The sequence below is a fragment of the Oncorhynchus kisutch genome, linkage group LG30 (assembly GCF_002021735.2).
Source record: "Oncorhynchus kisutch isolate 150728-3 linkage group LG30, Okis_V2, whole genome shotgun sequence".
NCBI lineage: Eukaryota > Metazoa > Chordata > Actinopteri > Salmoniformes > Salmonidae > Oncorhynchus > Oncorhynchus kisutch.
The window spans coordinates 39,476,410-39,620,588 of NC_034203.2; the positions used below are offsets into that span (position 1 = coordinate 39,476,410).

The following is a 144,179-nucleotide window of genomic DNA, read 5'->3' on the forward strand; positions in this document are numbered from 1 at the left end:
TAGACCAGCATAGCCAAAATGTTGATCAACATGAACACTCATGAGAAATAAAAGCGACAGAACATTTTTATTAGAGCCATACTCCTAATATAGGAACCTGGTCACCCTACAATGTGCAGTACCCCATTGATTCGTCCAATTTGTAACACTCATCTCCCGTCTGAATGCTTGTAAAAAATCATACAAAGTAACAAAGTGTCATGTCATATCACGTAGAAGTTAATTACTTAGGCTTTAGGAAATACAACCATCTACAGAGATTGATGGGGAGTGGAGTGGGAGAGGAGAGGGACCCATGTGCCCCGATTCAATTAAGCAGGCTTCAGTCACCCACTTGGCATCAGTCATCCCCAAAGCGGGAGACAAATCCAGCTATATACTCCTCCTTGTCAGGCCTCTCAGACTGGACAGAGGGGTCCTGGGAAGGACAGCTCGCACAGCTTCCCCACATATAGGTGCTGCATCAAGGGTGACCTCATTTAAGAGACAAAAGGAGTGTGGAGTGTGTTTTTCCGGCATGCTATTAGTTTGCTAGCTAAAAGTCACAACACAGATACAAAGGGGTATCAGTATCGTTCTGCCACGTTCTGCTTGAGTATCTTACGGTTTGCAAACAAAGCCGTATGATGCGCACATGTGGTTTTAAAGAGTTACATATTTAAATTAGTTGAGATTATAAGACGCTACCATTGGTGTATAATATGTCCGGCAATAAATTAAGTTGCATTATCCTGGAAGTAATGCCTGCTTCCTGATTCCAAAGTTACTGGAAGGGACCAGTAACTTTATGATCAACTTGTCAGTGTAAAAGCTGCAGTCATTTGACAATACTTGGGTCAATTTACTGGTTTCATTGAATTGGATGAAAATCATGATTTTCACTATTAGTGACCTTTAAATGTTACTGTACGTGGTGGTTCCAGGATGACAGCCAGTGAGGCAGCACAGAACAGCAGAAGAAGATAGAAGTTGTGGAGAAGCCATTGGGCCACGCAGGCCAGTCAACTGATACTGTTAGTTGTTGAGCTAGGTACTGGAGCTAGTTACTGGAGTGACAGACAGTAGCTTCGTCTCATAGTACCAATACAGATTATGGCCCCTTAGGTGTAGGTTGAAGTTTCACTTAGGTACAGCTCTAGGATCAGCTTCCCTGGCCCATTGAGAGAGAGGGAGGGGTGTCACAGACCATGTGATGCACTGTGGACCCTTTGAACCGATACTAGATAGGAACATTTCATACTCTTATGAACTTTAACATAAGTTAATTCTATAATTAATTCTATAGTTAATATATTATATTATATTAATTAATATAATATAGTTAATTCTATAGTTAATTCTATATTTATAATATTTCAGTATTACAGAAAATGCCTGATCGTACATGACTCAACTGTTTTTCTATTAATCTATTACTTTTATTAAACCATCTTCAATTCAAACAAATTACTGAATTGGACTTTTCTGCTGTGGAAAAGCACATAGAGACAATTGTAGTTTAAAGCCAGTAACTCCTGATGCCTTTTGCACCCTCATGAGGATGTGGTCGGCGACACTTTGCTTCTTGAATGTCCAATATCTTGAAACCTTGACTGCTGACATGCATAACATTTTGGCGCTGTATTAACAGTGGACTAATGAAAACCTTTTTGAAGTGGATATTTCCTGTAAAGCCTCCAGGTTTGATACATTATGAGGCTATTGTAATGCTTCGTAAGACGTGTCATGTCATGAGCATGTATGCCTCTCTTAAAATATCTCATTACCTGACTAATGATGATCCTGATCCTGACTAATCCATTTTGTGTCAGGTGACATTTTGATACAAAGAATAAATAACTTATCACAAGACATTATAAAAAATTCATACATGCTTTTAACAAGCTATAAAGCATTTATATTGGCAGGCTTTAAGTAAAGTGAAAGACACATGAGTTCCATGAATCACACGTAGCCTGCTGGTGTTACTTCTGTCAGTGTGGTTTGAGCCAGAAAGAGATTTTAATTGTAGCTTAACTCAACAGGAAACACAGATACAAGCGAAGAGACTTTTTACACAGTATCCTCTTTTCTACCCTTTTATGGACAATGAAGCCCCCTTTGACTACCATCAGTGTTGAAAAAGTATCTAATTTGGGGGTTTGGATTGATGACCTGCATAACATGTTCAGGGGTGTTACGTTTCCCAAGAACAAAACCAAAAAATTGTCATTCAAACAGAAGGGGGAACTAACAAAGAGTCACTAACAACAACCAAAACGAATCAGGTGGGGTTCTAGGAGGGGTTCTGAAAGACACTCACGGGGGTGTCCACTGAAAGACCACACTAAAAATAAATGATTCTTGGGGGACCTTTCAGGATAATTGAAGGTAAAAAAAAAATCCTTAAGGTTAATTTAAGAACCTAAACACTGCCATCAGTTCTAATTATTATTTGTTACCTTTGTAGACTTAAGGGGTGTTTTGAAGAACCCTTTTCAAAATAAGGGTTTGTTTTGGAACTAGCAGTGTGCTCGTGAGTAAAGGGCACCCGTGCATATAATTGAAATTGAGAACGTTGGTCAAAAGATGCACTGAGAAGCGGGAAGCGTGTGGATGGTTGGAGATGCACAGATAAGAGATGACTTATAACTGATCAATGTGAAAGGTGAGTAAACATTAGCTATTCGCTAGCTAAGATAATAATTCATCAAAAAACGATATTATCAAAAAGCTCTACTCAACAAAATTATAAAGGCAACATGTACAGTGTTGGTCCCATGTTCCATGAGCTGAAATAAAAGATTGCTAAAAGTTTCCATAAGCACAAAAAGCATATTTCTCTCAAATATTGTGCACACATTTGTTTACATCCCTGTTAGAGGGCATTTCTCATTTGCCAAGATAATCCATCCACAGGGGTGGCATATCAAGAAGCTGATTTAACAGCATGATCATTACACAAGTGCACCTTGTTCTGGGGACAATAAAAGACCACTCTAAAATGTGCCGTTTTGTCAGATAACACAATGCCACAAATGTCTCAAGTTTTGAGGGAGTGTGCAATTGGCATACTGACTGCAGGAATGTCCACCAGAGCTGTTGCCAGAGAATTGAATGTTCATTTCTCTACCATAAATCGCCTCCAACGTCATTTTAGAGAATTTGGCAGTACGTCCAACCGGCCTCACAACCACAGACCCCATTTAACCACGCCAGACCAGGACCTCCACATTTTTGTTCAGTATAAATAAACAGTAACCAGCGCTCTTCCTGTAGAACAATACATGTTACAATGATATTCAATTATGATAAATTAAATACTGGAATTTCAACGCACACCTCAAACTACTGTGCCAATGCTACGCTCGGTTGCAGCAGCTTTTCTATAATAAAACAATGCTAGTGGCAAATAGCAAACCCACAATGGGAACAATAAAATAGCATGATATTCACAATAGCTCGGAAACGCTGCATTTTCCCGTAGCATCCCTACACAACTGGTGCTGTAGCCTCCAATGAAACGGCGGGAGAAATTGGCAAACCCCAGGAAACGTTGTAGCTGCACCCTGGACGTTGGTTGGGACCAATCCACTTCTGCTTTCAACTTTTCAGGGTCCATCTGGACATTTCCTTCAGTGATGACATATCCGAGAAAGGTGATTGCAGAACGGTGGAACTCGCACTTCTCCGCTTTCACAAATAACTGGTTCTCCAGGAGGTGCTGAAGGACTTGTTGAACATGGAAGACTTGTTCTTGGGCAGAACGGGAAAACACCAAGATGTCGTCGAGGTTTATGAACACGAATCAATTGAACATGTCCCGGAGCACATCGTTTACCAGGGCCTGGAAGACAGTGGTGAGTTGGTGAGTCCAAACAGCATGACCAGGTACTCATAATGTCCACTGGCAGTGTTGAAGGCTGTCTTCCACTCATCTCCTTCGCATATCAGAACCAGGTGGTATGCACTCCGAAGGTCCAGCTTGGAGAAGATGGTAGCCTCCTGGAGAGGTTTGAAAGCCGAGGAGAGGAGTGGTAGGGGGTTACGATTCTTGACCGTTAAGTCATTAGGTCTCTTAACAGGGCAGGTGGCAATATAATGTCCCGCAGCCCCACAATACCGATAACAGTTGGAACTCAGTCTACGGAAACGTTCCCTAGGCGATAGTCCAGCTCTGCCCAGTTGCATAGGCTTATGAGTAACCGACTCACTCGTCGCCGATGATTCTCGAGGGAACTCGGGTGGCTTCGGCTCCTCTCGGAAGTACACACTTCAGGGACCTCTGGATTCTTTCAGAGGTGAGCAAGCAGAAGTGGATGAATGAATGTTCCTGAGACCCGACCTCCTCTCACTCCGACGTTGTCGTAGACGCCCAACAATCCTAATCGGAAGGGCGATGAGGGAATCGAGGTCCAATGGTAACCCCTGCGCTGCAAACTCATCTTTTATTTCCCCCAAAGGAAGGTATTGAACAGAGCCTCCAGGTTCCAGGCACTCTCAGCGGCCAATGTGTGAAACTCTACCGCGTATTTTCTGCTGGCTGCCCACCACCACAGAAAGCACTGAGCTAGGCTGAAACACCTGCATTTTGGAGCTCCATTAATCAAGAAAATAAAAAAGAGACCATGTTTGTAAGCGGCTTTATTAACTCAATGATATATATATATTTTTTTACATTGTTTGCAAACTGATATGTGACACGTATTAATGCCAAAATAACATGCAAAACAGGCAAGCCCATTGCTAAAAATGTTGGGCTCAAAACACCTGCCCTGAATGACGGGTCACCACTGCATCTAGGCACCATTTACAGATCATTTCCGATTTAGCTAGCATATGCAGCATTTATTGTGCAAGCTGTCTCAGCGAATGCAGGAACATTGGCTTTAAAAGATGCTTAGCCAACAAAGGGCAATCTAATAAAATCGGAGTTAATCCCAGCCTAGAATAATGTTAAAATGCATTATTATTGTTGGCTAGTCTTTTCCCCCACCACAGCATATAAACTCTCAGGCATGGAGGTCATGGTGGCCATGGGGAGGTCCACAGGCAAAGGCTGGTTGTTCACAGGCTGGGGTTGGGGATGTCCCACCGTACTGTAGATGGAGAGTGATGCTGGACCTGGAGATTCCTGCTCTTCACCACCTACATGACTGTTACCTGGAGTCTGGAGAATAAAAACATACAGTAACAACTTCACTATGAATTTATGAACGGTGACCCGGGTATAAAACAAGGTCATTAATTACCTCAAATCAATAAATGTAATATTTCTCAGTGGCTGTTCAATGCGCTAAAATGTAAGCATTAAATGAACGTAACTTTATCTTTAATTTAGAATGTATACATTTTCCAATAACAGTAGCTGAGGTACAGTATCTTACCCTGACTGTAGCATACTCTGTGTTTATAATTTCCTCTTTGTCACCTATAATTGAACAACATAAAAATAGAATAAATATTTAAAGGTAAGATGTTCAGAGACGCTCTATATATATATGAACTGTTTAATATACACCACATTGTAAAGGTATCTGGACACCCCTTCAAATGAGTGAATTCGGCTATTTCTGCCATACCCATTGCTGATAGGTGTATAAAATCGAGCACACAGTTGTGCAACCTCTATAGACAAACAATGGCAGTAGAATGGCCTTACTGAATAGGTCAATGAATTTCAATGTGGCAACATCATAGGATGCCACCTTTCCAACAAGTCAGTTCGTCAAATTTCTGCACTGCTAGAGCTGCCCCGGTCAACTGTATGTGTTGTTATTGTGAAGTGGAAACGTCTAGGAGCAACAACGGCTCAGCCACGAAGTGGTAGGCCGCACAAACCCACAGAACAGGACCTCTGAGTGCTGAAGCACAGAGCGTATAAATCATTTGTCCTCGGTTGTAACACGTCTGAGGTCCAAACTGCCTCGAAGCAACGCCGACACAAGAACTGTTCATCGGGAGCTTCATGATATGGGTTTCTATGGTCGAGCAGCCACACTCAAGCCTAAGATTGGAGTGGTGTAAAGCTCGCCACCATTGGACTCTGTAGTAGTCGAAACTCGTTCTCTGGAGTGATGAATCACGCTTCTCCATCTGGCAGATGAATCTGGGTTTGGCCAGAACACTACCTGCCAGAATGCATAGTACCAACTGTAAAGTTTGGTGTAGGAGGAATAATGATCTGGAGCTGTTTTTCATGGTTCGGGCTAGACCCCTTAGTTCCAGTAAAGGGAAATCTTAACGCTACAGCATACAATGACATTCTAGATTATTATGTGCTTCCAACTTTGTGGCAACAGTTTGGGGAAGACCCTTTCCTGTTTTCAGCATGACAATGCCTCTGTGCACAAAGTGAGGTCCATACAGAAATGGTTTGTTAAGATCAGTGAGGAAGAACTTGCACAGAGCCCTGACCTCAACCAAATTGAACAGCTTTGGGATGAAATAGAATGCCGACTGCGAGCCAGGCCTAATCACCCATCATCAGTGACCGACCTCGCTAATGCTCGTGGCTGAATGGACGCAAGTTCCCGCCACAATGTTCCAACATCTAATGGTATGCATTCCCAAAAGAGTGGAGGCTGTTATAGCAGCAAAGGAGGGGACCACCTCCATATTAATGCCCATGATTTTGGAATGAGATGTTCGACGAGCAGCTGTCCACATACTTTTGGCCAATGTAGTGTATATATACAGTACCAGTCAAAAGTTTGGACTACTCATTCAAGGGCTTTTCTTTATTTTTACTATTTTCTACATTGAGAATGCAGAAAGTGTGAAAGCTGTCACTAAGGCAAAAGGTGGCTACTTTCTCAAATATCAAATATTTGTTTAACCCTTTTTTGGTTACTACATGATTCCATATGTGTTATTTCATCATTTGGATGTCTTCACTAATATTCTACAATGTATAAAATAGTAAAAATTAAGAAAAACCCTTAAATGAGTAGGTGTGTCCAAACTTTGACTGGTACTGTATATACACTACCGTTCAAAAGTTTGGGGTCACTTAGAAATGTCCTTGTTTTTGAAAGAAAAGCACATTTTTTGTCCATTAAAATACCATGAAATTGATCAGAAATACAGTGTAGACATTGTTAATGTTGTAAATGACTACTGTAGCTGGAAACGGCAGATTCTTTTGAGTTCCTCTGTCCAGTGTCTGTTCTTTTGCCCATTTTAATATTTTATCTTTATTGGCCAGTCTGAGATATGGCTTTTCCTTTGCAACTCTGCCTAGAAGACCAGCATCCCGGAGTCGCCTCTTCACTGTTAAGACTGGTGTTTTGCGGGTACTATTTAATGAAGCAGCCATTTGAGGACTTGTGAGGTGTCTGTTTCTCAAACAAGACACTAATATACTTGTCCTCTTTCTCAGTTGTGCACCGGGGCCTCCCACTCCTCTTACTATTCTGGTTAGAGCCAGTTTGTGCTGTTCTGTGAAGGGAGTAGTACACAGCGTTGTACGTGATCTTCAGTTTCTTTGTAATTTCTCGCATGGAATAGCCTTCATTTCTCAGAACAAGAATAGACTGACGTGTTTCTGAAGAAAGTTCTTTGTTTATGGCCATTTTGAGCCTGTTATCAAACCCACAAATGCTGATGCTCCAGAAACTCAACTAGTCTAAAGAAGGCTCGTTTTATTGCTTAACAACAGTTTTTAGCTGTGCTAACATAATTGCAAAAGGGTTTTCTAATGATCAACTAGCCTTTTTATAATGATAAACTTGGATTAGCAAACACAACGTGCCATTGGAACACAGGAGCGATGGTTGCTGATAATGGGCCTCTGTACACCTCTGTAGATACTCCATAAAAAATTTGCCGTTTCCAGCTACTAGTCATTTACAACATTAACAATGTATTTCTGATCAATTTTATGTTATTTTAATGGACAAAAAAAAAAGGCTTTTCTTTCAAAAGCCAGGACATTTCTAAGTGACCCCAAACTTTTGAATGGTGGTGTATGTGTACTGTATATGTATGTATGTATTTGTATATGCATGTCGATGTGTGTGTATATAATATATACAAAATGTACATTTAATCACATCCTGTTATCATCAGTATTCACAACAGTTATTGATCCTGAGCTTACCTTCATTTATCTTTCGCCAAAGAACAATGCTAATCAGGACGAATAATCCAACTATGATGAGGACACCGACAGGTATCCAGACTTTGACAGAGTTGTCGTCCGCTTCCTCCCACGATAGTTCCTCTGCTTCCTCACACAAAATATAAAAATCAGCAAAGCATATATTTTTTATTTCACCTTTTTTTAACCAGGTAGACCAGTTGAGAACAAGTTCTAATTTACAACTGCAACCTGGCCAAGATAAAGCAAAGCAGTGCGGCACAAACAACAACACAGAGTTACACATGGATTAAACAAACATACAGTTTGTAGCCTGGTTCCACTCTAGGTTTCGGCCTTTCTAGGGAGTTTTTCCTAGCCACCGTGCTTCTACACCGGCATTGCTTGCTGTTTGGGGTTTTAGGCTGGGTTTCTGTACAGCACTTGGAGATATCAGCTGATGTAAGAAGGGCTATATAAATAAATGTGATTTGATACAGTCAATAACACAATAGAAAAGTCTACGTACAGTGTGTGCAAATGAGGTAAGATACGAATAAATGGCAATAAATAGGCCATAGTGGTGAAATAATTACAATTGAGCAATTACAACACTGGAGTGATAAATGTGCAAAAGATGAATGTGCAAGTAGAGATACTGGGGTGCAAAGGAGCAAAAAAATAACAGTATGGGGATGAGATAGTTGGATGGGCTATGTACAGGTGCAGTGATATGTGAGCTGCTCTGACAGCTGGTGCTTAAAGTTAGAGAGGGAGATGTGTGTCTCCAGCTTCAGTGATTTTTACAATTGGTTCCAGTCATTGCCAGCAGAGAATTGGAAGGAAAGGCGGCCAAAGTAGGAATTGGCTTTGGGGGTGACCAGTGAAATATACCTGCTGGAGTGCGTGGTACGGGTGGGTGCTGCTATGGTGACCAGTGAGCTGAAATAAGGCGGGGCTTTACCTAGCAGGGTCTTGTAGATAATCTGGAGCCAGTGGGTTTGGCGACGAATATGTAGCGAGGGCCAGCCAACAAGAGCATACATGTCGAGGTGGTGAGTAGTATATAGGGTTTTGGTGACAAAACGAATGGCACTGTGATAGACTGCATCCAATTTGCTGAGTAGAGTGTTGGGGGCTATTTTGTAAATGACATCGCCGAAGTCAAGGATCGGTAGAATGGTCAGTTTTACGAGGGTATGTTTGGCAGCATGAGTGAAGGATGCTTTGTTGTGAAATAGGAAGCCGATTCTAGATTTAATTTTGTAGATGCTTAACGTGAGTCTGGAAGGAGAGTTTACAATCTAATCAAACACCTAGGTATTTGTAGTAGTTCACATATTCTAAGTCAGAACCGTCCAGAGTAGTGATGCTGGATGGGCGGGCAGGTGCAGGCAGTGATTGGTTGAAGAGTATGCATTTAGTTTAACTTGCATTTAAGAGCAGTTGGAGGCTATGGAAGGAGAGTTGTATGGCATTGAAGCTCATCTAGCGGTTAGTTAACACAGTGTCCAAAGAAGGGCCAGAAGTATACAGAATGGTGTCGTCTGCGTAGAGGTGGATCAGAGAATCACCAGCAGCAAGAGCGACATCATTGATGAATAGAGAAAAGAGTCGGCCTGAGAATTGAACCCTGTGGTACCCCCATAGAGACTGCCAGAGGTCCGGACAACAGGCCCTCCGATTTGACACACTGAACTCTGAGAAGTAGTTGATGAACCAGGCGAGGCAGTCATTTGAGAAACCAAGGCTGTTGAGTCTGCCGATAAGAATGTGGTGATTGACAGTCGAAAGCCTTGGCCAGGTCGATGAATACAGGTGCACAGTATTGTCTCTTATCGATGGCGGTTATGATCTTGTTTAGGACCTTGAGTGTGGCTGAGTTGCACCCGTGACCAGCTCGGAAACCAGATTGCATGGTGGAGAAAGTACGGTGGGATTCGAAATGGTTGGTGATCTGTTTGTTAACTTGGCTTTCGAAGACCTTAGAATGGCAGGGTAGGATAGATAGGTCTGTAGCAGTGTGGGTCTGTAGCAGTGTGGGTCTAGAGTGTCTCCCCCTTTGAAGAGGGGGATGACCGTGGCAGCTTTCCAATCTTTGGGGATCTCAGACGATATGAGAGGTTGAACAGGCTAGTAATAGGGGTTGCAACAATTGCGGTGGATAATTTTAGAAAGGGTCCAGATTGTCTCGCCCGGCTGATTCGTAGGGGTCCAGATTTTGCAGCTTTTTCAGAACATCGGCTATCTGGATTTGGGTGAAGGAGAAATGGGGAGGCTTGGGAAAGATGCTGTGGGGGGGGTACAGGGCTGTTGACCAGGGTAGGTGTAGCCAGGTGGAAAGCATTGCCAGCCGTAGAAAAATGCTTATTTATCGGCGGTGACATTGAGGTGACATTGAGGCTAGGAAACAGTGCAGTGGGCAGCTGGGAGGAGGTGCTCTTATCCTCCATGGACTTTATCGTGTTCCAGAACTTTTGAGAGTTTGTGCTACAGGATGCAAATCTTTGTTAGAAAAATCTAGCCTTTGCTTTCCTAACTGCCTGTGTATATTGGTTCCTAACTTCCCTGAAAAGTTGCATATTGCTGGTGCTATTCGATGCTAATGCAGTACACCACAGGATGTTTTTGTGCTGGTCAAGGGCAGTCAGGTCTGGAGTGGAGTTTATATGACATGTAGTCTAGTTTATTGTGTGTGCGTGTACAGGTGTCATTGATGGTGGAGTCAGAGTTCACTGTCAGGACTGGAGGCACAACTCACTGAAAACATATAGACACCATTTATTGTTAGTGCTTTAACCTGAGTACATGAGCTAGAGTCCAAATGAATATGCATTTAACCTGCACAACATGTTTAGCTCTATTGATTGATACTGTAACTGTGTCACTATATAATAAAATAGAAAACAAACTGCCAAACATACCTTGGACTTTTATCAAGTATGCAGCTACGTTTCTGTCTTTGTTACCAGACACTACTGCATCATAAAGTCCACTGTCTTCTTCCTGGAGGTTCTTCAGTAGCAGAGAGAAGTCTCCCACACTAAATTCAGCCCTACCTCGGTAACTTTCAAAGGTAGCTTTTGGGGGGTACTTTACAACATTGACTGATCTGTTAAACTTCCAAAATAGCACATCAACATCTTGCAGTGTAACATTTGTCTGGACATTCAGGCGAACATCCTGTCCCTTCAGCACAAACACAGAGTTCTCAGCACTGGGCTCTGAAATAAACACACAGAAAACGTCATGTAAAAAAATATGAAAAAGCCCATCGTACAATGTGACAAATAGAGCAGTAGGATATATGAATTTAGCAACGCAACCTCCTAAAGGAATATGTGCACATTTTTTGTTTTTGCAAATAGCCAAACTGGCTAACACATCGTAATGACCCAATTTGCAGGCTTTGTAGTTTGGGCAGGAATTTCTCTATACACCCTATTTGCTAAACGGTTTAAAGATGAACCCATTAATAAGATCAGCTGCCTTTAGATCAACAGAGTCACAACCTTTGTTACAGAAGTAATACAGAAGTACTTTTACAATAAAGAACTAGGATATGATACACACTATCAACTGTTCAGTTGGGGCGGCAGGTTGGGCCAATAACCAAAAGGTTGCTGGATCGAATCCCTGAGCTGACAAGGTAAAAATCTGTCATTCTGCCCCTGAACAAGGCAGTTCACCCACTGTTCCTTGGTAGGCTGTCATTGTAAATTAGAATGTGTTCTTAACTCACTTGCCTAGTTAAATAAAGGTTAAATAAAGTTCAGTTTCAGAAACCGTTCAGTAAAAGCAACATGATGAATTATAACTCCAGGAAGTACAACCTAATCTGCCTAAAAGCATAGATAACTTGGATGCTCAAGAGAGGGGGTCTTTTTCAGCCCACATATTTGTGGTTGGCTGACAGACGTCTAAAAACAGCTGAGCTTTGCATTGCCGGGAGCAAGAAGTTCTATGCTACAAATGGCGTAGTTTCCTGTCACTGACTTTACTGTAATGACACTGAACTTGTTCTTACAATAGTACAGTATGCTATCACAACCAAACATTGTTGTATTACTCATTGTTATATTACAACACATTTAAAACCAGTATTTTTTTTTATATGTGCCCTACAGTTAATTACATACTGTACTTCCAATTTAAAAGTATATCAATTACTTTAATGTTGTAAAAATCAACATATCACATGACTTAAAACATTAGTACTTCATCTAAGTTCCTGTGTCACCCACTGGCTAGACAGTCTAACCAGTACCCACTGGCTAGACAGTCTAACCAGTACCCACTGGCTAGACAGTCTAACCAGTACCCACTGGCTAGACAGTCTAACCAGTACCCACTGGCTAGACAGATTAACCAGTACCCACTGGCTAGACAGTCTAACCAGTACCCACTGGCTAGACATCCAGTACCCACTGGCTAGACAGTCTAACCAGTACCCACTGGCTAGACAGTCTAACCAGTACCCACTGGCTAGACAGTCTAACCAGTACCCACTGGCTAGACATCCAGTACCCACTGGCTAGACATCCAGTACCCACTGGCTAGACATCCAGTACCCACTGGCTAGACATCCAGTACCCACTGGCTAGACATCCAGTACCCACTGGCTAGACATCCAGTACCCACTGGCTAGACATCCAGTACCCACTGGCTAGACATCCAGTACCCACTGGCTAGACATCCAGTACCCACTGGCTAGACAACCAGTACCCACTGGCTAGACATCCAGTACCCACTGGCTAGACATCCAGTACCCACTGGCTAGACAGTCTAACCAGTACCCACTGGCTAGACATCCAGTACCCACTGGCTAGACATCCAGTACCCACTGGCTAGACATCCAGTACCCACTGGCTAGACATCCAGTACCCACTGGCTAGACATCCAGTACCCACTGGCTAGACATCCAGTACCCACTGGCTAGACATCCAGTACCCACTGGCTAGACATCCAGTACCCACTGGCTAGACATCCAGTACCCACTGGCTAGACAACCAGTACCCACTGGCTAGACATCCAGTACCCACTGGCTAGACATCCAGTACCCACTGGCTAGACATCCAGTACCCACTGGCTAGACATCCAGTACCCACTGGCTAGACATCCAGTACCCACTGGCTAGACATCCAGTACCCACTGGCTAGACATCCAGTACCCACTGGCTAGACATCCAGTACCCACTGGCTAGACATCCAGTACCCACTGGCTAGACAGTCTAACCAGTACCCACTGGCTAGACAGTCTAACCAGTACCCACTGGCTAGACATCCAGTACCCACTGGCTAGACATCCAGTACCCACTGGCTAGACATCCAGTACCCACTGGCTAGACATCCAGTACCCACTGGCTAGACATCCAGTACCCACTGGCTAGACATCCAGTACCCACTGGCTAGACATCCAGTACCCACTGGCTAGACATCCAGTACCCGCTGGCTAGACATCCAGTACCCACTGGCTAGACATCCAGTACCCACTGGCTAGACATCCAGTACCCACTGGCTAGACATCCAGTACCCACTGGCTAGACATCCAGTACCCACTGGCTAGACATCCAGTACCCACTGGCTAGACATCCAGTACCCACTGGCTAGACAGTCTAACCAGTACCCACTGGCTAGACATCCAGTACCCACTGGCTAGACATCCAGTACCCACTGGCTAGACATCCAGTACCCACTGGCTAGACATCCAGTACCCACTGGCTAGACATCCAGTACACCAATAAAATGGCCACCCAGACTATTTACATTTGTTTTTACACTGCTGCTACTCGCTGTTTATTATCTATGCAGTCGCTTGACAAATTACCTCGACAACCCTGTACCCCTGCACACTGACTCTGTACCGGTACCCCCTGTATATAGTCTCGTTATTGTTATGTACATTTCTTGTTACTTTGTCGTTTATTAAGTAAATATTTTATTAAATCTATTTATTGAACTGCATTGTTGGTTAAGGGCTTGTAAGTAAGCATTTCACGGTAAAATACAATTAGATTTGGACTGGTTATAAGCAGAGTAATCCGTACAAATGATACTGCCTGTTACTTACTAACCTACTAATCAGATTAGACACATGTCTAATCAATATATTAAATATCACTATACAGATGTCTTATAAAATGTTTTTACCTGAATGATGGAGGAGAGTTAGTAGAATAGGGAGGGTGAAACGCGCAGTCGCCATACTTTGACAAATGACTAAACCTAAATGAGGAAGTATTGTCACATAGGCCTAGACTTCCTCTAGTAGGTTATACCCATAACCACACAAAACATTGTTTGCAATTCTAAAATGTTACATGGCATGTGAAACAACTTGATAACCTGTTTCCAATATATTTAAAATGTATTTAGGAACTTTATTTTATTTAACCAGGAAGGGCTCATTGAGATATAAAATCTCTTTTTCAAGAGCGTCCTGGCCGAGATAGGCAGCACCAAGTCATTGCAAAAATTACAGACACACAACATGAAAAACTACAAGTAATCTAGTAAAAACCATTGAATTCACAAGAGTATAAACAAAATCATAAAACAGCTAATTAAAAACATTGACAGGTCAGGGAATCAGCCTCAAAATCCTTCATCAGTGATTTAAAAACACCAATCGGGACAAATTCTTCCAGTTTAAAAGTATTTTGTAAGGCCTTCCAAGACGATGGTGCAGAGTACATAAAAACCCTTTTAACTGAATTCAGTTCGGACATTTGGAACAGTTAGCAGGATACAGTCCAGCGAAGGAAGAGAGTACCCACCACATTTCTGAACAATAAAAATGCCCCCCAAAAAAGGTAGTAAACCCAAAATGGCTTTGGAAATAAAAGTATACCAGCGCCGGAGCCTAGGAGTGACTAGAGAAGGCCAGCCAACCCTGGTATACAAAATGCAGTGGTGCGTAAGGGTTTTGCAGTTTAAAATAAGTGCCATGGTAAAGAGTGTCAATTGATCTCAAACACTGAGCGGAAGCATTCATATATAAAATATCCCCATAGTCTAGTAAAGGCATAAATGTAGCTGATACTAGCCTCCTTCTGGCTTCAAAAGAAAAACAGGCCTTATTCCTAAAATAAAATCCCAATATCTGCTTCAATTGTTATGTAAGTTGTTGAATATGCAATTTAATAGAGAAGCCGTCAATTAAAATTCCAAGACAGGTAGTAATAGGTGAAAGGTTTCTTGCATAAAAAAAAAATACCATTAGTTTAGTTGTCAGTATTGAGGATAAGCTTAATTTGACACAAGGTATGTTGAACAGCATGAAAAGCAGTTTGCAAGTTCTGGAAAAGTTCTGGTTCTTTTGTAAGAGACGAGGCACAACAGTAAATGTTACAAATCCCTTTTGGGCCGACAGTCTAGGGGAGATGGTAACGAGACCCATAACTCTTTCAAATTATAATAGTGAAAACACAATAACCACAGACAACTAAATTACCGTCAAACACATGGTTTATTAGTAAACACACGGTAATGGGGGGGGAGCAGAAAATGGCCTGAGCTGGACCCAAGGAAAGAAATAATAAGTATTCAAAAACACCCCTAAGCTAGACTAGCCTACTTTAACAACAGCTAACTAACCAAAAATACAGTGGGTGGTCCGCCCAGTTCTAACTAGTGTTTTTAACAAAGTTTACCTACGGGTAGTGTATGCCCATGGGCGACTTATCTTGGTTCCCCCTTTTCCCCACCAGCAAACACCATAACCAAAAACAATACTCACAGGTGAGGACAAAGTGATATGGAGGTGCTCAAACAAAAGAGAGCTCAACACATAAAGAGAGACAAAGACTTAGTAGGCGAGAGTGAACAATAGAGAGCTACAGACATATGGCATTTACAGAGAGACTGAGCTCTAGAGAAAACAACTGACAGGGTTTTTAAACCAAGGGAAAGGAACTGTGATTGGGTAGGAAACAGGAGGAGGTGTGTTTTCTGATTGATGATTGATTGGTGACTGATTGGGGAGTGATGATACACACACACAGGATACTTGTATCCGTAACAGTAAATAACAGTATCATCAGCATAAAAATGAAGTTGTGCATTTTGGACATTTTTGTCTAAATCATTTATATAAATAATGAATAAGAGAGGACCAAGTACGGAGCCTTGGGGCACACCATTAAAGACGGACAATTTAACAGACATAAGCCCATCAAATTGAGTGCACTGAGTTCTATCAGACAGATAGTTAGTAAACCATGCAACTGCATGCTCCGAAAGACCAACACTCGACAATCTCTGCCTTAGTATAGCATGATCAACTGTTTCAAAAGTGCTGTTTTTTGTCAAGGGCTTCAGTGATATCATTTAAAACCTTCATGGCTGCTGTAATTATGTTATGCTTCTTTCTGAAGCCTGATTGGTACATTGATCAAATAGAGTTAGTAAATAAAAACTATTTTAACTGTTCACTTACAAGGGTTTCAAGTATTTTCACCAGGTGACAACTTTGAGATTGGCCTATAATTATTTAAAAGAGTAGGATATCCCCCTTTTAAAAGTGGTAGGACAAATGCTGATTTCCAGGCCTTTGGAATGTCATTACATTCCAGGGTTAGATTGAACAGATATGTACGTGGTTCAGCTATGAAATCAGCTGCCAGATTTAAAAAGCAGGGATCAAAAAGATCAGGACCTGCAGGCTTTCTCTGATCTAAGGATTTCAAGGATTTATGTACCACCTGCACTGAGAATGACAAAAAGCTAAACGTTTGACCAGCTCTCACTGGTTCATCCACACAGGGTTGTACAGAGACAGAGGACAGCCTACCAGATGATACAAAGTGCTCATTGAAACAATTCAGCATTTCAGTTTTGTCATATATAGCAACCGAGTACTTAAAAACACATGACGGTAATTTATTAACATTACTGTTACCAGACATAGACCTAATAGCCTTCCAAAACTTTCTAGGGTCATTCAGGTTATCAGTGGTAACAGACATAAAATATTCAGACTTGGCCTTCCTGAGAAGAAAAGAACACTTGTTTCGTAACTGCCTAAAAATGAGCCAAACAGCATCAGAACATGATTTCCTTGCTTTAGGCCAGGCTAGATTACGGTCGTGAATAATACAAGACAGCTCAGAAGAAAACCATGGATTATCCCGCCCTTTAACCCTGAACCTGCGGAATAGGGCATGTTTGTTTACTATTTGGAAAAAAACATCATGAAAGAATTTCCAGGCAGTTTCCACATCAGGGATAAGCTCAATCTGCTCCAGTTTCCACATCAGGGATAAGCTCAATCTTGCTCCAGTCAAAATAAAACAAATCATGAAAGAAAGCCTGCTCACTAAAACACTTCAAATTTCTCTTACGAATAAAACGTGGGTTTTAGATTTGTTATTGTGTAGTTATTGTCAAGAGGTGAGTGTAGCTGGTGCATCGAAGTCAGGCGCAGAAGAGCAAAGATGAGTGGACAAAGCACTTTACTAAGGCAATCATTTGCACAGAACGCAATAGTGTCACAAAACAAATGCCCAACTATCCAGTTGAGAAAACAAGACAAAACAAATGGAAAATGAAAGGTGGATCGGCAATGGCTTGAAGACCGGTGACGTCGACCACCGAACAAGGAGAGGGACCGACTACGGTGGAAGTCGTGACAGTACCCACCCTCCGGCGACCCAGAGGGTGAGGGAGGCAACCCGGAGGGTGAGGGGGGCGACCCGGAGGGTGAGGTGCAGGGAAGTCATGACAGTTGTACTATTTCCAACACTTTTTTAGAGTGGGCATTTCTGATAGGACAGCCCCTACCAAATTACTGACACCCAAATAGGGGAGCCATGCCTTTCATTAACTAGCAGAAAACAAATAATTCAGTCGACGTTCATACCGGTCATAGATTATGGTGATATTGTCTATATGAATGCAGCTGACACTGTATTGAAGTCACTGGACACTGTTTATCATAGCACACCGCACTTTATGAAGGACGACAGTCTCACATTGAATGACGCTGGAGAGACGAAGCAGGTACGGGGAGGTAAACATTTAATAAATAAAGGACATGAAACGAGACAAGAACAGCATCAGCAACTAATACTTAAGACAAAAAACAATCAATGCAGCAGCAGGGAACAGAGTAAGGGAACTGACAAATATAGGGGAGGAAAAAAACAGATAAGTATTAGGCCAATATCGCTGATGCGCGTGACGAGGGAAGGCAGGCGTGTGTAATAATGGATGATGGAATGGGCGATGAAGGGCAGCCTGGCGCCCTCAAGCATCAGCGGGGAGAAAATCTGGAGCAGATGTGACAGTACCCCCCCCCCCCCCCCTCTTGGGGCGCCACCCGGCATCCCAACAACCGGCACATGATCATGAGGAAGGTGAGGGATTAGCCCAGAACTACACGGCAGGACCTGGTCAATAACCTGAAGAGAGCTGGGACCACAGTCTCAAAGAAAACCATTAGTAACACACTACGCCATCATGGATTAAAATCCTGCAGCGCATGCAAGGTTCCCCTGCTCAAGCCAGCGCATGTCCAGGCCCGTCTGAAGTTTGCCAGAGGAGGAATGGGAGAAGGTCATGTGGTCTGATGAGACAAAAATAGAGCTTTTTGGTCTAAACTCCACTCGCCGTGTTTGGAGGAAGAAGAAGGATGAGTACAACCCCAAGAACACCATCCCAACCGTGAAGCATGGAGGTGGAAACATCATTCTTTGGGGATGCTTTTCTGCAAAGGGGACAGGAAGACTGCACCATATTGAGAGGAGGATGGATGGGGCCATGTATCGCGAGATCTTGGACAACAACCTCCTTCCCTCAGTAAGAGCATTGAAGATGGGTCGTGGCTCGGTCTTCCAGCAAGACAACGACCCGAAACACAGAGCCAGGGCAACTAAGGAGTGGCTCCGTAAGAAGCATCTTGGGGTTGTACTCATCCTTCTTCTTCCTCCAAACACGGCGAGTTAGCCAGTTTCCAGACCTGAACCCAATAGAAAATCTTTGGAGGGAGCTGAAAGTCCATATTGCCCAGTGACAGCCCCGAAACATGAAGGATCTGGAGAAGGTCTGTATGGAGGAGTGGGCCAAAATCCCTGCTGCAGTGTGTGAAAATCTGGTCAAGAACTACAGGAAACGTATGATCTCTGTAATTGCAAACAAAGGTTTCTGTACCAAATATTAAGTTCTGCTTTTCTGATGTATCAAATACTTATGTCATGCAATAAAATGCTAATTAATTACTTAAAAATCATACAATGTGATTTTCTGGATTTTTGTTTTAGATTCCGTCTCTCACAGTTGAAGTGTACCTATGATAAAAAATTACAGACCTCTACATACTTTGTAAGTAGGAAAACCTGAAAAATTGGCAGTGTATCAAATAATTGTTCTCCCCACTGTATATTTTTATGCTAAACATTTTGGGACTATATCAACAATGGACTAATGAAACAAATACCAAAATATAGTTTTCATAGCATCAAAACACAAAACAGTCTTCAAGGCCTCTTAGAGAACAAATTAGAACAAAACAATAAAATACAAAAATCCTTCCAAGTCCACAGTCCACAATCTTCATCAACTTTACATCCTTCACAGACGTTGCATGCATCAACCAATGGTTGCCACATCATTGACTGTGCCGTCAGGCACCAGATTGCTTTAACATACTGTGTGATGTGGTTAGCTGATAAGTGAAAAACATATCTAGGCATTGTAAGATCTGGAATGCACCAGCAATATCTGTTATGTCTGAGCAGAGGTACACAACCAATATCTCCAGAATGACATTATCATGATGAGACTTGTGTCCAAATACTATTTGAAATCGTTCAAATGTGCCTTTAAACAGCTTGGAAAATTCCAGAACCTGATGTCATGGCTTTAGAAGCTTGTGATAGGCTAATTGACATCATTTCAGTCAATTGGAGGTGTACCTGTGGATGTATTTCAAGGCCTACCTTCAAACTCAGTGCTTCTCTGCTTGACATCATGGAAAATCTAAAGAAATCAGCCAAGACCTCAGAAAAAATATCGCTAAGGAAGGAGACACGTTCTGTCTCCTAGAGATGAACATACTTTGGTGCGAAAAGTGCAAATCAATCCCAGAACAACGGCACAGAACCTTGTGAAGATGCTGGAAGAAACAGGTACAAAAGTATCTATATCCACAGTAAAACAAGTCCTATATCGACAACCTGAAGGGCCGCTCAGCAAGGAACACTGCTCCAAAACTGCCATAAAAAAGCAAGACTATGGTTTTGCACATTGGGACAAAGATCGTACTTTTTGGAGAAATGTCCTCTGGTCTGATGAAACAAAAATCGAACTGTTTGGCCATCGTTATGTTTGGAGGAAAAAGGGGGAGGCTTGGACACAGTTAAAGTTGTCTGGGTAGCCATTTGATTAGATGTTCAGGAGTCTTATGGCTTGGGGGTAAAAGCTGTTGAGAAGCCTTTTGGTTCTAGAATTGGCGCTCCGGTGCTGCTTACCATGCAGTAGCAGAGAGAACAGTCTATGACTGGGGTGGCTGGTGTCTTTGACAATTTTTAGGGCCTTCCTCTGACACCGCCTGGTGTAGAGGTCCTGGATGGCAGGCAGCTTGGCCCCAGTGATGTACTGGGCCATACGCTCTACCCACTGTAGTGCCTTGCAGTCGGAGGATTAGCAGTTGCCGTACCAGGCGTACCAGTGATGCAACCAGTCAGGATGCTCTCAATGTTGCAGCTGTAGAACCTGAGGACCCATGCCAAATCTTTTTAGTTTCCTGCAGGGGAATAGGTTTTGTCATGCCATCTTCACGACTGTCTTGGTGTGGTTGGACCATTCTAGTTTGTTGGTGATGTGGACACCAAGGAACTTGAAACTCTCAACCTGCTCCACTACAGCCCCGTCGATGAGAATGGGGGCGTTCTTGGTCCTCCTTTTCCTGTAGTCCACAGCTCGCGGCTGTGCTTCTCTTTGTAGTCTGTAATAGTTTGCAGGCTCTACTACATCCGACGAGCGTCGGAGCCGGTGTAGTACTATTCAATATTAGTCCTGTATTGGCGCTTTGCCTGTTTGATGGTTCGTCTGTGGGCATAGCAGGAGTTCTTATAAGCTTCCGGGTTAGAGTCCCACACCTTGAAAGCGGCAGCTCTACCCTTTAGCTGAGTGCAGATGTTGCCTGTAATCCATGGCTTCTGTTTGGGGTATGTAAAGTCATTGTCACAGTCTGTGGCGTTGCCATCATCATAATTGTCCTGATTTGGGGAAAGCTAAATAAACGTACTCTTACTGCTCCTACTGCAGGATTACCCTTATTACCGTAACTTATATTAATATTAAGTAAACTATGTGAAAACTGTTGATTTCAGGATGTGATATTTTCACAGTATTTACATAGCGACTCTGAAGATCAAATTTTTACATATTTGTTGGATTGTTATGCGGTTGATTTATAGGATACGCTATGGTGGGGAAAACGACTAACAGATAGTAATCCGAACATTTTTAATGTCGTCTTACTCTCTTTAGGAAGCAGACTTTGTGAGTTGTGTCAATCGATGGATAACATTTTCATTGATCTTGTGCTAAAAGCAGTGCACCAAGACAGTAGCAACATCAAACACCTTTAGTAAAGACCGACATGCATAACTAGCTGGCCAGCTTGTAAGTAAAATAGTCTAGCAGCATCCATAAGAATGAATCATTTTCCATCATCCTACTTCTCCCTTTTATAATAGAATTGGTCAGTGCTAGCCACACTCTACCATCTCCACCATTTTCAAAGTGATGGAGTTTGGCTATAGCACTACCCACACTCTATTATCTCCACTAAATTCAAAGTGATCGTGTGTGTATGTGTGTATGTGTGTATGTGTGTGTGTGTGTGTGTGTGTGTGTGTGTGTGTGTGTGTGTGTGTGTGTGTGTGTGTGTGTGTGTGTGTGTGTGTGTGTGTGTGTGTGTGTGTGTGTGTGTGTGTGTGTGTAAATACAGTGGTGTAAAGTACTTAAAGTAAGAATACTTTGAAGTACTACTTAAGTAGTTTTTTGGTGGGTATCTGTACTTTACTATTTATATTTTTGACCACTTTTACTTTTACTCCACTACATTCCTAAAGAAATATTATTTTACTCCATACATTTTCCCTGACACCCGAAAGAACTCGTTACATTTTGAATTCTCATCTAGGCTAATTCATGCACCTATCAATATAACGCGCTGTTACCCCTACTGCCTTCCAACTGGCTGACTTAATAAACACAAGTACTTGGTTTTTAAATTATGTCTAAGTGTTGGAGTCCTTAACTGTCCATAATGTTAAACTATATGTCCATTTGTCCCGGATGGTTTGCCTCATTTCAGGAATTTGATGTATCGCATTTACTTTCACTTTTTACTTTTACTATGACAGTTGAGTACTTTTTCCACCACTGTACTTAAATACATTTTAAACCAAATATTTTTACACTTTTTCTCAAGTAGTATTTAACTGGATGAGACCAGCCTCCACCTGTGGACCTCCCCATGAACCCCATGCCAGAGAGTTAAAAAATATATAAAAAAATGTACCTTTATTTTACCAGGCAAGTCAGTTAAGAACAAATTCTTATTTACAATGACAGCCTAGGAACAGTGGGTTAACTGCCTGTTCAGGGGCAGAATGACAGATTTGTACCTTGTCAGCTCGGGGATTTGAACTTGCAACCTTCCGGTTACCAGTCCAACGCTCTAACCACTAGGCTACCCTGCCATGTATATGCTACTGTGGGGAAAACGACTAACAGACAATAATCAGGAATTTGGACATCATCCTCTCTTTAGGAAGCTAACTTTGGGTGACCTAAGCTAGCTTTGTTGATCAATAGATTAAATGTTCACTTCTGCATATCTTCTGCAACAAGGAATCTTGCGCTAACAGCAGTAGCGGCATCAAACACCTTTAGTAAAGACCGACATGCACAACTAACTCCCCAGCTTGTAAGTATGGGCCAAGTCATTCAGTCTGTCATGGAAAGAGCAGGTGTCCTTGATGTTCTGATCATTGAAGTGTATGGTCTGTGGGTGTGCATTTAAATTCAGCAGGACCCTGTCTTTCAGACCCTGTCTTTCAAACCCTTTGTCAGGACCCTGTCTTTCAAAGATCATTCGTAAAATCCAAATAACTTCACAGATCTTCATTGTTTCCTATGCTTGTTCAATAAACATGTACCTGTGGAACGGTCGTTAAGACAGTAACAGCTTACAGACGGTAGGCAATTAACGTCACAGTTATGAAAACTTAGGACACTAAAGAGGCCTTTCTACTGACTCTGAAAAACACCAAAAGAAAGATGCCCAGGGCCCCTGCTCATATGCGTGAACGTGCCTTAGGCATGCTGCAAGGAGGCATGAGGACTGCAGTTGTGGCCAGGGCAATAAATTGCAATGTCCGTACTGTGAGACACATAAGACAGCGCTACAGGGAGACAGGACGGACAGCTGATCGTCCTCGCAGTGGCAGACCACGTGTAACAACACCTGCACAGGATCTGTACATCCCAACATCAGACCTGCGGGACAGGTACAGGATGGCAACAACAACTGCCAGAGTTATACCAGGAACGCACAATCCCTCCATCAGTGCTCAGACTCATTGCAGGCAATCTCAACGCTGTGCGTTACAGGGAAGACATCCTCCTCCCTCATGTGGTACCCTTCCTGCAGGCTCATCCTGACATGACCCTCCAGCATGACAATGCCACCAGTCATACTGCTCGATCTATCTGTGATTTCCTGCAGGACAGGAATGTCAGTGTTCTGCCATGGCCAGCGAAGAGCCCGGATCCCAATCCCATTGAGCACGTCTGGGACCTGTTGGATTGGAGGGTGAGGGCTAGGGCTAGGGCCATTCCCCCCAGACATGTCCGGGAACTTGCAGGTGCCTAGGTGGAAGAGTGGGGTAACATCTCACAGCAAGAACTGGTAAATATTGTGCAGTTCATGAGGAGGAGATGCACTGCAGTACTTAATGCAGCTGGTGGCCAAACCAGATACCCTCTACTACTTTTGACCCCCCCCCCCATTTATTCAGGGACAGAGAGTTCAATTTCTATTAGTTACATGTCTGTGGAACTTTATTTATTTATTTATTTATTTTACCTTTATTTAACCAGGTAGGCAAGTTGAGAACAAGTTCTCATTTACAATTGCGACCTGGCCAAGATAAAGCAAAGCAGTTCGACAGATAAAACGACACAGAGTTACACATGGAGTAAAAACAAACATACAGTCAATAATGCAGTATAAACAAGTCTATATACAATGTGAGCAAATGAGGTGAGAAGGGAGGTAAAGGCAAAAAAGGCCAAGATGGCAAAGTAAATACAATATAGCAAGTAAAATACTGGAATGGTAGTTTTGCAATGGAAGAATGTGCAAAGTAGAAATAAAAAAAATTATGGGGTGCAAAGGAGCAAAATAAATAAATAAATAAAAATTAAATACAGTTGGGAAAGAGGTAGTTGTTTGGGCTAAATTATAGGTGGGCTATGTACAGGTGCAGTAATCTGTGAGCTGCTCTGACAGTTGTTCGGTTTATGTCTCAGTTGTTGAATCTTGTGTTCATACAAATATTTATATAAATGCAGTTGAAAGTGAGAGGAGTTTATCTGTCGTCTACATGTGTCTTAAGACTAAAAGGCTTCAGGCAAAGCGTTTTACCAACAATAGGTTAATATCCAAAGCCACATTTCGACACACATATCTTCACATTTCTCTCAAGTGCTGACACTCATTCACTCATCTCTTTCAACTCAGTTTACCCGACAGGAAGTTCCCCAACACTAACTTGACACATGAAAACCATGGTTACCACCAGAGGCAGAAATAGAAGTGTGTGCTTGTAAGAGTCACTGGGTGTGTGTATCCCAAATGGCACCCTATTCCCTATGTAGTGCACTACATTTAACCACAACCCAAAGGACCCTGTTCAAAAGTAGGGCACTACATAGGGAATAGGGTGCTATTTGAGTCTAAAGGCTCTCTGTTTTAAGACAGAGTTGTGACCTACAACATAGAATAGACCTAGAACGCACCCTTCTGCTACTGTTGATTCCTCCAATTAGCTCTCCTTGATTACCTAGAAAAATATTATTTCCTATAAATGCAAGCATTTCGCTACACCCGCAATAACATCTGCTAAACGTGTATGTGACCAATACAAAATATGCATCCAGCCACAAAAACAAACCGACTAAAGAGACGAAAATCATTTTAAATCATTGTTGTTATTTCACAATAATACACAATCACATACAATATGAATAGAAAGCATCTTAAAACCTTTCCTTCATTATTAAAGTGCTTTAAGGTTAAAATCACAACTCTATATTCTATCCAGTAATGAGTGCTACAAAAGTTCCTGAGGTGCCAACGTACTTAATAAAGTGCTGACTGCGGTCCTCTGTATCGACAATAACAGAGACATCTGTGCAGACAACGCAGACTGACACCTATACACAGCAACTTAAAATAGCATGTTCTTCTGTCTTCTTCATTTCCAGTCAAAGACCAGTGCTTTAGCATATTCTACAGTACATTGGCACATAACAACAATAACAAAATCATCATCATGAAATCTATAGTGTTACATATGTATATGTTTTGAACATGTATGGATGAACAGATGGTCCAGAAGAAAGACTAAAGTGCATCCCAATGGCACTCTATTCCCTATAAAGTGCACTACTTTGACCAGGGCCCATGGAGCTCCATAAAGGGAATTGGATGCCATTTGGGACACAGAGGAAGCATTCAGGGCATTTCCATGGCCTCCTCCGTCCCCAACACACTGAACTCCTTTACATCTCTCTCTACATACCAAAATCACGTAAATTAACAACAAGTAATGAATTCATCATTTGAATAGTTGTAGTAAACGGTAACAGACCCTGCTTAGAATCCAGTATATGCCAGACCTGGGTTCAAATAGTATTTAAAATCTTTCAACTACTTTTGAGCATTCGCTTGAGTCTACCTGAAGTGCTAAATGGGCATAGTTGACCAATGTCGGGACTATTCTATTGGTTCCATTAAGACAGGAAAGATCAATCAAGCACAGATTAAGTATTTGAGATGATTTCAAATAGTATTTGAACCCAGGTCTGCTGTTTGTGTCTGTGTGTAGGCTCTCAGACATTGCTGATTCGGACACTGACTCTGACCCTACTGTCTCTGACCCTCCCTCACCATCCCTCTCTTCTCTCCATGTAACTCTGCTCCAATCGGATCTTCTCTGGATCAGTGCCACCCCCCTCCCAACTCCTCCACTGTTGCCATGGTAATTCTGTGGGCAGGACGTTTTGAAGAGGGGCATGGGCTTGGTCTTGGCCACATCGACCATGTCTTTCAATCAAGGGGACAGAGAGACCACGGGGGGGAACTCGTACCCCCACAGGACCTCATCAGGCAGGTAGGAGGTGTGCACCTGGTAGGTGACAGAGGAGGGCTTCACCGTGGCACTCATGATCACCAGCAACTTTGTGTGTCCATCCCCAACCTGGGGAGGGAGGGAAAAGAGTGTTTCAGGACAGGAAAAAGCACTGACACACACTTCTAGGGTCCATTCCAACTAGCACCCTATTTCTTATGTAGTACACTACGTTTGACCCTGACCCTGGTTAAAAGTAGTGCACTGTAAAGGGAACAGCCCTAACCAGGTGTAGCGTAGCCTTGGTAGCCCAGGTCCTGAGCGGGCTGCTGCCGTCTATGATGTGATGGAAGGTGAGGGGGGAGGATGAGGAAGGGGCTGTCGCTGGACATGTCCACCTGGAAGGGAACGTTCCGCTAGCCCCTCCATATGAAACGTTCAGAGCAGCTTCCCCATCACATTCACTAGGGGGTCAATTGGGAGTGCGTCCCAATTGGCTCCCTATTGTCCTCAAGGGGAAATTTGTCTGGGACACAATGAGGTTAATCCTATTTACAGGAGAATGTTTTGCTCGTAGTTGGTTGGTAAGAACCTGATGGCAAATGACACAAAAAGACTACACTGGCAGTTAAGCACACTCACACACAGAGTTGGGCAGTTAGTCTCCATCCTCTCACCCAGCAGAGCTGAAGGTAAGCCTGAGGAGGAAGAACTTCTAATGCCACTGCATATCCAGGAAGGTCGTCCAGAGGTCGCACATGTACAGGACCGACCACCCACTGATGTGCTCAATGAGTATGTTAATGCATGCATCCTTAGACAGAACACGCCTCCTCAGAGTCCCGCCCCCACCGGGGCACTCTGCAGGGCTGCCTGCCCCCCAATAGGAGCTTTAGAACGTCTGTCTGTATCTGGAAGTGACACCTTCTGAGGGGAGGAGCTTCGGGAAGAAGGAAGGGTAGCAGATGTCATCTGTCAGTAAAACAGGAAGGAAGGAGAGAGACATTAGGCAACGTCATTGCCACAGTAAAAAGGCATGAAATATTAATTGTGGACAAGTTTTGAGCATCCTGTAGTAAAGATGTTAGCCAGTTAAACTATTAAAGATTACAACATCAGACCACACAAGAGCAACAAATGTGCATTGCAATGCATTGCCATTTAGAAGGTTGAAGTTAGAAGTTAGGGACAGGGTTGGCTCTGCAAGTCACTCATGATAAAACGAGACTAGAGCTTTAATGGTCAAACACAAAGGGATGCCTTCAATCAAAGCCAGTTACCAGGTGTGTGTCAGTGGAGGCTGCTGAGAGGAAGATGGCTCATAATAATGGCTGAAATGGAGTCAGTGGAATGGTATCTAAAACATCAAAGACCTGGTTTCCATGCAGTTGATACCACTCCATTGACTCCATTCCAGCCATTATTATGAGCCGTCCTCCCATCAGCATCCACCACTTAGTGCGTCCCAAATGGCACCCTATGCACTCTAGGCCCTGGTCAAAAGTAGGGCACTAGATAGGGAATTGGGTGTCATTTGGGACAAAGGCAAAGAGTCCTGCACACTGACACTCTGACTTGCTTCCACAAAGCATGTTGACCAGAAGTTGGGCAAGGCGAAGCGGAAGAGAAGATGATGAAACAATTAGAAATCTGAAATTAAAGGGATTCTGGACCAAGTAAATGAAGGGAAATTCTGGACCAATTAAATGAAGGGAAATTCTCTGCTAAAACATTGAGTTTATTTAGAATACGTTTTTTTTTTTACGACACGACTGTACTGTTGATTCCAACAAGAAGGACTTTCAGTGGACAAAGAGTGAACTTCTATCTAGAAATAGGATATGGTGATAAGAGTTAGCAAGGAAGGCCAACATTCACTTACTGGTTTCCCTGCACTTTTCAAACCTTCCCTTCTTGAACTGAAGAGGCGATTCCTCAACTCATAGAAGGCAGTTTAATAAAACATTTTCTTCTTTATTGTTAAAACCAACCTGTTTAAAATGGCCCATAGCCTTCCTCTGGGTTTTACACATATACAAATGAAGCTTTTTATTGGCCTTCACTTTAATGCTGCTCTTTATCTTATTCTGGGTGTATTATTTAACACACTGTATTCCCCAATATGTGTATAATTGATGTTACCAGGCAGGGACTGTAGTCTACTGCAATAGTATAGTAATAAGGCCGCTGGCTAAACACACAACGTTCTTTCCTCCACATATTACTTAAACTAATGCACATACACACGACATAGAACACAACGCACACCCACACACACACACACACACACACACACACACACACACACACACACACACACACACACCCACACACACACACACACACACACACACACACACACACACACACACACACACACACACACACACACACACACACACACAAAGTGAGGTAAAAAGTAAACACAGAAATTGCTCCGCTACAATGCAGTGTTCTAATGAGTGTTCATTACACATCTCTGATAACTCTGCAACTCCTTCATAATTACAACGATAGTATTGAAAATGTTCTCCGTGTCCCTGTCTTCACTCTCTCCCTCGCTCTCACACACACGCTCTCTCTTTCTCGTCCTCCCGTTCTGTCTGAATGTGCCCAAGTCATCTACGCAAACCATCAAGATAACAGATTGTTAATAAAAACTTCACCAAAAGAAGTGTAAACGTAACCGACCAGTAGCTTTCCAGTAGGATGCATTCCGTCTCCATGACAACACATCTACTCTTGTACTGTGGTATTATTACAGTAATATCAACTGAATCAAAACCTTTCTCCCTCTAAACTACAAAGGTGTGTTGCATGTTTCTCTCTCTCTCTCTCCTTCTCCTTCTCCATCCTATCCCCATCACCTTCTTCAAAACAGTTTTTAATTGCATATCTGAAGAAGTGTATGATATTGTTAATCCCTCCCTGTTCACAGACTCACCTCACTAAAAACTGCTATGGTGAAACCCCTTCTGAAGAAAAATTTGCATGATTCTTCAGTTATCGGCTAATCTCCGGCATTCAATTCTTAAGCAAAATTCTGGAGAAATTGGTGTTGAAATTTATTTTTTTGAAGTGCTAACAGTATTTTAGAGAAATTCCAACTCACGTGGCGTTCCACGAGGTTCGATTTTATATAGAGTCCCACACCTTGAAAGCGGCAGCTCTACCCTTTAGCTCAGTGCAAATGTTGCCTGTGGGGACGACGTCCTTGATGCACTTATTGATAAAGCCAGTGACTGATGTGGTGTACTCCTCAATGTCATCAGAAGAATCCCGGAACAATATTTCAGTCTGTGATAGCAAAACAGTCCTGTAGTTTAGCATCTGCTTCATCTGACCACTTTTTTATAGACCGAGTCACTGGTGCTTCCTGCTTTAATTTTTGCTTGTAAGCAGGAATTAGAAGGATAGAGTTGTGGTCGGATTTACCAAATGGAGGGCGAGGGAGAGCTTTGTACGCGCATCTGTGTGTGGAGTAAAGGTGGTCTAGAAATTTGGTAGAACTGATTTAAGTTTCCCTGCATTAAAGTCCCCGGCCACTAGGAGCGCCGCCTCTGGCTGAGCGGTTTCCCTTTAGCTTATTTCCTTATACAGCTGACTGAGTGCGGTCTAGGTGCCAGCATCTGTCTGTGGTGGTAAATAAACAGCCACGAAAAGGCAAGTAGTGTGGCACTAGGCAAGTAGTGTGGCCTGCAATTTATCACAATATCGCAAAATCTAGAGACTTCCTCAGATTTCGTGTACCAATTGTTTACAAATATTCACAGTTTTTGATGTCCCATTGGTAGGATATTCATGATCGTACCTCGTCTAATTTATTGTCCAATGATTGCACGTTGGCGAGTAGTATTGACTGTAACGGCAGCTTTCCCAGTGGCCTTTGCCAGGTCCTGACCAGGCATCCGGCTCTTTGTCCTCTGTACCTGCGTCGCTTCCTCTTGCAAATAACCGGGATATCGGTCCTGTGGGGTGTTTGGAGAATGTCTTGTGCGTCGTCTTTGTTGTAGAATAAATCTTTGTCTAATCCGAGGTGAGTGGTCGCTGTCTGTCACTCCCTGGCCATAGAGAGGCTTTTATTGTCTATTTTGGTTAGGCCAGAGTGTGACTAGGGTGGGCATTCTATGTTCTTTTTTCTATGTTTTTGTATTTCTTTGTGTTTGGCCGGGTGTGGTTCTCAATCAGGGACAGCTGTCTATCGTTGTCTCTGATTGGGAACCATACTTAGGTAGCTCTTGCCCACATGGGTTTTGTGGGTAGTTAATTTATGTATTAGTTTCCTTACAGAACTGTTTTCCTCTTTGTTATTTTTTGTTTTAGTGTTCTGATTTTTAATAAAATATCATGAACACGTCTCACGCTGCGCCTTGGTCCAGTCATTCACAGGAAGAGGATTGTTACACTGTCCTGATATCCAGAAGCTCTTTTTTGACATAAGATATGGTTGCAGAAACATTATGTACAAAATAATTTACAAATAACGCGAAAAAAACTGGTTGGGCGCCCATAAAACTGATGCCATTTATTCCGGGGCCATTTTATTTAATAGTGAATGAAGACATTAAAACTATGAAATAACACATCTGGAATCATGTTGTAACCAACAAAGTGTTAAACAAATCAAAATATATGTTATATTTGAGATTCTTCAAAGTAGCCACCCTTTGCCTTGATGACAACTTTGCACACTCTTGGCATTCTCTCAACCAGCTTCATGAGGTAGTCACCTGGAATGCATTTCAATTAACAGGTGTGCCTTGTTAAAAGTTAATTTATGGAATGTCTCTCCTTCTTTATGTGTTTGAGCCAATCAGTTGTGTTGTGACAAGGTAGGGGTGATATATAGAAGATACACCTATTTGGTAACAGACTAAGTCCATATTATGGCAAGAACAGCTCAAATAAGCAAAGAGAAACACCAATCCATCTTTACTTTAAGTTTCTTCAAGTGCAAAAATCATCAAGTGCTGTGATGAAACTGGCTCTCATGAGGACCACCACAGGAAAGGATAAGTTCATTAGAGTTACCAGCCTCAGAAATTGCAGCCCAAATAAATGCTTCACAGATTTGAATTAACAGACACACCTCAACATCAACTATTCAGAGGAGACTGCGTGAATCAGGCCTTCATGGTCAAATTGCTGCAAAGAAATCACTACTAGAGGACACCGAAAATAAGAAGATACTTTCTTGGGCCAAGAAACATGAGCATTGGACATTAGACCAATGGAAATCTGTCCTTTTGGTTTGATGAGTCCAAATATGAGATTTTTGGTCTCTTTGTGAGACGCAGACTAGGTGAACAGATGATCTCTGCATGTGTAGTTCCCACCGTGAAGCATGGAGGAGGAGGTGTGATGGTGTGGGGGTGCTTTGCTGGTGACACTGTCTGGGATTTATTTAGACTTCAAGGCACACTTAACCAGCATGGCTACGACACCATTCTGCAGTGATCCCATCTGGTTTGCGTTTAGTGGGACAATCATTTGTTTTTCAACAGGACAATGACCCAACACACCTCCAGGCTGTGTAAGGGCTATTTGACCAAGGAGAGTGATGGAGTGCTGCATCAGATGACCTGGCCTTCACAATCACCCGACCTCAACTCAATTGAGATGGTTTGGGATGACATGGACCGCAGAGTGAAGGAAAGGCAGCCAACAAGTGCTCAGCATATGTGGGAACATGTGCTCAGCATATGTGGAAAGATGGTTGAGAGCATGCCAAGAGTGTGCAAAACTGTCATCAAGGCAAAGGGTGGCTACCTTAAAGAATCTCAAATATAAAATATATTTAGATTTTACTTAACACTTTTTTGGTTACTACATGATTCCATGTGCTATTTCATAGTGTTGATGTCTTCACTATTCTACAACATAGAAAATAGTACCAATAAAGAAAAACCATTGAATGAGTAGGTGTGTCCAAACTTTTGACTGGTACTCTAGTTTTTTGTTGTAAAAGTGCACTAAGTAAGATATAGCTTTTTCTTCCACTCTGTATAGTGCACTACATTTGGGCGTGCCCATTAGTGCCCTCAATGCCCCTTTATTCTCCGGCAAGAGCGTCTGATCACAGTGTCCTGCTGGAGGGAAACACATCAAGAGAAACATCTGTGAAGGGAATACAGCTGCTCTTCTGGTCTGCGTCCCAAATGGCACCCTTTCCCCTACACAGGGAGCGCCCATAGGGATCTTATCCAAAGTAGTGCACTAAATAGGGAATAGGATGCCATTTGTGAGTCAGACCCTGGCTAATGAATGAGAGGGTGACCCAGCGTTTCTCGAATGAAAGATAGAATGAATAAGATGCAGGGGAAAATGTGAATACAATGGACAGGAAGGGCTACTGGCCAGATAAAAAAGGACACACACACACACACACATATAGACACACACACACACACACACACACACACACACACACACACACACACACACACACACACACACACACACACACACACACACACACACACACATATAGACACACACACACACACACACACATATAGACACACACACACACACATATAGACACACACACACACACATATATAGACACACACACACACACAGACACACACACACACATATATAGACACACACACACACACACACATATATAGACACACACATATATAGACACACACACACACACAGACACACACACACACACACACATATATAGACACACACACACACACACATATAGACACACACACACACAAATATAGACACACACACGCACACACGCACACACACAAATATAGACACACACACACACACACCAGAGTGTAGAGTGTTACCTCCTCTTTATTCATCTGTTGGCTCTCTCCAGTCTTTTGATGCCGTTTCCTATTCTGTCATCTGCATTAGCATTCACTTCCTCAGCACACTCTGTTTACGTTCCAAATGGCACCCTATTCCCTATATAGTGCAGAGCCCTGGTCAAAAGTAGTGCACTACGTAGGGAATAGGGTGCCATTTGGAGTGCTGGCTCTTTCCTCTCTGCTCCTTTCGTCCAGTCTGGTTTCACAAATTGTTTCTAGTATTTCTAGTCTTGTATTCTTCACATACACAGTTTACAGCTGGTATAAAAAGTGCAGTGAAATGCTAATGTACTAGCCTTCTGTGAACAACAAAACTTCCGGCAGACCTACTTAATAAGGGAGGTTACTTCTAAACCAGAACGCTCCACCAGTACATCACTGAGGTTTGGGGCCCGGGATAACATCCCCCAACCGAGGGGTATCCCGTCTGGCTGTTGCTGGCAAGGTCCTGGCCAAGGTGATGCTACACAGGCTGGTAAACAACATCACAGACGAACTGCTGCCAGAGTCACACTCAGAACAGGAGCACGGCCAACATGATATTCACCACACGGCAACTCCAGGAGAAGAGCCGTGAACAACATCAGGACTTTTTCATAGCCTTTGTCGACCTCTCCAAGGCCTTCGACACTGTGAGCAGGGAACTACTATGGGGCATTCTACTCAACATCCTTTGCCTGTTCCATGATGGGATGATGGGTCGGTTGGCCATAAGAGAGCAGGAGTCAGTGCCCTTTGGAGTAAGCATCGGTGTGACGCAGGGGTGGCACCTGTACTCTTTAACATCTTTTTCCTATGTGTCTCCCAGTTTCTCCACAAGGAGCTTGAGGACAGCAGTGGGACTACGGTGGACTTCAGGCTGGCTAAGACCAACTGCAAGAGTATGGAGGCCATGGTCACCCAACACCAACTGTGCCGGCTTGAGCATGTCATTAGAATGTCTCAGGAGCGCTTGCCGCGGAAAGTGAGCAGGAAAGTTCCTAATGAGCAGGAAAGTTCCTAATGAACACAACCCAAATGTAACATAATAACTAATTAGCTACGATAACAAAATAGGGCCCATAGGGATCTGGTCAGAAGCAGTGCACTGTGTAGGGAATAGGGTGCCATTTAATAATATATGCCAAGTAGCAAACACTTTTATCCAAAGCAACTGTATGCATGCATTTTACATGTGGATGGTGCTGGGAATCAAACATACACACAGTGCTGGGAATCAAACATACACACAGTGCTGGGAATCAAACATACACACAGTGCTGGGAATCAAACATACACACAGTGCTGGGAATCAAACATACACACAGTGCTGGGAATCAAACATACACACAGTGCTGGGAATCAAACATACACACAGTGCTGGGAATCAAACATACACACAGTGCTGGGAATCAAACATACACACAGTGCTGGGAATCAAACATACATACAGTGCTGGGAATCAAACATACACACAGTGCTGGGAATCAAACATACATACAGTGCTGGGAATCAAACATACATACATACATAGATACAGTGCTGGGAATCAAACATACACACAGTGCTGGGAATCAAACATACATACATACATAGATACAGTGCTGGGAATCAAACATACACACAGTGCTGGGAATCAAACATACATACATACATAGATACAGTGCTGGGAATCAAACATACACACAGTGCTGGGAATCAAACATACACACAGTGCTAGGAATCAAACATACACACAGTGCTGGGAATCAAACATACACACAGTGCTGGGAATCAAACATACACACAGTGCTGGGAATCAAACATACACACAGTGCTGGGAATCAAACATACACACAGTGCTGGGAATCAAACATACACACAGTGCTGGGAATCAAACATACATACAGTGCTGGGAATCAAACATACACACAGTGCTGGGAATCAAACATACATACATACATACATAGATACAGTGCTGGGAATCAAACCCACTGCCTTGTTGTTATAAGTGCCATGCTCTACCAACTGAGCTAGAAAGGACACACAACAGAAGTGTCAGTGTAACTAATGAGCTACAATACAACTCACAGTTCACCATTTGGCCAGTAGAAGGCGCCAGATGCCTACTCCTCCTCTCACGTTAGTTAATGCAAGGATGCAGGCTGATGTAAGAACCAGTTGGGTCGGTACCACTCCTGGACCACCCAAGTCAAGCTATTAGGCAGTTTAGGTCAGTCTTTGTACCTGGCACCCTATTCCTTATATATTGCACTATTTTTGACCAGATCTCTATGGGCCCTGGTCAAAAGTAGTTCAGTATAAGAGAAGGCCAAGAGGGTGCCATTTGGCCAGAATTGCCATTTGGCCAGTCTTTTTCTGTGCATAACTTATTTGAACCAGTGACAGATTTGGCTGACAAGCCAATGTAAACACAGCTAAAAGGCCACTGATCTGAATACCAAATAGCAGTTACATAACATTAGGCTATGTAGGCTACATACCAGAACACATTCAGCTCTGTTCTATTCAACCAGGTCAGCTACTGAATGAACACAAACACACTAACACATATCTGATTTTAAATTCATGTGAAACCTTTTGGCCCCCAATGAGTTTTGTGTTTAGGATGACATTGTAAGAGGTAAAACGATGTGAAAGAGGTGTGTACTGTACCCAGGTCAGTAATTATATGGTATACATTGGAACACAATTTTCTTAAAGGGGCAGCGTCCTATTTTGAGATGTAAGAAAATCTTCTCAAAATCAATTTAGATACAAAAATGTATACAATTAATACAATGCAATTCTAAAGAATGGAGTGAACATCATTTTAATACTTATAATAACCAAATATAGACTATGAATAGCTGCATATATAGAGAAAACAAGACCCCAATGCATTTAAATAGTACACCATGTCCCGGCCAGTAGAAATTCTGTTCGGGCCAGTAGGTTTTGGATCAACTGGCCCGATCGAGCCAAAAAAGTTGGACGTTGGACCCTATCAAACGAACGTTGGACCCTATCAAAGCCTACGAATAGGACCCAGAGTTTTACTTGACCAGGTCATGAGATTTGTAAAAACTCCAGACCCCAGAAAAGAGACACAAATTTTGACACACCACTTTTGAACCTGTGCTGCCACGTCCGTTGTTTGTCTGTCTGTCTGTCTGTCTGTCTGTCTGTCTGTCTGTCTGTCTGTCTGTCTGTCTGTCTGTCTGTCTGTCTGTCTGTCTGTCTGTCTGTCTGTCTGTCTGTCTGTCTGTCTGTCCGTTGTCTGTCTGTCTCTGTCTGTCTGTCCGTCCGTCCGTCCGTCTTTGTGTGGTGAATAATATATAAATACATGGACGAGCAATGTCAGAGAGGCATAGACTGAGATCAAGTAGATAGTATAGATGACAGTATATATACAGTTGAAGTTGGAAGTTTACATACACTTAGGTTGGAGTCATTAAAACTCGTTTTTCAACCACTCCACAAATTTCTTGTTAACAAACTATAGTTTTGGCAAGTCGCTTAGGACACCTACTTTGTACATGACACAAGTAATTTTTCCAACAATTGTTTACAGACAGATTATTTCACTTATAAATCATTGTATCACAATTCCAGTGGGTTAGAAGTTTACATACACTAAGTTGAATGTCCCTTTAAACAGCTTGGAATATTCCAGAACATGATGTCATGGCTTTAGAAGCTTCTGATAGGCTAATTGACATCATTTGAGTCAATTGGAGGTGTACCTGTGGATGTATTTCAAGGCCTACCTTCAAACTCAGTGCGTCTTTGCTTGACATCATGGGAAAATCAAAAGAAATCAGCCAAGACCTCAGAAGAAAGATTATAGATCACCACAAGTCTGGTTCATCCTTGGGAGCAATTTCCAAATGCCTGAAGGTACCACGTTCATTGCTGTACAAACTGTACTGTACAAACAATAGTATGCAAGTATAAATACCATGGGACCACGCAGCCGTCATACCGCTAAGGAAGGAGATGCGTTCTGTCTCCTAGAGATGAACGGACTTTGGTGTGAAAAGAGCAAATCAATCCCAGAACAACAGCAAAGGATCTTGTGAAGATGCTGGAGGAAACAGGTACAAAAGTATCTATATCCACAGTAAAACGAGTCCTATATGGACATAACCTGAAAGGCCGCTCAGCAAGGAAGAAGCCACTGCTCCAAAACCGCCATAAAAAAGCCAGACTACAGTTTGCTCCTGCACATGGGGACAAAGATCGTACTTTTTGGAGAAATGTCCTCTGGTCTGATGATACAAAAATTGAACTGTTTGGCATTAATGACCATCGTTATGTTTGAATGAAAAAGGGGGAGGCTTGCAAGTCGAAGAACACCATCCTAACCGTGAAGCACGGGGGTGGCAGCATCACGTTGTGTGGGTGCTTTGCTGCAGGAGGGACTGGTGCACTTCACAAAATAATAGATGTCATCATGAGGAGGGGAAATTATGTGGATATATTGAAGCAACATCTCAAGACATCAGTCAGGAAGTTAAAGCTTGGTCGCAAATGGGTCTTCCAAATGGACAATGACCCCAAGCATACTTCCAAAGTTGTGTCAAAATGGCTTAAGGACAACAAAGTCAAGGTACTGGAGTGGCCATCACAAAGCCCTGACCTCAATCCCATAGAAAATCTGTGGGCAGAAGTGAAAAAGCTTGTGCGAATAAAAAGGCCTACAAACCTGATTCAGTTACACCAGCTCTGTCAGGAGGAATGGGCCAAAATTCACCCAATTTATTGTGGGAAGCTACCCAAAACACTTGACCAAAGTTAAACCATTTAAAGGCAATGCTACCAAATACTAATTGAGTGTATGTAAACTTCTGACCCACTGGGAATGTGATGAAAGAAAGAAAACCTGAAATAAATAATTCTCTACTATTATTCTGACATTTCACATTCTTAAAATAAAGTGGTGATCCTAACTGACCTAAGACAGGGAATTTTTACTGGGATTAAATGTCAGGAATTGTGTAAAACTGAGTTTAAATGTATTTGGCTAAGGCGTATGTAAACTTCTGACTTCAATTGTATATATGAGATGTGTAATGCAATATATGTAAACATTATTAAAGTGACATTAAAGTGGCCAATGATTTCAAGTCTGTGTATGTAGGCTGCAGCCTCTCTGTGCTTGTGATGGCTATTAAACAGTCTGATGGCCTTGAGATAGAAGCTGTATTTCAGTCTCTCAGTCCCAGCTTTGATGCACCTGTACTGACTTCGCCTTCTGGATGATAACGTGGTGAACAGGCAGTGGCTCGGGTGGTTGTTGTCCTTGATGATCTTTTTGGCCTTCCTGTGACATCGGGTTCTGTAGGTGTCCTGGAGGGCAGATAGTTTGCCCCCGGTGATGCGTTGTGCAGACCGCACCACCCTCTGGAGAGCCCTGCGGTTGTGGGCGGTGCAGTTGCCGTACCAGGTGGTGATACAGCCTGACAGGATGCTCTAAATTGTGCATCTATAAACGTTTGTGAGGGTTTTAGGTGACAAGACAAATTTCTTCAGCCTCCTGAGGTTGAAGAGGCGCTGTTCCGTCTTCTTCACCACACTGTCTGTGAGGGTGGACCATTTCAGTTTGTCGGTTATGTTGTACGCAGAGGAACTTAAAACTTTCCACGTTCTCCACTGGTGTCCCGTCGATGTCGATTGGAGGGTGCTCCCTCTGTTGCTTCCTGAAGTCTACGATCAGTCTTCTTCTTCTGCTTTTATGGAGTGTATATAGTGGAACCAGGTTTTAGGCTATTGCTTCTCATGATGACACAAATATTTGACAGTAAATAGCCACCCATTGTTTCATAAGACATGTTTTTCTTCTTCCTCAAATCCTGAGGTGATGCTGCATTCACGTCATGTCGGAAACTTGGAAATTCTGAAATGTTTGACTTTCTAATGAAGAAAGACAATACACAACTTGGGAAGTGTCCGAATCAATTTGAATCAGACTTGACATGAACGCAGCATAACTCTCTCATCCGACATAACTCAAAACTCATGGAAACCGTGTGTTTAATGTGTTCGATACCATTCAATTTATTCTGTTCCAGACATTAATATGAGCCCTTCCTCCCCAATTACGGTGCCACCAGCCCCCTGGTGCAGTTTAAGGCCATGTGGAGGAGAGTGATAGGGGCGGTGGAGATGGGGGTGTGAGCAGGTGGGTCTGGGCAGGGGTGATGTTGTCAATGTTTGTGTCTGGCTGTATGTTGTTGTTTGTACGTGGATGTTTTGTATTGTAAAAAAAGATATATACACTACCGGTCAGAAGTTTTAGAACACCTACTCATTCAAGGTTTTTTCTTTATTTTGACTATTTTCTACATTGTAGAATAATAGTAAAGACATCAAAACTATGGAATAACACATATAGAATCATGTAGTAACCAAAAAAGTGTTTAACATATCAAAATATATTTTATATTTGAGATTCTTCAAAGTAGCCACCCTTTGCCTTGATGACAGCTTTACACACTCATGGTATTCTCTCAACCAGCTTCATGAGGTAGTCACCTGGAATGCATTCCAATTAAAATGTGTGCCTTCTTAAAAGTTATTTGTGGAATTTCTTTCCTTCTTAATGCATTTGAGCCAATCAGTTGTGTTGTGACAAGGTGTGTTGTGTGTGTGTGTGTGTGTGGGGGGGGGGGGGGGGGGGATACACAGAAAATATGGCAAGAACAGCTCAAATAAGCAAAGAGAAACGACAGTCCATCATTACTTTAAGACATGAAGGTCAGTCAATACATACAATTTCAAGAACTTTGAGTTTCTTCAAGTGCAGTAGCAGAAACCATCAAGTGCTGTGATGAAACTAGCTCTCATGAGGACCACCGCAGGAATGGAAGACACAGAGTTACCGATGCTGTAGAGGACAAGTTCATTCGAGTCACAAGCCTCAGAAATTGCAGCCCAAATAAATACTTAATTTAGTTCAAGTAACAGACACATCTCAACATCAACTGTTCAGAGGAGACTGATGGAATCAAGGCACACTTAACCAGCATGGCTACCACAGTATTCTGCAGCGATACGCCATCCCATCTTGTTTGGGTTAATGTGGGACCATCATTTGTTTTTCAACAGGACAATGACCCAACACACCTCCAAGCTGTATAAGGGCTATTTTACCAAGAAGGAGAGTGATGGAGTGCTGCATCAGATGACCTGGCCTCCACAATCCCCCAACCTCAACCCAATTGAGACGGTTTGGGATGTGTCGGAACGCAGAGTGAAGTAAAAGCAGCCAACAAGTGCTCAGCATATGTGGGAACTCCTTCAAGACTGTTGGAAAAGCATTCCAGGTGAAGCTGGTTGAGAGAATGCCAAGAGTGTGCAAAGCTGTCATCAAGGCAAAGGGTGGCTAATTGAAGAATCTCAAATCTCAAATATATTTTGATTTGTTTAACACTTTTTTGGTTACTATATGATTCCATATGTGTTATTTCATAGTTTTGATTTCTTCACTATTATAGTACAATGTAGAAAATAGTACAAATAAATAAAAACCCTTGAATGAGTAGGTGTTCTTAAACTTTTGACTGGTAGTGTATATATCTAATTTTAACTCAGGTTCCGAGTTTCCGAGATGTATTGAACACGGCATAAACTCCGAGTTTCCCACTTGTAAAGTGATTGAACCAATAGGAAGCTAGAGTTTCCGAGTTGTCGCGAAATCACCAAGAGAACAGCAAATGCGGCATGATCATCCGAACAACGCCCGCGTGACAGTCCAATAGGAGCACGAGCTGTCACCATACGTCACACAGGGATGTGGCTCGTGTGGAGGGGACGGAGGTTTATATACCCTCAAAGTAAACTTCCGAAACTTTTAGGAGCGTCAGTACTGAGTTGAGTTAGCTATGATTTAAATAGGCCTATTTATCTCTTTACAAACGTTTCACACATTTAGTCTCATTGAGTCTATCCAAACTTGTCAGGTCAGTTAGTCGGTCCATAATTTATTTGAAAAGTAATTTTTGGCAACTTGCAGGAGCATCATCATGTATCCAGAATCTACAGTGGGGTAAGTGTTTTCCTACAATATCCACTGTTCATTATATCTTCGGATTCAGATATCAGAAGCATCAGTAATAATAATTGTGAACCTTATATGATGCTGTATGGAATTGTTTAATGTTATGAGTGAGTGTGGACTAATATAGATTAATGTGCGTACTTTATCATTATTTTTGGTCCAGTCCTAGGTTCATTTGTCAACACTTTTTCTCGGAAGAGCAGTTTTACCAGGTGACAGGCGCTAAATGAATGGTTAAAAGAACATCTGTCTATAGTGGTATGTGTAGGGTTTTACTGTGTCTTCAATTCTAAAGTCTACAATTATATCATGCCAGAAGGCTAATGCATAATTGGATTAGGCACCATTGCAGACATTTACTCGGCTGCGGAAATTCCTCAACATGGAAAATGTGGCTGTAACTTCGCGCTTGGTTCGTCACGTAGCCCAGCCCCATGAAAGGAATCTGTTACTAGGCCTACACATGCCATGGGTTGTGTTAACATTGTGGATGCTGGTAGTACCCTTTTACTGTTAAACCAGAATCAGATGAAGATTATTTACAATAGGCGAGAGCGTACGTGTGTGGGAAGTCCTTGGAAAATGTTCTCAGTTGTAATCTTGTTGTAATGTTATATTACATAATAAAAGGCTGTTTCAGACACAGCTGTGTTTCCCAATTCCCTTCTCGCTCCACCGCTTTAACTCACACTCAGGATGTGACACAAATGGCACCCTATTCCCTTTATAATGCACTACCTTTGACCAGGACTCATAGGACTCTGGTCAAAAGTAGTGCACTATGTAAGGCATAGGGTGCCATTTGGGCTATGGCACAGATGGTCATGCCCATCTCCCTGTTTTCTTACTATGAGGCTGTTTTCCCACACATTTCCCACCTCTCCTCCCTCTGTCAATTACATGTATATTTTTTTCCTGTCTCTCTCTCTCTCTCTCTCTCTCTCTCTCTCTCTCTCTCTCTCTCTCTCTCTCTCTCTCTCTCTCTCCCCTGTCTCTCTCTCTCTCTCCCCTGTCTCTCTCTCTCTCTCCCCTGTCTCTCTCTCTCTCTCCCCTGTCTCTCTCTCTCTCTCCCCTGTCTCTCTCTCTCTCTCCACTGTCTCTCTCTCCTGTCTCTCAGGTGCAGCTTTGAGGAGTGCAGTGCTACAGCTGAATGGCTCCTGTCCCGGACAGAGATACGCCCCCTGGTGGGGATAGTTTGTGGCTCAGGCTTGGGAGGCTTGGCAGAAATGCTAAAAGACCAGATGGCATTTAAATACAGCGACATTCCTAACTTTCCCCAGAGCACAGGTGTGTAGTTTTGTATGCGTGTTATGTATGTATACTTATCTCTAATCTCTAATACACTGTGTGTACTGATCTAACTGGTTTTTGTGTGTTCCAGTGCATGGTCACGCTGGCAGGTTGGTGTTTGGCATGCTGAAAGGGAAAGCATGTGTTTGTATGCAGGGAAGATTCCATCTCTATGAGGGATACCCCATCCATAAGGTTTGTTGATGTTTATAAATACACTGCTCAAAAAAAATTTGGGGAACACTAAAAATAACACATCCTAGATCTGAATGAATGAAATATTCTTATTAAATACTTTTTTCTTTACATAGTTGAATGTGCTGACAACAAAATCACACAAAAATTATCAATGGAAATCAAATTTATCAACCCATGGAGGTCTGGATTTGGAGTCACACTCAAAATTAAAGTGCAAAACCACACTACAGGCTGATCCAACTTTGATGTAATGTCCTTAAAACAAGTCAAAATGAGGCTCAGTAGTGTGTGTGGCCTCTACGTGCCTGTATGACCTCCCTACAACGCCTGGGTATGCTCCTGATGAGGTGGCGGATGGTCTCCTGAGGGATCTCCTCCCAGACCTGGACTAAAGCATCCGCCAACTCCTGGACAGTCTGTGGTGCAACGTGGCATTGGTGGATGGAGCGAGACATGATGTCCCAGATGTGCTCAATTGGATTCAGGTCTGGGGAACGGGCGGGCCAGTCCATAGCATCAATGCCTTCCTCTTGCAGGAACTGCTGACACACTCCAGCCACATGAGGTCTAGCATTGTCTTGCATTAGGAGGAACCCAGGGCCAACCGCACCAGCATATGGTCTCACAAGGGGTCTGAGGATCTCATCTCGGTTCCTAATGGCAGTCAGGCTACCTCTGGCGAGCACATGGAGGGCTGTGTGGCCCCCCAAAGAAATGCCACCCCACACCATGACTGACCCACCACCAAACCGGTCATGTTGCAGGCAGCAGAACGTTCTCCACGGCGTCTCCAGACTGTCACGTCTGTCACATGTGCTCAGTGTGAACCTTCTTTCATCTGTGAAGAGCACAGGGCGCCAGTGGCGAATTTGCCAATCTTGGTGTTCTCTGGCAAATGCCAAACGTCCTGCACGGTGTTGGGCTGTAAGCACAACCCCCACCTGTGGATGTCGGGCCCTCATACCACCCTCATGGAGTCTGTTTCTGACCGTTTGAGCAGACTCATGCACATTTGTGGCCTGCTGGAGGTCATTTTGCAGGGCTCTGGCAGTGCTCCTCCTGCTCCTCCTTGCACAAAGGCGGAGGTAGCGGTCCTGCTGCTGGGTTGTTGCCCTCCTACGGCCTCCTCCACGTCTCCTGATGTACTGGCCTGTCTCTTGATAGCACCTCCATGCTCTGGACACTACGCTGACAGACACAGCAAACCTTCTTGCCACAGCTCGCATTGATGTGCCATCCTGGATGAGCTGCACTACCTGAGCCACTTGTGGGGGTGTAGACTCCGTCTCATGCTACCACTAGAGTGAAAGCACCGCCAGCATTCAAAAGTGACCAAAACATCAGCCAGGAAGCATAGGAACTGAGAAGTGGTCTGTGGTTATCACCTGCAGAACCACTCCTTTATTGGGGGTGTCTTGCTAATTGCCTATATTTTCCACCTGTTGTCTATTCCATTTGCACAACAGCATGTGAAATTTATTGTCAATCAGTGTTGCTTCCTAAGTGGACAGTTTGATTTCACAGAAGTATGATTGACTTGGAGTTACATTGTGTTGTTTAAGTGTTCCCTTAATTTTTTGGAGCACTGTATATATATATATATATATATATATATATATATATATATGTGTGTGTGGCCTAGTTACAGTTGTGACTTAAATCGGCTTGAAAATAATGTGCAAATATTGTACAATCCAGGTGTGCAAAGCTCTTAGAGATTTACCCAGAAAGACTCACTGCTGTAATCAAATCAAATCACATTTTATTTGTCACATGCACCGAATACAACATTTTACCTTACAGTAAAATGCTTACTTACAAGCCCTTAACCAACATAGCAGTTTTAATAAATAAGTGTTAAAGTATTTACTCAAATAAACTGAAGTTTAAAAAAATTATAATAATAAAAAAAATATATATTTTAAAAAAAGAAAAAAAACAATTAAGGAGCAACAATAAACAGTAGTGAGGCTATATACAGGGGGTACTGGTACAGAGTCAATGTGGAGGCTATATACAGGGGGTACTGGTACAGAGTCAATGTGGAGGCTATATACAGGGGGTACTGGTACAGAGTCAATGTGGAGGCTATATACAGGGGGTACTGGTACAGAGTCAATGTGGAGGCTATATACAGGGGGTACTGGTACAATGTGGAGGCTATATACAGGGGGTACTGGTACAGAGTCAATGTGGAGGCTATATACAGGGGGTACCTGTACAGAGTCAATGTGGAGGCTATATACAGGGGGTACTGGTACAGAGTCAATGTGGAGGCTATATACAGGGGGTACCTGTACAGAGTCAATGTGGAGGCTATATACAGGGGGTACTGGTACAGAGTCAATGTGGAGGCTATATACAGGGGGTACTGGTACAGAGTCAATGTGGAGGCTATATACAGGGGGTACTGGTACAGAGTCAATGTGGAGGCTATATACAGGGGGTACTGGTACAGAGTCAATGTGGAGGCTATATACAGGGGGTACTGGTACAGAGTCAATGTGGAGGCTATATACAGGGGGTACTGGTACAGAGTCAATGTGGAGGCTATATACAGGGGGTACTGGTACAATGTGGAGGCTATATACAGGGGGTACTGGTACAGAGTCAATGTGGAGGCTATATACAGGGGGTACCTGTACAGAGTCAATGTGGAGGCTATATACAGGGGGTACTGGTACAGAGTCAATGTGGAGGCTATATACAGGGGGTACCTGTACAGAGTCAATGTGGAGGCTATATACAGGGGGTACTGGTACAGAGTCAATGTGGAGGCTATATACAGGGGGTACTGGTACAGAGTCAATGTGGAGGCTATATACAGGGGGTACCGGTCCAGAGTCAATGTGGAGGCTATATACAGGGGGTACTGGTACAGAGTCAATGTGGAGGCTATATACAGGGGGTACCTGTACAGAGTCAATGTGGAGGCTATATACAGGGGGTACTGGTACAGAGTCAATGTGGAGGCTATATACAGGGGGTACCTGTACAGAGTCAATGTGGAGGCTATATACAGGGGGTACTGGTACAGAGTCAATGTGGAGGCTATATACAGGGTGTACCGGTACAGAGTCAATGTGGAGGCTATATACAGGGGGTACTGGTACAGAGTCAATGTGGAGGCTATATACAGGGGGTACTGGTACAGAGTCAATGTGGAGGCTATATACAGGGGGTACTGGTACAATGTGGAGGCTATATACAGGGGGTACTGGTACAGAGTCAATGTGGAGGCTATATACAGGGGGTACTGTTACAGAGTCAATGTGCGTGGGCACAGGTTAGTCGAGGTAATTGAGGTAATATGTACATGTACGTAGAGGTAAAGTGACTATGCATAGATAATAAACAGAGAGTCGTAGCAGCGTAAAAATGGGGGGTGGGGTCAATGAAATTGTCCAGGTAGCATTTTAATAAGCTGTTCAGGAGTCTTCTGGCTTGGAGGTAGAAGCTGTTAAGAAGCCTTTCGGACCTAGACTTGGCGCTCCGGTACCGCTTGAAGCTCTCAACCTGCCCCACTACAGTCCCGTCGATGAGAAAGGGGGCGTGCTCGGTCCTCCTTTTCCTGTAGTCCATAATCATCTCCCATGTCTTGATCACGTTGAGGGAGAGGTTGTTGTCCTGGCACCACACTGCCAGGTCTCTGACCTCCTCCCTATAGGATGTCTCATTGTGGTCGTTGATCAGGCCTACCACTGTTGTGTCGTCGGCAAACTTAATGATGGTGTTGGGAGTCGTGCTTGGCCACTACCAAAGTATTCACTGCCAAAGGTGTGAATACTTATGTACATAAGATATTTCTGTATTTCATTTACCAAATTTGCAGACAAAAAGCTAAATATGTCTTCACTTTGTCATTATGGGGTATTGTGTGTAGATGGGTGGGACATATTTTTTCACCCATTTTGATTCAGGCTGTATCACAACAAAATGTTGAATAAGTCAAGGAATGTTGAATAAGTCAAGGAATGTTGAATAAGTCAAAGAATGTTGAATAAGTCAAGGAATGTTGAATAAGTCAAGGAATGTTGAATAAGTCAAAGAATGTTGAATAAGTCAAAGAATGTTGAATAAGTCAAAGAATGTTGAATAAGTCAAAGGGGTATGAATACTTTCTGAAGGCCCTGTATGTATCACTGCCTGTTTTCTGAGTGTTTTTGTGTTTTATTTAAGCCCTAGTATTGGATTCCTCTCATTCTTTTTGAGCACCTCTCTTACTTTCTTTTGTTTGCTGAAGTGCAGAGGCCCTACCTGAGCTCTATTTTTCACATCGTATTTCACAGTATAGCTGGTTGTGCATTTGAATGTTATTCGGATCCCCCATTAGTTGATGCCACGGCGTCAGCTAATCTTCATGTGTAAAAAAAAATAATAATAAACGTAATAAACAATTACAATTTAAATTGCCAAATGTTGCAGGTCACAATGCCCATGCGGATTTTCAAGCTGCTGGGTGTGGAGACTGTCATCCTGACCAATGCAGCTGGAGGCCTCAATCAGGACTACAAGGTTGGGGACATCATGATCATCAAAGACCACATCAACATGCCTGGCTTCGCTGGGAACAACCCACTGGCAGGACCCAATGATGAGAGGTGTGTGGTTATGTATATAGGGAACGGTTAAGGACGTACAATAGAGTGATTACGGAATGCAAATTAAAAAGGGTGCCGACGCCCAAAAATGCCTGTTTTACTTTAAATAAGCAAATGTAATTACTAGGTAATGTTTTTGGGGCATGTACCCTTTTTCCACGACTGGTTTATCAGGGACTCAAAACGGATTTGGTTAAGTTACCACCTTCTCCTCCTCCTAGGTTCGGGGTTCGGTTCCCCTCCATGTCTGATGCGTACGACAGGGAACTTCTGCAGCTGGCACAAGGTGTGGGGGCGGAGCTTGGCTTTGGTGACTTCCTGAGAGAGGGAGTTTACTGCGTCCTGGGCGGGCCCTCGTTCGAAACCATCGCTGAGTGTCGTATGATGAACAGACTGGGGGCTGACGCTGTGGGTGAGTCCTGGAGCAGCTACACCAAATTATCACAACACCTCGGCACTACTACAATCATCTTCTACTCTGGCAACAATTTAAACTTCTAAACTTCGTCCACTGCCATAACAATACTTTTGCAAGCAATCCGTTGTTCTTGTAGTTTGCTCTTGCAGCATTTCATGCAGAATTATAAAGAATGCAACTTTTGAATTACATTGTCAGTTAGTGCATTGCTTTTGTCCTCCTCGTTCTCGTTGTTCTAGGCATGAGTACGGTGCACGAGGTGATTGTAGCGCGTCACTGTGGGATGCGTGTGTTCGCCCTGTCCCTGATCACCAACCAGGCTGTGATGGACTACGACAGCCAGGAGAAGGCCAACCACGAGGAGGTCCTGGAGACAGGCCAGCTGAGGGCAAAGCAGCTAGAGCGACTGGTGTCCAACATGGTGACCCACATAGAGCACAACAATAACGACGCCTGATAACTCTGACTGAACCTGGTTACACCGTGTGTGTATGGGGGGAGGGGGGCATTCCGTAATCACCCTATTGTACGTCCCCTAGATATCTGGCCACGCTGTTCCTTTTCTGTACTTTAACATTCTTCAAGGTAGCTGTTTGTTGACAACATGAATCATTGTTTAATGTGTGTTATGGAAACATGACAATTCGGAGTAAAGTACTATTATTTATGAGCCCTGCACTAAACGTTTATAAATATAGAGCTGTATTGAGGTGAATTGACCCGGTGCACTGACATTTTAATGTGTTAACTTTATATTTATTTTTGTTCAGTTCAGAAATACTTGCACATTGTACATTTTCTAACAAGTGTGACTAATATGTAGATTTTAAAATTAGATGATATAGGTGAAGTAAATTACCAAAACGTAAGGGTGTTCCCATAATATAGTGGGCTCTTAAAGTGCGACCAATTTGGTCGCAAATGCAACTAAATATTTTGCTGTGCGAACTGCAGTTTTAATTTTGGAGCACAGAGAGAATGGTAAAGGGATAGCTTCTCAGGAGATCCGTGATTCTAGTAAAGAGGTTCCGTATGAAGATGATTAGAAACTGCTTCTCCAATAGAAGATCATGCATGTAGTTATGCGATGTCCTGGCAAAGTTAGCTAGCTAAACTCATGTGCGGAAACACATCATTGGGTCGAACTGTCGTGTTGCACTGAACTGTGCATTTGCATTCCGTCAAATCAAAGGCACTCCTTCGATATAAATGAAAACGTGTACGTTTGTCACTTTCACAAGGTTATGACATGTTCAGCTACTTAAAACATTGGCTCGAATCTAGATTGAAAATCGAGAAAATTAACGACTAAGGAAGAATTTTCCACTCATTGATTTCCTGGTCTGTCGAGTCGGCTTTGTGACGCGTTCCTGGAACTATCACAATGTTGTGCCTCTCTTGAGTTTAGAAACTCTGTGATCATAGCAATGAGTGAATGACGGTTGTGACTAGAGTAACTTTACGTAGCAGGTTAGGAGAGCATTTGAGCTAACCCTAGCCATTTTATACCCTTAACCTAAGTATCGTAATCAACCACGTTAGTTATCCTAACTTGCTGCATATTTCCCTCCCTCTAACTTGGTGCATAAGTTCTAACCTGCTATGAAAAAGCCACTTCCGGTAATGGCCGTACCCCTTTCTAGTCAAAACCATGAATGTCATATCTTTTGCCTGTAGACATCACAAACTTGACGCTCTTAAAGAGACACTGTACAATTTTCAATGTAATGCATCTCAATAAGAAAATAGTGCTTTTGCATAATGTAGAAACCTTATATTCCCCACATGACCAGTATTTGTATCAACATTTTAGCTTTTTATAATAAACCAATGTATTTACAGCATAACATATTCGTTTCTAGGGCACAACATGTGCTTCAGAAGTAAATAGAATTAATATAGGATAAATATGCTCTATAAAAAAACGTTGCACTTCTGATTTTCTTTAGTTGGGAGCACCAGTGCTACCCATGACATGTTTGAATTTAGAGCACTGACTGTAACGTGCTGTAAAGTAGCAGTGTGTTGGTGTATATTTTTAATACTTATTTATAGAAGCACTTTTTATCGTGTAATGTATGCTTTTTAGTCAACGTCTTAAAAGGGGTAAAACTAGATTATTTGACCTTCCAAACGGTGGGTAGTTTTAGCTTTGCCTTTATAAGAATGCTCATGAATGTGTATATCGATGGGGATTGAAAGGTGAATATAGGTTATTTTGTTGGTGCAACACTCAAGTCTTACTGTCACAATAAACGGAGTCAACTTGATAGACTGTGGTGTTCAAGCGCCACTTTGTTTTCTATGTCTCTGTAGAATTACTGTGTTGTCTCACCACAACTGTCAATCCAGGAAGCTCTTTACCACTTTCTCACCCAACATGTTTTAATGCCATGTTGCACCTCCAGACAGCAATTTCCATGACGTCAGTGCAATGTTTTCTTATAAATACCCATACAAGGTCATGAGTAGGTTCTGTTTTACAAGCTGTCCTCCCCATCCCTTTAAGAGCATGGGGTTGTGTCCCAAATGGCACCCTATTCCCTATATAGTGCACTGCTTTTAACGTGTTCACTGTATAGGGAATAGGGTGTCATTTGGGATGTGACCCAGATCCTCCTATCATAATTAACCCTTTTTGTCTTATGCCTAATGTGTAAAGTATGACTGCGCCTGAGAACTGTGCTGTCAAGGCCTAAATCAAGTTCAACCAAACCTAGTTGCTTTTTAAAACTAGCATCACCTTAATTGTAGAATAACACAAAGGTCGCATTTCCCTGCTCAGACATTGCACGCCAGACGGTGCAGTCAGGCACCAGATTGTTATAACACGATGTAGTTATCTGATACGTAAAATACCTGTTGTAAGATCTGGCATGAGTCAGCAACGTCAGAGCAGGGGAACACAGACTAAATCTGGGGGGTGATGCCCAGAATAGAGGTATCAACTATATGACACTTTTAGATCAATTATTGACCCCAATAGTCAGGAAACATCCATTTCCTCTTTCTTATCAACGCAAGTGACAAACGTTTCTGCAACCTTCACAAATAGTCAGAATCAACTACAGGATTTGGTCTTTTACCAGGCTTGGAGCTGCTGGTCTTTTACCAGGCTTGGAGCTGCTGGTCTTTTACCAGGCTTGGAGCTGCTGGTCTTTTACCAGGCTTGGAGCTGCTGGTCTTTTACCAGGCTTGGAGCTGCTGGTCCTTTACCAGGCTTGGAGCTGCTGGTCTTTTACCAGGCTTGGAGCTGCTGGTCTTTTACCAGGCTTGGACCTGCTGGTCCTTTACCAGGCTTGGACCTGCTGGTCCTTTACCAGGCTTGGAGCTGCTGGTCCTTTACCAGGCTTGGAGCTGCTGGTCCTTTACCAGGCTTGGAGCTGCTGGTCCTTTACCAGGCTTGGAGCTGCTGGTCCTTTACCAGGCTTGGAGCTGCTGGTCCTTTCCCAGGCTTGGAGCTGCTGGTCCTTTCCCAGGCTTGGAGCTGCTGGTCCTTGGCAGGGCTAGAAGCTGTAGTTTAAGCACTCTGGGCTAAAGTTTCCCCTAGGTACAGCTCAAAGATCAACTTCCCCTTCCCCAATCCTAACCTTAACCATTGGTGGGGGGAAATGCTAAACTGGATCAGCAACGAGGCATCTTCACCTTACTCCGGTGGGAGCAGACACAGTAATCAGGAAGTGACGTCAGTGTTTGTAAATGGTTAGGAATACTCAGGCCATTGTTTGCTCTGTAAAGGGCATGTATACTGTATCTGCTGTGTACTAAAGGTTCCCCCCCAAACTATGCACACACACATAGCCACATCAACATTGAGCCATGTCGTAGCCTGGGTACCAGTCTGTTTGGCCAACATTCCACTCCTTATACTCCATGGCATATGACAAGGAGTGGAACGTTAGCTAAACAGACTGGTACCCAGGCTAGTCATGAAGTTAACTGTTGCAAAGTTACTCTGCCATGTTTAAAACAGCAGCTTCAGATCATACTGTAACTTTTCAAATATATACAGAACAAAAAATAAAAGCTGTTGCCAGAGAACTGAATGTTCATTTCTCTATCACAAGCCACCTCCAAAGTCATTTTAGAGAATTTGGCAGTACATCCAACCGGCCTCCCAACCACAGACAACGTGTAACCATGTCAGCCCAAGACCTCCGCATCTTCACTTGCGGGATCGTCTGAGGAGTATTTCTGTCTATAATAAAGCCAGTTTCTGGGGAAAAACTCATTCTGATTGGGTGGGCCTATGTCTTCTCAGGCCCACCCATGGCTGCGCCCCTGCCAAGTGATGTGAAATCCATAGATTAGAGCCCCAATTAATTTATTTAGACTGATTTCCTTCTATGAACTGTAACTCAGTAAAATCTTTGAAATTGTTGCATTTATATTTTTGTTCAGTATATATCCGCAAAGCCCTTGCTTATTGGAAAAGCATCATAACACCAATATTTCTGTAATAGGACAACCTCTCCACAGAGTTTTCTATATTCTCTTTGACTCCGCTCTGCTTAAATGAGTGATTCGCCATTACAGTAAAGGAGAACTTCAAATGGGTGTTAGTTCCTGTCGCAAAACTGCACTAGGGTGACTATTAGTTTGCTCTGTTCTGAAAGTTGAGTACCACTGCCCTCTGGTGTGTAGAGATTTACACAATTACACAATCCAATACAGCAGTCAAGACTCTACAAAGGTTTCCCTGATTATTAATTGGTTCCACAGCATATTGTGTGCGTCTATGTGACGTGGCCGAAAGTAGAGCACTATATAGAGAAGATGGTGCTATTTGGGACACAGCCATTGTTATATGACATGAATAGGTAATAAAACATTTTGCCAGAATACTTGATTATGGAGAGTACCGATTTTCATAGTTTATTAAAAGGCCTGATGCAAAACTATTCGATGTGTATTTTATTTCATGAAATGTTTCTGTAGTGTTGAAAATAGCATAAAACATCAAAGTTCTAATTTCTCTTGAACTATTTTCATTTCTAAAGTAAAACAAATAACTATCTTAAATTCAGCTTTGAGGACCATATTTACGGACTTCCTGGATAGAGGTTTAATAATAATAATAATAATAAATGACCCACTCAGCTATACCCAGCATGAATAATCCTGTGCCTCTTCAGATGGTGCAGAAGAGTGAAAGTCTTGCCACACTGAGAGCAACCATATGGTCTCTCTCCACTGTGGACACTCTGGTGGGTCTTGAGACTGCTCTGCTGGGTAAACCTCTTCCCACACGTGGCACAGCTATAGGGTCTCTCTCCCGTGTGAATGCGGTGGTGTATAGTCAGGTGCGAGGAGCAATGAAAACTCTTCCCGCAGACGGTGCACCGAAACGGCCTCTCTCCCGTGTGACTTCGCTGATGTATCTTGAGATAGGACAGGCGACTAAAACTCTTGCCACACTGCGAGCAACTGAAAACCTTCTCTGTTATGGCTGTACCCCAGTGATTTTTCGTATTATAATGAGGCATAGAGAAGCTTCTGAGGCCACCTGGTGTAAAAGTGTTATTGTTCAATCGAATCCCTAAATGGGAGGCAGTTGGTCTGTCAGTGTCACTCAGTCCAAAGCTTCGCTCTGCTGTGTGTCCAGTGTCTTGAGGCCTGGACGGTGGGATGTGATTATTCCTCTGGGAGAACACCTGATCTCTCTGCCTGGTCTGCTGCTGTGAATGGTTGATCTGCGGTCGGCACTGAAAAGAACTAGACACAGACTGAGATGCACTTACTTTCTCTTTCTGAAAGACTTTGTTGTACATTGATCCATTGCACGGTCTATGTAAAGGTGAGATGGCTGATTTACTAGGGCCTTCCACTGGGCTAGAGAGGGGCTGTGGCTGAGGCTGAGCCTCGGAGCGATCTGGAAAACTCTCTGAATACTGGTCGGCTACATAAGAGAAATCAGGAAAGTCAGTCTCTATGACTATGTCATCATTCCCTTGAACTATAGACGACCACAGTTGACTGTCTCTTTCATCCATTACAAATTCAGAGCTCACGGGGTTCTGCTGCTTTACTGTGCTCCTCTGACATCCAGCCTGACTGAATCCAGAATGTTCTTCCTCCTTCTCAGTCTTTATTACAAACTCTAGAACACTGGTCTCCTCCTCGCCACAGTGCCCAGACTGAGACTGGCACAGCTCACTAAGCTTCTCTTGGCCTTCTGCCAGCTGCTCTTCCAGGAGAATTAGTGGGTCCTGATTCTCCTCTTCTTCCAAGTCCTGATGATTCCCAATGGGAAGCTTCTGAATGGCATTATTGACGTATGCAGTGTTTCCTAGATAGAAGGTGCAAAGACAATCGTTATAATTGCAAAGCAAAATAAATGATATATTTGTAGTTACTTACATTATGTCAAGAATTGCATGCCCTTCTTATATGTCCCAAAAATATATAATTGCAAAGCAAATGTTATCAAATGAAGGTTCAGCACCATGGCCAGTAGAACACTGTTTGGAAACAAAGTAGCCCAAACCCACCCTATTCTCTACATAGTGCACTCCATTTAACCCAAGCTTTACGAGCCCCTGTTAAAAAGTAGTGCACTATATAGGGAATAGGGTACCATTTGGGACAGAGCTAGTGTTTTGAAAGGAAGTAGGCCTGTCCAATGAACCCAATGAATGCAGTTGCCCTGTCCAATGGCCCACTGAATGCAGTTGCCCTGTCCAATGGCCCACTGAATGCAGTTGCCCTGTCCAATGGCCCACTGAATGCAGTTGCCCTGTCCAATGGCCCATTGAATGCAGTTGCCCTGTCCAATGGCTCATTGAATGCAGTTGCTGTGTCCAATGGCCCATTGAATGCAGTTGCCCTGTCCAATGGCCCATTGAATGCAGTTGCCCTGTCCAATGGCCCAATGAATTCAGTTACCCTGTCCAATGGCCCAATGAATTCAGTTACCCTGTCCAATGGCCCAATGAATTCAGTTACCCTGTCCACTTGGTCCTCTGTGTTGCTCCCTGCTCCATGATCCATCATCCTGTCTCTCTACCTTAATGAAAGGGGTTTCTATCTCTGCAAACTAGAAGAATGAAACTATTAGACAGTATGCATTGTCAATTTGTCAGGTTTCAAGTCTGTAAGATTTAATTGGGTTATGGGTTTTCTACTAGTTGAGCAAAGGGCCTCAACAGACATGCACCGTCAAGGCCCTTCGGTCTACTCGGAGCCGAAAGGAATACGATACTACCAATCTCTGATTCAACTACACAAGAATCAGTCTATGGAGCACAGACCTTAATTTCTCCCAAAGCTGACCCAAACGCATCCTCATCTCCTCGCTGACTGGGTCTCCAGTCTGAAGCACAGCTGTCCATGTATTTCTCTGAAACAGCAAATTATTACAGACATAAAGGAGACTCCCAGGACTCTCCAGTAGTATTTTTTTGACAGGTAGGCAACCATATGATTCCGACCTTATTTATGGTCACTGTAAGTACATCTTCCCAGTATGGTCCGGAGCCCGGCGAGATATGGTTCGGAAAACGTTGTGTGTGTGTGTGTAACCTTTATTTAATTAGGTAAGTCAGATAAATTAAGAACAAATTGTGCGCCGCCCCATGGGACTCCCAAGCCGAGTTTTCTAATCAACGTTCCTCAATCCAGGGATAGAAGATGGCGCTACACTACTAATTGTCCAAAATGATACAATGAGAAGACTGAAATACTGATCGTTTTTACTTAAACTGCCCTTTTTTGTCCTCATGCTAGACTAAAGCAACCCATTGGATTCCACAACACTTCAGGTAGTTACTCACCTCAACGCTAGGCGTCGTATTTTCACGGAATCCATGGGCTGCTATAGCCTAGGTAGACTAACATTGGGACGACAAAAAGGCAGTTTAATAAAGAAATAGCACTATTTCAATATTTTCGACGTAACATTTTGATAATGGGAAAATTAGGATTGCAGCGTCATCTTCCATCCCTGGATTGAGGTACGTTTCCAGAGTCATATCTAGCGTCTGCTCTGTGGTGTCCTGAGCTAGCAACGGTAGCCTGACAACTACATTTCAAAACAAACCAATTTAAAAAATCGGCCCAATAACAATCTATATTTCTCTATCTAATGTTTTGCCTTGAATAAACACAACCACATAAATACTTAGCTAGGTATTAGAATAGCCTTAACTACAAATAACAATAGAGGCCTAGCCTGTACGACTGAGCGCGTTGGAGCTAACGTTAACTAGGGAACATAACAGTAACGTTAAAACTTCTGCGTACCACAACATTTGGTACATTACTCACCGGTGTGTCGTGAAATCCGCGCAATCTTCAGTTCATTATCCACCATGAGCAGTTTTCTCCGCAAAATTTCATTTTCATTATGCTTCCGAGATATTTCGAAATGTAATACAGCACAGTTGTCATCGATAAGTTTGGCGATTTCTGCCACCGCTGATTTGGCTAAAACCTCCATGATCGAGGTTAGTTGTGTCTGAAGGGCGATACAGTTAGACATTTTGAGTGTCGTTTAAAAAACGAGTTAATGTAAATGTTATTCTAAAAGCTAGCTAGCTACATCAGCCAATTTAAATGTCTGCAAAAAATAAACCTAGCTAACGTTAGCTAGCTACTTCCGAGTCAAAATCTTCTTCTATCATATAATGGCTGTCAGCAAACAAATGTTAAAGGTGCATGCCACCACCTACTGTGCTGGAGTGTGTGGACAATCATGGTTTACAACATTAGTTCCACATTTCTAAATCCTCCAACATAACTCAGCACTTCTGAGAGAGAGAGAGATTATAATAGACCATGCCACAAATCCCTTCCAAACCCCCCCCAACCCTATCCAACTCAATGACCTTACACTTAAATCTTTCCCTCTCTTCAACATACTTGCAACAATATAACAACACATGCTCCATCGTTTCATCAACCATACTCTCCAGAAACAAACCAGTCACATGCTTGCTAACAAGATGTAAAGACGAGTTCAATGTATAATGTCCTAGACACGTTGAGCAAATACCACCTCTTCCTTCCTAATCTAACATTTGAATCTTGGTCCACCAACCTTTCTTTGGAGGGAATATAAATGCCGGCCCTTGGGCTCAGGGTCCCATCCTGTCTGCCACACAAAAAGGCTCTGATCTTACATTTGGCCTCACCTTTACCCAGTGGAACATTCATATAAATTATGACTCATTTTAAAGCTCATTTGGCTATGTGGTCTACAATTTAATTCCCTTCCACACCCAAATGGGCTGGAACCCAGTAGAATCTCACTACTTCACCCACTATCTTAATTCTCCATAATAACATGAATGCCTCCAATAGTAGGTCACTCCTATTAGATTTGCCAGATGATAAACTATTCAACATAGACAGAGAATCTGAGCGTACTATATATCATTCTGACAGGTTGAACATCCTCCACCCACTGAAGGGTAATTACTATCGCCAACTGTTCAACTGAGTATACTGACAGTTCGTCTGTTAGTATTCTACATATCTGCATATTAAATTCAAGAACATAAATGCCTACTCCTGTGTGCCTACTATCTGGGTCCTTGGGATGTATCTGTGAAAAGCAGTAAAAATGCATAAAAACTTCTACCAATGTAATTGTCAACCAGTTTCCTTAAATCACTGACTTCTGACCAATATTTTATTCTCTACCAAGGTTAGATAAACAGGATCTGGGAGTAACCAGAGGAACATCCCTTATCAGCACAGAAGGGCCAACCTCCAACTCCCTCAAACCACACTCATGAGCAAGCTTTCCAACCAAACCCACTGCCTTGTCTAGTAGTATATTCCCAACAGTCATCTAGAACGGTAGCAGTGAGATGATCCACCTCACAGCCTTTCAGCCTAACCCAATAAGCTAATGACAGTTTTTACTCTGTATATCCAATGGCATCTCACCTGCCTCCACTAGTAAGACACATACAGATGTTGATTTAAATGCACCAATACATATCCTTAAAGATATATACTGGATTCTGTCCAGCCTCTGAAGCCAAGCTTTCACCGCTGTTCCATAAACTATACATCCGTAATCAACTGTCGTCCTGATCAGAGCTCTATAAATATCCATCAACGATGGTCAGTCAGCACCACATTCATAACCAGAGACCGAGCGCATAAGATTCACCACCTTCTTACACTTTGTTTCAACATTTATGACATGATCTTTCCATGTATATCTCTTATTGAACCATAGTTCATATAGACCCAAATATTTGTACTTAGAAACCCTCCCCATAGGCTGTCCATACAGAAACAACTGTATATTATCAACAATTTTCTTCTTTGAGAAGAACATACAGCAAGACTTTGTCTCTGACCATTTTAAACCCCAGTAAATCACGTTGAATAGATATGGTCATGCGAGACATTCCTTCCCCTCTTCCTTATAGCTCCATCATCAGCATATAGGGAAGCCCCAATACCCCTACCTACATTCGAAAACAAATCATTCATCATAATATTGAACAAATAGAACTGACAGCACTGCCTTGAGGAATATCATTGTCGACTACATAGGCATCAGATAAAATAGATCCTATTTTAACTTAAAAATGTGATTAAATAAGAAGGATAAAACCCAGTTATATAATCTCCCACCAATACCAAGTCCTTCCATCTTAATCAGTAGGCCTTCTCTCCACATAGTGTCTTTTCAATATAAAAAAAAAGACAGTATCAATTACTTCTTTCATGGCCGGAGTATTTTCAACTTGCTCACCTTTACTAATGTATCTAAAGTAGATCGACCTTTACGGAATCCACTTTGACAGTGACTCAATAAACCTCTATGTTCCAGGAAATATGACAATCTGATGACTATCATATTTTCCATCAATTTACACAAGTTAGAGGTCAGTGCTATTGGTCTAACTATCAGCACATGAAGGGTCCTTGCCAGGCTTTACAAAAGGTAATATTGCTGCATGTTTACAACCAGGTAGGTATAAACCCCTCACTACAAATCCTATTAAATTATCCCAGGGGAACGTACATGACCTCATCAGGTACAGTAGATGCTTAAACATTACATAGCACAACTGATCATGACCTAGGGCTTTATATCCGCAGCCTATTAAGGTTGAAAATCAAATCAAATGTTATTTGTCACATGCGCATGTAGACCTCACAGTGAAATCCTTACTTACAAGCCCTTAACCAACAATGCAGTTTCAAGAAAGATCCCTAATAAAATAAGAAATGAAAGTAACATATAATTAAAGAGCAGCAGTAAAATAACAATAGCGAGGCTTTATACAGGGGGCACCGGTTAGTCAAGGTAATATGTACATAACAGAGAGTAGGAGCAGAGTAAAAGGGAAGGGGGGGGGGGGGTAATGCAAATAGTCTGGGTGGCCATTTGATTAGCTGTTCAGGAGTCTTATGGCTTGTGGGTAGAAGCTGTTAGAAGCCTCTTGAACCTAAACTTGGCGCTCCGATACCACTTGCCGTGCGGTAGCAGAGAGAACAGACTATGACTGGGGTGGCTGAAGTCTTTGACAATGTTTAGGGCCTTCCACCGCCTGGTATAGAGATGCTGGATGGCAGGAAGCTTGGCCCCAGTGATGTACTGGGCCGTTCGCACTACCCTCTGTAGTTCCTTGCGGTCGGAGGCCAAGCTGTTGCCATACCAGACGGTGATGCAACAAGTCAGGATGCTCTCAATGGTGCAGCTGTAGAACACATCTCATATATGGTCAAATCTGCATTCAAAGAAGAGTCAACAGTGTCTCTTTTCTTATACACATTAACATGAGCATTTAAAATGTCACACCTGCGTTGCTTATATACACTGAACAAAAATATAAACTGTCCCATGTTTCATGAGCTGAAATAAAGGACCCACAACATTTTCCATGTGCACAAAAGGCTTTTCTCTCAAATGTAGGATATTCTTGTTAGTGAGCATTTCTCCTTTGTCAAGATAATCCATCCACCTGACAGGTGTGGCTTATCAAGAAGTTGATTAAACAACATGATCATTACACAGGCGCACCTTGTGCTGGGAATGATAAAAGGTCACTAAAATGTGTTTTTTTTCTTCACACAACACAATGCCATAGATGTCTCAAGTTTTGAGGAAGCATGCAATTGGCAGCGATTGCAGCCTTGAGTCTTCTTGGGTATGATGCTACAAGCTTGGTACACTTGTATTTGGGGAGTTTCTCCCATTCTTCTCTGCAGATCCTTTCAAGCTCTGTCAGGCTCTGTCAGGTTGGATGGCTATTTTCAGGTCTCTCCAGAGATGTTCGATCTGGTTCCAAGTCCGGGCTCTTGCTGGGCCACTCAAGGACATTCAGATACTTGTCCTGAAGCCACTTCCGATTTGAATTGGCTGTGATGCTTAGGGTCCTTGTGCAGTTGGAAGGTGAACCTTCGCCCCAGCCTGGGGTACTGAGCAGATTTTCATCAAGGACCTCTTTGTACTTTGTTCCATTCATCTTTGCCTTGATCCTGACTAGTCTCCCAGTTCCTGCCTCTGAAAAACATCCTCACAGCATGATGCTGCCACTACCATGCTTCACCGTAGGGATGGTGCCAGGTTTCCTCCAGACATGACGCTTGGCATTCAGGCCAAAGTTTTCAATCTTGGTTTCATCAGACCAGATCATTTTGTTTCTCATGGTCTGAGAGTCTTTAGGTGCCTTTTTGGCAAACTCCAAGCGGGCTGTCATGTTCCTTTTACTGAGGAGTGGCTTCCGTCTGGTCACTCTACCATAAAGGCCTGATTGGTGGAGTGCTGCAGAGATGGTTGTCCTTCTGGGAGGTTCTCCACAGAGGTACTCTAGAGCTCTGTCAGACTGACCATTGGGTTCTTGGTCACCTCCTTGACCATGGCCCTTCTCCCCCGATTGCTCAGTTTGTCCAGGCAGCCAGCTCTAGGAAGAGTCTTGGTGGTTCCAAACTTCTTCCATTTAAGAATGATGGAGGCCACTGTGTTCTTGGAGACCTTCAATACTGCAGAAATCTTTTGGTACCCTTCCCCAGTTCTGTATCTCGACACAATCCTGTCTCGGAGCTCTACAGATAGACAATTCCTTCGACCTCATGGTTGGTTTTTGCTTTGACATGTACTGTCAACTGTGGGACCTTATATAGACAGGTGTGTGCCTTTCTAAATTATGACCAAACAATTGAATTTACCACAGGTGGACTCCAATCAAGTTGTGGAAACAGGATGCACCTGAGCTTGAGTCTCGTAGCAAAGGGTCTGAATACTTAGGTTTTAGTTTGAATATGTAAGTCAAGTTTTATTTTGAATACATTTGCAAACATTTCTAAAAACCTGTTTTTGCTTTGTCATTATGGGGTATTGTGATGTCATTATGGGGTATTGTGATGTCATTATGGGGTATTGTGTGTAGATTATTGAGGACATTTTTTTATTTAATCCATTTTAAAATAAGGCTGTAACGTAACAAAATGTAGAAAGAGTCAAGGGGTCTGAATACTTTCCGAAGGCACTGTATTCCTATGCAACACTCTGTAAGCCCTATTTCTTTCTTGAATAGCTGCAGTGCACTCTTTGATCCACCAAGGAACCACCTTCCTTTTGTCACCCACAACACTCACTGGCTCATACAGTGCATTCATATAGTATTCAGACCCCTTGACTTTTTCCACATGTTGTTACGTTACAGCCTTACTCTAAAAGTGAGGTTTTTTTACTCATCAAAGGACTTGAACCCGATCAAACATATCTGGAGAGACCTGAAAGTAGCTGTGCAGCAACGCTCCCCATCCAACCTGACAGAGCTTGAAGATCTGCAGAGAAGAATGGGAGAAACTCCCCAAATACAGGTGTGCCAAGCTTGTAGCATCATACCCAAGAAGACTCAAGGCTGTAATCGCTGGCAAAGGTGCTTCAATAAAGTATTGAGTTAAGAGTCTGAATACTTATGCAAATGTCTTAATTTGTTTTTTTATTTGTAATAAATGTGCAAAAATGTCTAAAAAGCTGTTTTTGCTTTGTCATTATGAGGTATTGTGTTAAGATTGATGAGGGTCAAACAAATAATTAATCCATTTTTTAAATAAGGCTGTAATCTAACAAAATGTGGAAAAAGTCAAGGGGTCTGAGTACTTTCTGAATGCACTGTATCGTTCTAGATCGCAAATCTCCAGATATTTCATCAAACATCGCCACAGATAGTTGACAAGGGTTATAAAAATGTTGCTACTTAATATTACTACCTGCACTGTAGATTTCCACTATCACACATTCATATTCAGATGGGACAGGTATATTACCATATATATGACCTTCCCTTATGAATGTAGCACAACCACCCACCCTGTCCAATTGATCAATAAGATCCAACTGAACAATAACCAGGAATAATAAAATCAAGATGTGGTCTAAGCCACGTTTCTTGAGCACATATCACATCAGGTTTGATCTCTAAATCAATTCCATACTTCTTAATGTCCTGACCGTTAGCAATAAGGCTTCTGGCATTCCACTGAAGGATGACAAAAACCATGACTCTATCACTATACTGAGACATTCAATCATTAGAATGATTAAAAGTCAACATATCAACAATCATGGCAACAGTAACATCTGTTACTCCTAAAAACTGTTGCTGCTCCCACAATAACCTTCAACTTGGCTGTTCTTCTTTCCTCAAGTGCAGTCATGTTGATAACCTTTCCAATGAAGGCTATAAAGTCAATCTGATTAACTATCAAGGTGTCTTTTGACACGACATATTTGTGAGAGCAAGCTTTCAGAACAGGCCTCGTAATGGTGTCAGGACCAACATGACTCCCTACAGTAGGTCTACTTCTTCCAGGACTGACCCTGTCATCTCCATCATTCTGCCTAATAGTTCCACCAAACTGCCTTGAAGCCTCTGCTTAAGAGACATTATGTATGATTTTATATCTTTGGGCCTCTCTAGCCACTTTCTGCACCTGGCATCCAACAAATGATGCACTGTGCCCCCCACAATTACAACAGTTAACCTTGTTCCCACATTCACCATAATCCTGTTCCCCTCCATATATTTTCTTTCCTTTGCACAGAGCCACTACATGTCCCATTCTTTGGCATTTAAAACACCTTAATGGAGGTGGGCAAAACCTTTTCAAACATGAGTCAAATTTTTGTTACCGTAAGTACAAGAAAAGTGAACACCAAATTTTTGTTACCGTAAGTACAAGAAAAGTGATAGGAATCCTCTTATAAAACATTTTATTTTATTGTTACTAAATAAAACAATTAACACACAAAATTGAGACGTTCACAATTTTACATTTATTTCAGAAATCCACAAGCAGAAACCCCCCCCCCCCCCAAAAAAAACTAATCAAAGCAACAATAAATGAGTGTGATTTTCCTGGGTTAAGATAGCTAGAGTAAAAAAACCAATCATTTGAACAACAACCTAGCCCAATGATGAACTAATAGAGCCTAACTTTACTCCTTATTGTCCAAGGATGTTCTGTTTAGAGGCGAATTGGGTCTGGAAACCAAAAGAGCCAAATACGCCATCTAAACGTGAATCTATTCTCAATTGCAGCAGTTGGTTCTAGATACATAAACCCTCTACAGTTGCAGAAGACAGTATTTTTCTGTGTTTGTGGTGGCATCCATTTACACACAGGTGTTAGGAGATCATCACTAATCAGCCTTGTGGAAACACTAACCCTATGAAAAAGGTATCAATTTAACTTTTAAAAATGTATTTTCCTCGCTGATATGATCCTTATGCTTCCAAAACTGTACCAGTGGTACGCGTGGCAATGTTCAGACCGAATGTCTAGGCTCTTAAAACTTCCCCGAACAGAAGACGCTTACTCCAATGACTCATGTGTAATGTAATGCAACAGAGTCATGATCAAGGGTTAAAGAGGCAACCCTACCATCAAGGTCTTCACAAACAAACAAAAATGGATATGTAGCCTACATGTTAAATTGGATCAATGATCCATAAGGTTGATGCAGGAAAGTTTTTCTTAAAAATACTTTTACATTATGAGAGAGATGATACCTGATGACATTAAAACAAAGAACTACTCAAATTTTCCTTTTTACGTAACACCAACATTTGAATACCGCTATTGTAAATGAGAATTGATTCTCAATTAAAAGGTCAAAAATATAAATAATTTAAAAGTCAAAACGACCATATCAAACAAACAAATAAGACATCTTATCAACACAATTTAGTTGGACTTCTAAAGTGTTGCAACACCATCAACATGTTAACAATAGCAGCCAAATGTCCCATACTCATTAACTGGTGTTGACTTGAGTTTTGATGAGGTAAAAACAACTTTCAGTAAGTGTGTCCCCCAAATGGTAATTCCTACCCTAAAAAGTAGTGCACTAAATAAGGAATAGGGTGCCATTTGGAACACACATAAGACTCTTTGGCCCTTGATTAACCTGTATGAAGTCTCTGATGAGCTTTCAGGCTGCTCTTCTGAGTGAAAGTCTTACCACATATCTCACAGCTGTAGGGCTTCTCACCAGTATGAGTGTGCAGGTGTCTTTCAAAATGACTATGGCGATCAAAACTCTTTCCACAAAAGGAGCATATGAAACATCTATTTCTTGTGTCGTCTGTAGTGGCACTGGTTCCCTCTGTACTGTCAAAACTGTCTATGCCAAGGGCAAATAAAATCCCCTCTTGACTGTAGTTTGGTTCTGTGATGTACGCTCTCATTGCAGTTTCCTCCTCTACAGGTAGTGGTGACGGTGGTACCCGGTCCTGAAACCTGGTTAGTACTGTTCCATCACCATCCTCCCTGTTCCTTGCATGTAGAACCACCCCTGCATACTGCTCTTGCTCAATCACATCCAGCTTGTCTTTCTCATCCTGAAAAGACAAATCTTCAAGTTCCACCTCTCTAGAAGCTGACGTATAGAACCCGTGGTGGTGGTGCAGTCCATCAAAAGGACTGTGATGGTATTTGACACTGGGTGAAACAGGATGGGAGTTCTGCTGCTTTGTCGCATCGGAGGAGCAACCTGGATTTAGTGATCCAGACTCCATATCACTGTGCCTCTCTGTGAAAGATCTACACAGCTGACTCTCCCTCTCATCCATGACATACTCTGGGTCGTCCTGGTAACCTGGTCGCTCTGTGCTTTTTTGGTGTTGAGGTCCTGACTGACTGAGTATCTGGGATTCAAACTGCTTCTCTTTCTCTGCTCCCCCCACCAACCCCTGCCCCCTGCCCTCCTCCTCCTCCTCACTGTGCCCGGAGCTAGGCTGTGCTTCACCAGGTGAGGGCTGATCCCTCGGTTCCTCTGGGTTCTCCGAGGGTCTAGGATAAAAGTCAGGCTTCTTATCATCAAGCAGAGATTGTCCCGTTAGCATGTCAGCATCGTCTGCTTGACAGGAAAAAGAGTATCAAGTATTTTAGCATAGATTTGAACAACATGGCAATTCAAACAATGTAAATCATCCAACATGAACAGTTTAATGTCATCTTAACCCCAACAGAGAACAGGAAAACCTATTGGCACCCTATTCTGTATGTAGTGTACTACTATTGATTAGAGCCCTTTGGGTCCTGGTCAATAGCAGTACACTATAAAGGGAACAGGTTTCCATTAAGGATGCAGCCTTATTTAATTATAGAACGGGCATACTGTCTGTTAATTACAGAATAATTGACTGATTTATGCATTTAAGAGTTAACCATTTCACATATTAAAAGTATGAAAACATCAATGTTATTTTAATCTCTTACCTCTGTGAGTCTTCAGGTGTCCTTTGAGGCTACTCTTCTGGTTGAAACACCTTCCACATATGTCACAACTATACGGTTTCTCACCCGTATGAATTCGCTGGTGCCTTTCCAGATGACCAACACGCTCAAAAACCTTCCCACAGAATGAGCAGATGAAGCACTTCTTGTCCTTGGTGACTCCTTGGAAGGTTTTCACCTTCCTTTCCGGACAACTGGAGAAGATGGGAGGATGGTTCAGAGAAGCCCCGTCCGTGACCTGCGAGTTTGGCTGTACTGTACCGTCACTTGCTATCAAGAGTGTGTCTGAAGGTCCATAATGTTGCTGTCTGAGCTGTAAAATCATATCCTCGCTGACATCTACATATGGTTTCCCTGGAGATGAAGCACTGCTACATGACGCCTCCACCCTTCCTGGGACAGGAAGTACAGGAGAGTGATCAGTGAGACACTGGGAGTTCTGACCTGAACTGGGAAGTACAGGAGAGTGATCAGTGAGACACTGGGAGTTCTGACCTGAACTGATGAAATATTCTGAATTGCTCGTCTCCATATCGTTGTCTGCTTGTGAACTGGACATCCACGGCCGGCCGTCTCTCTCGTACGTTGACAAGTCATCATCCAGTTGCTGTTCTGCTCTTCCTGCAGTCTGTTCTCCTGCTTTATGATCTAGTGTCTGGAATGCATCCTTGTCCTCCCCTGGCTCAGACTTCATGGGCATCTGAGGAGCAGTTTGGAACACTTCGTCCTTCTCGTTCATCTGCTCTTCCTCAGACTGACGTCCATCCAGGAGAGGCTTCTCTTCGTTGTTAGCTAGTCCGTCCATCGATACTGTGGAAAGATTACATTTGATTAATAAAACAATGAGGCATAGAATTGCTTATGTCCTATTAATAACCAATACATTGGATGTCATTATGTAGTGAGTGTGTCCCATCCCTATATGATGCACTACCCTATGGGCGCTAGTCAGAAGTAATGCATACATGGAATTGTCTATGACCTATAACCTAATAAGTGATTCTAATCTCTTACCTCTGTGAGTCTTCAGATGCCCTTTGAGGCTACCCTTCTGGTTGAAACACCTTCCACATAGGTCACAGCTGTATGGTTTCTCACCCGTATGAATTCGTAGATGTCTTTCAAGATGGCCGTAACGTTCAAAACTCTTTCCACACAGTGTGCAAATGAAGTGTTTCTTAACCTGGAAAAATATTCGGTTGCTCGCTCTCCTTGTCGTATTATAATTTGGGTCAGAACCCAATACACATTGAGGGTCTGTGTTTGACTGTACTGTGCCGTTGCTTGTTCTCCTGAGCGCGTCTGACTGCCGATGACGTTGTTGCTGTCTGAGCTGTAAAATCATATCCTCTCTGACGTCTGACTCTAAATATGGTTTCCCTGGAAAGAAAACACTGCTGCGTGATGCTTCCTTGTCTTTTAACCCTGTAGTCTGCTCTTCCTGTTGACCCTCTCCTCCTGGCTCAGTCTTCACCAGAATCTCATCTGCAGGTCCAACTCCTTCATCCTTTTCATTAAAATCTTCCTCAGGCTGCAGTTTTTCAAGCGAGGTCTTCCCCTCACAAGTGGTACCACTTTTACCAGGCCCTGTGGAAATTAATAAGTACGGTATGTCAGTCATCAAAATCATTTATTGGTTGTTTTAATTGTAATCTAAATGGATGTGTTGCTGTGGGCAGTTGTGTCAAAGAAGGGTGTAATGGTTTGTAATAATAATAATGATTTGATTTCACATGCCTCCTGTTTCTATAGCGGGATGTACAAGTACACCCCCTGGACAGGATACTAGTCTGTTGTAGGGCCTTACTCCCAAATCCATCTCCTTAATGCTGAGTGTCAAGCAGAGAGAGTCTGTGGTCGAACCCCCAACCTTACAAACTCAGGGTGTAGGCCTCCACTCTAACAACAAGGCCACTGAATTGGTTATAATAATAGTTATTGCTATTCCTCTCCCATCCCATTGTGCACAGACAGATATGACCCGAGGACACACTCGTCTGTTGTAGGGCCCTAACGTTAGCCCTGGGCACAGTGCAGTGTGAATAGGCTGATTAAATACGCCTACATTGTTTACCTGCAAATATTTCTGGCTGACTAATGTTACGTCACGTGCACAGTTAGCTATTGATAACTATTGATTGATTATAAAATAGTTAGTACCACTACGTCGACCCACCTCTCCTAAAATTCTCAGCAGCAACTGATCGACCATGATGAATGCGTCTTCGAGCATTAATCCCTCGAGCTCTTCGAAGCTCGCTGTCAAGTTGTTGTACATTATTTTTCAGGACGTTGATTTCATTTTCCCGTCGACACATTTCCACACGTAACACAACTATGCCATCGTCGAATACTTTGCTAATTTCTGAAACTGCAGTTTTAGAAAGTACCTCTATGATGGAAGCGATCTGAGCGCGGAGAGAAACACTGCTCAACATTTTCAAACGTTTGCGAAAACTAAACAGAGATCGGTCTGACTTCTGCGGATGATTGAAACTTTGTATCTAAGTAAAATGCTGATAATTTGGTTTAAATATGCTAGCAACAATGTGAATCGCGTAGTTATATGTGCAGCTACAGAGAGGAAAAGGTGAAGCGAGAGCTTTTACTCCAACCAAAATCTGCCCACGACGTGAGGAATTTTTGTATGGAGGTCAACGGAAAATGGAATTGTTAATTTGCTATGTGAGGTAAATACAATACTATATTGACACAATAGACGTTTCGTAATGGTTAGCTTGTTATGCATGCACTGATATAAGTAAACGCATGTGACATTTCGTCAATTTAGAAATATCGACTATATCGGAGTTGTCATAGAGCTAGATAGAGGCCTCATCATGGATATAATGTTGCAATTAAGGGCTTCAAATAATTTTAAAGTAGTCAACTTGGTGGGGATTCCTATTAGTTGGGAGCAATCAGCCAATGAAGAAGAAGAAAAGGGCTCTTGAGTGGCTCAGCAGTCTAAGGCACTGCATCTCAGTGCTAGAGGCGTCACTACAGACCCTGGTTCGATTCCAGGCTGTATCACAACCGGCTGTGATTGGGAGTCCCATAGGGTGGCGTACAATTGGCCCAGCGTCATCCGGGTTTGGCGGGGTAGGCCGTCATTGTAAATAAGAATTGTTCTTAACTGGCATGCTGCCCATGCTGTGGAACAGATACAAAATTGAGTCCTCTATCTATCTCCATGTCTGTTCACACGCGTATCTGCCTTCTCATTGGCTAGACTGGTCCCACCTCAACTCGCCTCCCCCTGCCTGCTTCCGTCTTTGATGACATTTATTTCCATTGTTAGAGTGGTAACTCGAATATCTTGTCAATATAATAGACAATCTTTGATGCAACAAACTAAAATAGGGTTATGGCCGGAAGTGGTGAAAATAGTCAACCATAAATAGAAAAGATTATGAGCAACGGAATTTGTGATCTGGCGTCACTTTTTTGACGAGGCAAAGAGAAATAACATGAAAAGAGGTTCAACATCTTTAATACTTTATATATGAATACTTCATATTTTGGAAACCTAAACCTTCCCAGTACAGGTAGACAATATATCCGGTCAACTTTATTTTGAATCCCAAAATACACGAACTGGAAATGAAACCATTTAGGCTGTCGGAGGAATATACACTATGACAGTAATTGGTTGATTTACCTCAAGCTATAGACGTGTGATTAGATGTTTTTACGTAATTTAAGAAGTGTCCTTGCTATCAGGAATCCTTGGGATGTCCAACTCTGACATCACATTTGATATTATTTTAATGGACCAAAAATGTGCTTATCTTTCAAAAACAAGGGCATTTCTAAGTGACCCCAAACTTTTGAACGGTAGTGTGTGTATATATATATATATACAGTGGCAAGAAAAAGTATTTTCCCCCCATCTGATTTTCTATATTTTTGCATACTTTTTTTTATCAGATCTTGAACCAAACCCTAATGTTAGATAAAGGGAACCTGCATTTAAAAATCCCCCCCCCCCCCCCAAAAAAAATATTACTATTTCATTTATTTTGTTTTAAAAAAAGTAATGCAACACCCCTGTGTGAAAAAGTAATTGCCCCCTTTAAATCAACGACATTTGTGGGTTTTCAAGCATGAACTGCTCGTTTCAAGTCCTGCAAGAAATTCTCAATTGGCATTAAGTCTGGCCTTTGACTAGGCCATTCCTAAACTTCAAATGTGTTGCTTTTTAGCCATTTCATGTAGACCTCATTGTGTGTTTTGAATAATTTGACCCAGCTGCGTTTCAGCTCACAGACGGATGGCCTGACATTCTCTTGTAGAATTCTCTGATACAGAACAGAATTCATGGTTCCTTCTATTAAGGCAAGCCATCCAGGTCCTGAAACACCAAAGCATCCCCAAACTATCACACTACCACCACCATGCTTGACTGTTAGTATGAGGTTCATACTGTGGAATGCAGTGTTTGGTTTTCGCCAGGCATAATGGGACCCACGTTGTCCAAAAAGTGGACTCAAGTTTGCCAAAAAGCACCTGGAAGAACCTGATCATCAAGACTCTTGAAGAATGTTCTAAGGACAGATGATTCAAAAGTATAACTTTTTGGACGCCATGGGTAGTTCATGCTTGAAAACACACAAATGTCGCTGAGTTACAACAGTTCTGCATTGAAGAGTGGGCCAAAATTCCTCCACAGCGACTTGAAAGACTTATCAACAACTACAGGAAGCGTTTGGTTGGAGTCATTGTAGCTAAAGGTGGTACAAACTATTATTGAGTGTCAATGGACAATTACTTTTTCACACAGGGGCATTGGGTGTTGTATAACTTTGTTTATTAAATAAATGAAATAAGCAGGTAATTGTTGTGTTATCTCAAATGTTTTGCACAAATTTGTTTACATCCCTGTTAGTGAGAATTTCTCCTTTGCTAAGAAAATCTATCCACCTGACAGGTGTGGCATATCAAGAAGCTGATTAAACCGCATGATCATTACACAGGTCCAACTTGTGCTGTGGACAATAAAAAGCCACAGTAAAATGTTCAGTTTTGTCATACAACACAATGCCACAGATGTCTCAAGTTTTGAGGGAGAGGCAAATTGGCATGCTGACTGCAGGAATGCCCTCCAGAGCTGTTGCCAGATAATTTAACTTAATTTCTCTACCATAAGCCGGCTCCAACAAATTAGGCAGTCTGTCCAACCGGCCTCAAAACTACAGACAACGTGTAACCATGCCAGCCCAGGACTTCCACATCTGGCTTCTTCACCTGCAGGATCGTCTGAGACAAGCCACCCGGACAGCTGATGAAACTGTGGGTTTGGACAACCAAATAATTTCTGCACATACTGTCAGTAACCGTCTCAGTGAAGCTCATCTACCTGGACGTCGTTCTCACCAGGGTCTTGACCTGACTGCAGTTCGGCGTCGTAACCGACTTCAGTGGGCAAATGCTCGCCTTTGATGGCCACTGGAGAGTGTGCTCTTCATGGATGAATCCCAGATTCAACTGTACTTGGCAGACAGCATGTGACCAGTCCTCTTCTGGTTGTGCCGGGTGGAGATTATAACAGTACATGGCCGAGATGTTCAAACGTTCATAGATGATCAGCAAGGTCAAATAATAATAATCACAGTGGTTGTAGAGGGTGCAACAGGTCAGCACCTCAGGAGTAAATGTCAGTTGGCTTTTCATAGCCGATCATTCAGAGATAGAGACAGCAGGTGCGGTAGAGAGAGAGAGATTCGAAAACAGCAGGTCCGGGACAAGGTAGCACGCCCGGTGAAGACATTTAATTTCTGCCCCCCGTTTTACCATCGGAATGTGATACAAAAAGGGTGTCAGGTGTGCTTTAGAACCACGCTGGCGCCTCCCAGATGTGGGGTAGGCTGTTTGTAGTGTTTTTCCGAATGGATAATAAAAAATAACAAAAAATAAGTTATGCCCCCCCACTTCTACAAATCAAAGTTTTGCCCATGTATATATATATATATATATATATATATAGGATTCTGTATAGCACAACCATTTATGAAGCGCAAACATACAATTAATTTATATAAAGAATACAGCTTTATGAATCAATTTACATACAAATCACATTATGTGCAAGACCAGGACATTTGAAAAATTCCTTAATACAAAATTTAATAAAAAAATTCAAAAAAGTTATACATTTTGTGAAGGAAATGATGGGAGGAGCTCAGCGGGACACTGTATTCTTCCCAGCTGCGTTGTTGTAGGCACGTTATTGCAAGCATGGCCGGGGACACTGAAACACATCTCAGTGACTATGCCGAAAATAACAACGTTATCCGACAACCATTCCTTATCGGAGTGTCCGGAGGCACTGCCAGTGGCAAGGTTAGCACCTTACATATATTGTCTATTGTTGTATGTTTTTGAAACTGATGGAATGTGTTCAAGTCGCTCGTAAACTCGTCGACCGCGTGGCTCATGTCATACTGTTGGTTTGAATGACATCAACCCCTTGCCAATCTTGAGTAATCAGCATTTTATTAACGAGTTGGCTAAATGATTGTAACTTTTACATGTGGTTTCCTTCATCCGTTGGCATCATATTTCCCTTGTACCCAGGATGCCTAATTCCACCACACACACACACACACAATGGAAACAGTTTATTAAGTTGGCAAATACATTTAGTTAAATATAGTTGGCTATCAAATCAACCAACAGTTTCTAGTTAGTAAATTAGCTAAACTGTAATCGTTATATTTGATCCCCGGCACTACATGCTAACATTTATGTTATTAAGTAGACTGGCTAGACAGCTAACGTTAGCTAGCTACTTTTTGTTGCAAACACAGCTATAGAGAGCCTATAGCTTATCTACCGCGCCATACAGCCAGCTAAATCACTCTTTTGTTTAAAGTTATTTGTTTAACTAGCTAGCCCCGCGGGTTAGTCGAATAAGACGACGGTTCGTACCCTCTTCTGAATGTCAAAGTGACGAACTATTCGACACAATGTGGCTATTATCCACTATTGGACTTATTTATTGACGGAGGACACGACTTCTGGCTATTTCAGTTGAATCTATTGTTGACGCTTAGCTGCCTAGCTAATATTAACCACATAACAATAACAGACGTGGGCGCAAGCGGGAAACGGGCGTCAGTTGCTACTAATATTTTTTTGTATTCCAGTATACTTTTGCAGGAAGAAAAGCAGGCTCGGTACATATCTTCCTAATATAATTATTAGTGTACATGTGCTTGACGCACACAGAACTGAATTCTTCATCTAATTAACATAATGTCCCTGTACAAGACTTATAAGACCTGCAAGGTATTGCATTAAAAAAAACATGGTATATACAGTACCAGTCAAAAGTGAACTCATCTACTCATTCCAGGGTTTTTCTTAATTAGTACTATTTTCTACATTGTAGAATAATTGTGAAGACATCAAAACTGAAATAAAAGTGCAGTCCAAAAAAACATCACTTGCTATGATGAAACTTGCTCTCATGAGGACCACCACAGGAAAGGAAGACCCAGAGTTACTTCTGCTGCAGAGGATAAGTTCATTAGCGTTAACTGCACCTCAGATTGCAGCCCAAATAAATGCTTCAGAGTTCAAGTAAGGCACACCTCAACATAAATTGTTCAGAGGAGACTGTAATTCAGGCCTTGATGGTCGAATTGCTGCAAAGAAACCACTACTAAAGGACACCAGGAAAATACTTGCTTGGGCCAAAAAACACAAGTAATGGACATTAGACTGGTGGAAATCTGTCCTTTGGTCTGAGTCCAAATTTGAGATTTTTGGTTCCAGCCACCGTGTCTTTTTGAGACACTGACTAGGTGAACGGATGATCTCTGCATTTGTGGTTCCCACTGAAGCATGGAGGTGGGGGTGTGCTTTGCTGGTGACACTGTTGGTGACTTATTTAGAATTCAGGGCATACTTAACCAGCATGGCTACCACAGCATTCTGCAGTGATGCACCATCCCATCTGGTTTGTGCTTAGTGGGACATCATTTGTTTTTCAATTGAGATTGTTTGAGATGAGTTGGACTGCAGGGTGACGGAAAAGCAGCTCAGCATATGTGGGAACTCCTTCAAGACTGTTGGAAAATCATTCCTCGAAGCTGGCTGAAATGCCAAGAGTGTGCAAAGCTGTCAACAAGGCAAAGGCTGGCTACCTATGAGGGGAGAAATTATGTTTATATACAATTAACCAGGATAGTAATTCTTGAGTTTAGTTTAGTGAAGTTACATTTGAGGAGAAATTCATTGACTCCAACTTCTTTTTTTCATTTTTTTTTCAAAAACAAGAATTGGAATAATATTACAAATCCTATCCTTCAATTAATGTAATTGTTGATCCATCTAGTCTTAAATAATGTTGGATGTACCAAAATCAAGCACATTTAAACATCCTTGATTACATTTATTCATTTTTTTAAGTATTCCTTCAAACAAAATGGAAGCTGTCTTTTTAATTGTTGCTTGGGGGAACATCCAATACCATTGCAGAATATATTCATCTTGATAATCCTTCAGTTTGACAGCAATATGACTTTTTTTCTCTTTTTTTAAAGAGATCCGTTAACAACGAAGCATGATCGTTTCTTCACTTTCTACTTGTACCCAGGCTACAAATAAATGTATTTTTTTAGCTAGTTTGTTCGTTTTTAAAGTAGTACAGGACGCAGTCAAGATTTGTATGTAGTTACCACACTATGTAGTTAATAGCTTTGTGTGATTTGATAATGACGTGTTAACACTGAGCCTAGTATGGCCTGTAGTTTTCCACTATTTGTTCGTACTTGTTGGTTTGAGACCACAATTAAATACCAGTCTTGTAACCAACAGTAGTTTGGAAAGCAAATTAATAGTTTGCGTCGTATATCACAAGGCATATGTAATAAGCTTGTGAAATGAACTAATGTTAAAATTCTTAAAAGAACTCGATGGAAGCTTCTACTCAATGTCCTTTCCATTCCCTGGCTCCTTCCTTACCCTCCTCCATTCCTATTGTTCGGTTGACCCACACATGAAGTTAACTTTTGGTATAGGGCCACTGTTTGGCTCCTTGAAAATCCCTGTACAATTTGATTTGATTTGATTGATTTGTTGGGTGTGACTGAGGTGGGGTGGTTTGGGATTGCTGGCCCATGGAGTTATGAGGAAGTAGTGAGCGAACAGTAATAACCTGCAGTGTGGTGTAGCAAACATGGTGTACTGAACATGACGCCACATTACCCTACTGTAAGTGCAGTTATGAGGAAGTGGTGAGCGAACAGTAATAACCTGCAGTGTGGTGTAGCAAACATGGTGTACTGAACATGACGCCACATTACCCTACTGTAAGTGCACTGGAACCAATGTGGCTCGGGTTGAATGGTATCCAGGCTTGTGCCTGCTTGCATTTGCTAACTGAGATGACTTACTGCCTGTAATATTTACTGTACACCCCGCTGTAGTGTTATGTCTGGCCAAATCATAGTCTGTATATAGAAGCTACATCGTGTTTGACAGGCTCTTGGATGAGGAGCTTTAGGTTAGTCTGTGTGCTGCAGTGCTGAACAACACGGTCTCCGGAGTGGGCGTCCGATTTCATTGTGACACTTTTTTTCACGGACACAAAAGCACCATAGTCTGTGGCAGGTCAGGAGAATGCCCCGTCAGCACTGGCAGCCTGGTAGATGGGAGATCCTGGCATTTGAGTGTGTCGGTGAGGACAGGTGGCCTGAGCACTGGGAAGGGCACTTGGGTCCAGGGTGGTACTTCCATAGTGCTCCCTGTTTTTGCTGGGGTACTGGGTACAGTATGTTTTTACTGGGTACAGTATGTTTTTGCTGGGGTACTGGGTACAGTATGTTTTTGCTGGGGTACTGGGTACAGTATGTTTTTGCTGGGGTACTGGGTACAGTATGTTTTTGCTGGGGTACTGGGTACAGTATGTTTTTGCTGGGGTACTGGGTACAGTATGTTTTTGCTGGGGTACTGGGTGGGGCTGTGGTGGTCATGAAATTGTCAGATACTGATTGTCAAACAAATAACTGCGGTCTCACAGTAATTGACCATTAATTAACAAACACATTTAAAATCTCCTGGCTTCCACACACAGTCTACAAGCCACTGATGCAGACCTTAGGAACATCGACAGTCTAATAAAGCCAGTTTAATATAGCCTACACTATCACAATCAATCCATTTATTTTAGAAACAAGAAATTAAGAAATGTGGTCTATTTCAGAACAGAATAGCATACTCTGAGTTAGAGTTAGTTGCTTAGAATTCTGTGGCATTCTTTGTTTAGTATGAAGAATACAATTGAACATAGCTGAATAAAATAGAAAGGATATTTATTCCAAACGAGTGCGCGCGTGCAGCTATTCTGTTTTTGAGCGGTTAACAAAGAAACCGGTCCTCCTATATGCTTTATTGAGTTATTTATGAAACTTCCGTTGGGATACAAACATTGGGCTATGTGTTTTAATTTTTAATACATTCTAAGGCTGCATGATACAACTCCAATGATGATTTGAAAAAAGTGCCATGGAAGGCATGGGCTTTGTTTTTTGCCCATGCTGTACACACTTCATCAGCGCCTAATTCACAATTTGACAAGCACTTGATAATGCCTTGAATCCAGGCGGAATCCCCTTTGGCCATAATGCCCCCTAAAAAAAACATGCAATTTGCGGCCAGAGGCCGTTGTGCTCTTGTGTTGAATATAAGAATTTTAATTCCCTTCTCCCGGGTGCGTGCTACGAAGCACCTCTCAGTTATTAGCCAATGTCCGTCACATGATGGGGTCCTTCTCATAGGCTACAAGTGAAGACTAACACATCGGATGTTGGAAGAACTGTCCACATTTACTTGTAAAAAGCTGTCGTCGAGGCAAAGAGGTGGCTACTTTGAAGAATCTAAATTCTAAAATAAACAAAAAATATAACACTTTTGGTTTCTACATGATTCCGTATGTGTTATTTCATAGTTTTGATGTCTTCACTCTACAATGTAGAGAATATTACAAATAAAGAGAAACCCTTGAATGAGTGTCAACTTTTGCCTGGTACTGTAGTTTGCAATAGAAGTTGCTTTTTAGGTGTCACTTTCATTTAGGTTTGGGTAGAATTTTGATTAACCACATGACAATCATTGTAAGATATGAAGACGTTATTGTAAATTAAATTAACCTGCTCCGTGAAAATGTGCATATGAAAACTAACTGCCACACAGATCGGTAGAAATGTTCTGATAAATTGGCATTCCACCTGAGAAAGGTAGCCGACTCTTCCTGTAGCTTTTACCGGCAACTTCCGGAGAGTAACAGGCCTGCCAACATGCACTCATTTTGCGTACCAACTACTAAATTCTCTGTCCATGTACGCAGGTATGAGATCTGAGTTAAAAGTGTATTTAAAAAATAAATAAATAAACATTTTAATAAAAAATAAATCCACCGAGTATATCTAACATCTCGATTTTCAAGCTGCAATACACAAACAGGTACAGAGTTTGTCAACGGACATGGAGATGAATACGTCATTATTTGACGTCGCTACCCGGTGTCTGCCCCCCCCCCCCTTCTGTTTGTTGTGATGCTGAGTTTGCCGACTGTCAGCTGTACGTAAAACACATGGACAAATCCCTTTTCGACTCTGTGTGTTGTGGAAAGGTAAACACTAATTGTTTCAAGCTAACGTTAGTGAACATAAGATGGCCATTCAGTGGGCTCTAAAGTGCCAGCAGTTCACTATCATTGGCTAGTGACAGAAATTCAATGCAAATAAATAAAAAACTACTTTTGAGCAGAGGGGGGGGGGGGGGGGGGGGGGGCTGGTCTACTCCCACCTTTCGGCTGATATTGGTCATGTTCCACAGCAATGCAGACTGTAAATGAATATTCAGTCTCGTTTCCAAGAACAAAACCCAGGACAGAGCCTCCCTCAGTACAGACACATTGAGTGCCCTCGTTACCAAGAAGGTTTCAATGATTGACAGAGGAACTGTTAGCCACAGATAAGTCTACCCTGATGCGTAAGGTTAAATCTGCGAGCTATCAGGCAAATCTGTCTAGGAAATGATTTTCTGAACATTTTGACGGTCTCCAGAAGATTTGTTCTCACCCCCTGTTTCCTATCATAGCTTTTTCGTTTTTATGGATAGCATGTTTCTTTGATGCTGATGCTCTGCTTCAAACATTTGTTATCATATCAGTAAAAAAAAAAAGTGGTTTAGACGTTTGTACATTTTGTACCTAAACAAATAACATCGATTTAAAAAGTAAAATAAACTCCCAGAATAAAGTCATAGGGAGTGTCTATATAGAAAAGTTTTAAATTGACCAATTGATTGGTCGAAAGACCAGACTTTCTGATGACCAAGATTTTGTCGGACAGCCTAATATTTTTGCCTACTTTTACTTCACTACATTCCTGAAGAAAATAATATACTTTTTACTCTATACATTTTTTTTCTGACACCCAAAAGTACATGTTACATTTTGACAGGAAAATGGTCCAATTTATACACTTATCAAGAGAACATCCCTATTGCCTCTGATCTGGTGGACTCACTAAACACATGCTTCATTTGTAAATTGTGTGAGTGTTGGTGTGCCCCAGGTTAGCTTAATATAAGGAATTTGAAAGGATTTTTTAGCAATTACATTTTACTTTTGATACTTAAGTATATTTAAAACCAAATACTTAGAATTTTACTCTAGTATTTTACCAGGTGACTTTCACTTACCTTAACAGAAAACGCCTCGAGTTCTCTTTACCATGACTGCAAATGTGATTATGAATGTTATGCTTTATTATAAAGGTGAACGTTTCGTAAAGAATTGAACTCACACGTTGCCTGTGTATGCCAGTTAGGCGCTACACCAGTTGTAAAGCGGATTAATGTGCTTCATTGTGATCCAAACCTTACTAAAACATATAGGCCTATGGGCTAGGCTACATGAGGTGTGATACTAACCTTACTAAAACATATAGGCCTATGGGCTAGGCTACATGAGGTGTGATACTAACCTTACTAAAACATATAGGCCTATGGGCTAGGCTACATGAGGTGTGATACTAACCTTACTAAAACATATAGGCCTATGGGCTAGGCTACATGAGGTGTGATACTAACCTTACTAAAACATATAGGCCTATGGGCTAGGCTACATGAGGTGTGATACTAACCTTACTAAAACATATAGGCCTATGGGCTAGGCTACATGAGGTGTGATACTAACCTTATTAAAACATAGAGGCCTATGGGCTAGGCTACATGAGGTGTGATACTAACCTTATAGGCCTATGGGCTAGGCTACATGAGGTGTGATACTAACCTTATAGGCCTATGGGCTAGGCTACATGAGGTGTGATACTAACCTTATTAAAACATAGAGGCCTATGGGCTAGGCTACATGAGGTGTGATACTAACCGTATAGGCCTATGGGCTAGGCTACATGAGGTGTGATACTAACCGTATAGGCCTATGGGCTAGGCTACATGAGGTGTGATACTAACCTTATTAAAACATATAGGACTATGGGCTAGGCTACATGAGGTGTGCAACTATGATTTTGAAAACGTTGCACAAAAAAAGGCATGAACTGTTTCTTGCCTTACTGCACAGAAGCTGGGCGTCATTCACTAGTGATAGACTAATATTGTCACCCATCAGACTTCATTTAATCTTGTCTTTACATATATTAAATAATGTGACATTTGATTTAGAATGGACAATGCACCTGTTGTGAAGCAGGGGGGAAAATATACATCTATTGTTGCGCAACATGAGCTCATAAACTCTCATGAAGTGTTTTGATTTAGATGTTGAATACAAATGTAATGATGTCAGTGTTTAGAGGGACACTAGACTTCTGAGTATCAGGCAGTTAGCAAGATTGGTAGGCTACTAATGACCATCAGCATGGTCTGCAGTCATGACTCGTGACCGTCAGTGTGGCAGTAATATGGTCACCGTAACAGCCCTAGTACTAGTTACTGTAACTAGCACACTGTAGAACACACTGCAGTACACAGAACATACTGTAACTAGTACACTGTAGAACACACTGTGCAGTACACAGAACATACTGTAACTAGTACACTGTAGAACACACTGTGCAGTACACAGAACATACTGTAACTAGTACACTGTAGAACACACTGTGCAGTACCCAGAACATACTGTAACTAGTACACTGTAGAACACACTGTGCAGTACACAGAACATACTGTAACTAGTACACTGTAGAACACACTGTGCAGTACACAGAACATACTGTAACTAGTACACTGTAGAACACACTGTGCAGTACACAGAACATACTGTAACTAGCACACTGTAGAACACACTGTGCAGTACACAGAACATACTGTAACTAGCACACTGTAGAACACACTGTGCAGTACACAGAACATACTGTAACTAGTACACTGTAGAACACACTGTGCAGTACCCAGAACATACTGTAACTAGTACACTGTAGAACACACTGTGCAGTACACATAGCATACTGCAACTAGCACACCATACAGTATGCTCTACTCTGTACAGTAACTAGCATACTGTAGAACATACTGTTCTACTGGTGTACGAGGTACTGCCGCAATATTTGTTATTCAAATTGTGTATTTTATTAAATTAAATAGTCCACATTCGCTTGAAAAATGTATTTAAGGGCCTCGAGTGGCGCAGCGGATCTAAAGCACTGCATCGTAGTGCTTGAGGCGTCACTACAGACCCTGGTTCAATCACAGGCTGTGTCACAACCGGGAGTCCCATAGGGCGGAACACAATTGGCCCAATGTCATCCGGCTTAGGGGAGCATTTACTTGGCTGATCACGCTCTAGCGTCTCCTTGTGGTGGGCCGGGTGCCTGCAGGCTGATTTTGGTCGTCAATTAAACAGTGTTTCCTAACACATTGTGCAGATGGCTCCCGGGTTAAGACGGTGGGTGTTAAGTTGTGCATTTTGGCGGGTCATGTTTCAGTGGATGCATTGACTCGACCTTCGCCTCTCCCGAGTCTGTTGGGGAGTTGCAGCGATGAGATGATCGCAATTGGATATCACAACATTGGGGAGAAGGGAGAAAGTGGTTTTAAGGTATTGTTTTTGCAGGTTTACATTTTGCTCAGGTTTTTGCTCAAGCACACCTTTTTAAATCGAAAAACAACAATTGGATGTAAGTCCATAACGATGCTTAAAACCCTTTCCTCCAGTCAAATGACAATGTTATGAATATTTTTTAATGATTAATTAACCATTACTTGTAAAATATTTTATTAAATACAGTGTTTGTCATGGTTTTGTATTTTAGTATTCTCTCTGTGTGTGAACTGAAAATGTAATACATTTCAACTCTATCTCTGACCATGGTACAGGTACCTTTTTTTTTTAAAGCCCATAACCATGTGTATGAGGTGTATAGTCTTGTTTCAAGTAGATTTGTTTAAGATTACCATTTACTATCTTCATTGAATGTTTTCATAGTTTATCTGCAGATAGGCCAAATGAGTGGCTCTCTCACCGATGCGATCCGGTAGGCTACAGACGAGTCACTCACTTTAGCATCACTGTTTGGCAAACCCCGACGTCTAGGAAGCCCTTTGGTTTACTTGTCCCGACGTCTAGGAAGCCCTTTGGTTTACTTGTCCCGACGTCTAGGAAGCCCTTTGGTTTACTTGTCCCGACGTCTAGGAAGCCCTTTGGTTTACTTGTCCCGACGCGATACCATGGAACTACGTTTTATGAATGCCAAAGGCATATAGAAGATTGACTTTATTCAGTCAGTTCAACACTTTATTTATTTATTTATTTTAAAGAATTAGTCAACACTTGCTGTTCAGTTGTCAATCAACACACAGTAAATAGCCTACTATGCACCACAACTCCGTGGCTGGCTATGTGAAACACGAGAAAGTCATTTATTTTCTATCAGAAAACAATGAAGCTAAGTCGTGTCATTTACTGCTTGTGTTACATGATGCTGGTGGATTTTCACATCCCATGCCCTCTTCCAACTGTGTAAAGAAATGTGACTGCAACCAAAGATCTGTATATAGTGACAATGTTCTCGTCCTCCCTAACGATGGGAGTCGTTGTCCCCAAGGCAGGAAGGCAGGCGACAAGCTTAGGTCCACGATAAACCTATCAAATATTGTTTGTTTTACAACGGTGTGAAATGCGTCCTGTGTTCTTCTGTGTGTCTGCAGTCGTCGGTGTGTGAGAAGATCATGGAGCTTTTGGGCCAGAACGAAATCGACCACCACCAGCGACAGGTAGATTCCATTCTCTCCCCCCCCAGTCCTGGTTTTTCTGCACTGTAGCTCACAGCCATAGCACTCAGGGTTTAGCTTCCACTGTGCAGCCCTGACCGATCTGTGTCATTATTTTTCCAGGTAGCCAACCTCTCTCCAATCTATCCCTATTCTGTTTTTTTTTCTTCTATATACCAGTATTATACAACCCGAGATGGTTAGCTTCCTCAGTGTAGTGCTGACTTGTGTCGTTGTTTTCCAGGTAGCCATCCTCAGCCAGGACAGTTTCTACAGAGAGCTGACTCCAGAACAGAAGGCAAAAGCACTCAAGGGCCAGTTCAACTTCGATCACCCAGGTATGGGGTTGGGTCCGCATAGGGCTGCTAGCTACATAGGACTGGTGGGGCCGCTAGCTACATAGGACTGGTGGGGCCGCTAGCTACATGGGACTGGTGGGGCCGCTAGCTACATGGGACTGGTGGGGCCGCTAGCTACATGGGACTGGTGGGGCCGCTAGCTACATGGGACTGGTGGGGCCGCTAGCTACATGGGACTGGTGGGGCCGCTAGCTACATGGGACTGGTGGGGCCGCTAGCTACATGGGACTGGCGGGGGGCCGCTAGCTACATGGGACTGGCGGGGGGCCGCTGGCTACATGGGACTGGCGGGGGGCCGCTAGCTACATGGGACTGGCGGGGGGCCGCTGGCTACATGGGACCGGCGGGGCTCCGCTGGCTACATGGGACTGGTGGCTCCGCTAGCTACATGGGACCGGCGGGGCTCCGATGGCTACATGGGACCGGCGGGGCTCCGATGGCTACATGGGACCGGCGGGGCTCCGATGGCTACATGGGACCGGCGGGGCTCCGATGGCTACATGGGACCGGCGGGGCTCCGATGGCTACATGGGACCGGCGGGGCTCCGCTGGCTACATGGGACCGGCGGGGCTCCGCTGGCTACATGGGACCGGCGGGGCTCCGCTGGCTACATGGGACCGGCGGGGCTCCGCTGGCTACATGGGACCGGCGGGGCTCCGATGGCTACATGGGACCGGCGGGGCGCCGCTAGCGATGCGTAGGACCGGGAGCAGTGGCTTGCTGGGGCTTGGCAGGGTCTGTTTTGCTGTGTGTAAATGAATCAGAATGTCTGACTTTTAATGTAGTTCCAACTAGGGTTGACCCCATTTAGTCGACTGATCGATTGTTGACCAAGATTACACTTTTTTTTGTCGAGCTGTCGCAAATATATTTAATTTATGGCACACGAGACACCTATCTGATTTGCGCCTGTCTCATTGGACTAATTCATTGTTCATGCCGCAGGGATGGCACAGTCCAAGAAGGGGAGCGTGGTGGCTGACGCACAATGCACAGCTCTTCAGAAAAAGCGATCTCGTGCAAATTCATTGTTTCATAATTTAGTTGTGTGAGTTGTTTGCCCTTTGATTGTTCGTCTATCAATTCCCCATTCCATATATTACCAGTAGTACATTAAGGTTAATAACCATAATTTCTAATCTACAGTGTTTGTTTGGCTACGGTAATATCTGCTAATGCATTGAATTTTTGAATTATTAATATTATTAGTTGTTTACTGTTTTCATTTTTGGGATTGGACACATTGTTTGCAGAGCGCACAACCAATGCTACACTTGTGAGAAACCAGTTTTGGTTTATTTAATTCCATTTTGAATTTGGTCAATTTTGTTTGGAGCACTCCTGTCAATGTTGAGTAAGGACGTGAACCTGATTACACACAGAAGTAGGCCTAGGCAATCTGGCCTGTGCGCAATTGTATAAATGTGCCCATTTGAGGATCTGATTTAATATTTCCTATTGGCTTAACTCACCACCACCCAATGAACTGTGGCGCTTCTCAAAGTAGTTTTTTCAGCAAGTAAAAGTCTGTCTTTAAAATTCAATGAGTGACGATAGTTCCTCAATGTATTTGAAAAATCTTTCCAGTGAAAACGACATAAAATAGGCCAACCTGATTACTTCTTATCCCTTGTATGAATAGTCTACAGGGCCGGACCCAGTTGATAGTTGATACAATGTTTCACCCTTTTTAATTATATTTCAAATTCAATTTATCACGTATTCCATGACCACATTTCATATAAAATTTCAGAGTTTTCCATTTTTGGCCTCTGTCGGCAATCCATCCCTCATACACTCAGCCCATCTTCCTGCCATACTCCTAGTCAGCAGATCTATAATAGCAGAGTCTCTCAGCTGCTGCACGGCGGGGGGGTGTCTCAATTAACACTTTCTCCTAAAGTGTTAATTTCCTCTCACTGATTTAAAAGAGAGATGCCTGGCATAGTCTAGCCCATGTCTCCTCCAATCTAATACTTTTTAGATTTGTGTGAAGAAGTGTCAGGAGATATTGGGGGAGACCCAGGGTCTGAGAGACGGACCATAACAGCTGTGACCCAGTAGACTCCACAGAGATTCCTCAATTACACTAGTCTAGTGTGTGTTTGATAGCGTGTGTTCACATGTGGGTTTAGTGGAGGCCACTGTCAGCAGATGGGTACATGGAGGTCTATGTATGGTCTGTTATTTTACTAATGGAATGGAAGTGAAACCTTTTCAATTTTATTTTTATTTATTTTTTACTAAATCTCCTGCTTTCTCTTAAGCCATTTCTGTCTCTTGTTGTTTTTACTTAAATTTTTCTTTCTCTAAATCTGTCATTCTTCAGATGCCTTTGACAATGAGCTTGTTATGAAGACTTTGTGGCAGATCATGCAGGGGAAGACCGTACAGATCCCGGTGTACGACTTTTTCACCCATTCCAGGTGAGCTCCTTGTTGCGGTGTCCACACACCGGGGGGGCGTAGGCGTACTGCAAAGCAGTATCAAGGACTTCGCCAGCTAACTCGCCTAAATATATTATCTTGAATTGGACATGGGTCTAATTGACTCAACAACCAAAATCACATATCAAAAATGTAGCTTTCTTAATGAATCAGGAAATCAATAGTTCTATATCAGGGTTAGCTGGCTGTTGCTTGATAGCTTACCCCTCTACTCTTGTTTGTATTCTAACAATAACTGTACATGTTTCTAACCCAAGTATTCTTATTTGTCAAGTTCAGGTAGTACCTACTGAGAACAGCCACGTAGAGCAGGTTTCTGTGGTCTGATTTAATACAGCGTTGTTGGGTATTCAATCCCATTTTATCTGTCTCATTGGTTGTCTCTAACAGGATGTTTTCTTAGGATATATCAATACAAACTGTTTGTACAATACCAGGCTGTTCGTTCTTATTTTATGTCGTGTCCTGTTGGGTCAGCCTGATTTTTTTTATTTATTTTATATTCATGGTGTCTTGTTTGCTTCCAGGAAGGATGAGTTTGTGACTGTGTACCCGGCTGACGTGGTGCTGTTCGAGGGCATCCTGATGTTCTACTCCCAGGAGATAAGAGACCTGTTCCAGATGAAACTGTTCGTAGACACGGATGCAGACACGCGGCTTTCACGCAGAGGTGTGTTTGCTGACTCCACTTCCTTGTGTATTTCTGGATAAGGTTAAACGTCGTACGAACTCTTGCCAGTCAGACTCTGTGTCAGTGTCTCTTCTTCACTTCTGTGTTCCAATTCTAGGGTGTGTGTGTTCCAATTCTAGGGTGTGTGTGTGTGTTCCAATTCCAGGGTGGGGGTGTGTACCAATTCCAGGGTGGGGGTGTGTACCAATTCCAGGGTGGGGGTGTGTACCAATTCCAGGGTGGGGGTGTGTACCAATTCTAGGGTGGGGGTGTGTACCAATTCTAGGGTGGGGGTGTGTACCAATTCTAGGGTGGGGGGGTGTGTACCAATTCTAGGGTGGGGGGGGTGTGTGTGTACCAATTCTAGGGTGGGTGGGTGTGTGTGTGCGTGTGTGTGTACCAATTCTAGGGTGTGTTCCAACCTGTTTTATTTCTTCCAGTGCTAAGAGACATAGGTGAACGGGGCAGGGACCTTGAGCAGGTTCTTACTCAATATATCACATTTGTCAAACCTGCTTTTGAGGAGTTCTGTCTTCCAGTAAGTTTCCACTCTGTGTCCCCGTTATATTGTGTGCTAGTCAATGAAGCCAGCCATAATCTTTGCAAATGCTTGCGTAGTTATTGTAGTACTTGTAATGTTTATTTCCAGACTAAGAAGTATGCTGATGTGATCATCCCTCGTGGAGCAGATAACTTGGGTAAGGAGAAACGTCCATGAGATCTGATCCTTTAATTCCCTTCTGGGTTGTATGCAATCTTTTTTGCTCCTTTTTGTCAATATAGTGAAGGGTTATGGTAAGTAAGGAAAGGCTCTTATGCAGCTGCCACGTTACATGAATTTTCCCTCTGGAGTTTCCTTGTTTTATACCACTTTTGTGAATGTACATTGGTAACCCTAACTTCACTGTTCCCTTCCTCTGGTCTTTTTTTTTCTTTCAGTGGCAATAAACCTGATAGTACAGCACATCCAGGACATTCTAAACGGCGGACTGACCAAGCGGCACAGCGGCTGCATGAACGGGCACAGCACGCCCACCCGGCAACGACGGACCTCAGAGTCCAGCAGTCGCCCTCATTGACCTCCTTTTGTATTGGAGGCAGAGTGTGATTAGATCTGTACATAATTACCAATGGCATTGCCGTATTTAAGATGGAGGAAGGCTACGTCCTGATTCTCTACCCTGTTACCAGAGTGTGCACTTGCACACTTCTGGTCCTTGTAGGAGAAGTGTAGAGAATTGGGACGCAGGCAAAGAGTAACTACCATGCTTATTATTATTACTACTACTGTTATTACAGGTACTTTTATTGTAATTGTTGGATTTGGTTCAGGTGGGGAGAGAGAACCTCCAGTTTTTGCAATGAGATCATGTGTTAAGAATGACCCCCTTTTTTGTTTTTTGTTTTCTGTTTATTTAAAATTTCTATTTCATATAGTTTGCTTTTTGACAGATTTAATCAAATGTGGAAACTGGTGTTGTCCAATGAGAATTAAACCCTAAAATCACAGGCTGGGATCCAATTCCTCATTGAGAAAGATGTTGGACCTTGAAATGGGGATGAAACTAGACAAAGTTGAAATGAAAACTCAGGATTGCGCTCGTTATTCGTTCTCGTTGACAATCTTGAAATAGGTTTTTTCCTACCCTTTTTTTTTTTTTTTTTTGTCGGTCTTATCGTGTTTTTCTAGTCTGTATGTTCCGTTCCCTAGTTGAGTTGTCTTTTGCCTGTCACTTACCCTCCACCATTTGCTAAGCTACAGAACCTCCACAAGAGGGAAGTTCCAAACTCCATGACATTCTAAATTCCACACAGAATAGGTAGGTTGAAGTACTAACAAAGGTTGAATATTCTCAAACAAGGTTTCTTTATTATGGAAGCCCAATTTTGGTGTTACTTACCTGACAACGGTGGTATGGTTAGCTTGGGCTGACTCGTCCTGCATGATATCTTGTGTATTTGGCTTCCACCACCAGGAAATACACAATCTCGTTGTCAACACAGTAAAGTGTTATGAGTGCTATAACAAAATATAAATTGTCCAGTTAATTGATTAAACTTGCACAAGATCTTCAACTATTTGCATAAAATGCTTTTCCCTAATTAATCTTGAAGCAGAATTAATTTAACATTTTGAAGAAATAAACCTATTGGAGTTTAATTTCCCCTAGTCATTTAGTAATTGTTCTTTCCTAATACTGTTTTCTCAGGTTGACAGAGTACCATTTGAAGTGCAGAGGTATTAGTCAAACTGCGGGAAGGGTCCCATAACAGCAATACAACTGAATTACACCTGAATCATTATTTTTCTGACAAGACTTGAAAACATGAAACCAGCACAATGCCTTTTCGCTGCTGAATTGAACCACAATACACAATACTATTATTTCCAATTAGTCCATTTCTGTAAAATGGCTTGCATATCCCAAGTGTTGTATTTAGTAAGCATACAGTTGCTGAATTGTGACTTAATATTTACCATAAAATTTGTCTGGATGTTGGATTGATGTAGAAATGTTGGATGATTGGAACAATAAAAGCACATTACAAAATGGTAGATTAAAAAACTGGAGGTGTGTTTGACTTACTCCTGCAACAGCTGAATAATAATTTAACGTAGAAAAAACAGTATACATACAAGAAGTATACAACTAGTCAATGATAACATGTGCTAGGGGGTACAACAAATTACAGATTATACAAAGACCTTAATAGAAACACACACATTGCTTGTTTTAACAGCTTTCTTATTGGAAGAAGGTAGACTGGTCTTAATGTACTGCTTCAATTCTTTATAGAGAAGTTTTTTTTATTAGTGAATATACATTTATGAATATGACATTTTTCCATTAGCACAATTTAGATTTGAGGTTAAATTGTTTTTCTTTATCCTTATGGTTAAGGAAACCGAGCAGCACATTCTACCATTAAAAACAAAAGTAATCAAGGATATTAACAATTATAAAACCATCTTTCCATATGTTTCTGGATGCTCAACACAAAAAGTACAGTCAATGTCTTTTTGGAGTTTCTTCAAGTAGTGATTCGCAGGGCAATACTTATGGATCATTCTGAAAGAGACATCTTTGACCTTGTTAGCAAGTAGGTATTTGTGTGGTAATAACCAGACTTTTTTCCAACAGATATTAGTGACCACCATTGGATACAATATCCCTTTGAAATAAAGCACGTATAGATCTGTTCTGACGGAGCAAGGATAAACATATTTTCCCTATTGGAGAATCAACTGGATTAAGCGAGGGAAGGTTAAGAAGGTGAGGTCTGGCTATACCTCTAAATAACGAGAGTTCCAGATGGAATAGCATCAAAGACTCAACTCTAGGTGTTACAGGGATATTATAACGATATAAAAAAAAACATTCATAATTGAGTAACAATACTGCTGCATTAAAAAGTTGACTCACCAGCTGGATATGATTATTGAACCAGTTCATTAAAAAATAAATAATTTTTTTCTCTATACAATATATCCTTAGCTGATTGATTCTTGACTATGCGTAAAAGCGTGCCTTGACGTAGCTACGCTTGCGTATTTTGAAACGAGTGTTTACGCAAATGTACTAGAGTGTCAAGATGGTGGTAAGTGAGGCCACATCATTCAGAGCATGCACGCTTTTAACAATATTTACATTACCATTAATTAAATGCGTGTTATATGTTTCATAGAAAATTGGGCTGCAGTTCAAAGCCACTTTGGAAAATGTCACAAATGTGCGGCCAGAAGGTGAAGACTTCCGCTGGTTTCTAAAGGTAACTAAGAACTTGCTAACCAGCTGATGCTAGCCATTTTACGATGAGCTATATAACGTTATATTTATCATGACACACAATAAGCGAATTTGTCAAATGGTGAAAAGTTGTATCACTACATAAACAAGACATTTACAGCACGACAAACTATGAAAGGTACTCCTGTGACGTTATTTTCAAAACATTGCTAGTTTTTAGTCAGTAAACAATACGCATGTGACGTGTAACGTTAGGCAGCTAACGGTAGGTAACAATACAAAAGCATTGCTGATGTAGTGTTGTGGACTCCCAGTAACCCATAGAATTAGGATTAGAATAGAAGGTGTATGCCATGACTACACACAATGTATGCTTCCCTAGTTGACAGACTATTCCCTATAAAGTACACTACTTCTTTTTTTTACCAGAACATGTGCCCTGATCAAAAGTAGTGCACTACATAGGGAATAGGGCTGTAGTGCACTACATAGGGAATAGGGCTGTAGTGCACTACATAGGGAATAGGGCTGTAGTATAAAGTAGTGCACTACATAGGGAATGGGGTGCCATTTGTGACAAATACCGTAACATACGTACTTTTGTCACAGTTAAAATGTGCCAATTGTGGTGAGATCCCAGAGAAATGGCAGTATATCAACCTTATGGTGAGTAAAGGTGAATTTATCAATGTATCTTATTATTCAAGATTACATTTGATATGGTGACGGATATTCCACACTTTGCAGTGACTGACTGTTTCCCTAGGACAGTGTACCACTTAAAGGAGGAAGAGGGAGTGCCAGCATGGTGCAGAAGTGTAAACTCTGTGCCAGGGACAATTCTATTGGTAAGCAAACAGAAGTAATTACACAAGTTGTTTCATACATTCAGCCATTTCACTTTCCTTTGGGGGATCTGAGATGACTGGATAGAGGTAAGCAACAGCTCCACCTTGTTTCTGCCATGATGTTCATATGTTTATGTGTGTTCACAGATATCATGAGAGACACAATCACCCCGTACAACGTGAGTACAGTACTTATTGTGAAGCTTACCTCTCAATTGATCCTTGGCTTGACTGCAATTGAAGGTGGGAAATGTTTAGTAATAATACTGCCTATTTCATCCTACCACTCTGTTGCTGCTGACACTTGAAGTGTTCTGCTACAGTACAGTACATCTTTAAAACACAAGAGTATTTATTTATTTCAGCCACTCACACCTTCTTGTCTCTTCCTCGTGGTGCTGCTGCTGTGAAGGCTGAGGATAGTGAGAGGTTTAAGACCATGGTGCAGTTTGAGTGTCGAGGCCTGGAGCCGGTAGACTTCCAACCACAAGTGAGAACAGAGCACACTCCTGTACTGTATGTTGTCAAATCTCAGCTAAGGTTGTAGAAGCACAGGTTATATAGCATCAGGGGATTTGTTTTCTCCCTGACTATTCTGATAAAGTATAACAATTGGATCCACTCTACCTTTCAAAAACAGATTCCAAATGTTTAGCATAGACATTTCTGAAACCTTGACATTTTCTTTATTTAGTATTGTTTTGTAACAGTTTAATGACAAATGTTCTTAAGAACTTGTAATACTGATGAAAGAACAATAAAGTCAACTAAAATATGTGCTTTACAATACTCAACCTTGTCCCCTGTCTCTAACATCACATTACTTTGACCTTGAAACACAACAGGCGGGCTTTGCTGCAGAGGGAGCTGAGTCGGGGACCAAGTTTCCTGAAATCACCCTACTGGAAAAAGTTAGTATTTTTTATCTATGGCCAGTAGGTCAACATAGTAAATGTGAACATTGATTTCAAGAATAGTTTCCAGTACCCAATACAATAGTTATTTTCAGTTCAAGAACAGCATTTTTAATACTTCTTCTCCATATCAGGACTGGACAGACTATGACGAGAAGGCCAGTGAGTCAGTGGGCATCTATGAGGTCACACACCAGTTCATCAAGTGTTGAGTTACGGTCAAGCGCTTTGTACGACCAGCTAGCCCAGGTTACGGGATGTAAACACACTGGCCAGATATCCACTCATCCACTGACTGAAATGGCTGTCGGTGTCAGACACATCCAATGCTAATGCAGTGCTGTTGACAGTTATAATGCAGTGCTGTTTGGTTTGTGACAAGCAAGAAGCATTTGAGGATTGATTGAATGAGATATGTGACCATGCCTTTCCTTTTGTCACTACCCCAATAAAGATCATGAATAAAATAAAATAAACTGATAATGTGGTTTTAAGGTTTTCTCTGCCTGGAATGATCTGTATCAGAATGAATTGAGTAAATCTGAGGCACTTCGGTCACAATAAGTAGTGATTAAACTCAACCATGTATGACTGCCACTGTTTTTGAAAGTTTGTTGTTATTGTCAACAATAGCACAGTACTTTGCTCTTAAACGCACTTTTTAATACAGTCAATAGTAAAACATTATCTCGCTAACGTATTTGGCCAGAGTTCATCCAGAGTTCAACCATTGTTTACACAACTGGACACACTTTCAACTGACTTCATTAAGAAGTCACTATTGTGTGACGTTAATATGGGTATAGAAAGCAAGGAGTTATGCTGCGTTCACACGCTCCTCGGAAACTCCTTCGTTGTACTTTGACTTCTCAGTTCGGTGAACGGTTATCCGTATTGTCACTCTTCCCTCTTGGAAGCACTCGTCTCAGCACAACAACCAGAATGGCTCCTCAAAAGAACAGAGTATTCGTCATTGGAGTGGGAATGACAAAGGTAAATCTTGCTATTGGTTATAAATGGTTGCATTTCGACTAGCATTCGTGCTAGCTGGATTGCTATCTAGTATTGAAAGACTATTTAGAAAAGAGCTAGCTCGTTGTCCTTAGCTAACGTTTTACCTGTCATGTTGGTTAGCAGCATTTCCAAAAAACGTAGGTAGTTACAGTAGCTTGTTATTTCTTTCGATAATTAACATAGGCTAAGCAACTACTGTTGGCTAAACATATAACGCGAGATTTAAGACTTTTGTCAGCTGTTCATGTTGGTGTTGCTAGCTATCTAGGTAACTACAATAACGTAGCTAATTTCAGCTAGCTTTCAAGCTATCCTAGTTAGCTAACACGAAACATTGAATAACAACTATATTGGGCTAACAATGTTTAAAATTGTATTGTGAATTATGGCTTGGAAATGTATTTGCTAAAAAACCCAGTCTAATCTGAAAGTCCAATACTCCATGGTCATACGCTAATTGTGCCAAGGGTCATGGATGCATTGCACACACCGATAGCTAGATAAACTAGGACGTCCCTCCTGTGCAGTCAGAATTAGAAGAATACTTTCTTTGTCCATTGCCTTTTCAGATCTCTCTCGTGCTCTCACTCACTCACTCACTCCCCCCTCCCCCCCACAGGGGAGGTCAGCCATAATACCGTGCAGTTTACGGGCAAAGTGCCTTGCTCAAGTACACAGCAGTCATGTTGACACAGAGCTCTGTCTGTGTAGTAGTTGAACTGTTATCCCCAGTCTGAGATTTGATCCAGAACCCTCTCCTGTGTTTTGTCTTTGCAGTTTGAGAAGCCAGGAAAAGAAGACTTTGACTATCCCGACATGGCAAAGATAGCAGGTGGTTGTCATTTCATTTCATTACTGTACCTGTCCTGTACTTGCCAACATTGCTACATTCACCTGGATACACCTTGAGCTGTAGTCACCTGGATACTACCTGGTTATAATACCCTGTGTTGTACATGTCATATAATAGTCCCATTCTACATGCAACATTTTGAGTGATGCCCATTGTTCCCTGTTGTGTCTTATAATCATGTTCTTATGACTCAGGCGAGAGGGCCTTGTCTGATGCTGGAGTCCCCTACTCTGCTATAGAGCAAGCCTGTGTGGGCTATGTGTATGGTAAGAGACTGTCATTGATTATAATGTTAACTGTCCGTTAAAAGTATTTTTTTTAGGCATATTAAATGCCTTGTGAGTTGCCTTCAAATTCATTCCAAAAGTGCTGTAAGTGTTCACCTAGTAATAAGCTATGATGTCATATAGGCCTAGTAATAAGCTATGATGTCGTATAGGCATAGTAATAAGCTATGATGTCGTATCGGCCTAGTAATAAGCAGGTCACCTGAGCTGACCTGTGTCTGTGTCATGAAGAGAACTGTCTAGTGATGAACTATTGCTTTTAAAACAAGATCCCTTTAAGATGTCTGTCCATCTGTGTGTCTCATCATGTCTCAGGTGACTCCACTTGTGTTACTGTCAATGTAAATGACCATATTATTATCATTATTTTTCAGGTGACTCTACCTGTGGCCAGAGGGCCATCTACCACAGCCTTGGCCTGTCAGGGATCCCCATCATCAACGTCAACAACAACTGCTCCACAGGCTCCACTGCCCTGTTCATGGCCCGACAGCTAATCCAGGGAGGTGAGTGGCACTTGACCATAGATATATTAATCATATCTGTGTTACACACACAGTACTCTATATATACAAAAGTATGTGGACACCCCTTGAAATTAGTGGATTCGGCTATTATAGCCACACCCATTACTGACAGGTGTATAAAATCGAGCACACAGTTGTTCAATCTCCATAGACAAACATTGGCAATATAATGTCCTTACTGAAGAGCTCAGTGACTTTCAACGTGGCACTATCATAGGATACCACCTTTCCAACAAGTCAGTTCGCAAAATTTCTGCCCTGCTAGAGCTGCCCCGGTCAACTGTAAGTAATGTTATTGTGAAGTAGAAATGTCTAGGAGCAAACCGGCTCAGCTGCAAAGTGGTAGACCACACAACTTCACAGAACGGAACCCCGGGTGCTGAAGAGCATAGCGAGTAAAAATGGTCTGTACTCTGTTGCAACTCTCACTACTGAGTTACAAACTGCCTCTGGAAGCAACGTCAGCACAAGAACTGTTTGTCAGGAGCTTCATGAAATGGGTTTCCATGGCCGAGCAGCGCACACAAGCCTAAGATCACCATGTGTAGTGCCAAGCGTCGGCTGGAGTGGTGTATAGCTCGCCACCATTGGACTCGGGAGCAGTGGAAACACATTCTCTGTAGTGATGAATCACGCTTCACCATCTGCTAGTCCGACGGACGAACCTGGGTTTGGCGGATGCCAGTAGAACGCTACCTGCCCAAACGCATTGTGCCAACTGTAAAGTTTGGTGGAGTAGGAATAATGGTCTGCGGTTGTTTTTCATGGTTCGGGCTTGGCCTCTTAGTTCCAGTAAAGGGAAATCTTAACGTTACAGCATACAATTATGTATTTTGGCAACAGTTTGGGGAGCCTTGAGGAAGGCTCTTCCCTGAATTGGAACGCTGACTGCGAGTCAGGCCTAATCACCCAACATCAGTGCACGACCTCACTAATGCTCTTGTGGCTGAATGGAAGCTTGTCCCCGCAGCAATGTACCAACATCTAGTGGAAAGCATTCCCAGAAGAGTGGAGGCTGTTATAGCAGCAAAGGGAGGAGCAACTCCATATTAATGCCCATGATTTCAGAATGAGATGTTCGACGAGCAGGTGTCCACATACTTTTTTTCCTCTTCTCTGGACGTCATTGGATGGGACACAGAGAGGTGAGTGGGACTGAGATAGAGGGGGGCAGGATTGATTCCTAGGACTAGGAGTCCTTTCCCTGCTCTGGTCACATGTTCAGGACAAACTCCTGACCCTAGTGATGCCATGTCCTGGAATCAAACTGAAGTAGGATGCATGCTCATCTACTATGATCCGTCTTATGCTGGACCTAAACATATGCCTTCTTTTGCTGACTGTAGGTCTAGTTGACTGTGCACTAGCCCTTGGCTTTGAAAAGATGGAGAGAGGCTCCTTGTCATCAAAGGTAAGACCAATCGTAGTACATGATCAGGACTAACCCAGTGTATTGTAGTTCATGATCAGGACTAACCCAGTGTATTGTAGTTCATGATCAGGACTAACCCAGTGTATTGTAGTTCATGGACAGGACTAACCCCATGGACAAGCATATGGAGGTGATGTTCAACACATATGGGATGGCAGCAGCCCCGGCAGCACCACAGATGTTTGGCAACGCGGGCAGAGAACACATGGAGAAATATGGTAAACATGATGGTGTGCGTGCACAGGTGTATAGTACCTAATGAATGGGTTGTTGGTGTTGTTCTCAGCCTTTTCTTTCATCTGGATGATATACCATGTAGTGCGTGACTGTGGAACTCTGGGAAGTCTGTCATTGAATAGTTAAGTGTATTAATTCCCGGGACTCTTCCAGGTACTACACCAGAGCACTTTGCTAAAATCGCATGGAAGAACCACAAGCATTCCACCAACAACCCGTAAGACTGCAACCATCAGCTCTTTAACACACAGAAGGCCTGGTCATTAGAAATGACCTTCTTTGACCATTCCAAAGATCAATGTTTTCCTGCCACTGCATGATAAGTGTGTGTGTGTGTGTGTGTGTGTGTGTGTGTGTGTGTGTGTGTGTGTGTGTGTGTGTGTGTGTGTGTGTGTGTGTGTGTGTGTGTTAACAGGTACTCTCAGTTCCAGGATGAGTACAGTCTGGACCAGGTCAAACAGTCCAGGAAGGTGTTTGAGTTCCTTACTCTTCTCCAGTGTTGGTAAGGAGTCCCACTATCTCTCTGGGGCAGTGTTTCCCCTACCAGAGGATAGGTAGAGTGGGGCAGCCCTCCCTGACCTCCACCTCCTATAGAGTTTTGCTTTATTTGATTACAATGAAACATTTTGGTGTTAAGGACCAGGGTGTTGCTTTGGGGGCTTTTGCACTCTGTCAGGAAAAAGTATCTATGGGACACTAACATTGTCGTCGTCCCCCCAGTCCTACCTCTGACGGTGCAGGGGCAGCTGTCCTGGCCAGTGAGGGCTTTGTGAGGCGCCATGGTCTAGAGCACCAGGCGGTGGAGATCTTAGCCCAGGAGATGGTCACGGACCTCGCAACTACCTTCGAAGACAATAGCTGCATGAAGATGGTGAGAGGGGACATAAAGCTGTTCAAAAGTATCCAACCACTTTTAAATGCAGAACAACAAAAAGATAGTGACTTATTGTGTTGTTTCCTGTTAGGTTGGATACGACATGACCTCCCTGGCAGCCAAGAAGTGTTTTGAGACGGCGGGCCTGAAACCCAGTGACGTCAATGTGATCGAGCTACATGACTGTTTCTCTGCCAACGAGCTGATCACGTACGAGGCTCTGGGGTTGTGCCCAGAGGGTGAGTCTGACCCTACCAATCTACCGCCTATTTCTAGCCACATAGAAGTAGCATTGTTAATTCTCTAGAATGTTTTCTTTATTTAAAAGAATATATAGAATTGCCTTTTATTTGTTTTTCACTGTTTCTGATTTGTTCAGTTCAATGTTTTACTATAGTTGAATTATTCATATATTTTTTGAATGAGAGGCCTTCTGTGTGTCTCTTTGATCTCATGTCATACTCCTGTCATAAACATAATGAGTTTTACCCTCTGGCTGTGTTCCCTTAGCATTCTGAGTTTTACCCCCTGGCTGTGTTCCCTTAGCATTCTGAGTTTTACCCCCTGGCTGTGTTCCCTTAGCATTCTGAGTTTTACCCCCTGGTTGTGTTCCCTTAGCATTCTGAGTTTTACCCCCTGGTTGTGTTCCCTTAGCATTCTGAGTTTTACCCTCTGGCTGTGTTCCCTTAGCATTCTGAGTTTTACCCCCTGGCTGTGTTCCCTTAGCATTCTGAGTTTTGCCCCCTGGTTGTGTTCCCTTAGCATTCTGAGTTTTACCCCCTGGTTGTGTTCCCTTAGCATTCTGAGGTTTACCCCCTGGCTGTGTTCCCTTAGCATTCTGAGTTTTACCCCCTGGCTGTGTTCCCTTAGCATTCTGAGTTTTGCCCCCTGGCTGTGTTCCCTTAGCATTCTGAGGTTTACCCCCTGGCTGTGTTCCCTTAGCATTCTGAGTTTTACCCCCTGGCTGTGTTCCCTTAGCATTCTGAGTTTTGCCCCCTGGTTGTGTTCCCTTAGCATTCTGAGTTTTACCCCCTGGTTGTGTTCCCTTAGCATTCTGAGGTTTACCCCCTGGCTGTGTTCCCTTAGCATTCTGAGTTTTACCCCCTGGCTGTGTTCCCTTAGCATTCTGAGTTTTGCCCCCTGGCTGTGTTCCCTTAGCATTCTGAGTTTTACCCCCTGGTTGTGTTCCCTTAGCATTCTGAGTTTTACCCCCTGGTTGTGTTCCCTTAGCATTCCGTTCTGTTTTACCTCTGTACCACACTTTGTGACTGTCTGCCTGTAGGCCAACATGAAAAGTGCTTTAAAGATCAAAGGTATTCTATTATTTAATGTATCACTGTTCTATGTTCCTAGGTAAGGCTGGAGAGCTGATAGACAGAGGAGACAACACGTATGGAGGCCAGTGGGTGGTCAACCCCAGCGGAGGACTCATCTCTAAAGGACACCCTCTGGGAGCCACAGGTAATAATAACTATGACCAAGTGACCTCTAACCCCTTCTCACTGTCACAAGTCAGCACAAACACCTGCTGCCCCACCCCATAACCCCTGACCTCGTAACCCTTGACCCCTCTATGAGCTACAGGTAAACAACACCAACCATCTCCTGCTGACCCAGTGACTTCATCATCCTCCTAATCCAACAACTCATTTTGTATGCAACAAATTAATGTTGAAAAAGCTACATTATAGATTAAGATGGAATCTGAATGTGTGATGTGACTGTATTTCAGTCTTGACCACCAGAGGGCAGTAGTCTCCTGAGAAAGTCAGTAACTCCCACAAAAGCCTTTATCCACGCTTTGCCTGTAACACACAGACAGGAAGTGACATCCTGAGTAGTCCCAGGAGGATATTGAACTGTGTGCTACGTTGATTCCTGTCATTACCTTCTTGCCCTTTGTGCTGTTGTCTGTGCCAAATAATGTTTGTACCATGTTTTGTGTTGCTACTATGTTACATGGACTCACTCTGTGTGAAATAATAGGAGTTGACATGAGTTTTTAATAACTAACCCTTCCTCTGTCCCCCATACAACATCTGTAGCGCAGATTCAACCACAAAGACCAGGGAGCTTTCCGAAACCCTCATACAGAAAGGCGGTGATTGGTAGATGGGTAACAATTACAAATCAGACACTGATTAACTTTAAGCATGGTCAAGTTAATATTTATGCTGTGGATGATGTATTAAACCACCCAGATACAAAGATACAGTCGTCCTTCTGAACTGAGCTGCAGGACAGGAAGGAAACTGGGTTGTCACCATGAGGCTTTTGGTGATTTTAAAACCACTACAGAGTTCATTGTCTGTAATGGGAGAAAACTGAGGATGGATCAACAACATTGTAGTGACTCCACAATAATGACCTAAATGACAGAGTGAAAAGAAGAATAAACACATACATAATATACATATTCCAAAGCATGCTTATGTATGCAACCAGGCACTAAAGTAATGCAGCAAAGAAGTATCCATTTTGGCCTAAATGCAAAGCCTAATGTTTGGGGTAAATCCAACGCATCACTGAGTAACTGCCTCCTTATTTCCAAGCATGTTGGTGGCTGCATCATAGTATGGGTATGTTTGTCATCAGCAAAGACTGGGGAGTTTTTCAGGATGAAAAGAAACAGAATGGAGCTAAAGCACAGGCAAAATCCTAGAGGAAAACTTGGTTCAGTCTGCTTTCCACCAGACACTGGGAGACAAATTCATCTTTCAGCAGGACAATAACCTTCAACACAAAGCCACAATTACGCTGGAGCTGCTTACCAAGAAGACAGTGAAGTGTTCTGGGTGGCCAAGTAACAGGTTTGTATTAAATCTGCATAAAAATCTATGGCAAGACTTGAAAATGGCTGTCTAGCCATGATCCCCAACATCTTGACAGAGCTTGAAGAATTACGAAAAGAATAAAGGGCAAGTATAGTAATCGCTGCCAAAGCTGTTATGAGACTTACCCAGAGTGACTCACAGCTGTAATCACTGCCAAAGCTGTTATGAGACTTACCCACAGTGACTCACAGCTGTAATCGCTGCCAAAGCTGTTATGAGACTTACCCAGAGTGACTCACAGCTGTAATCGCTGCCAAAGCTGTTATGAGACTTACCCAGAGTGACTCACAGCTGTAATCGCTGCCAAAGCTGTTATGAGACTTACCCAGAGTGACTCACAGCTGTAATCGCTGCCAAAGCTGTTATGAGACTTACCCAGAGTGACTCACAGCTGTAATCGCTGCCAAAGCTGTTATGAGACTTACCCAGAGTGACTCACAGCTGTAATCGCTGCCAAAGCTGTTATGAGACTTACCCAGAGTGACTCAGCTGTAATCACTGCCAAAGCTGTTATGAGACTTACCCAGAGTGACTCACAGCTGTAATCGCTGCCAAAGCTGTTATGAGACTTACCCAGAGTGACTCACAGCTGTAATCACTGCCAAAGCTGTTATGAGACTTACCCAGAGTGACTCACAGCTGTAATCACTGCCAAAGCTGTTATGAGACTTACCCAGAGTGACTCACAGCTGTAATCACTGCCAAAGCTGTTATGAGATTTACCCAGAGTGACTCACAGCTGTAATCACTGCCAAAGCTGTTATGAGACTTACCCAGAGTGACTCACAGCTGTAATCGCTGCCAAAGGTGTTTCTAAAATGTATTGACTCAGGTGTTGAATACTTATATAATGAAGGTTTTTTCATTATTTATAAATTCTATACTTTTTAAAAGATTATTCTTCCACTTTGAAATTATAGAGGATTGTAATGTAGATCGTTGACACAAAAAAAAGACAATTGAATCCATTTTAATCCCACTTTGTAACACAACAAGGGACTTTCTATAGCCACTGTACTGTATTTATTAAGGATCCCCATTTAGTTCCTGCCAAGGCAGCAGCTACTCTTCCTGGGGTTTATTATGGATCCCCATTAGTTCCTGCCAAGGCAGCAGCTACTCTTCCTGGGGTTTATTATGGATCCCCATTAGTTCCTGCCATGGTAGCAGCTACTCTTCCTTGTGTTTATATTGGATCACCATTAGTTCCTGCCAAGGCAGCAGCTACTCTTCCTTGGGTTTATATTGGATCACCATTAGTTCCTGCCAAGGCAGCAGCTACTCTTCCTTGGGTTTATATTGGATCACCATTAGTTCCTGCCAAGGCAGCAGCTACTCTTCCTTGGGTTTATATTGGATCACCATTAGTTCCTGCCAAGGCAGCAGCTACTCTTCCTTGGGTTTATATTGGATCACCATTAGTTCCTGCCAAGGCAGCAGCTACTCTTCCTTGGGTTTATATTGGATCACCATTAGTTCCTGCCATGGTAGCAGCTACTCTTCCTGGGGTTTATATTGGATCACCATTAGTTCCTGCCAAGGCAGCAGCTACTCTTCCTTGGGTTTATATTGGATCACCATTAGTTCCTGCCAAGGCAGCAGCTACTCTTCCTTGGGTTTATATTGGATCACCATTAGTTCCTGCCATGGTAGCAGCTACTCTTCCTGGGGTTTATATTGGATCACCATTAGTTCCTGCCAAGGCAGCAGCTACTCTTCCTTGGGTTATATTGGATCACCATTAGTTCCTGCCAAGGCAGCAGCTACTCTTCCTTGGGTTTATATTGGATCACCATTAGTTCCTGCCAAGGCAGCAGCTACTCTTCCTTGGGTTTATATTGGATCACCATTAGTTCCTGCCAAGGCAGCAGCTACTCTTCCTTGGGTTTATATTGGATCACCATTAGTTCCTGCCAAGGCAGCAGCTACTCTTCCTTGGGTTTATATTGGATCACCATTAGTTCCTGCCAAGGCAGCAGCTACTCTTCCTTGGGTTTATTATGGATCACCATTAGTTCCTGCCAAGGCAGCAGCTACTCTTCCTTGGGTTTATTATGGATCCCCATTAGTTCCTGCCAAGGCAGCAGCTACTCTTCCTTGGGTTTATATTGGATCACCATTAGTTCCTGCCAAGGCAGCAGCTACTCTTCCTTGGGTTTATATTGGATCACCATTAGTTCCTGCCAAGGCAGCAGCTACTCTTCCTTGGGTTTATATTGGATCACCATTAGTTCCTGCCAAGGCAGCAGCTACTCTTCCTTGGGTTTATATTGGATCACCATTAGTTCCTGCCAAGGCAGCAGCTACTCTTCCTTGGGTTTATTATGGATCCCCATTAGTTCCTGCCAAGGCAGCAGCTACTCTTCCTGGGGTTTATTATGGATCCCCATTAGTTCCTGCCAAGGCAGCAGCTACTCTTCCTTGGGTTTATATTGGATCACCATTAGTTCCTGCCAAGGCAGCAGCTACTCTTCCTTGGGTTTATATTGGATCACCATTAGTTCCTGCCAAGGCAGCAGCTACTCTTCCTGGAGTTTATTATGGATCCCCATTAGTTCCTGCCAAGGCAGCAGCTACTCTTCCTTGGGTTTATTATGGATCCCCATTAGTTCCTGCCAAGGCAGCAGCTACTCTTCCTTGGGTTTATATTGGATCACCATTAGTTCCTGCCAAGGCAGCAGCTACTCTTCCTGGGGTTTATTATGGATCACCATTAGTTCCTGCCAAGGCAGCAGCTACTCTTCCTTGGGTTTATTATGGATCACCATTAGTTCCTGCCAAGGCAGCAGCTACTCTTCCTTGGGTTTATATTGGATCACCATTAGTTCCTGCCAAGGCAGCAGCTACTCTTCCTGGGGTTTATTATGTGCTGGAATGCTAACCTAGGAGTCACGGCCAGCAAGATTAGGGAGGGGTGTTAACTTGTCACCCTCTTTGATGTGGCAGGCAAGAGTTGATGGAAATGAAGTGCATTGGAACGCTAGCGAGAGGGAGATTTCGACCACGATGACCCGACCTGGTTAAATCGGAGAGGATTATAAATGTCTGTAATGGAGGCCCTATGTGGTAATTTTTCAATGTAGGAATTAGAAAAGAAAAATGGAAGGTCGTTGTGTTTTTATAGGGCCAGCAATGTGTTGTGTCAGGGACCTAAGGTTATTTTTCATTTGTGAAATGACATCCTGCCTCAGCCACACTCTGGGTTCAAATGCCTGTTGTCCATCTGGTTAGATTTAGCAATCCAGCATTAGCACTTACAGGCTTTGTGTGTGTGCGTTGTGTGTGTGTGTGTGCGCGATGTGTTGTGTGTGTGTGTGTGTGTGCGTTGAGTGTTGTGTGTGTGTGTGTGTGTGTGTGCTCAGAAGGAAGGAAGGACAAATGGGAAATCCATAATCTATGATAGGAAATCAATCTGTTAATTGAGACCTTTCAAATATGAAGACTTACATGTGATGTTCAGTTTGTTGTCCAAGTAGATATTACAGTAGGCTTTCCAATCCCTCTGGTTGTTAGCATGATGACTTTCTTATATAACGCTTATATAGCTGTAGAGTGCGTTGACCTGTGATTTTGTAAGTTCTGGCCCAGTTTTCTGATCTCACAGACATCCTAGAGCTCTTACATGTAATTCTGTGACTGACCTTCGTCTCTCTGTGGTGTATTACTCCGGTCTGGTTCAGTATTAACCTCCCCTCTCGGTTGTTGATCTGTCAGGTCTGGCCCAGTGTTCTGACCTCTCTCTCTCTCATTTTGTTCTTGTTGATTACTCTGGACTTGCTGAGCGTTCTGATCTCTGGGATTGACTCAGTGCATTGACCCTATCGGTTTCTGTTATTGCTCAGGTCTGTTCTATTGTGTTGGCCTTAATTTCTCCCTGTGGTTGATTAGTCAGGTCTAGCCCAGTGGTCTGATCTGATCTCTCTCTGTGTATGTGTCATTGACCTCCCCGCTCTCTCTCTCTATGCTTGCTCAGGTCTGGCCCAGTGTGCGGAGCTGTGCTGGCAGCTGAGAGGCCAGGCTGAGAGGAGGCAGGTCCCGGGGGCGAAGGTGGCCCTACAGCACAACATCGGCCTGGGAGGAGCTGTGGTCGTCACTCTCTACAGGATGGGGTTCCCTCAGGACGCCAGGTGAGTCTATCCGTCTACCAACTTACTAATTAACGGACTAGGTGAGAAACACAAAACTGAGGTGATTTACCAAATAACTAAATAACTAGGCTTTATCTCTCAGATCCTTGCAGAAATCAGATGTTTAAAATAATAGAAACCAGTTTTCTGGTTTCTCACTTTAAAATGTACAATAAATAAAACAATTTCTTTCCATGTTTAACAAGCCAAACAACTCTATGCACAAGGACTACTTAGAACAATTTACACAGAAAATATTACAAAAACACAAATACAAAAGTCTTGTAACAAAATCAAACTTTTCCAGTAAATGTTTTTATAAAAACATGTAGCGTGTAAATTGTAACATGTAGCGTGTAAATTGTAACATGTAACGTGTAAATTGTAACATGTAACGTGTAAATTGTAACATGTAACGTGTAAATTGTAACATGTAACGTGTAAATTGTAACATGTAACGTGTAAATTGTAACATGTAGCGTGTAAATTGTAACATGTAGCGTGTAAATTGTAACATGTAGCGTGTAAATTGTAACATGTAACGTGTAAATTGTAACATGTAGCGTGTAAATTGTTCAAAGTAGTCATTGTGCATAGAGTTGTTTGTTTTTATTAAACGTTGAAATCAATGTTTTGTTTTTTGGCAAACATTTTTAAAGTGACACATCAGAGTCTCGGTGTAATTCCGTTAATAGGGAATAGGGTTTTGTTTGGGACGTGGCCACAGCATGTACTTTAACCTTCTGTGTTGGAACAGATTAAGTAAAGATACTGTAGTATGGCCTTGAACTCCTTTCAACATTGGTGCACACACACACACATTTGCACACAAGCGCACACACGTTTACTTTGTGACTGTCCTTCAATGATGATGTTGCACACACACACACACACACATTTTTACCAGCCTCTCTTTTCTCTCTGAGAACGCACTCTTAACTGAAGCCGTGTTCTGTTCCTGTGTGTGTTTCTAGTTCCCAGATAGCGGCTGTCCCCACCAGAGCAGAACGTCTGGAGGGCTTCAGAGTCTATTCTGTCTTCCAGGAGATAGAGAACAAACTACAGGAGGTACACCACTTGGACAAACTAACTTCCTGTTCATCATTTATATCCTTCTATACAAAGTCCAAATGTGTTCATGTTCTGTGTGGATGCTGACGACTGCTTTACCTCAGTCTCACTCTGCGGTGTCATTGCTGCTTGTTGTCGCATCAATTAAGTGCCACATTTGAATTTTATTTAACTTATTTAACTATAAAGCTTTTTGTATTATAATAATGACTTTATAAGTTAGACTGTTAAACAGAGACAGAGACTGTCACCAGAGACCAATGTCAAGGTAGTCTCAGAACCCAGTACCACTAGCTAGCTTTGTGATTTATGGAGTCCGTCAACTCGTATATATTTAGGTAACTTTAACCCGACGTTAGCCTCCGCTGCCACATTAACCTAACACAACCCAACAGAACGCAGAGCCATAACAGTCCATCTCTCTCTGCTCTGATGTCACATCGGGTTTGTCTGCAGGAAGGAGTAGACGTTGTGAAGAAGATTGGAGGAGTTTTTGCCTTCAAGGTGACAGATGGACCCGAGGGGAAAGACGCTCTGTGGGTCGTAGACGCGAAGAATGGACACGGCTCTGTGAGCAACGACGCTGGTGTGTGTCTGTCTGTCATCAGATGATCTGGTCTTTGTGTTTTAATGTTGAGTGTTTTTATCAATGTGAGCGTTAGAGGTATTGGAGGAGATCGATGATCTTGGCTGAGACTCTGACATATTCGATTTCCTGACAACAACAAAAAAACAGAAGGACTGTCCGTCTGAGGAGATGGTTGTCTGCAGAATATAAATGACTGAAGGATGGGCGGTCTGTCTTCTGAGAGAGCAGTTCTGTAATGCAAAAGACAAAGAAGGATTTTTATTCAAACGCCAAACACACACAATATTTTAATTGCTTCCTTTTAGAAAACACACACACACACACACACACACACACACACACACACACACACACACACACACACACACACACACACACACACACAGAGAACTTTTAAATTGCTTCCATTATGGCTGTCTGGAGTAATGTCCTATTCTTCCACTCAGCTCTGTTGAAAAACCTTTAAAAACTTGGCCTTCCTCTGAGCCTTTCCTGTTATCAAACCTATCTCACTTGTTAGGATGTTTTATAGAAAGCAAGGTAGCGTCCTAATCGCACCCTATTCCCTATATGGAGCACTACTGTTGAGCACTATGGGGTGGCATTTGGGACATTGCCCCAATAGTACGTTGAATAGTTTCTAAAGAGCAGCGGACATTTCATAAAAGCAACTTCCGTGGTTGAAGTGGCCGGTGTGTGTGAAGTAGAGCACAGCACAGTACACTTCATCCTGTCCCTGGTACTGGAATGACAACTTGTTCCCTTCTTAACCACATGGACAGTAGTCTATCATGTTATTGAACCATGAATAGCGCAGTCCCAGTGATTTAAAGTGTTGGGCATTGAAGTTAACATGAAGTCAAGGATCCCATGTATCTTGCAGTATATAGTTGATTGGATTCTGGAATGGTTCCGATCAACAAGAAACTGGAGATGAGGGAGAAACTATAGAGCTTACTTCCTCTTGTTCTGTTCGTAAACAGCGTCGTTCTACAAAGTTGTGCCTTCTGTATCCCTTTTGATATTTTAAGTAGAAATTGTGCAACAATGTTGATTTTTTTTAAAATCCTGTTCTATTAAATGACATGCCGGTTAATATAGACCACGTGGAAAATTCAATAGATCTTATCTATTTTTTTTATATGAATAAAGACTTCCAACAGGGCGAAAACGGGTCAAATCAGTGTTTCCACGTCATTTCAACCCCCCCCCCCCCCCCCCCCCCCCCCCCAAAAAAAGTCATTGTGATGATGACAATGGACTCAAAATGGAAAACTGATTGGATTGGACCCTATTCCCTATTAACGGAATTACACAGTCATCAACTTCAGGGCATTTGGTCTTTTTCACCCAACTTTTGCATTGAAATCAAATGACATGGGGACATTGTTTTGTTGTTTTCACATTGAATTCAAAACCAAACATTGAACTGATGTCTGTGCCCTATGGGTTGCTAAAGTTAAAACAAACTGAGGGGGTCGAGCATAACAACACTCTTCTCTTATCCATAGATAAACGGTAGAAATGTTTTTAACCATGACATTTTTTTGTGAAGATTACATTCAGTTGCCCCTCGCTGTTGGAAGGGGAAGGTTTTTGTAAGGCAGGATAATTGAAGGAAGGTTTTTGTAGGGCAGGATAATTGAAGGAAGGTTTTTGTAGGGCAGGATAATTGAAGGAAGGTTTTTGTAGGGCAGGATAATTGAAGGAAGGTTTTTGTAGGGCAGGATAATTGAAGGAAGGTTTTTGTAGGGCAGGATAATTGAAGGAAGGTTTTTGTAGGGCAGGATAATTGAAGGAAGGTTTTTGTAGGGCAGGATAATTGAAGGAAGGTTTTTGTAGGGCAGGATAATTGAAGGAAGGTTTTTGTAAGGCAGGATAATTGAAGGAAGGTTTTTGTAGGGCAGGATAATTGAAGGAAGGTTTTTGTAGGGCAGGATAATTGAAGGAAGGTTTTTGTAGGGCAGGATAATTGAAGGAAGGTTTTTGTAGGGCAGGATAATTGAAGGAAGGTTTTTGTAAGGCAGGATAATTGAAGGAAGGTTTTTGTAAGGCAGGATAATTGAAGGAAGGTTTTTGTAGGGCAGGATAATTGAAGGAAGGTTTTTGTAGGGCAGGATAATTGAAGGAAGGTTTTTGTAGGGCAGGATAATTGAAGGAAGGTTTTTGTAGGGCAGGATAATTGAAGGAAGGTTTTTGTAGGGCAGGATAATTGAAGGAAGGTTTTTGTAGGGCAGGATAATTGAAGGAAGGTTTTTGTAGGGCAGGATAATTGAAGGAAGGTTTTTGTAAGGCAGGATAATTGAAGGAAGGTTTTTGTAGGGCAGGATAATTGAAGGAAGGTTTTTGTAGGGCAGGATCATTGAAGGACGGTTTTTGTAGGGCAGGATAATTGAAGGAAGGTTTTTGTAGGGCAGGATAATTGAAGGAAGGTTTTTGTAAGGCAGGATAATTGAAGGAAGGTTTTTGTAGGGCAGGATAATTGAAGGAAGGTTTTTGTAGGGCAGGATCATTGAAGGAAGGTTTTTGTAAGGCAGGATAATTGAAGGAAGGTTTTTGTAAGGCAGGATAATTGAAGGAAGGTTTTTGTAGGGCAGGATAATTGAAGGTTTTTGTAGGGCAGGATAATTGAAGGAAGGTTTTTGTAGGGCAGGATAATTGAAGGAAGGTTTTTGTAAGGCAGGATAATTGAAGGAAGGTTTTTGTAGGGCAGGATCATTGAAGGAAGGTTTTTGTAAGGCAGGATAATTGAAGGAAGGTTTTTGTAAGGCAGGATAATTGAAGGAAGGTTTTTGTAGGGCAGGATAATTGAAGGTTTTTGTAGGGCAGGATAATTGAAGGAAGGTTTTTGTAGGGCAGGATAATTGAAGGAAGGTTTTTGTAAGGCAGGATAATTGAAGGAAGGTTTTTGTAAGGCAGGATAATTGAAGGAAGGTTTTTGTAAGGCAGGATAATTGAAGGAAGGTTTTTGTAGGGCAGTATTTAATTTAATTCTCTCCTCCATTCAGATAAGAAGGCTGACTGCACTATCACCATGGGAGATGAAGACTTAATGAAGCTGATGACAGGCAAGATGAATCCACAGACGGTGAGTCCTTAAAACAACAATGAATAAGGCTGTGTCCTAAATGGCACCATATTCCCTATATAGTGCACAGCCTTTTCAAATCAAATTTTATTTGTCACATACACATGGTTAGCAGATGTTAATGCGAGTGTAGCAAAATGCTTTTTATCAGAGCTCTATGCTAATAGGGTGCCATTTTGGATGAAGCCCAATACTATTGTCCTCTTGTTCAGTTTTATACACATTTATACAAAATATAAAAACAGAAATGCCTTATTTACATAAGTATTCAGACCCTTTGCTATGAGACTCGAAATTGAGCTCAGGTGCATCCTGTTCCTATTGATCATCCTTGGTGTTTCTTCAACTTGATTGGAGTGCAACTGTGGTAAACACAATTGTCTATATAAGGTCCCACCGTTGACAATCTTTGTCAGCAAAAACAAAGCCATGAGGTCGAAGGAATTGTCTGTAGAGCTCTGAGACAGAATTGTGTCGAGATACAGATCTGGGGAAGGGTAACAAAAAATGTCTGCACCATTGAAGGTCTTTAAGAAGACAGTGGCCTCCATCAATCTTAAATGGAAGTTAGGAACCACAAAGACTGTTCTTAGAGCTGGCCGCCCGGCCAAACTGAGCAAGGGGGCAACAAGGGCTGTTCCTTGTCACTTCATCTGACCTGACCTTGAGCTGAATTCCTCACTCCTCCCTACCAAGCCTAGTGCAAGTAGAGTTCCTCAGGAGAGGCAGATGGGTACATAGATACGTAGAGATCAGCTTTTATGAATCTTGTAAGTATTTTTTTTAAATTAAATGTTCTTTTTATTCATTTGATTTTGGTCAAAGTGACCAAAGCCCGATCTTAAGTAGGATGCCAAATCTGATTTGATTGTTTTCTAAAAATAGGTTTGGAAATTGGCCAGTGTAATGAGATTAGTCCTTGTCCAGAGTGCATTCTGTTATGCCATAGGGTGGGTCTCCTCTCTCACTCACTCTCACTCAACCCTCCCCTCTTCTCCCCTAAGAAATAAATGTCTAGTCAAGGCCTTCAGATGTATTAAGGGCATCAGCCCCTTGTCTGTTCATGGACATTGACCCTGGACGTAAGGAACACAGTCTGACCACGCCCACAGACCAAGGACAATTCACTCAACATGTAACAGACAGGGAGAGAAAAATCAATTGAATGAGTTTGTTCACAAACTTCAGTCAACTTTACATGCACACACACAAGAAATAGGATGAGTATGTTTACCTACTTCAGCAAACAGTGTGGGTGTCCTCAAGTACTTTGCAATCACACAAAGTCTTCAAAATCAGAGGTCAAGTGGGGCCAGATACCACAGAGAATAGCCAGGTGTGGTCTCAGACCTCTGTTAGGAACCCAGATACCACAGAGAATAGCCAGGTGTGGTCTCAGACCTCTGTTAGGAACCCAGATACCACAGAGAATAGCCAGGTGTGGTCTCAGACCTCTGTTAGGAACCCAGATACCACAGAGAATAGCCAGGTGTGGTCTCAGACCTCAGTTAGGAACCCAGATACCACAGAGAATAGCCAGGTGTGGTCTCAGACCTCTGTTAGGAACCCAGGTACAACAGAGAATAGCCAGGTGTGGTCTCAGACCTCTGTTAGGAACCCAGGTACAACAGAGAATAGCCAGGTGTGGTCTCAGACCTCTGTTAGGAACCCAGGTACAACAGAGAATAGCCAGGTGTGGTCTCAGACCTCTGTTAGGAACCCAGATACCACAGAGAATGGCCAGGTGTGGTCTCAGACCTCTGTTAGGAACCCAGGTACAACAGAGAATAGCCAGGTGTGGTCTCAGACCTCTGTTAGGAACCCAGATACAACAGAGAATAGCCAGGTGTGGTCTCAGACCTCTGTTAGGAACCCAGATACCACAGAGAATAGCCAGGTGTGGTCTCAGACCTCTGTTAGGAACCCAGATACAACAGAGAATAGCCAGGTGTGGTCTCAGACCTCTGTTAGGAACCCAGATACCACAGAGAATAGCCAGGTGTGGTCTCAGACCTCTGTTAGGAACCCAGGTACAACAGAGAATAGCCAGGTGTGGTCTCAGGCCTCTGTTAGGAACCCAGGTACAACAGAGAATAGCCAGGTGTGGTCTCAGACCTCTGTTAGGAACCCAGGTACAACAGAGAATAGCCAGGTGTGGTCTCAGACCTCTGTTAGGAACCCAGATACAACAGAGAATAGCCAGGTGTGGTCTCAGACCTCTGTTAGGAACCCAGATACAACAGCGAATAGCCAGGTGTGGTCTCAGACCTCTGTTAGGAACCCAGATACAACAGAGAATAGCCAGGTGTGGTCTCAGACCTCTGTTAGGAACCCAGATACAACAGAGAATAGCCAGGTGTGGTCTCAGACCTCTGTTAGGAACCCAGATACAACAGGGAATAGCCAGGTGTGGTCTCAGACCTCTGTTAGGAACCCAGATACAACAGAGAATAGCCAGGTGTGGTCTCAGACCTCTGTTAGGAACCCAGATACAACAGAGAATAGCCAGGTGTGGTCTCAGACCTCTGTTAGGAACCCAGATACCACAGAGAATAGCCAGGTGTGGTCTCAGACCTCTGTTAGGAACCCAGATACCACAGAGAATAGCCAGGTGTGGTCTCAGACCTCTGTTAGGAACCCAGATACCACAGAGAATAGCCAGGTGTGGTCTCAGACCTCAGTTAGGAACCCAGATACCACAGAGAATAGCCAGGTGTGGTCTCAGGCCTCTGTTAGGAACCCAGGTACAACAGCGAATAGCCAGGTGTGGTCTCAGACCTCTGTTAGGAACCCAGATACAACAGAGAATAGCCAGGTGTGGTCTCAGACCTCTGTTAGGAACCCAGATACAACAGAGAATAGCCAGGTGTGGTCTCAGACCTCTGTTAGGAACCCAGATACAACAGGGAATAGCCAGGTGTGGTCTCAGACCTCTGTTAGGAACCCAGATACAACAGAGAATAGCCAGGTGTGGTCTCAGACCTCTGTTAGGAACCCAGATACAACAGAGAATAGCCAGGTGTGGTCTCAGACCTCTGTTAGGAACCCAGATACCACAGAGAATAGCCAGGTGTGGTCTCAGACCTCTGTTAGGAACCCAGATACCACAGAGAATAGCCAGGTGTGGTCTCAGACCTCTGTTAGGAACCCAGATACCACAGAGAATAGCCAGGTGTGGTCTCAGACCTCTGTTAGGAACCAAGATACCACAGAGAATAGCCAGGTGTGGTCTCAGACCTCAGTTAGGAACCCAGATACCACAGAGAATAGCCAGGTGTGGTCTCAGGCCTCTGTTAGGAACCCAGGTACAACAGAGAATAGCCAGGTGTGGTCTCAGACCTCTGTTAGGAACCCAGGTACAACAGAGAATAGCCAGGTGTGGTCTCAGACCGCTGTTAGGATCCCAGGTACAACAGAGAATAGCCAGGTGTGGTCTCAGACCTCTGTTAGGAACCCAGGTACAACAGAGAATAGCCAGGTGTGGTCTCAGACCTCTGTTAGGAACCCAGATACAACAGAGAATAGCCAGGTGTGGTCTCAGACCTCTGTTAGGAACCCAGATACAACAGCGAATAGCCAGGTGTGGTCTCAGACCTCTGTTAGGAACCCAGATACAACAGAGAATAGCCAGGTGTGGTCTCAGACCTCTGTTAGGAACCCAGATACAACAGAGAATAGCCAGGTGTGGTCTCAGACCTCTGTTAGGAACCCAGATACAACAGGGAATAGCCAGGTGTGGTCTCAGACCTCTGTTAGGAACCCAGATACAACAGAGAATAGCCAGGTGTGGTCTCAGACCTCTGTTAGGAACCCAGATACAACAGAGAATAGCCAGGTGTGGTCTCAGACCTCTGTTAGGAACCAAGATACCACAGAGAATAGCCAGGTGTGGTCTCAGACCTCAGTTAGGAACCCAGATACCACAGAGAATAGCCAGGTGTGGTCTCAGGCCTCTGTTAGGAACCCAGGTACAACAGAGAATAGCCAGGTGTGGTCTCAGACCTCTGTTAGGAACCCAGGTACCACAGGGAAAGGTGTGTTCTCAGACCTCTGTTAGGAACCCAGGTACCACAGGGGCCATATTTGTCCAGGTGTGGTTTCAGACCTCCGTTCAGATATAAAGGACTTCAAAGACCTGAGAGCGATGTATTGTTTTTGAACTGACCTCGTCCCCAGATTGGCTGGAGGACCCGACTATAACTGATTCCCATGATCCATTTTCTGACGTTGAGGAGAAAGGGAGATGACACAAGAGGGAAATATAGATTTTTACCATTGTGACATTTTCAGCAGGTGGGTGTTTTTTCCAATCCAACATTTCGCAATTGAGACAAAAGTAATGCAAAGGGATGAGAAATTCCACAGGGAAGAATGTGATTAATGATAGTGGACGGGCAATTCTTTTTCCTGGCTAAATCTATGCCCACTTCCCACCCACACACCTGGGGCCATTGATTCATTTGGTTTAATTGATCCTTTCAGCAACACTGAACACAGTCCTTTGGGTTTTCCCTTCGTTCCATTTACCCAAAAGGAAAGAGAAACCTTCACACTGCTCTTCTTAGTATCACTTATTTTATTCAAGCTTATGCGTCGGACTCTTAGTCTTCGTCAGAGCTTTTATTTGTGAGAGTCAGAATCAGCGAGCAGAATTGAAGGAGTTGGAAAACAAATTGAATTGAACCTTTATTTAACCACGAAAGACACTTGAGGTTAGAAACCTCTTGTTGTACCAGTTAACAGACATCATACACATACTTCCTCAAGGATGAATCCTGCGATGTTATGGTTGTTTTTGGGGTTTCGATCTGGGCCATTAATCTCACCGTTTATGCATTGGATTTGATCTGAACCGCTGAAACGCAGGCAGGCATGCCTCCAGTTGGTTCATGTCAGAGCAGAGCCGTTCCCTGGCTGCAAGCTGTCACCCTGACGAACACTGCCAGCCCCTCCCGCTCTCTCTTTCCCCCCCCCCCGTGTTCCAGTTTTCAGTGAACTGTGTCAATCCTGCAACTGGGTAATCTGAACCCTTTAAACCTTGGATCATGAGCAGTAGTTGACTTTCCTGTGTTTTAACCCATTGTCCTCTGATTGATCATTTCTCTCTCCCACCTGTCCGCTGCAGGCATTCTTCCAGGGCAAGCTGAAGATCGCAGGAAACATGGGCATGGCCATGAAGCTTCAGAGTCTGCAGCTGGTGCCAGCCAAAGCCAAGCTGTGATTGGCTGATAGAGCCTCAGCTCTGGAACTCCTGCCATTCTCTCACCCCTCCCCTCACCCCTTTCTCACCTCTCACCCATCCCCTCACCCCTCCTCTCACCCCTCATTTCACCTCTCTCACCCCTCCTCTCACCCCTTTCTCACCCCTTTCTCACCCCTCCTCTCACCTCTCTCACCCCTCCTCTCACCCCTTTCTCACCCCTCCTCTCATCCCTCACCCCTTTCTCACCCCTCCTCTCACCTCTCACCCCTCCTCACCCCTTTCTCACCCCTCTAACCTCTCTCACCTCTCCTTTCATCTCTCTCTCACCTCTCTCTAACCTCGCTCACCTCTCTCACCTCTCTCCTCATCTCTCACCTCTCCCTCTCTCTGACCTCTCCCTCTCTCTGACCTCTCCCTCTCTCTGACCTCTCCTCTCTCACCTCTCCTCCTCTCTCACCTCTCCTCCTCTCTCACCTCTCCTCCTCTCTCACCTCTCCTCCTCTCTCACCTCTCCTCCTCTCTCTGACCTCTCCTCCTCTCTCTGACCTCTACTCCTCTCTGACCTCTACTCCTCTCTGACCTCTACTCCTCTCTGACCTCTACTCCTCTCTGACCTCTCCTCCTCTCTGACCTCTCCTCTCTCACCTCTCCTCCTCTCTCACCTCTCCTCCTCTCTCACCTCTCCTCCTCTCTCACCTCTCCCTCTCTCTGACCTCTCCTCCTCTCTCACCTCTCTCACCTCTCCTCCTCTCTGACCTCTCCTCCTCTCTGACCTCTCTGACCTCTCCTCCTCTCTCACCTCTCCTCCTCTCTGACCTCTCCTCCTCTCTGACCTCTCCTCCTCTCTGACCTCTCCTCCTCTCTGACCTCTCCTCTCTCTGACCTCTCCCCCTTTCTGACCTCTCCTCTCTGACCTCTCCTCCTCTCTCTATCATCTCATTCCATCTCTCTCCTCCTCTCTCACCTCTCCTCCTCTCTGTCCTCTCCTCCTCTCTGTCCTCTCCTCATCTCTGACCTCTCCTCCTCTCTGACCTCTCCTCCTCTCTGACCTCTCCTCCTCTCTGACCTCTCCTCCTCTCACCTCTCCTCCTCTCTGACCTCCTCCTCTCTGACCTCCTCCTCTCTGACCTCTCCTCCTCTCTCACATCTCTGACCTCTCCTCCTCTCTGACCTCTCCTCCTCTCTCACCTCTCCTCCTCTCTGACCTCTCCTCCTCTCTGACCTCTCCTCCTCTCTGACCTCCTCCTCTCTGACCTCTCTCACCTCCTCCTCTCCTCCTCTCTGACCTCTCCTCCACACCCTTTCACATTCACTCTTAATGTAGCCTCTCTCTTTCTCTATTGATCCCTCTCACTATCTATCTTTGAAATAGATTCTACACTAGATAATTAGTTGAGAAATCAACCCCAATGTCCCAAGATTCTAACTTCCTCAAGTGTCCTGTAACATAATTGATAATGAGATAATACTTATATTTAATTCACATTTTCCTCATGATTTATGGGTTCCTCATGTTTCAACCAACCAATGTGAAGACACACACATACACACATAGAACTGGAATAATGCCTTAACTGTTATGTCACAATATTCTGCTCTGAGCTGCTGTGACAAACAGGAGGAAGAGAGATTGTGACTGTTGTGAAAAGCAATTGAAGGTTTTTTTGGGACTCTTGACGGCCATCTTATAAACAGCTTATGAGGCGGTTGCTTTGTCAAGAATAGCAAAAGATCATCTTTAAGACCCAACTCGTCTGGTTTGATCTCTGGCACTGCTGTTCAGTCATTTAATACCACAGTGACCAGCTGGTTGTGTCCCATATGCCATGCGTTTGCTGCGAGAGCGTGGCAGTGACTCTCCCGCCACATAGTAATAACACTGTCATTGCAGTAAATAAATGTATACAATATTTTATGTTTGTGTAGTAAATAATAATGTAACATGGTGGACTATTTTATAATAATACAGAACACCACTTTATGTGCCTCTGGTGTCTCTATGAAACTGACAGCTCTGATTTCAATATGACAGTCCAATAGGACATGATTTGAGGAAATGCTTTTCTGTAGAATGTGTGTGTGTGAGTGACTGAATGAATGCAATTGATTTTTACTAAATAAATAACAGCTATATTGACCAGCAGACTGAGTGTTTCATTAATTAACTTTCAAGATGTGAACGAGAAGATGGCTCCCTATTCCCTATCCCAAATGGCTCCCTATCCCAAGTGGCTCCCTATCCCAAATGGCTCCATATTCCCTATCCCAAATGGCTCCCTATTCCCTATCCCAAGTGGCTCCCTTTTCCCTATCCCAAATGGCTCCCTATCCCAAGTGGCTCCCTATTCCCTCTCCCAAATGGCTCCCTATTCCCTATCCCAAATGGCTCCTTATTCCCTATCCCAAATGGATCCCTATTCCCTATCCCAAATGGCTCCCTATTCCCTATCCCCAATGTCTCCCTATTCCCTATCCCAAGTGGCTCCCTATTCCCTATCCCAAATGGCTCCCTATTCCCTATCCCAAGTGGCTCCCTATTCCCTATCCCAAATGGCTCCCTATTCCCTATCCCAAGTGGCTCCCTATTCCCTATCCCAAGTGGCTCCCTATTCCCTATCCCAGATGGATCCCTATTCCCTATCCCAAATGGCTCCCTATTCCCTATCCCAAATGGCTCCCTATTCCCTATCCCAAATGGATCCCTTTTCCCTATCCCAAGTGGATCCCTTTTCCCTATCCCAAGTGGCTCCCTATTCCCTATCCCAAATGGCTCCTTATTCCCTATCCCAAATGGATCCCTATTCCCTATCCCAAATGGATCCCTATTCCCTATCCCAAATGGATCCCTATTCCCTATCCCAAATGGCTCCCTATTCCCTATCCCAAGTGGCTCCCTATTCCCTATCCCAAGTGGCTCCCTATTCCCTATCCTAAATGGCTCCCTATTCCCTATCCCAAGTGGCTCCCTATTCCCTATCCCAAGTGGCTCCCTATTCCCTATCCCAAATGGATCCCTATCCCAAATGGATCCCTATTCCCTATCCCAAAAGGATCCCTATTCCCTATCCCAAGTTTCTCCCTAGTCCCTATTTGGCGTGCTACCTTTGACCATGGCCTGTAGGGCTGAGCGAGTACAGCCTGAGAGAGCGTTTAACATACAGATGAAACTATTAATCGTGTGTTTGCTTCACAAATTCACTGCATTGTTGTGAAAGAGCTCTCAAGTAAGAATTTGACTGTACTGTTCTACACCTGTTGTATCCTGTGCACGTGGCGAATAAACTTCTGAAACTTGAAATGATTGACCAGAGGTGTTTTTGAGCAAACCAATTATCCATACATATGTACACCGACTGTTTACTCTGTTCATAAGTTGTCTTATGTTTTCCTTAACAATTTTTCTGTTCAGAGGTCATTTTGTTGTTGTTAAAGGTGTAATGCATAGTAATGAAATCCCTTTCCTCAGTCTTCTCTGATTAAACCTAGGGAGCTACAGTTTAGGGATTGACCAACAAAAAGTTGTGCCCTAAAAATGGAAGAGTGTTCCATTTTGAAAATGGCTTTGTGCTTGTTGTAGTAAGCCTCTTCCAGTCTGTATATCGATATCTACTGCATTTAAAACCTTTGCATGTTTATTGAGGACAATGTGTTCTGTCTCTTGCTTTAATGTCAGTTCCTCGTGTTCCTGACACGTCTACAGCACCTTCAGACCTTTTTCCACGCCCCTCCACTTTTTTCCACGTTTTGTCTTCTCCCAAATGTGGGATTAAAATGGATTTGTCTTTTTTGGGGGGGGGTCAACGATCAACACAAAGTCAATAAATTATGAACAATAATACACTAATATATCTTGATTAGATAAGTATTCAACCTCCTGAGGCAATAGGGCAGCAGGTAGACTAGTGGTTAGAGCGTTGGGCCAGTAACCGGAAGGTTGCTGGCTTGAATCTCCGATCTGTCATTCTGCCACTGAGCAAGGCAGTTAAACCACTGTTCCCCGGGTGCCGAAGACGTGGTTGTCCATTATGGCAGCCCCCCTCAGAGGGGTCAGGGGGGGTTGGGTTAAATGCGGAAGACACATTTCAGTTGAATACATTGTTTGACAACTGACTAGGTACCCCCCCCCCCCTTTCCCAATACGTGTTAGAATCATCTTTGATAGTGATTCAAGCTGTAAGTCTTTCTGAGTAATTCTCTAAGAGCTTTTTACTCTGGGATTGTGCAACATTTTGCCCATTGTTCATTTCAGAATTATTAAAGCTCTGTCAAATTGGTTGTTGATCATTGTTAGACAACTACTTTCATGTCTTGCCATAGATTTTCAAGCAGATTTCAGTCAAAACGGGAACTCGGCCACTCAGGAACATTCACTGTCTTCTTGGTAAGCAACTCCAGTGTAGAGTTGGCCTTGTTTTTTTAAGTTATTGTCCTGCTGAAAGGTAAATACATCTCTCGGTGTCTGGTGGAAAGCAGACTGAACCAGGTTTCCCTCTATGATTTTGCCTGTGCATAGCTCCATTACGTTTCTTTTTTATCCTGAAAAAACTCTGCAGTCCTTCACGATTACAAGCATACCCATAACATGATGCAGCCACCACTATGCTTGAAAATATGGAGAGTCGTACTCAGTAATGAGTTGTAGTGGATCAGCCCCAAACATAACACTTTGTATTCAGGTTAGTATTGTAGAGTAACTACAATGTTGATCCGTCCTCAGTTTTCTCCCAACACAGCAATTTAAGTCTGTTTTAAAGTCAACATGGGCCTTCTGGTGAAATCTCTGAGTGGTTTCTTTCCTCTCCAGCAACTGAGTTAGGAAAGGCACTTTTATCTTTGTAGTGACTGAGTGTATTGATTCACCATGCTCAAAGGGATATTCAATGTATGTTTTTTTTACCCATCAACCAATAGGTGCCCTTCTTTGCGAGGCTTTGGAAAACCTCCCTGGTCTTTGTGGTTGAATCTGTGTTTGAAATTCACTGCTCGACTGGTCAGATAATTGTGTATGTGCGAGGTACAGAGATGAGGTAGTCATTCAAAAACTATGTTAAGCACTTATTGCACACAGTGAGGTCATGCAGGGTAGCCTAGTGGTTAGAGTGTTGGACTAGTAACCGGAAGGTTGCAAGTTCAAATCCCTGAGCTGACAAGGTACAAATCTGTAATTCTGCCCCTGAACAGGCAGTTAACCCGCTGTCATTGAAAATAAGAATTTGTTCTTAGCTGACTTGCCTAGTTAAATAAAAATTAAGTATCTATTATGTGACTTGTTCGGCACATGTTTACTCCTGAATTTATTTAGGCTTTCCATAACAAATATGTGGAACACTTTCAGCTATTCATTTTTTCATATTTTTTTATTTTCTTCTAAAAACATAATTCCGCTTTGACGTTATTGGGTATTGTGTGTAGGCCACTGACACATTTTAAATTCAGGCTGTAACACAACAAAATGTGTAAGAAGTCCAAGGGTGTGAATAATGTAACAAAACCAGACCCGACTTTAATCCCACAAATCCAATGCAGCCGCGTTAGAAGTTCAAACACTTGAATTAGACTGATAGGCTTTAGATTCTCCGTCTAAATGAACATGAAAACATGCATTATCCTGACGTCAATGGTTTGACATGAGGACATGCATTATCCTGACATCAATGGTTTGACATGAAAACATGCATTATCCTGACGTCAATGGTTTGACATGAAAACATGCATTATCCTGACGTCAATGGGTTGACATGAAAACATGCATTATCCTGACGTCAATGGTTTGACATTTGAGAGTCATTATTTCCAACAGCGATAGAGCCTACACTTTCTAGTGCCATTTTGAACTTCTAACTGGGTAGGGATAATAAGGAAGGGAGTGGTTTGTGAGACACAAGAGCAGCCGCTCACCGATATGTCAGCTCATACCACAGTCACACCTCTAACACCAGCAGGATGTCTGCTATGCTGTCAGCCCACGCTGGTTAACTCTGGTTAAAGCCCAATCTGATTGAATCCAGACCCTAGAATTGTTTTATATTATGCTGAAGAAATTCGGCTTGTCACCTAAAGCACTCACAAACTTCTACAGATGCACAATCGAGAGCATCCTGTCGGGCTGTATCACCGCCTGGTACGGCAACTGCTCCACCCACAACCGTAAGGCTCTCCAGAGGGTAGTGAGGTCTACACAACGCATCACCGGGGGCAAACTACCTGCCCTCCAGGACACCTACACCACCCGATGTCACAGGAAGGCCATAAAGATCATCAAGGACAACTACCACCCGAGCCACTGCCTGTTCACCCCGCTATCATCCAGAAGGCGTGGTCAGTACAGTTGCATCAAAGCTGGGACCGAGAGACTGAAAAACAGCTTCTATCTCAAGGCCATCAGACTGTTAAACAGCCACCACTAACATTGAATGGTTGCTGCCAACACACTGACTCAACTCAAGCCACTTTAATAATGGGAATTGATGGAAATTGATGTAAAATATATCACTAGCCACTTTAAACAATGCTACTTAATATAATGTTTACATACCCTACATTACTCATCTCATATGTATATGTATATACTGTACCCTATATCATCTACTGCATCTTTATGTAATACATGTATCACTAGCCACTTTAAACTATGCCACTTTGTTTACATACCCTACATTACTCATCTCATATGTATATACTGTACTCGATACCATCTACTGCATCTTGTCTATGCCGTTCTGTACCATCACTCATTCATATATCTTTATGTACATATTCTTTATCCCTTTACACTTGTGTGTATAAGGTAGTAGTTTTATTACTGCATTGTTGGAACTAGAAGCACAAGCATTTCGCTACTCTCGCATTAACATCTGCTAACCATGTGTATGTGACAAATAAATTAGATTTGATTTGATTTGTTGTACATAGGTATTTTTAAGGGTCAAATGTCATGTTGATCTTTCTCTCAGGACATGATTGGTTCTCTACAAAGACGGAACTTTCTGCATACCAATTGACACGTTGTTCCCTATGTAGTGCACTACTTTTGACCAGAGCTCTATGGCACCCTATTCCCTATATAGTGTACTACTTTAGACTAGGGCTGGCACCCTATTCCCTATATAGTGTACTACTTTAGACCAGGGCACTATGCACTACTCCACAGTCCTACCTTATCAGTGACTGAATCCAGACTTTTGCCCTTTGCCTCTCCATAGGATCCATGAGATATAACAATATAACAATATAACATATAACAATAACATGACAGAATATAAACTTCCTGCCTCCCCCCTTGTCTCACTCAGTAACTTTCCGTACACCTAGTTCTTATCCAGTTCTTAATATATCCATTCATTAAATGTAAAGTAATCAATCAATTCTAGTATCGTAACATGAATAAGTGTATTTCATTCTAGAATCCTACACCGTACTTCCCCAAAAGAGTTGAGCCAGTCACGTGTTTGTTTGTAAATAGCACAACAGGAGAATTCAATTTAACCTATAGTTAACTAGACAAATTCTTATTTACAATGACGGCCTACACCGGCCAAACCCGTACGACGCTGGGTCAGTTCTGCACCTGGAGAAAGTGAGCTGGTGAGTCCATAGCGTTCAATATTTATCGGCGAGTCATTTGCGTGGCGCACATTAGGTGATGAATTGCACAATTGCTCTACTTCACTTTCTCTTGTAAATGTCCACACTCACCGAAAATGACATCCGGTAGCTACTAACTATACTTGTATAACTTTATGAGCTGGATTTAGCTGTCTTTGCAATTTGTTTGTTCCTTTTCGATAATTTATTTTTCTTCTGTATTCTGGTAATAGAGGCTAAATGGTATTTTCTTGCATTTTTAGCGCCCCTTGGTGGGCTATGCCGGTAATACCGTGAATCCCGGGATAAGAAAGACTGTATGACAATTTGAATGTAGCCCACCAAGCCTAGTGCAAATAGAGTTCCTCAGGACAGGCAGATGGTTACATAGATACGTAGAGATCAGCTTTTATGAATCTTGTATTTTTTTATTCATAAAAATAAAAAAAATCATTTGATTTTTGTCAAAGTGACCAAAGCGAGTGAAGCCCAATCATAAGTAGGATGCCAAATCTGATTTGATTGTTTTCTAAAAATAGGTTTGGAAATTGGCCAGTGTAATGAGATTAGTCCTTGTCCAGAGTGCATTCTGTTATGCCATAGGGTGGGTCTCCTCTCTCACTCACTCTCCCTCAACCCTCCCCTCCTCTCCTCTCCCCTAAGAAATAAATGTCTAGTCAAGGCCTTCAGATGTATTAAGGGCATCAGCCCCTTGTCTGTTCATGGACATTGACCCTGGACGTAAGGGACACAGTCTGACAACGCCCACAGACCAAGGACAATTCACTCAACATGTAACAGACAGGGAGGGAAATGGAATGAGTACGTTTACCTACTTCAGCAAACAATGCGGGCGTCCTCAAGTACTTTGCAATCACCCAAACCTCTTTGGGATAAGGGGCAGCATTTTCACTTTTGGATAAATAGTGTGCCCAATTTCAACTTCCTGCTACTCATGCCAAGAATATAAGATATGCATATTATTAGAAAACACTCTGAAGTTTCAAAAACTGTTTGAATCATGTCTGTGAGTATAACATAACTTATGTAGCAGGCAAAACCCAGAGGACTAAACATTCCGATTTTTTTTTGATCAGGTCACTGTCAATTCAATTTCTTTTCATTGGGGAACTAGATTTCTAAAGCACTTGTTTGCAGTTCCTACCGCTTCCACTGGATGTCACCAGTCTTTGAAAATAGGTTGAGGTTATTCCTTTGTGAAATGAAGAAGTACGGCCATCTTGGATCAGGGTAACGTTATGTGTACTGTTTGAGAGTTGCACAAGACTAAAAAAGTAGCTTTAGTTTGTGATCGTCCTGTATTGAAAACAGATAAACCCGTCTTCAATTTGATCGATTATTAACGTTTAAAAATAGCTAAAGTTGTATTACAAAAGTAGTTTGAAATGTTTTTGCAAAGTTTACAGGTAACTTTTGAGATATTTTGTAGTGACGTTGCGCAAATTGGAAGCTGTTTTTTTCTGGATCAAACGCGCCAAATAAATGGACATTTTGGATATATATCGACGGAATTAATCGAACAAAAGGACCATTTGTGATGTTTATGGGACATATTGGAGTGCCAACAAAAGAAGCTCGTCAAAGGTAAGGCATGAATTATATTTTATTTCTGCGTTTTGTGTGGTGCCTGCATGGTTGAAATATGCTATTCTCTCTTTGTTTACTGTTGTGCTATCATCAGATAATAGCTTCTTATGCGTTCGACGAAAAGCCTTTTTGAAATCTGACATGTTGGCTGGATTCACAACGAGTGTAGCTGTAATTTGGTATCTTACATGTGTGATTAATGAAAGTTTGAATTGTATAGTATTTTATTTGAATTTGGCGCTCTGCAATTGGCCAAGTGGGACATTTGCGTCCCGCCTATCCCAGAGAGGCTATTTAGGAACCCAGGTACCAAAGGGAAAGGCCAGGTGTAGGCCACTACTGTAGGCCACTACTGTCTAAAAAGTATACAAAAGTGCTGGAGAATCTCTTTCCCTCATACTACCAACTGGGATCATTTTGACCCCAGAGGCATATTTTTTTTATCATATCCAAAAGGTGGTTTATTAAATTCTTCAAAATCTAAATCATTGTTTAGTCTCTGTATCAAATTCAAGTCCATTGAAGTAATTTTGACCACCACCAAAAACACCTAATTCTGCCTATAGTAATAGGTACCACCAGAGGGAGGAGTTATCCATACCACCAGAGGGTGGAGTCCCCCGTACCACCAAAGGGAGGAGTTAACCGTACCACAAGAGGGAGGAGTTAACCGTACCACAAGAGGGAGGAGTTAACCGTACCACAAGAGGGTGGAGTTAACCGTACCACCAGAGGGTGGAGGTAGCCGTATCACCAGAGGGTGGAGTTATCCATACCACCAGAGGGAGGAGTTACTGTACCACCAGAAGGAGGAGGTACCCATACCACCAGAGGGAGAAGGATCGCCGTACCACCAGAGGCAGGAGTTAACCGTACCACCAGAGGGTGGAGGTAGCCGTATCACCAGAGGGAGGAGTTAACCGTACCACAAGAGGGAGGAGTTATCCGTACCACCAGAGGGTGGAGTTACCTGTGCCGGGGAGATACAGCTCCCCATGTACTCGGCCTAAGCTGTAACTTTTCTATACCATGTTATGACTGTGTTTTTATGCTGCTGCTACTCACTGTTTATTATCTATGCATAGTCACTTTACCCCTACCTACATGTACATATTACCTCAATTACCTCGACTAACTGGTGCCCCCACACATTGACTCTGTACCGGTACCCCCTGTATGTAGCCTCCACATTGACTCTGTACCGGTACCCCTGTATATAGTCTCCACATTGACTCTGTACCGGTACCCCCTGTATATAGCCTCCACATTGACTCTGTACCAGTACACCCTGTATATAGCCTTCACATTGACTCTGTACCGGTATACCCTGTATATAGTCTCCACATTGACTCTGTACCAGTACCCCCTGTATATAGTCTCCACATTGACTCTGTACCAGTACCCCCTGTATATAGCCTCCACATTGACTCTGTACCAGTACCCCCTGTATATAGTCTCCACATTGACTCTGTACCGGTACCCCCTGTATATAGTCTCCACATTGACTCTGTACCGGTACCCCCTGTATATAGTCTCCACATTGACTCTGTACCGGTACCCCCTGTGTATAGCCTCCACATTGCCTCTGTACCAGCACACCCTGTATATACCCTCCACATTGAATCTGTACTAGTACACCCTGTATATACCCTCCACATTGAATCTGTACTAGTACACCCTGTATACAGTCTGCACATTGTACTAGTACCCCCTGTAGATACCCTCCACATTGACTCTGTACCGGTACCCCCTGTATATAGTCTCCACATTGACTCTGTACCAGTACCCCCTGTTTATAGTCTCCACATTGACTCTGTACCAGTACCCCCTGTATATAGCCTCCACATTAACTCTGTACTGGTACCCCCTGTATATAGTCTCCACATTGTACTAGTACCCCCTGTATATACCCCCCACATTGACTCTGTACCGGTACCCCCTGTAAATAGTCTCCACATTGCCTCTGTACCGGTACCCCCTGTATATAGTCTCCACATTGACTCTGTACCAGTACCCCCTGTATATAGCCTCCACATTGCCTCTGTACCAGTACCCCCTGTATATAGCCTCCACATTGACTCTGTACCGGTACCCCCTGTATATCGTCTCCACATGGACTCTGTACCGGTACCCCCTGTATATAGTCTCCACATGGACTCTGTACCGGTATCCCCTGTATATAGTCTCCACATTGACTCTGTACCAGTACCCCCTGTATATAGCCTCTACATTGACTCTGTACCGGTACCCCCTGTATATATCCTCCACATTGACTCTGTACCGGTACCCCCTGTATATAGCCTCCACATTGACTCTGTACCAGTACCCCCTGTATATAGTCTCCACATTGACTCTGTACCGGTACCTCCTGTATATAGCCTCCACATTGACTCTGTACCGGTACCCCCTGTATATAGTCTCCACATGGACTCTGTACCGGTACCTCCTGTATATAGTCTCCACATTAACTCTGTACTGGTACCCCCTGTATATAGCCTCCACGTTGACTCTGTACCGGTACCCCCTGTATATATCCTCCACATTGACTCTGTACCGGTACCCCCTGTATATAGCCTCCACATTGACTCTGTACCAGTACCCCCTGTATATAGCCTCCACATTGACTCTGTACCGGTACCCCCTGTATATAGTCTCCACATGGACTCTGTACCGGTACCTCCTGTATATAGTCTCCACATTAACTCTGTACTGGTACCCCCTGTATATAGCCTCCACGTTGACTCTGTACCGGTACCCCCTGTATATAGTCTCCACATTGTACCAGTACCCCCTGTATATAGTCTCCACATTGACTCTGTACCGGTACCTCCTGTATATAGTCTCCACATTGTACCGGTACCCCCTGTATATAGCCTCCACATTGACTCTGTACTGGTACCCCCTGTATATAGTCTCCACATTGTACCAGTACCCCCTGTATATAGTCTCCACATTGTACCAGTACCCCCTGTATATAGTCTCCACATTGTACCAGTACCCCCTGTATATAGTCTCCACATTGTACCAGTACTCCCTGTATATAGTCTCCACATTGTACCAGTACCCCCTGTATATAGTCTCCACATTGTACCAGTACCCCCTGTATATAGTCTCCACATTGTACCAGTACCCCCTGTATAGAGTCTCCACATTGTACCAGGACCCCCTGTATATAGTCTCCACATTGTACCAGTACCCCCTGTATATAGTCTCCACATTGTACCAGTACCCCCTGTATATAGTCTCCACATTGTACCAGTACCCCCTGTATATAGTCTCCACATTGTACCAGTACCCCCTGTATATAGTCTCCACATTGTACCAGTACCCCCTGTATATAGTCTCCACATTGTACCAGTACCCCCTGTATATAGTCTCCACATTGTACCAGTACTCCCTGTATATAGTCTCCACATTGACTCTGTACCAGTACCCCCTGTATATAGTCTCCACATTGACTCTGTACCAGTACCCCCTGTATATAGTCTCCACATTGACTCTGTACCAGTACCCCCTGTATATTGTCTCGCTACTGTTATTTTATTGTTCCTCTTTTATTTATTTAATTTAATTTAGTAAATACTTATTTTTCTTAACTGCATTGTTGGTTAAGGATCGTCAGGAAGCATTTCCCGGTAAAGTCTACACCTGTTGTATTCGCCGTATGTGACAAATAAAATATGATTTGATTTGTACGATACACAAATATATGAGCCTGGCTCAGTCACCGTTTAGTCCATCCTCTCAGTCCCGGGCTACCAGACTTAGGTCACCTTAATGTTAACGATTAACGGATAAGGAGAACTTGTGGGATCTGATCTATGATCTGGGAAGAAGAGAACCAGGGCAGGCTGGTGTTAAGGCTAAGGGAATCCCTTAAGGACTACTGATTTGGGTTGTGTCGCAAATGGCACCCTATTGTCTATATAGTGCATTACTTTAGACAAGAGCCTTGGTCAAAAGTAGTGCACTACACAGGGAATAGAGTGCTATTTGGGATGTGCTAGTGGCCACAGTATGGAAAGTGTGTACACATAACACGTCGCCTGAGGTAAATGTTCTATTTTGAGACTGTAGCTCATTCCTGGCTCACTCAGGAGAGCTCAGCAAGGTGTGTGTAGGAGCTTATCTTCTCTTCATCCTGTGAGTCTGTGGGCAGTGTACATCAACACTATCGAGCTTATCTTCTCTTCACCCTGTGAGTCTGTGGGCAATGTACATCAACACTAGTGAGCTTATCTTCCCTTCACCCTGTGAGTCTGTGGGCAATGTACATCAACACTAGTGAGCTTATCTTCTCTTCACCCTGTGAGTCTGTGGGCAATGTACATCAACACTAGTGAGCTTATCTTCCCTTCACCCTGTGAGTCTGTGGGCAGTGTACATCAACACTAGTGAGCTTATCTTCTCTTCACCCTGTGAGTCTGTGGGCAGTGTACATCAACACTATCGAGCTTATCTTCCCTTCACCCTGTGAGTCTGTGGGCAATGTACATCAACACTAGTGAGCTTATCTTCTCTACACCCTGTGTGTCTGTGGGCAGTGTACATCAACACTAGTGAGCTTATCTTCTCTTCACCCTGTGAGTCTGTGGGCAATGTACATCAACGCTAAGCGGTTGCTATAGATTATGGTAACTATGACTTTGATGGAACGTTGGGTTCTTTGAGAGTCTATCCGTTTGGTTTTTGAACTTTTCTAACTGCCCTTTTTGAATGTTTGCCATGTCCCTTTTGTGTTGTTGGTCTTCTTTGAACTCTTAACATTGTCTTTCTTTTGGTTCCACATGATAAGGGCAGAAAGTCTATTTGCGACAGCAAGAAAATCCAACTCAGCTAACAATTCAAACTACTGATTTCAAATAAGAACACCAATCAATCAGCAATACACAACAGTTCAATATGTGTATTTGTTTTTCCTTAGAATATATATATATATATATATCTTTTTTTTTTTTTTTTTACAGAAAAGGGGTTACATTTTGTGCAATTGGACTGGAAGAAACAATGAATAATTATGTTAATTTCATGACAGAAAAATAATGGCGCCTGTTGAATCATACTGTCTGTTTGTACAAACTACAAATTCCTTTTCACTTTTGAAATAAATATATTTACAGCATATATTATCATAAACATATTCAGAGTATGACCTGTGGTTATTTAGTTGTAGCTTGCTGCTCTTACCTTGAATGTTTAGGGGTACCCCCATATGTTTAGGGGTACCCCCATACTGTAAATGACTGTATTATCTCCAATGATGATTGTGAGAGTAAGCTGCTGGGTATATAAGACTAACCAATGAGCCTAAAATGACCATACCCACGTATGGGGGATTTGAGGCAACATTACAGTTGTTTGTGTGATGATGTTGTTCAGAAAAATAACTGAATGATAAAAACATACAAAATTCAACAAGGAGAAAAAAAACAATGCAAAATATAACATTTTCAATAACATTTCAATAACATTTTCAAAAAAGAAAAGAGTTCTTCCTATTTATCCATAGTCCACAAGCGTAATGAGAGTGTAGTCACATTCACCTCTCAGCTCAGCAGACAGACAGACAGACTGACTGACACATCCATTGTGAGGGGGTTGTTGATTAGCTAAGATAGAAGGCTAAGGCTCAAGCTTAGCTGTCCTGTCATTATCCACAGGGCCACAGATCCTCAATCCCAGACTGAAGATTCCCACAGTTCTTCTTTATCTCTTATGTCATCGTATAAAATGTATGCTTCTCATGTATAGAATGTCTCCTCATCGTATAGAATATCTGCTTTTCATATAAAATGTCTCCTCATTGAATAGAATGTCTCCTCATCATATAGAATGTCTCCATATCATATAGAATGTCTCCATATCATATATAGAATGTCTCCTCATCATATAGAATGTCTCCATATCATATAGAATGTCTCCATATCATATATAGAATGTCTCCTCATCATATAGAACGTCTCCATATCATATATAGAATGTCTCCATATCATATATAGAATGTCTCCATATCATATAGAATGTCTCCATAGCATATAGAATGTCTCCATAGCATATAGAATGTCTCCATAGCATATAGAATGTCTCCATAGCATATAGAATGTCTCCATATCATATATAGAATGTCTCCATATCATATAGAATGTCTCCATAGCATATAGAATGTCTCCATATCATATATAGAATGTCTCCATATCATATATAGAATGTCTCCTCATGATATAGAATGTCTCCATATCATATATAGAATGTCTCCTCATGATATAGAATGTCTCCATATCATATATAGAATGTCTCCATATCATATAGAATGTCTCCATATCATATATAGAATGTCTCCATATCATATATAGAATGTCTCCTCATGATATAGAATGTCTCCATATCATATAGAATGTCTCCATATCATATAGAATGTCTCCATATCATATATAGAATGTCTCCTCATCATATAGAACGTCTCCATATCATATATAGAATGTCTCCATATCATATATAATGTCTCCATATCATATATAGAATGTCTCCTCATCATATAGAACGTCTCCTCATCATATACAACGTCTCCTCATCATATAGAATGTCTCCATATCATATATAGAATGTCTCCATATCATATAGAATGTCTCCATATCATATAGAATGTCTCCATATCATATAGAATGTCTCCATATCATATATAGAATGTCTCCTCATCATATAGAACGTCTCCATATCATATATAGAATGTCTCCATATCATATATAGAATGTCTCCATATCATATAGAATGTCTCCATAGCATATAGAATGTCTCCATAGCATATAGAATGTCTCCATATCATATATAGAATGTCTCCATATCATATATAGAATGTCTCCTCATGATATAGAATGTCTCCATATCATATATAGAATGTCTCCATATCATATATAGAATGTCTCCTCATCATATAGAACGTCTCCATATCATATATAGAATGTCTCCATATCATATAGAATGTCTCCATATCATATATAGAATGTCTCCTCATCATATAGAACGTCTCCTCATCATATACAACGTCTCCTCATCATATAGAATGTCTCCATATCATATATAGAATGTCTCCATATCATATAGAATGTCTCCATATCATATATAGAATGTCTCCATATCATATAGAATGTCTCCATAGCATATAAAATGTCTCCATAGCATATAGAATGTCTCCATATCATATATAGAATGTCTCCATATCATATAGAATGTCTCCATAGCATATAGAATGTCTCCATATCATATATAGAATGTCTCCATATCATATATAGAATGTCTCCATATCATATATAGAATGTCTCCTCATGATATAGAATGTCTCCATATCATATATAGAATTTTTTATTTTTTATTTTTTTATTTCACCTTTATTTAACCAGGTAGGCTAGTTGAGAACAAGTTCTCAACTATGTCTCCATATCATATATAGAATGTCCCCATATCATATAGAATGTCTCCATATCATATATAGAATGTCTCCATATCATATATAGAATGTCTCCTCATCATATAGAATGTCTCCATATCATATAGAATGTCTCCATATCATATATAGAATGTCTCCTCATCATATAGAACGTCTCCATATCATATATAGAATGTCTCCATATCATATAGAATGTCTCCATATCATATATAGAATGTCTCCTCATCATATAGAACGTCTCCTCATCATATACAACGTCTCCTCATCATATAGAATGTCTCCATATCATATATAGAATGTCTCCATATCATATAGAATGTCTCCATATCATATAGAATGTCTCCATATCATATAGAATGTCTCCATATCATATATAGAATGTCTCCATGTCATATATAGAATGTCTCCTCATCATATAGAATGTCTCCTCATCATATAGAATGTCTCCTCATCATATAGAATGTCTCCATATCATATAGAATGTCTCCATATCATATAGAATGTCTCCATATCATATAGAATGTCTCCATATCATATATAGAATGTCTCCATTTCATATATAGAATGTCTCCATATCATATAGAATGTCTCCATATCATATAGAATGTCTCCATATCATATATAGAATGTCTCCATATCATATAGAATGTCTCCATATCATATATAGAATGTCTCCATATCATATAGAATGTCTCCATATAATATAGAATGTCTCCATATCATATATAGAATGTCTCCATATCATATAGAATGTCTCCATATCATATATAGAATGTCTCCATATCATATAGAATGTCTCCATATCATATATAGAATGTCTCCATATCATATAGAATGTCTCCATATCATATATAGAATGTCTCCATATCATATAGAATGTCTCCATATAATATAGAATGTCTCCATATCATATATAGAATGTCTCCATATCATATAGAATGTCTCCATATCATATATAGAATGTCTCCATATCATATAGAATGTCTCCATATCATATAGAATGTCTCCATATCATATATAGAATGTCTCCATATCATATATAGAATGTCTCCTCATTGTATAGAATGGGTGCTCGTCATGTAGAATGTCTGCTCTTCATATAGAATATCTCCTTGTCATATAGAATGTCTCCTCATTGTATATAATGTCTGCTCTTCACATACAATGTGTCCTTGTCATATAGAACGTCTCAATGTGTAGAATGTCTGCTTTTCATAAAGAATGTCTGCTCTTCATATGAAAAGACTCCTTGTCATATAGAATGTCTCCTCATTGTATAGAATGTCTGCTCTTCATATAGAATGTCTGCTCTTCATATAGAATGTCTGCTCTTCATATAGAATGTCTGCTCGTCATATAGAATGTCTGCTCTTCATATAGAATGTCTGCTCTTCATATAGAATGTCTCCTCATCATATAGAATGTCTCCTTGTCATATAGAAATACTCCTTGTCATATAGAATGTCTCCTCATCATATAGAATGTCTGCTCGTCATATAGAATGTCTCCTTGTCATATGGAATGTCTCCTCATTACATAGAATGTCTGCTCTTCATATAGAATGTCTCTTCATCCTATAGAATGTCAGCTCATCGTATAGAATGTCTCCTTGTGATTTAGAATGTCTCCTCATCATAGACTGGCTCCTTGTCATATAGAATGTCTCATTGACACATGGAATGTTTCCTCAACATATAAAATATCTCCTTGTCATATAGAATGTCCCCTTGTCATATAGAATGTGTCTTTGTCAAAAATAATTTATCTTTGTAATATAGAATGTTTCATTGTCACATGGAATGTCTCCTCATCATTTAGAAGCTCTCCTTGTCATATAGAATGTCTCCTTGTCATTTAGAAGCTCTCCTTGTCATATAGAATGTCTCCTCATCATTTAGAAGCTCTCCTTGTCATATAGAATGTCTCCTCATCATTTAGAAGCTCTCCTTGTCATATAGAATGTCTCCTTGTCATTTAGAATGTCTCATTGTCACATGGAATGTCTCCGCATCATTTAGAAGCTCTCCTTGTCATATAGAATGTCTCCTTGTCATATAGAATGTCTTCTCATCATATGGAATGTGTCATTGTCACATGGAATGTCTCCTCATCATATAGAATGCCTGCTCCTCATATAGAATGCCTGCTCCTCATATAAAATGTCTTCTCATCATATAGAATGTCTTCTCCTCATATAGAATGCCTGCTCCTCATATAAAATGTCTTCTCATCATATAGAATGCCTCCTCATCATATAGAATGCCTCCTCATCATATAGAATGCCTCCTCATCATATAGAATGCCTCCTCATCATATAGAATGCCTCCTCATCATATAGAATGCCTCCTCATCATATAGAATGCCTCCTCATCATATAGAATGCCTGCTCCTCATATAAAATGTCTTCTCATCATATAGAATGCCTCCTCATCATATAGAATGCCTCCTCATCATATAGAATGCCTCCTCATCATATAGAATGCCTCCTCATCATATAGAATGCCTCCTCATCATATAGAATGCCTGCTCCTCATTATAAAATGTTTCTCTAAAATCATTCTGCTGGCGTGTAACAACTCTGATAAGTACATCCACACACACACATGCACAATCATACTGGGTTGTGATATAAATCATGTAGAAAATCCTATTTTCTTGTTGGATCCTCATCCTGCATCTGTTGCAGTTAGCCAGTCAGTCCCTTCCTCTCGCCTGTAGGTATAATCTTGGCTGCATTCTGATTGTCCACCTTTTTCCAAAGTATGCACTTTCCCACCCCTTGTCATGGTGTTAAAAACACTGAACTGGTGTAACCATTGGCTGGAGGGAGTTGTTAGATCCACCACTGTTAGATCCGTGACGGAGAGTATGCATGTGCACACTTCTAGAGAAATGTGGAGAATCGGGACGCAGCCGGTTGCTGTGGTGCTGATGACTGGCTCCCTCTATACGTTAGTCTCCAGGCCATTCATGTCGATGGAGCAGTGGTCCTTGTCCTTGTGCTCCCTCTTGTGTTGGGGAGCGTGGGGGTTCCTCTTCCTCTGCTCCGGTCGTAACCCCTCCTCCAGCTGCATCAGACGAGCCACGTCCGGGCCCTCTGGTCCGCAGGGAGGGTGCTGGTACCCACCGTTCTTCTGGTACGTCATCATCTGCTGGATGCTGATCATGGGCTTGGTCTCACAGATCAGAGGCACCTGCAGGAGGGTACAAGAAGGAACTAATACCTTAATTTGTTGCCAGAGCAATGTATTCCCCATGAAAAACAAATCGATGGCCTGATTATTGGATCAAAATACATTTTTCTGCATCCATAGAAATAATCAGAGGACACATCGGTGAATAAGAAACTAAAAATGAAAAGGCCGACATTCACACGTGAATATAAGTTGCAATTGAAGCTTTGTTTTCATGTTCTTTAATGTCATAACATTTAATAATAGACCACATACAAATGTAGAAGAAAACAATCTGAGAATTTGTGCCGAAACAAATAATTCCCTGTGTTATTAAACAAATAGACGGCCCACGATCTCACTACAGGATCAGAGGTTTGTATTGCCTACAGAGAAATGAGGAAAATAATCAGGATTAAGTTGAGTGAGATAAATATAATTGAGAAGCTCATAAATATTAGAGTTAGAGGGTCAAAACCTAATGAACTCTGTGTGATTGTCTTTGAATATAATGGGAATGATAAACTTTCGGGTGTCTTTAGCAGAAAGAGTAAACGATAGGACTTTTAGTCAGATTTGTAATGTCTGTATTCAACAGAGAGTTTGGGTGATCGGAGGCAAATAAATGTTTGTGTCTCTTCTCGACCTCTGTAGACGTGTTCTACTGTGGTATGTACTACAGTGTAACATTCTCCAAGGTTCTGACCACTCCCATCTTCCTCTTCCAGCAGACAGTCAGTTCACTGTACGCAACGGAAATCAAACTTCCGTGAATGGAAAGTTGAGAGTGTCTGGCAGGCATTGTGATGGCAGGTTAGGGTATTTCTCACCTGCTCTCCTTCCTTGACAAAGTCTTTTCTACAGATGTGAGCCATGATCCCCGTGGCCAGGGCATCTCCCATCACGTTGACCATGGTCCTGAAACGGTCCCTGGAACACAAAATGCAGGTTCAGCTGCCTTGATGGTGTTGAGTGGTTCTGTGGGGAACTGGCACTGGAGCTGCAGTCCACACTTGTAGTCTTGTGAGACACAACACTATACAATTACAGTAGCAGGGTTTCTGTGGCATATTGACATCACTTTGTAATATATTTGAAGATCACCTTGTTGTCATAATGTCTCAGTAAAACATTAATACAATTTTACCCTGTAAAATACAACATCCTTTGTTTTGAAAATCAACACCTGAACCTTTATTGCTATATGTAAAAGCATTGATAAAACTAAACCACGGAGAAGACAAACTATACTTACAACGCCCAATCTACAGCAATGATGAGAGTGATGTCATCAGTGGGCAGGCCCACCGAGGTTAACACGATCACCATGGTGACCAATCCGGCCTGCGGGATTCCAGCTGCACCAATACTGGCAGCCGTAGCTGTGATACTGGAAACGAAAGAGGAAATTCTATTAGTGACCCTGACTGGATTATTAGATCTGTACTGTGTCCAGCACCTGCAAATGATGCCTCAGTACAACCCTCTAGTTGATTCTATTGTAGGCTATTGATCATGGCAGCATCCCAAACAGCATCCTATTCCCTATTTAGTGCACTACTGGGCTCTGCTCAAAAGTAGCAAACTGCATATGGAATAGGGTGCCATTTGGGACACAGCCCATGAGGGACAGAAAAAGAGGAAGAGAGAATGAAGAAAGACAGAAAGAGAGAGTGAAGAAAGACAGAAGACAGAGTGAAGAAAGACAGAAGAGAGAGTGAAGACAGACAGGAAGAGAGAGTGAAGACAGACAGGAAGAGAGAGTGAAGACAGACAGGAAGAGAGAGTGAAGACAGACAGAAGAGAGAGTGAAGAAAGACAGAAGACAGAGTGAAGAAAGACAGAAGAGAGAGTGAAGACAGACAGGAAGAGAGAGTGAAGACCGACAGGAAGAGAGTGAAGAAAGACAGGAAGAGAGAGTGAAGACAGACAGGAAGAGAGAGTGCAGAGAGAGTGAAGACAGACAGGAAGAGAGAGTGAAGAAAGACAGGAAGAGAGAGTGAAGAAAGACAGAAGAGAGAGTGAAGAAAGACAGGAAGAGAGAGTGAAGACAGACAGGAAGAGAGAGTGAAGACAGACAGGAAGAGAGAGTGAAGACAGACAGGAAGAGAGAGTGAAGAGAGAGTGAAGACAGACAGGAAGAGAGAGTGAAGAAAGACAGGAAGAGAGAGTGAAGAAAGACAGGAAGAGAGAGTGAAGACAGACAGGAAAAGAGAGTGAAGACAGACAGGAAGAGAGAGTGAAGACAGACAGAAAGAGAGAGTGAAGACAGACAGAAAGAGAGAGTGAAGACAGACAGAAAGAGAGAGTGAAGACAGACAGAAAGAGAGAGTGAAGACAGACAGAAAGAGAGAGTGAAGACAGACAGGAATAGAGAGTGAAGACAGACAGAAAGAGAGATTGAAGACAGACAGAAAGAGAGTGTGAAGAAAGACAGGAAGAGAGAGTGAAGGAAGACAGTGAGGCTCTGAAATCACTGGTTCCTTGGTGTGTGATGTAATGATCGAATTTGACCAATAACCCTTGACCTGTGATTCTGACATACAGTACACAGCATATACTGCACCGTACATTCCCCCACAAGGACACCGTATGTCCCCCACACAAGGACACAGTACGTCCCCCCACAAGGTCACTGTACATCCCCCCCACAAGGACACCGTATGTGCCCCACACCAGGACACAGTACGTCCCCCCACACAAGGACACAGTACGTCCCCCCACAAGGACACAGTACGTCCCCCCACAAGGACACTGTACATCCCCCCCACAAGGACACCGTATGTGCCCCACACAAGGACACAGTACGTCCCCCCACACAAGGACACAGTACGTCCCCCCACAAGGACACAGTACGTCCCCCCACAAGGACACAGTACATCCCCCGCACAAGGACACCGTATGTGCCCCACACAAGGACACAGTACGTCCCCCCACACAAGGACACAGTACGTCCCCCCACAAGGACACAGTACGTCCCCCCACAAGGACACAGTACATCCCCCACACAAGGACACAGTACGTCCCCCCACAAGGACACAGTACTTCCCCCCACAAGGACACTGTACATCCCCCCCACAAGGACACCGTATGTCCCCCACACAAGGACACAGTACGTCCCCCCACAAGGACACAGTACTTCCCCCCACAAGGACACTGTACATCCCCCCCACAAGGACACCATATGTCCCCCACACAAGGACACAGTACATCCCCTCACACAAGGACACTGTACATCCCCCCACAAGGACACCGTATGTCCCCCACACAAGGACACAGTACATCACCTCACACAAGGACACAGTACCTCCCCCCACAAGGACACAGTTCCTCCCCCCACAAGGACACAGTACGTCCCCCCACAAGGACACAGTACATCCCCCACACAAGGACACAGTACATCCCCTCACACAAGGACACAGTACCTCCCCCCACAAGGACGCAGTTCCTCCCCCCCACAAGGACACTGTACATCCCCCCACAAGGACACCGTATGTCCCCCACACAAGGACACAGTACATCCCCCACAAGGACACAGTATGTCCCCCCACAAGGACACCGTACCTCCCCCACAAGGACACAGTACCTCCCCCACAAGGACATAGTACCTCCCCCCACAAGGACACCATACTTCCCCCCACAAAGACACAGTTCCTCCACCCACAAAGACACAGTATGTCCCCCCACAAGGACACCGTACTTCACCCTACACGGACACAGTATGTCCCCCCCACAAGGACACAGTACGTCCCCCCACAAAGACACAGTATGTCCCCCCACAAGGACACAGTACCTCCCCCCACAAAGACACAGTATGTCCCCCCACAAGGACACCGTACTTCACCCCACACGGACACAGTATGTCCCCCCACAAGGACACAGTACCTCCCCCCACAAAGACACAGTATGCCCCCCCACAAGGACACCGTACTTCACCCCACACGGACACAGTATGTCCCCCCCACAAGGACACAGTACGTCCCCCCACAAAGACACAGTATGTCCCCCCACAAGGACACCGTACTTCACCCCACACGGACACAGTATGTCCCCCCCACAAGGACACAGTACGTCCCCCCACAAAGACACAGTATGTCCCCCCACAAGGACACCGTACTTCACCCCACACGGACACAGTATGTCCCCCCACAAGGACACAGTACGTCCCCCCACAAAGACACAGTATGTCCCCCCACAAGGACACCGTACTTCACCCCACACGGACACAGTATGTCCCCCCCCCCACAAGGACACAGTACCTCCCCCCACAAAGACACCGTACGTCCCCCCACAAGGACACAGAGATACACAGGCTGTTTGACATTTGACATGACATGGGCTGTTACGGTGACAATATTACCGTCACACTGGTGGTCATGAGTCATGACCGCAGTCAAATTAATGCATAATCGAATGGCACCCTGTTCCCTAAAGAGTGCACTACTTTTGACCAGAATGCAATGTTCAGAATGTTCACTCTAAAGGGAACAGAATGCCATTTGGAACACACTCTCTGACACTGTCTCTAGGGAGGGGACGTCACAGATGGACTATCGTTCCAAACAGCCAAACGCCACGGGAATAGAGTAGGACGCTACAGAAGAATATTAAAAGCCCTCCTGATAATTCTGTCGTGACAAGAGAGCTGAGTTATACAGGTCATGTGGGTGTTACTGCCAGGAGATTACTGCCTGCCTGGCCAAAGTCGGCTCGTGTCCCAAACGGTACCCTATTCTCCATAAAGTGCACTACATTTGACCAAAGCCCTATGGGCCCTGTTCAAAAGTAGGGCACTCTATAGGGAATAGGGTGCCGTTTGGAAAGCAGGAGTCTGTGACGAGTAGAGGAGGATAGGACTGCTTAATGTTATTACAGTTTAACATGTCATTAAATCAGGGGAGAGCAAGGCCATTTTACACCATAGGTCTACAGGGGGAGGAGCGTGTGTGTGTGTGTGTGTGTGTGTGTGTGTGTGTGTGTGTGTGTGTGTGTGTGTGTGTGTGTGTGTGTGTGTGTGTGTGTGTGTGTGTGTGTGTGTGTGTGTGTGTGTGTGTGTGTGCGTGCGTGCGTGCGTGCGTGCGTGCGTGCGTGCGTGCGTGCGTGCGTGCGTGCGTGCGTGTGTCTGACTGTCTCTGCTATGTAATAGCCACTGATTTAAGGATGTAGTTTACGGGGTAGATCACTGTGAAGTAAAGCCGTAGTACAGTCACATTTACGTTTATCTACGTGCTTGATTCAGTATAATCTCATAATATTCATTAATTCATCCTCAAAACTGTAACACTAGATTAATTTCTGTGCTTCTCAAACCGCAAAGCTACAGATGTGTTGGACTCAAAATAATTACACAGGGAATATACATAAACGGATGATTTAGCAAATCAATAATCAATATGATAATCAATGTGTTTCAATGTGTTTCAATGCAGGAAGTTCCATTTCAGTAATTAGAGCTTTCACTACAACCACTTCCAGGTTTCTGACCAGGAAGTCCCCCACTGGACACAGACGTCAGTTCAACGTCTAGTTTTGATTTACAGTTGAGTGAGTTGTCAACTAACATGAATTCAACGTGAAATCAACAGCACATGTCACCATGTCATTGGATTTAGGTTAAAAGTCGGTGAAATACCCTTACGGTGATGACTATTTGCAAATCCAATCGGATTTCCCACATTGATTCAACACACAGAGGGGTATAAAACCTTTGACTCAGCCAGTTGTTTCCCAGTGGGCAGGCTGTTTGTTGATGCCACGTGTTCTGATTAGGACTTCTTTCTACAGTCCGTTTGTAATTGTGGTGCTCCGTGCATCCCTTTTCATACTAAAGCTGGGGTTCAAATCCAGTCGCGCTTGTAGCTAACGCAGCTTTTTAAAGGCAATGTTACCGCGTCAGTGGAGAGCGAATTCAAGTTAATGCTGCAGATGTCGGCTTTACTGTCAGGCGCAAACACAGTTTTGGATTGAATCCAGTTAATAAAACACTATAACCCCTTTTTCAAGTAAGTTGTTTACCTTCTAAGACTATGTAGGCTACATACCTGTATTATGAAGGCTAAATAGGCTACATACCTGATGGTTATGATCTGGCCGAAGTCTAGCTCGTAGTTGTTGACCTGGGCGATGAAGATGGCTGCCACGGCCTCGTAGAGCGCTGTCCCGTCCATGTTGATGGTGGCGCCCACAGGGAGCACGAAGCGGATAATGCGTCGGTCGATGTGGTTGTTCTCCAGGAGGCACTTGAAAGTGATGGGCAGCGTGGCCGAGCTGGGGAGTAAATGATTAGATTAAACACTCAACTCTACTATCTCAGTAAGTAGTAAACTTCAGAGCTGGGTAAGGGTACTGTCACGCCCTGGTCAAAGTATTTTGTGTTTATCTTTATGTATTTGGTCAGGCCAGGGTGTGGCATGGGGTTTTTGTATTGGGGTGTGTTTTGTCTTGGGGTTTTGGTGTTGGTATTGGGATTGTAGCGTAGTGGGGTATCTAGCAAAGTCTATGGCTGTCTGGAGTGGTTCTCAATCAGAGGCAGGTGTTTATCGTTGTCTCTGATTGGGAACCATATTTAGGCAGCCATATTCTTTGAGTTTGTCGTGGGTGATTGTCCTATTTGTCCTTAGTGTTGTTGTTCCTATTTCTTTATTTATTTACACCAGTATCGGCTGTTTCGGTTTTCGTTACGTTCTTTGTTTTGTAGTTTATTGTATTGATTCGTGTTACGTTTGTTTGATTAAACCTGGATTGCAATCTACACGCTGCGTTTTGGTCCGACTCTTCTTCACCACACCTAGAAAACCGTAACAGGTACAAACAGAGGACCACCTTGTGACGCAGATCACTTGAAATGAAAAACTGTTCATCAATTTCTATTCATGACTTTCCTTGAAGTTATAATTTCCCACCTCAAAAGATGACATTTCCACCACAGGTAGTCTGTGTTTACTGACAGCCTCAGGCAAGAAAAAGAACGAGAACAAAAGTTTATAAAAAATCTTACAGCAAGGCGTTTGTCTAGTTGAAACTCAGTCTCCAAATTTTAATGCAATTTAGTCTGTGACACTTTGAAGGTAATGTAAACAATGTTTTCACTGAGGATAGTAATGAGGATATCAATGCCTTCCCTTGAAGCTAGAATCCTTAGTTGCTACATCCATTTTCTGACTTTTAAATGAGTGATATATAATCATTGATTCTTGAAGAATATAATATAGAAATGCCTAATGAGCTTAGTTCAACTGTCGTAGCCCATCAGAACCCCAAAATACAAGCTTGTTTATCTCCAATGTTTGTACACAATGTAAATGTAAACAAGCACTGTATAGCCTCAAAACATGGTGAAAACTACAATGTTGATGTCATGGATGGTCAGTCCTTGCATCCATTGTGCTGTCTGAGTTTGAGGTTATATTACTCCAGCCCGTTGCTCAGCTTTTTATCGGTAACAGGGGCTTTGTTATATTTTAAATGAAGGATTCAAGCTTTAATGAGTAATAATGACAAGAGAGATGCAGTCAGTCGGAGGGCTAGTGATTCAAGATCATATTGTTTTCATTTGAATTCAACCAAATTCTACTCTTATTTATTATTTCAATGACAACGATTCATACAACAACAGAGAGATTCATTGAAAGATACGTCATTGTCATTATACATTATACGTGCTTCTACACCTGCATTGCTTGCTGTTTGGAGTTTTAGGCTGGGTTTCTGTACAGCACTTTGAGATATCAGCTGATGTACGAAGGGCTATATAAATACATTTGATTTGATTTGATTATATTATATTCACACCACTCCTGCTGTCAACGTTTCATTATGGCTAGTCGAGGAACTAAAAGACACAGAAACAGCACTTCTGTGGGAGGCTCTGTAAACCACTTTGTGACAACTGCTGATGTGAAAACGGCTTTATAAAATATATTTCACTGATTAAGGACATCCTGACTGTAGATACTCGATCATTCTCAATTGTGTCCTAATACGCGAGACAGAAACCCAAGTATACTCTGACACAGTCCCGTCTGGTGAAACTAAATCTGTCTGTGCAACAGCCGGGTAGCTGAGGAGCAGAGACTAATGAAGAGGTAATATCACTCCATTACTCCATGGACTCCCGAGTGGCGCAGCAGTCTAGCACTGCATCTCAGTGCTAGAGGCGTCACTACAGTCCCTGGTTCTGAATCCAGGCTGTATCCCTTCTGGCTGTGATTGGGAGTCCCATAGGGTGGTACACAATTGGCCCAGCATCGCCGGGGGTAGGTTGTCATTGTTAACAAGAATTTGTTATTGTTCTATATATATATATACACACATATATACACACTATCAGAGCTGAGGAGCTGAGGAACTGAGGAGCAGAGACTAATGAAGAGGCAATAGCACTTCATATGAGCCATTACACACTATCAGAGGGAGACATTGGGGATATGTCCCAATATGTGACCATCGACTAAAGATGGAAGAGGAAGGAGAGGTGGAAGAAGAAGGAGAGATGGAAGAGGAACAAGAGGTGGAAGAGGAACGAGAGGTGGAAGCGGAAGAGAGGTAGAAGAGGAAGGAGAGATGGAAGAGGAAGGAGCGGTGGAAGAGGAAGGAGAGGGGGAAGGAATGAGAGGTGGGAGACGTGGGAGAGGTGGAAGGGGAAGGAGAGATGGAAGAGGAATGAGAAGTGGAAGAGAAAGGAGAAGTGGAAGAGAAAGGAGAGGTGGAAGAGGAGGAAGGAGAGGTGGAAGAGGAAAGAGAAGTGGGAGAGAAAGGAGAGGTGGAAGAAGAAGGAGAGGTGGAAGAGGTGGGAGAGGTGGAAGAGGAATGAGAAGTGGAAGAAGAAGGAGAGGTGGAAGAGGAACGAGAAGTGGGAGAGGAAGGAGAGGTGGAAGAAGAAGGGAGGTGGAAGAGGAAGGAGAGGTGGAAGAGGAAGGAGAGGTGGAAGAAGAAGGAGAAGTGGAAGAGGACGGAGAGGTGGGAGAGGTGGAAGAGGTGGAAGAGGAAGGAGAGGTGGAAGATGAACGAGAAGTGGGAGAGGAAGGAGAGGAAGGAGAGGTGGAAGAGGAAGGAGAGGTGGAAGAGGAAGGAGAGGTGAAAGCGGAGGAAAGGTGAAAGAGGAAGGAGAGGTGGAAGAGGAAGGAGAGATGGAAGAGGAAAGAGGGGTGGAAGAGGTGGAAGAGGTGGAAGAGGAATGAGAAGTGGAAGAAGAGGAAGGAGAGGTGGAAGAGGAAGGAGAGGTGGGAGAGGAATGAGAGGTGGGAGAGGAATGAGAGGTGGAAGAGGAAGGAGAAGAAGGAGAGGTGGAAGAGGAAAGAGAGGTGGAAGAGGAAGGAGAGGTGGGAGAGGAATGAGAGGTGGAAGAGGAAGGAGAGGTGGGAGAGGAATGAGAGGTGGGAGAGGAAAGAGAGGTGGAAGAGGAAGGAGAGGTGGGAGAGGAATGAGAGGTGGAAGAGGAAGGAGAGGTGGGAGAGGTGGAAGAGGAATGAGAAGTGGAAGAGGAAGGAGAAGTGGGAGAGGAAGGAGAGATGGAAGAAGAAGGAGAGGTGGAAGAGGAAGGAGAGTTGGAAGAGGAAGGAGAGGTGGAAGAGGAAGGAGAAGTGGGAGAGGAAGGAGAGGTGGAAGAGGAAGGAGAGGTGGAAGCGGAAGAGAGGTAGAAGAGGAAGGAGAGATGGAAGAGGAAGGAGCGGTGGAAGAGGAAGGAGAGGGGGAAGGAATGAGAGGTGGGAGACGTGGGAGAGGTGGAAGGGGAAGGAGAGATGGAAGAGGAATGAGAAGTGGAAGAGAAAGGAGAAGTGGAAGAGAAAGGAGAGGTGGAAGAAGAGGAAGGAGAGGTGGAAGAGGAAAGAGAAGTGGGAGAGAAAGGAGAGGTGGAAGAAGAAGGAGAGGTGGAAGAGGTGGGAGAGGTGGAAGAGGAATGAGAAGTGGAAGAAGAAGGAGAGGTGGAAGAGGAACGAGAAGTGGGAGAGGAAGGAGAGGTGGAAGAAGAAGGGAGGTGGAAGAGGAAGGAGAGGTGGAAGAGGAAGGAGAGGTGGAAGAAGAAGGAGAAGTGGAAGAGGACGGAGAGGTGGGAGAGGTGGAAGAGGTGGAAGAGGAAGGAGAGGTGGAAGAGGAACGAGAAGTGGGAGAGGAAGGAGAGGAAGGAGAGGTGGAAGAGGAAGGAGAGGTGGAAGAGGAAGGAGAGGTGAAAGCGGAGGAAAGGTGAAAGAGGAAGGAGAGGTGGAAGAGGAAGGAGAGATGGAAGAGGAAAGAGGGGTGGAAGAGGTGGAAGAGGTGGAAGAGGTGGAAGAGGAATGAGAAGTGGAAGAAGAGGAAGGAGAGGTGGAAGAGGAAGGAGAGGTGGGAGAGGAATGAGAGGTGGGAGAGGAATGAGAGGTGGAAGAGGAAGGAGAAGAAGGAGAGGTGGAAGAGGAAAGAGAGGTGGAAGAGGAAGGAGAGGTGGGAGAGGAATGAGAGGTGGAAGAGGAAGGAGAGGTGGGAGAGGAATGAGAGGTGGGAGAGGAAAGAGAGGTGGAAGAGGAAGGAGAGGTGGGAGAGGAATGAGAGGTGGAAGAGGAAGGAGAGGTGGGAGAGGTGGAAGAGGAATGAGAAGTGGAAGAGGAAGGAGAAGTGGGAGAGGAAGGAGAGATGGAAGAAGAAGGAGAGGTGGAAGAGGAAGGAGAGTTGGAAGAGGAAGGAGAGGTGGAAGAGGAAGGAGAAGTGGGAGAGGAAGGAGAGGTGGAAGAGGAAGGAGAGGTGAAAGCGGAGGAAAGGTGAAAGAGGAAGGAGAGGTGGAAGAGGAAGGAGAAGTGAAAGAGGAAGGAGAGGTGAAAGAGGAAGGAGAGTTGAAAGCGGAGGAAAGGTGGAAGTCACATGAGCCGAATACACGTCTACTGTACACAAAAGGTGTACAGTAGACCTAACTGTGAAATGCTTACTTACTAGCCCTTAACCAATACTCCAGAATTTTAAAAAAAGTAAGTAAGAAAGTATTTGCCAAAAATATATCCAAAATAATAATAAACTAAAGTTTTAAAAAACATGGCCTGCTGGTCCCATTATACATGTGCTTTCTTTAGCCAAATCTTCTATCATTGAAGGATAGACGATGTTGAACGATAGAGTCACAGGAGGTTGGTGGCGCCTTAATTGGGGGAGAATGGGCTTGTGGAAATGGCTGGAGTGGAATAAGTAGAATGGTATCAAATACATGAAACACCTGGTTTCCATGGTTTCCATGGTTTCCATGCGGTTGATGCCATTCCATTTGCTCCGTTCTGGCCATTGTTTTGAGCCGTTCTCCGTTCAGCAGCCTCCTGTGGATAGAGCTAACAACAGCACATAGGCTAAGTTCACGCACACGACCTGGCTAGTGAAAACATTCCTCTGTAACATGGCTACGCTACAGCAGGGGTTCACAAACCTTTTCACTCGGGCCCTCCTTCCACAATTGGGGAACATCCCAAGGCACAGATCTGGGGAAGGGTATTAAAAAAATCTGCAGCATTGAAGGTCCTCAAAAACACAGTGGCCT

General features: G+C 42.9%; 8 protein-coding genes and 1 pseudogene across 17 annotated transcripts in view; 4 read left to right on the forward strand and 5 right to left on the reverse strand.

Annotated features, from left to right (window-relative positions):
- Positions 1-4,608: 4,608 nt before the first annotated feature.
- On the reverse strand, positions 4,609-14,283 carry LOC109874583 (sodium channel subunit beta-2-like). Of its 2 annotated transcripts, none has more exons than XM_020466560.2 (5): positions 14,209-14,283; positions 10,984-11,283; positions 8,081-8,206; positions 5,367-5,410; positions 4,609-5,149 (listed from the first exon to the last, which is right to left on the reverse strand). In XM_020466560.2, exons 1-5 carry the CDS (start codon positions 14,261-14,263, stop codon positions 4,949-4,951), a joined length of 726 nt encoding a protein of 241 aa, XP_020322149.1. In that variant the 5' UTR covers positions 14,264-14,283; the 3' UTR covers positions 4,609-4,948. The 2 variants fall into 2 exon arrangements, with proteins under 2 accessions (XP_020322149.1, XP_020322151.1); XM_020466562.2 differs by having other exon boundaries at positions 4,611-5,149; positions 8,081-8,203; positions 14,209-14,277.
- Positions 14,284-26,187: 11,904 nt separating this feature from the next.
- Positions 26,188-27,095, reverse strand: LOC116358598 (ATP-sensitive inward rectifier potassium channel 10-like; annotated as a pseudogene).
- A 13,905-nt stretch (positions 27,096-41,000) lies between these two features.
- LOC109874780 (purine nucleoside phosphorylase) lies at positions 41,001-50,059 on the forward strand. The gene is made up of 6 exons (XM_031810337.1): positions 41,001-41,270; positions 42,400-42,569; positions 42,664-42,767; positions 47,196-47,371; positions 47,593-47,783; positions 48,029-50,059. Exons 1-6 carry the CDS (start codon positions 41,248-41,250, stop codon positions 48,244-48,246), a joined length of 882 nt encoding a protein of 293 aa, XP_031666197.1. The 5' UTR covers positions 41,001-41,247; the 3' UTR covers positions 48,247-50,059.
- Positions 50,060-52,638: 2,579 nt separating this feature from the next.
- On the reverse strand, positions 52,639-56,412 carry LOC109874937 (zinc finger protein 260). 2 transcript variants are annotated; one of them, XM_020467009.2, is made up of 4 exons: positions 56,055-56,412; positions 55,040-55,128; positions 54,735-54,825; positions 52,639-54,078 (listed from the first exon to the last, which is right to left on the reverse strand). In XM_020467009.2, the coding sequence occupies exons 1-4, from the start codon at positions 56,266-56,268 to the stop codon at positions 52,886-52,888; spliced, it is 1,587 nt and encodes a 528-aa protein (XP_020322598.1). In that variant the 5' UTR covers positions 56,269-56,412; the 3' UTR covers positions 52,639-52,885. The 2 variants fall into 2 exon arrangements, with proteins under 2 accessions (XP_020322598.1, XP_031666196.1); XM_031810336.1 differs by having other exon boundaries at positions 55,040-55,618; positions 56,055-56,392.
- Positions 56,413-62,961: 6,549 nt separating this feature from the next.
- On the reverse strand, positions 62,962-68,305 carry LOC109874936 (zinc finger protein 236). Of its 5 annotated transcripts, none has more exons than XM_031810335.1 (5): positions 67,684-68,305; positions 66,522-67,094; positions 66,003-66,317; positions 65,490-65,900; positions 62,969-65,124 (listed from the first exon to the last, which is right to left on the reverse strand). In XM_031810335.1, exons 1-5 carry the CDS (start codon positions 67,943-67,945, stop codon positions 64,172-64,174), a joined length of 2,514 nt encoding a protein of 837 aa, XP_031666195.1. In that variant the 5' UTR covers positions 67,946-68,305; the 3' UTR covers positions 62,969-64,171. The 5 variants fall into 5 exon arrangements, with proteins under 5 accessions (XP_020322594.2, XP_031666195.1, XP_020322596.2 ...); XM_020467007.2 differs by having other exon boundaries at positions 62,969-65,127; positions 67,684-68,084; XM_020467006.2 differs by having other exon boundaries at positions 62,969-65,127; positions 65,490-65,951; positions 67,684-68,082.
- On the forward strand, positions 66,959-87,796 carry uck2b (uridine-cytidine kinase 2b). Of its 3 annotated transcripts, none has more exons than XM_031810338.1 (8): positions 66,959-67,115; positions 81,690-81,755; positions 81,997-82,090; positions 84,442-84,538; positions 85,087-85,229; positions 85,670-85,767; positions 85,879-85,927; positions 86,169-87,796. In XM_031810338.1, exons 2-8 carry the CDS (start codon positions 81,711-81,713, stop codon positions 86,306-86,308), a joined length of 666 nt encoding a protein of 221 aa, XP_031666198.1. In that variant the 5' UTR covers positions 66,959-67,115; positions 81,690-81,710; the 3' UTR covers positions 86,309-87,796. The 3 variants fall into 3 exon arrangements, with proteins under 3 accessions (XP_031666198.1, XP_031666199.1, XP_020322600.1); XM_031810339.1 differs by lacking the exon at positions 66,959-67,115 and adding an exon at positions 68,094-68,197; XM_020467011.2 differs by lacking the exon at positions 66,959-67,115 and adding an exon at positions 71,683-71,849.
- A 958-nt stretch (positions 87,797-88,754) lies between these two features.
- Positions 88,755-91,239, forward strand: czib (CXXC motif containing zinc binding protein). The gene is made up of 8 exons (XM_020467499.2): positions 88,755-88,829; positions 88,917-89,000; positions 89,588-89,644; positions 89,745-89,826; positions 89,974-90,005; positions 90,239-90,316; positions 90,672-90,737; positions 90,875-91,239. The coding sequence occupies exons 1-8, from the start codon at positions 88,824-88,826 to the stop codon at positions 90,950-90,952; spliced, it is 483 nt and encodes a 160-aa protein (XP_020323088.1). The 5' UTR covers positions 88,755-88,823; the 3' UTR covers positions 90,953-91,239.
- Positions 91,240-91,510: 271 nt separating this feature from the next.
- On the forward strand, positions 91,511-113,031 carry scp2a (sterol carrier protein 2a). 2 transcript variants are annotated; one of them, XM_020466803.2, is made up of 16 exons: positions 91,523-91,733; positions 92,532-92,586; positions 92,802-92,873; positions 93,269-93,400; positions 94,768-94,832; positions 94,945-95,071; positions 95,244-95,307; positions 95,506-95,592; positions 95,811-95,961; positions 96,056-96,203; positions 97,318-97,425; positions 102,772-102,925; positions 103,900-103,993; positions 104,453-104,582; positions 107,594-107,673; positions 112,799-113,031. In XM_020466803.2, exons 1-16 carry the CDS (start codon positions 91,560-91,562, stop codon positions 112,892-112,894), a joined length of 1,737 nt encoding a protein of 578 aa, XP_020322392.1. In that variant the 5' UTR covers positions 91,523-91,559; the 3' UTR covers positions 112,895-113,031. The 2 variants fall into 2 exon arrangements, with proteins under 2 accessions (XP_031666200.1, XP_020322392.1); XM_031810340.1 differs by lacking the exons at positions 103,900-103,993; positions 104,453-104,582; positions 107,594-107,673; positions 112,799-113,031 and adding an exon at positions 102,513-102,640 and having other exon boundaries at positions 91,511-91,733; positions 102,772-102,882.
- Positions 113,032-132,457: 19,426 nt separating this feature from the next.
- The window catches only part of slc1a7a (solute carrier family 1 member 7a), a 17,014-nt gene continuing 5,292 nt past the window's right edge, over positions 132,458-144,179 (reverse strand). The window contains exons 5-8 of the mRNA XM_031810116.1: positions 138,758-138,952; positions 133,941-134,075; positions 133,516-133,615; positions 132,458-132,706 (exon numbers count right to left, since the gene is read on the reverse strand). Of these exons, the coding sequence (XP_031665976.1) occupies positions 132,458-132,706; positions 133,516-133,615; positions 133,941-134,075; positions 138,758-138,952 (679 nt within the window). The remainder of the gene's footprint in view (positions 132,707-133,515; positions 133,616-133,940; positions 134,076-138,757; positions 138,953-144,179) is intronic.

Coding starts and splice junctions, on each gene's coding strand:
- scp2a (XM_020466803.2), top strand. CDS start 91,560: ATGCTGCGTTCACACGCTCCTCGGAAACTCCTTCGTTGTACTTTGACT. Junction 93,401..94,767: donor CCGACAGCTAATCCAGGGAG/GTGAGTGGCACT, acceptor TGCTGACTGTAG/GTCTAGTTGACTGTGCACTA. Junction 95,072..95,243: donor AGAACACATGGAGAAATATG/GTAAACATGATG, acceptor GGACTCTTCCAG/GTACTACACCAGAGCACTTT.
- uck2b (XM_020467011.2), top strand. CDS start 71,745: ATGGCCGGGGACACTGAAACACATCTCAGTGACTATGCCGAAAATAAC. Junction 85,768..85,878: donor TTGAGGAGTTCTGTCTTCCA/GTAAGTTTCCAC, acceptor GTTTATTTCCAG/ACTAAGAAGTATGCTGATGT. Junction 85,928..86,168: donor TCGTGGAGCAGATAACTTGG/GTAAGGAGAAAC, acceptor TTTTTCTTTCAG/TGGCAATAAACCTGATAGTA.
- LOC109874936 (XM_020467004.2), bottom strand. CDS start 67,945: ATGTTGAGCAGTGTTTCTCTCCGCGCTCAGATCGCTTCCATCATAGAG. Junction 67,095..67,683: donor TGCTGAGAATTTTAGGAGAG/GTGGGTCGACGT, acceptor TAATTTCCACAG/GGCCTGGTAAAAGTGGTACC. Junction 65,128..65,489: donor ACACCTGAAGACTCACAGAG/GTAAGAGATTAA, acceptor TTTCCTGTCAAG/CAGACGATGCTGACATGCTA.
- czib (XM_020467499.2), top strand. Junction 89,645..89,744: donor GGCAGTATATCAACCTTATG/GTGAGTAAAGGT, acceptor CTGTTTCCCTAG/GACAGTGTACCACTTAAAGG. Junction 90,738..90,874: donor AAATCACCCTACTGGAAAAA/GTTAGTATTTTT, acceptor TCTCCATATCAG/GACTGGACAGACTATGACGA.
- LOC109874937 (XM_020467009.2), bottom strand. CDS start 56,268: ATGTCTAACTGTATCGCCCTTCAGACACAACTAACCTCGATCATGGAG. Junction 55,129..56,054: donor GCGGATTTCACGACACACCG/GTGAGTAATGTA, acceptor TTGCTGTTTCAG/AGAAATACATGGACAGCTGT. Junction 54,079..54,734: donor CAGAGGACCAAGTGGACAGG/GTAACTGAATTC, acceptor CCTTCTATCTAG/GAAACACTGCATACGTCAAT.
- LOC109874583 (XM_020466560.2), bottom strand. CDS start 14,263: ATGGCGACTGCGCGTTTCACCCTCCCTATTCTACTAACTCTCCTCCAT. Junction 11,284..14,208: donor AACTCTCCTCCATCATTCAG/GTAAAAACATTT, acceptor TGTTTATTTCAG/AGCCCAGTGCTGAGAACTCT. Junction 5,150..5,366: donor CAGAGTATGCTACAGTCAGG/GTAAGATACTGT, acceptor TTTATTCTCCAG/ACTCCAGGTAACAGTCATGT.
- LOC109874780 (XM_031810337.1), top strand. CDS start 41,248: ATGTATCCAGAATCTACAGTGGG. Junction 47,372..47,592: donor GCAGGACCCAATGATGAGAG/GTGTGTGGTTAT, acceptor TCCTCCTCCTAG/GTTCGGGGTTCGGTTCCCCT. Junction 47,784..48,028: donor ACTGGGGGCTGACGCTGTGG/GTGAGTCCTGGA, acceptor TCGTTGTTCTAG/GCATGAGTACGGTGCACGAG.